At 46.4% G+C, this 144179-nt stretch overlaps 1 protein-coding gene across 1 annotated transcript; it reads left to right on the top strand.

The window, feature by feature from the left end:
- The first annotated feature begins 41661 nt into the window (after positions 1–41661).
- On the top strand, positions 41662–136942 carry LYPD6B (LY6/PLAUR domain containing 6B). The gene is made up of 5 exons (XM_040358019.1): positions 41662–41773; positions 122222–122381; positions 125092–125190; positions 130270–130400; positions 136181–136942. The coding sequence occupies exons 2-5, from the start codon at positions 122270–122272 to the stop codon at positions 136346–136348; spliced, it is 510 nt and encodes a 169-aa protein (XP_040213953.1). The 5' UTR covers positions 41662–41773; positions 122222–122269; the 3' UTR covers positions 136349–136942.
- Positions 136943–144179: the final 7237 nt, after the last annotated feature.

Here is a 144179-nt window from a genome sequence, read left to right as displayed (position 1 = left end):
GTCCTGGTTTCATGTCCACATTGTTTGTTTTTGCTCTGATGTTGCTGTAATTCCTCTCTGTTCTGGACACTTCCTGGTTGTCTGTTTCCTGATCACCACAGTACTGGGAGATTCCTCACTGTGGTGACTAATCAAGGAGGTGTAATTACTGTGTGTCTACAACCCCTCAGCACCAATCAGTTTCGTTTTGTAAAACCTTCACTGCCCTCTGGCTCTGTACATCAGAGAACCAGGAAACAACAGCAAAAATGAAACTAAAAAAGGCGATCTGTGCGGCCAATGAGAGATGATCTCATATGTTTACATATGAGATCATTTCTCATTGCCTGCTCTCACAGACAGCGGTGCTGTCAGGGAGAGAAGAGACCGATCTGTGTCTCTTGTACATAGAGACACAGATCGGTCACCTCCCCCAGTCACCCCCCTTCCCCCACACAGTTAGAACACTAATTAGGGAATACATTTAACCCCTTCCTCACCCCCTAGTGTTAACCCCTTCCCTGCCAGCCACATTTATACAGTAATTAGTGCATATTTATAGCACTGATTGCAGACCAGTATAAATGTGAATGGTGCCAAAAGTGTCCGATGTGTCCGCCATAATGTCGCAGTCGCAATAAAAATCGCAGAGCGCCGCCATTACTAGTAAAAAAAAAATAATAAAAAATAATTTTGTCCCTTATTTTGTAGGCGCTATAACTTTTGAGCAAACCAGTCGCTTATTGCGATTTTATTTTTTTTTTTTTTTTAATAAAAATATGTCCTAGACTGAGGATAAAAAAAAAAATTGAGCTATTTTATTATAGCAACAAGTAAAAAAGTTTTTTTTTTTTTTCAAAATTGTCGCTCTATTTTTGTTTATAGCGCAAAAAATAAAAACCGCAGAGGTGATCAAATACCACCAAAAGAAAGCTCAATTTGTGGGAAAAAAAGGACGTTAATTTTGTTTGGGAGCCAAATCGCACGACCGCGCAATTGTCAGTTAAAGCGACGCAGTGCCGAATCGCAAAAAGTCCTCTGGGCAGGAAGGGGGTTTAAGTGCCCAGTAAGGAAGTGGTTAATTATAGATCTCCTATTTGAAATATTTGAGAGAAATGTCATTCATCTTCATAGGAGGGACTCTGGACTGTTCTCCCTTTTTTTTTTTTTTTTTTTTTTTTTTGTCAGTTTTCTATTATTTTGGTGGTAGTTTCAACTTTCAGCTCTTCTTGTTGAGATGGGTCTCTCGGCCCAGATTAATACTGCTTTAGGTTACCATACTGTACTGTACAGCATTGATTGTTAATCATTTAATATGCACAGGTTGAGATATCATCCCGAATGTCTTATAACGTAAGTTTTTTGTTTTTTCATACCTAAGACTGCTCAACGCCTGTATTCTTGTTAGCTGTACAGTTATATTCCTGACAGTGTATGTTATAATGCTTTTTCAAATAAACGCCTTTCTGATTTTAAGAAAAAAAACTCCGCTCCTCTGCCAAGGTGACCACCTCCATTCAGAGATGAAATGCAGAAAAATGAGAAGCAAATGGCAAAAGAAATCTTGTTTTTCTATGTCCTCAAAACGACAGCTGCTACAGTCTCAGAAAATTGAGACCCCTACTTATTACAAAACATCTAAAGAAACAATCCAAAGAGACTCATGGGCTCTTGAATGTTGTATTTAAAAATGTAAGAAATGTGTCCACAGTGGTTAAAATGTTTGTAAACCCTTACATACACACAGTGACCTGACCTAGCCACAGATGATACAGAGATGAAACAAATCCTCTTACATAAGTTGTACCGATTTATCTGCAGCTCTCTCTTCTCTACAGCCGCCTAAAGAACATATTTTACACAGCATTTCTAAGCTCCCGAAGACAGGGTCAGGATCTGATGTTACACACTACACAGCATAGAGAGGAGAGCTGAGTGTAATCTGAGAGTGGAGGGAAAGGGCACACTTACTTTTACACAGCATAAAGGGAAACCTGCACATCTGAGGCTGGCAATCACCCGCTGTGTGCTGAGGGGGGGGGGCGTTTTCCCGGATTGTCTGTCGGCATAACCTGTGACAAGTGACCCGTGCAGATTGCAGAGGGAAAAGAGAGCAGATAGCAACCACACTAGGTGCTTTGGGTTGAGGCAAGTACACACAAGGGAAAGGCTTTGCTATTTTTTTCATTTCACAGCTTTAAAATAAACTATCAGTAGTTACCAGTACCTGCTGACAGTCACTTGGTAGGCTATGTAAGGGAGTGGAGACATACCTGTAGGCCCGGATTCACAAAGCACTTGCGCCGACGTATCTCAAGATACGCCGCGTAAGTGCAAATATGCGCTGTCGTATCTGCGCGCCGTGCCCACAAAACTAAGATACGCCTAAAAACAGGCTTCATTCCACCGACGTAACTTGCCTACGCCGGCGTAGAGTGGGCGCATATTTACGCTGGACGCATGTGGCGCTCCCATTGATTTTCTATTCAAATATGCAAATGAGGGAGATACGTCGATTCACGATCATACTTGCGCCCAACGTATTTTAACACAAGCCCGCGTATTTTACGTTGGACGTGAATATTACTAGGCATAGGTTACGTTCACGCCATAGGCAGTGATCAGACGTATCTGTAACGGACATATGCATGCTGCCGGGACAGTTATAATCTTCCTGCAGGAAGGACTACAAGGAACTGCATGGCTTGTCACAATTGAATGTACCACATTGTATTCTGAGCCCAAAGGGTTAATTGGACAAGTCTCTTTCATTGCTGAATGCTAATGTTCCCTTCGCATAGCTAATGAACTCTCTCTTGTGTAGGTAACAGCCCCCCTGTGAGGTGTATGCTGATGGGGATTATGTGTGAGTGATAATTGTTTTAAAGGTTAATTGAATTCTATTGAGAAAGGAATGTGCCTGGCCAGAAAATGTTAAGTGGTTTGCGGTGCCGAAGCGTCTAGAGACTGGTCAAGTGATTAATTCAAGGAGATGTCATTGTTTCAGGGGGTCTGTGTTGAAGCCCCCTACTGGGTGAAGGGGGGGCGGAAACTGTCATTGTTCTTGTAACAGTTGTAAGCAGATATAAGCAGGTGAAATATGCCAAATAAGGGGCGTGGCCAAGATGGCGACCTAGACGGACGTGTTGAGAGGAGCTCCGCTCTCTGAGACCTGATCCCCCGTTAATTTACAGGATCCACCGACTATCTTTACCCTGACTGGCAGCCGGGGCCCCCGGGTATGCGTAGGGGCAAGTCCGGTTCCGGACGGAGAGGCAGCTCCACAGCTAAGGCGAGTCCCCGGCCGCAGCAGACACACACGCCGGTAGGCCGCGCGCACATGGCATCGCAAACGGCGCCCTCCCCAGCAAGCGCATCGGAGGAGGATCGCTTCCAGGCTCTCATGCTGGCGATACAGGGATGCCAGACCACCCTCACGGGTAAGATTGACACCCTACAGCTGGACCTTGGGCTCCTGCGGAGAGACCTGGACGGTATACGGGAGCGCCTGGGGGAGGCGGAGAGGCGAGTGGGGGACTCGGAGGACTCCATCCGCGATCAGCGAGCCTCCCTGCACACCCTCCAGGTGAGAGTTAAGGCCCTGGAATCGAGAGCGGAAGACAGCGAGAACCGCAGCAGGAGAAACAACCTCCGGGTGGTGGGCCTCCCGGAGGGGGCTGAGGGCCGGGACCCGACGGCATTTACCAAAACCATGCTCCGCAACCTGCTGCCGCAGGCCCAATTTTCTCCACATTTTGTCGTCGAGAGGGCCCACAGGATGCCGCCGGGCCGTGCCGTGCCGGGGGCCCCCCCGCGCACCTTCATTTTCCGGCTGCTCAATTTTCGCGACAGGGATCTGGCGCTGAGGGAGGCTAGACGAGTGGAGGAGCTCCGGTTTGAAAACACACGCCTGATGATGTTCCCTGATTATTCCCTGGACACTCAACGGCTCCGCAGAACATTCGACCATGTCAAGGCCCAACTTCGCGCCAAAGGCCTGAAATATAGCATGCTGTTCCCGGCCCGGCTGCGGGTCATCGATGGAGAATCCACCCGTTATTTCACATCGCCGGAGGATGCCTCGCATTGGCTGGACACCCTACCCAGGCAGCGGTAACTGAGATGGTATAACTTCTTTGCCTTATCCCCCTATTGCCGCCTCCCTTTGCTATTTTTACTGCACCTGAACGTTGCTCAATTTTACATTTACCGCCTATGTGGCGGGGCAGGACTGTGCCTCTATGCCCCTGGTTCGTTTGGCCCCCTGCCCCCCCTGCCTGCCCCTTCCCCCACCGTGGCCCGGCTTGATATCTACAAGGATTTCCCTCCTGGAACTACTGGCCACGAACCTGCTGATTCTGGGGGACTGATGGGGCTGTGTTCGGGGGGGGGGGGGGGGAGGTTGGACTGGGATCGGGTGCTCTAGGGTATGAAGAGGTGGCTGGGGGAGATGGCGAGGCCTTTCCTAGGCCTCCAGGTTTAACGGCTCCTGGTTGTAACGTTTAAGTTTGTGCCCCTAGCGTCGCCTAGGTGAACTGTTATCAACAAATTCTTCAGTTATAATCTTGCGCTAGATTTATCTTTAAGCTAGGCTCTATGTGTTTTACAACACCCTGGGTGGATCCACATTATCCGGTCCATTAACACAGGTCTGGGGGTGGTGCCCTCCCTTGTTGGTACTGGTGAGCCGAGGGCTTGCTCTCCCGGTGCCTTCGGACGGGTCGCCTTGTCAGTTGTCCCCATAGGAGACTTTCCTACTGGTTGATGGGGTTGGTTTGGGGTCAATGCACTCCGGTCTTTTTTCCTGGACGTGCGGGGTGGGGGGGATGGGCTGGGTTGTTTTGTTTATTTGTTCTTTTCCCTTTTTTCTGTTCGTATGAGTTGCCAATGTGATTGCCAGACTATAGCATACAGTATGTTGCCTTGGACGCCTCTTTCGGCCGGTGCTGGTTGCATAGGCCGGGTGCCCAATGCTTTTGAGGTGGCTGTTTTAGTGTGGTCGGTGGGGTACCCTTCCCCACGGTGGCGCTACCATACCCGATCTGACCGCCCTGTATTAGTGCGACCCCCATGGCTCCCATTAGGTTAATCTCGTGGAATGTCCGCGGGCTGAATGACAAGATAAAGAGATCACTGGTTATGGCCTACCTTAAGAAATACTCTCCTCACATATGCCTCCTTCAGGAGACTCATCTAACAGGGAGGAAAGTATTGGGCCTGAGGAAACAGTGGGTGGGACACTCTTACCATGCCGCGTACTCCAACTATGCCAGGGGGGTTAGCATACTCATCCACAAGTCCCTTGCTTACACCCTCCTAGACGTTAGAATAGACCCTGAAGGTAAATTTGTACTTCTCCACGCCGTGGTAGACACGGTGGAGCTGGTGATTGTGGGCATCTATATACCGCCCCCTGCCACGGTGTCCTTCCTAAAGTCCCTGGTTCCTATCATGGCTGCCTACCCCACGGACAACATTATCATTGCAGGGGATTTCAATATGGTCCCCAATCCATCTGTGGATAGGCTGGCCTCGGATAATAATGTTGATTCTCCCCTGCAGCGATGGGCTTCCCTGTACGGTCTTACGGATGTCTGGCGCTGGAAATACCCAGAGGAAAGAGTGTATACATGCCACTCCGCCTCCTTCAGGGCCATGTCACGAATTGATTTAATATATGTCAGTGGGGGACTGCTCCCGAAGGTTTGTGAGGTACAGATCCTTCCCAGGGGTATCTCGGACCATGCGCCTGTGCTCCTCCGACTACAGACACGAACCCCCCCTTCGGAGAGACTGTGGCGGCTTTCTCGCTATTGGATCTCAGAGGAGAGGGTCACAGCGGAGATCTCTAGGCGCGTGTCCGAGTACTGGGGATCCAATGAGGACTCCATGTCCCTAAATACCAGGTGGGATGCCTTCAAGGCATACACTAGGGGGTGTTACCAGTCTGTCATATCCCGTGAGCGAGGTGCTGCCGTGATATGTCTTGAGGAAGCGGAGGCCAAGGCCCGGGATCTGGAGTCCCGGTACGTGGCCACGCAGAACCCGGTCACGTATTTGGATATGCAATCGGCTTACCGGGAGGTCATGCTTATCAGGGTGGCTAAGGCGGGGAAGAGACAACTAGCCCAGACACAGCGCATCTTTGAGCAGGGGGAGAAGACAGGGCGCCTCCTGGCCTGGTTGGCCAGGGAGCAGCAGCCTACGGCCACTATTGCCAGGATTAAAAACGACGGTGGGGTGGTGGAAGTTGACCCAATGACTATAAATGCTTGTTTTGCCTCCTACTACGAGACACTGTACTCATCCAGGGCTGACTGGTCCGGGGAGGAGCTGGACTCCTTTCTGGGACAGTTGACCTTCCCGAGCCTGACGGAGGAGGCGCGTACATACCTTGATGGTGGGATATCCCTGGAGGAGGTACAGCAGGCCCTGGGGGAATTACAGTCGGGGAAAACTCCGGGTGTGGATGGCCTTCCCCCGGAATTCTACAAAGAATACGGGGAACTTCTTGGCCCTAGACTCCATGCCATGATAGTGGCTTCTCTTAGGGACGGCAATCTCCCTCCCTCCATGGCGGAAGCCGTCATAGTGGTGATACACAAGCCGGGCAAGGACCCTGAGCTATGTGCCTCTTATAGGCCCATTTCACTCTTAAATGCGGATGCTAAAATCCTCACCAAAGTCTTGGCTAGGCGCCTCAACACTATTATTCATACGGTGGTGCATGAAGACCAAACTGGTTTCATGCCCGGGAAGGGCACAGACATTAACCTCCGTAGGTTATACACGGTGCTGGGGGCTCAGGGGGCGTTGACTGAGTCCGACGTGGTGGCCTCCCTGGACGCTGAAAAAGCATTCGACTCGGTCGAGTGGACGTACTTGTGGGAGGTCCTGCGTCGGTCCGGTTTTGGTCCCAGGTTTGTGTCTTGGGTTCAGGCCCTATATAGTGCGCCCACTGCCAGGGTGCGTACGGGGTCGGCGCTTTCCAAGCCCTTCCGCCTCTACAGGGGCACAAGACAGGGCTGTCCTCTTTCCCCGGGCCTTTTCGCCCTAGCTATTGAACCCATGGCAATCCTTCTCCGCTCCTCGTCGGAGGTGAGGGGTATCCCCATAGGCCCAGTCGAAGAAAGACTATCCCTCTACGCGGATGATACCTTGTTGTATCTGCGGAATTCGTCTGGTTCTCTGGGGGCGGCCCTGGCACTTATTGATACGTTTGGCAGATTCTCCGGCATCCGCATCAATTGGGGGAAATCGGTTGTTTTCGCGCTAAAACCTTCGGAGGCCTCGGTCCCGACGGATACTCCGCTGCGATGGGTGTCACAGTTCAGATACCTGGGAGTGGAGGTCCATAGGGACCTGAGCCAGTTTATCCCCCTGAATCTAACTCCGGTTTTGTCCCTCCTAACCCAGAGGTGTGCTGCTTGGAGGACACTTCCCCTTACTCCGGTTGGAAGGGTCAACCTGGTCAAAATGACTGTTTTGCCAAAATTTTTATATATTTTTAGACAAACTCCAGTCCCGATCCCTAATACGTTTTTTAGGAAACTAGAGGGTCTGATCACTTCTTTCATCTGGTGTGGGGGCACCCCTAGAATCGATAGATCCACCCTGCAGCTGCCGGTTACTCTCGGCGGGCTGGCTCTTCCCTGCTTTCAGAAGTATTATTGGGCTGCGGTTCTTGTCACACTCCGGTGGTGGCTCTCGGAGGAGCCGGCCAACCCGGTGGCTACTCTGGAGGCCGCACTCCTGGGATCCTACTCCGAACTACGCAATCTTATCCATCGGGGGCCAAGATCTACCCCGGCTGTTACGTCCTCGATGAAAACTACCCTGAGGGTGTGGGAGGTCGTTCGATCCAAGGTTCAGAGCCCCGGCTGCTGGTCCCCGCGTACTCCACTATGGGGAAACCCGCGTCTTTCCCACTTCCACTCCATACCTGACCCGGCCCTATGGGCCCGTTTCGAGGTTAAGACGCTTGCGGACATAGTCACGGCGGGCAGACTACTCACCTTCGATGAATTAAAACAAAGGAAAGGCCTGACGAATCGGATGTTTTTTAGGTTTCTCCAATTGCGTCATGCGTTCAGGGCACAATTCCCTGGGCTCATTACACTTGAAACTACGAAGGTAGAGCGAATGCTGAGTGCGGCGGATGAGACTAAGCCCTTGTCTGCTTTGTACTCGCTGTTGGTGGGTCTGGACACGTCTAAGGTCTCCCAGTTGTTCTCGGTGTGGCAGACGGATATTCCGGGGCTGGCTGACGATGACTGGGAGGAAGGCATACAACAATACCTCACCCTGGTGGTGTCGGCTAGAGACAGGTTTATTCAACTCAAATTTTTGCATAGGGCCTACTTCCCCCCCCCAGCGCTTGGCCAAAATTTACCCGGAGAGGAGCCCTATCTGCACCAGATGCGGCGTGGAGGAGGGCTCATTCTTCCATGTGGTCTGGTCCTGTCCCGTCTGGCAAACTTACTGGCAGGGGGTGGTTAATGTAATCAACATGGTGTGTAAAATCAGCGTACCCTGTGACCCTTTGCCGTTGCTTCTGGGAATAGTGGACAATCTGCCTGCGACTTCGGCTAAAAAACTTTTTATTTTCTTTGCAGCCTTTTACGCCAGGAAAGCAATTCTACTGAAGTGGAGGGAGGCTTCTCCTCCCACGATAAGACAGTGGAAGATGCTGATTAATGCTGCTCTTCCTCTGTACAAACTAACATACATGGGTCGCAATTGCCCTGGGAAGTTCGACAAGGTGTGGGCGGCTTGGGTGAAAGTGGAACATTTGGACCTTGACTAGGGAGGCAGTATATACTAAAAACCAGGTTACTATCTATGGGTGTGGTGGTGAATAGTACTTGGGGCCGAATGGGACCCTGCTGGGCTACCTGCACGGACCACGAATGAATGAGGGGCTTTGGTATAGTGTGGCCCATTCCCCCCCCCCGCCTCCCCCCTTTCCTTTCCACTCGTCTCCTAACACTCTGTGCGGTAGGATGGCAGGGGCTTGCCCCTGTGCCTTTAGGGGGGATCTTGCTTCAATAATAGATGTGACCCCCGAGGGGGAAGATTACTTCTGCGAAGGGGGGCTGGTGGGAGACGAGGGCTTTGCAGACTGCAGCTTCTAAAATTACATTTGGTATGTGCTTATCGGTTGACCCCACTGTGTGGGGGAAATTCTCTCAAAAACGCATGACCAGTCCCCTTGCGTGGTAATCTATTGTATCTTCATTCTTTAATGCTGTATAAACATGTTGAATTATGTATGGCGATTCTCTGGCAACTGTATGTTTGCTCTGTTTATTTTATTTCAATAAAAAACTCTTTTGTTAAAAAAAAGAAATATGCCAAATAAAGTCAGTCTGCTTGACCCTTCAAACGTAGCCCGTCTCGTTTCTTGGAAGGGTGTTCGATGGGATATACCGGCGGTACTTGCATATCGCAGCTTGCCAGGGAAAGGGACGTCTCCAGCGGCTGAGACCCTCACACCAGTGGGTAGCCGTTACAGTATCTTAGGCAGTTGTTCCTGTTACTGCGAGCATGCGCACTGAGATGCGCCCACGGGGCGGAGCATGCGCAGTTGGCGATACGTATCTGTCTGGCGCTCGGCCCATCATTTGCATGGGGTCACGCCTCATTAGCATGGCTCACGGCCACTTCCACTTACGATGACTTACGCCTGAGAAACCCAGCGCAGATTTGGGAGGAAGTGCTTTGTGAATTCAGTGCTTGCGTCGGCGTAGCGTAAAGGAGAAATACGCTACGGCGGCATAAATATGCGCCAGTGTCTGTGAATCCGGGCCATAGTTTTACCATAAATCATTTCCCAAAGGGCCCACCTATTGAGGAATTTGGAGATGTTGCTATCCTTGTATGCCATTATCTGTTCATAGCCGTATATTTCTTCAAGAAGTCTGACAACGTCTCCCTCATTAGGAGCCATTGGAGACTTTATGCAACAAAGTTAAATGTGCTGCAAACATCAATTGCATAAATATAGCATAATTTTTTCCACATTTACACTTAATACTCCCTGCATTATATTAATCCTTATGAAACCTGAACTTCTAGAGAACAATTGCGAGACCATATTCCAAAAGCTGCCCACGTGAGGGCAGAACTCTAGCAAGGTGCCCACCTGACCGCATCCCCTCCAATAGATAATATTGGATTCCCTCCTAGCAAATTTTGATATTGTGTAGGGTATGAGATACCAACGCAGGTGTATGTTTTGCTCCATTTCCCAGTGTGTAGAGCATTTTGAAAGATTATTTTGAATGTTTTTTTTTTTTTTTTTTTTGCCCCTGTTGGTTGGAAATGCTCATGTTTTAGTTCCGTTTCCCATTTAGAGAGGGGTTTTGGTTTATCAAAAATCAGTAGATTCCAATGAGTTGTAAAACAAAGATATATCCCTTTCCCTTTCGTTGGTATTAAGGGAATTCCAATCATTTCAGATGACACTAGGTAGTTTGAGATCAGGGTGTGGTTTATTACGTAGATAGTAAGCTATTTAGACCTGAGCCATAAAGTCTCGCTCTGATGGAGAAAGCAGAGGAAAACCTTTCAAAGGAGAGTCGTTTCCAATTTTTAATGATATCTGTTAACCACTTACCCCCCCGGACCATATTGCTGCCCAAAGACCAGAGTACTTTTTGCGATTCGGGACTGCGTCGCTTTAACAGACAATTGCGCGGTCGTGCGACGTGGCTCCCAAACAAAATTGGCGTCCTTTTTTTCCCACAAATAGAGCTTTCTTTTGGTGGTATTTGATCACCTCTGCGGTTTTTATTTTTTGCGCTATAACCAAAAATAGAGCGACAATTTTGAAAAAAATTTATATTTTTTACTTTTTGCCATAATAAATATCCCCCAAAAATATATAAAAAAACATATTTTTTCCTCAGTTTAGGCCGATACGTATTCTTCTACCTATTTTTCGTTAAAAAAATCGCGATAAGCGTTTATTGATTGGTTTGCGCAAAAGTTATAGCGTTTACAAAATAGGGGGTATTTTTATGTCATTTTTATTATATTTTTTTTTACTAGTAATGGCGGCGATCAGCGATTTTTTTTTTTTCTGGTATTGCGACATTATGGCGGACACTTCGGACACTTTTGACAAATTTTTGGGACCATTGGCATTTTTATAGCGATCAGTGCTATAAAAATGCATTGGATTACTATAAAAATGCCACTGGCAGTGAAGGGGTTAACACTAGGGGGCGGGGAAGGGGTTAAGTATGCCTGGGTGTGTTCTTACTGTGGGGGGGGGGTGGCCTCACTAGGGGAAACACTGATCCTCGGTTCATACATTGTATGAACCGAAGATCAGCATTTCCCCTGCACACACAGCTCCCGGTCCCCTCTCTGTAACGAGCGATCGCGTGTGCCCGGCGGCGATCGCGCCCGCCGGGCACACGCACGGGAGTCGGGGGCGAGCGCCCCTAGTGGCGGCTGAAAGAGCCGACGTAGAATGACGTGCTCTCGCCCAGGAGAGCCAGCTTGCCGACTGCGGTGCGCGGTCGGCAAGCAGATAACCAAAGGATGCCTTTCTCCTCGCATTGTATTTAGGAATAGAGCTGGGACTTTAGACGGTACAAGTGAATATAGTAAAAATACTATGGGTATATTTATTTATAAAAGTAGAAAAATTTTACAGAACAAGAAATTGTATACAAAACTTTGTGAACATGATACTATAATATCGGCATATTATTCACAGTACATACATAGGAGAGATTTCATAAAAGCTATACATGTATGTTAAAGGAACAGAAATCATACAGCACCAGAAATTTCCTAAAAACTTTTAGATCCTTAGGACTGTATTGAATATACGGAGTGATGAGGATTGCTTTTACTCAACATGTTTCGCGTTGAAAAAACGCTTCATCAGGAGCATAACGGTAAATACGATAAGTCTCCGCAGGAATGTGTGAAACAAGCCATCGAGAATGGTCAAATGGCATATATAGTGATGTTACCTGGCCTGCCTGGTAGGCTAATGACAGGTTGTTTAAAACATCAGGATATATGCGTGTAAAAAGCTTTGGGCTAGCGCACAAAAATATAAAGGTAAAAAACGTTTTAAGTCAGGCGACAACAAATACTCCGAAAGGGGTCCCAATAAAGAATCTGGAATGGGTAGCCAACGAATCTGGATAGCTTGTAGGCTTAATATCCAGCAGGGCATGGAAAACCGGTCCGAACGGGAGCCAACAGGAGTATATGGTGTCAGTGTCGCACCAGACATGTGCAACCTCGCATTGTTGAATCACTAGATGTGGGATACAAAATCTGAATGGCAAAGGTATCCATACATTCTTCGTACTGCATTCTTTGAAAAGATTGTAATACTGCCAAGCTAAAAGAGATGATGTACTCATTGAGTACTGAAATTTACCATTATAGGCTGGTTATAGATCTAGATGGCAGCATAGAGCCTAGACTACCCGTATGCATGTCAGATAATTGTGATGTTCTGAAAATAAACCCTCTGTGAAAACATGCCACAGGGTAAAATATAAAGCCAGAATCACAGTCTTGATGCTCCCACTAAAGTCAAAATTTTCAGGTCATGAGCTAGATAACCCCAGTGTATATGGTCAAACCCCAGATATCAAGAATAACGCGCCATAAATTTGTGGAAACGTTGAATTGTAAAGTCTTGTTAAAGCGGGGGTTCACCCAAAAAAAAATTCTAACATTACATTAAGCTCCATTCCGACATTGAATGTACGCTGATCTTTTTTTTTTTTTTTTTGCCGTACATACAGTTATATCTTTTATTTTCCCCCCCGGCTTCCGGGTATGAATCCCGCGGGAGTGGGCGTTCCTATGCATAGGCTAATTGATTGACGTATGACATAAGCTTCCCACGCAGCGCATACAGCCGCGTCACGAGTTGCCGAAAGTAGCCGGACTGCGAGCCGGCTCTATACCGCGCCTGCGCACCGACGTTCGGCTTCTTTCGGCAACTCGTGACGCGGCCGTATGCGCCGGGGGGAAGCTTATGTCATACGTCAATCAATTAGCCTGTGCATAGGAACGCCCACTCCCGCGGGATTCACTACCTGGAAGACGGGGGAGAAAATAAATTTAACGGTATGTACGGCAAAAAAAGATCAGCGTACAGTCAATGTCGGAATGGAGCTTAATGTAATGTTAGAATTTTTTTTTTTGGGTGAACCCCTGCTTTAACTTGCTGCATATTTTCACTGGCAAGTTGAGCACACGATAAACTTATTTGGTTCAGATGGTCTGAAGCGTGTCTGGCGGCAACCAGGTGAGGAGTACAAAGACAAGTGTGTCTTGCCTACAGTCAAGCATGGTGGTGGGAGTGTCATGGTCTGGGGCTGCATGAGTGCTGCCGGCACTGGGGAGCTACAGTTCATTGAGGGAACCATAAATGCCAACATGTACTGTGACATAAGCAGAGCATGATCCCCTCCCTTCAAAGACTGGACCGCAGGGCAGTATTCCAACATAAGAACCCCAAACACACCTCCAAGTTGACCACTGCCTTTCTAAAAAAGCTGAGGGTAAAGGTGATAGACTGGCCAAGCATGTCTCCAGACCTAAACCCTATTGAGCATCTGTGGGGCATCCTCAAACAGAAGGTGGCGGAGCGCAAAGTCTATAACATCCACCAGCTCTGTGATGTCATCATGGAGGAGTGGAAGAGGACTCCAGTGGCAACCTGTGAAGCTCTGGTAAACTCCATGCCCAGGAAGGTAGGGCTGGAAAATAATGGTGGCCACACAAAATATTGACACTTTGGGCCTAATTTGGACATTTTCACTTAGGGGTGTACTCACTTTTGTTGCCAGCAGTTTAGACATTAATGGTTGTGTGTTGAGTTATTTTGAAAAATGTGAGGAGTGTACTTACTTTTGTGAGATACTGTATCTTGTAGGTCTAATTTGTAGATGGCAACATGTTGATTATCAGGTTTATTACTGCTATCATTCTTAGCCTTATCTTTAATCTTTAGTTCTGTCCTGTCTAAACTCATTTCCTTAGCATTCTGCATTAGGAATTCTTCAGGGTCCCCTTCCTGTATAAATTGCTATGTCGGTTTGCATCCTGCATATAATGTTCACCCTGTAACAGTTTTTTACACTTTCTTCTGTGTTGACTTTTTAGAATGTTGCATAACCATCTTTTTACATGGCCGCTACCGGACAAAATGAAATTCTTCCTATCTACCTACTGGTTTATAAAATATTTTTCTATGGGTAAAAATATGTACAGTATGTGATAAGGGGGTGCCAACCCAAATAAAATGTAATGAGGTGATGCTGCCCCTTTAAGTGAGAGTAACACTAAAACAATGGAACAATATAAAGGTAGGCGCTACTCCTTTAAGATTGTGATGTTAAAGTGGTTCTAAAGCCTCAAGGTTTTTTTTTTGTTTTTTTTACCCTATTGTATTCTCTAGAACAGGGGTCTCCACACTTTTCAAACGAAGGGCCAGTTTATTGTCTTTCAGACTTTAGAAGAGCCAGATTGTGGCCGGCGGGGGCAGAAAATGTCCTGGGCTTGGCATCAGTGAGAATAAATATGGCCTCAGGGTTGGTGGTCAGTAGGAGGAGGAGTAGTGCCCCTATTAGTAGGAGGAATATTATCCCATCATTGGTATCGGTGGAAGACATAGTGCCTCCTTGTTGGTGTCAGTGGAAGGAATAGTACCTCGTATCAGTGAAAGGGATGATGCCCGAGGGCTGGATAAAGGCTAGCAAAGGGCCACATCTGGCCCTCGGGCCGCAGTTTGGAGACCCCTGCTCTAGAAGGTAAAAAACCTTCTCTGCTGCAGGATCCCCCTTGCCCCCCCTTATTCCTTAAACAGTAGGTCATCCCCATAGATTACCGTATTTATCTGGGTATGGTGCGCACCGGCGTATAGCGCGCACCCAGTTCTAGGAGGAAAATTTCCTGTGGAAAAAAAAAACGACTTACAGTTTAAATGTCCCTGTTCGGTATCTTGCCGGCATCCATCGGCGGCCTTGTCCGGTCCGGCGTCCGTCTTCGGCCTTCGTGGGGTCCTCCCCGCTTCTCCCGCACTGTCTCCGCGCGCCGCTGCCGACATATACTGAGCGCAGTACACTCGGCTAGGCTCGGCCACGCTCGGCTCCTCTCGTAGGGCATGACCGTGAGCGGAGCCAAGCCTAGCCGAGTGTACTGCACTCGGTATATGTCGGCGGCGGCGCTCAGAGACCGGGGGTCGGCGTATAACGTGCACCCACGATTTTCCCCTGTTTTTAAGGGGAAAAAAGTGTGCGTTACGCCGATAAATACGGTATATATATCCTTGTGTATTTTGGGTGTTTTATTTGTAATAGTTGCATTCATTTGTGAGTTAATCAGTATCTTACTCGGACATATAATGATCTGTAGAATAAGACCTTCAAATTCTTTTATTTTTCATCCTTTAACAGTCTTTTGCAACTTTTTTTTTTATTATAATTGTTCTTGTATAGCAGTATGATGCCTATAGAATGTTAAAGGCTCATCCTACAGAATATTGTCTGTCTGCTTTAAATATACAGTGCTTCCGGAATGTATTCACAGCACTTCACATTTTCCACATTTAGTTATGTTACAGCCTTATTCCTGGATTAAATTCATTATTTTCCTCAAAATTCTACAAGCAATATCCCATAATGGCAACGTGAAAGAAGTTTGTTTTGAAATCTTTGTGAATTTATAAAAAAAAAATCTCATGTACATAGGTGTTCACAGCCTTTGCCATGACACTCAAAATTGAGCTCAGGTGCATCCCGTTTCCACTGATCATCCTTGAGGCTGGGTTGACACTACTACACTACTTTCATCCTACTTTGCTCTGTGTTCAATGTTTCCCTATGAGAGCGTCTTGTAGCGTCCTACACAAGTCGGTCCGACTTTGAAAATGCTCCCTGTACTACTTTTGGTCCTACATTGATCCTACTTCAGGCCCATTGAATATCATTGAAGTCGGACCAAAGTAGTATCCTGTTCATGAAAGTAGGATGGATGTAGGACCAATGTAGGATAAATGTAGGACCAATGTAGCAGAGCAAAGTAGGATGAAAGTAGTGTAGTAGTGTGAACCCAGCCTTAGATGTTTCTACAACTTGATTGGAGCCCACCTGTGGTAAATGTAGTTGATTGGACATGATTTGGAAAGGCACACACCTGTCTATATAAGGTCCCACAGTTAACAGTGCATGTCAGAGCACAAACCAAGCCATGAAGTCCAAGGAATTGTCTGTAGACCTCCGAGACAGGATTGTATCGAAACACAGATCCAGGGAGGGGTACAGAGATATTTCTGAAGCATTTAAGGTCCCAATGAGCACAGTGGACTCCATCTGTAAATAGAAGAAGTTTGGAACCCCCAGGACACCCCCAGCACACAGGGACGTCCCGTCACGCTGCTCATGATAATGGCCAAGCGGCTGTTGAGCCGCATCGGTTATTATTAAAAGACGTGCAATTAGTTTAGTTCCAAATTCATTTTTTTTATGAAATTCAACAAATTTGTTCATTTGGAAATATTCAATTTAACAAAAACTAAAATTCAAAAGTTCGAAGATCCGAAAAATCTAAAATTTGAAAATCTGAAGTAATTACTAACTAATAATTATTACTGACTATTAAATTATGGGTTTTGTAATTTCCTTTCAAATTTGTCTGTTGGTGAATGTAATGAATACAAATTTATCCAAAGCTACGAATTATCCAAAATAACGAATGCAGGATCTAAAAGAATGGCACTTAACAAATGAGTAATGATAAATAATAATAAAAACGTTTTATTGTTGTTTTTGTTATTAATTTGTTACTTTCCATTTGTTTAGATGTGGCATTCATTACTTTGGATACATTTGTATTCATTACATTCACTAACAGACAAATTTAAAAGGAAATTCCAATACCCATAATTTAATAGTCAGTAATAATTATTAGTTAGTAATTACTTCAGATTTTAGAATTTTTTAGATTTTCGGAAAATTATCGCTTCAATACATCTTAGCAGTTATTTATTGATTTACAGGTAGAGGAGCAGGAGGAGGAGCTTCACCTAAGGCCCCTTTCACACTGGGGCGGGAGTGGCTAAAAATAACAGCGCTATATTGTCGGATTTGCCGCGGGATTCGACCGCTAGCGGTGCGGTATTAACCCCCGCTAGCGGACGATAAAGGGTTAATACCGCCCGCAATGCGCATTGGCAGAGGCGCATTGCGGGCGGTATTGCCGCGGTTTCCCATTGTTTTAAATGGGAGGGAGCGGTATACATATACCGCTCCAAAGATGCTGCTAGCAGGAGATTTTTTTTTTCCTCTCTTGCAAGCGCATCGCCTCAGTGTGAAAGCCCTCGGGCTTTCACATTGAGAAGGCTGGGCAGGAGTTTTTCAGGCGGTATAGCAGCGCTATTTTTAGCTCTGTACCGCCTGAAAAACTCCTCAGTGTGAAAGGGGTCTAAGAGCGAGACACCGTTCAGCCCAGGGACCCTAATCAACAACACAATGCCACCCAGCCTAGCAGAGATTACCCCCCTTCAGGGATTGCAACATCTGTCCAGGTCAGCTGCTGTCCAGTATCCTTGTCAGTTTTAGCTGCCAGTCATCTTGAACGGCTGTCAGGAGGGGATCCTGTGCCTTACCACATCACTAGGAGCCTGAACCAGCATCTGGAATTTCCGTTGTGTCATCGCACTGAGGATTAGGGAGCGGGTGCAAATCCAACATCCTTAACACAGTACTGACACTGCATGCAGACATCAATTTCCCTTTCTAGTGTCATGGGATGTTTGTTTGATGCTGCCATCATAGCAGTTTGTTCTCATAAATCTCTACAGTACCTAACTGAACATTCTATTAGCTGGATTCACGTAGGGCGGCGTATGTTTCAGCCACTGTAGCGTATCGTATTTACGCTACACCACCGTAAGTTAGAGAGGCAAGTGCTGTATTCACAAAGCACTTGCGTCCTAAGTTACGGCGGCGTAGCGTAAATGTGCCGGCCTAAGCGCGCCTAATTCAAATGAGGAACAGGGGGCGTGTTTTATGTCCATGAATCGTGACCCGACGTGATTGACGTTTTTTACGAACGGCGCATGCGCCGTCCGTGGACATATCCCAGTGTGCATTGCTCCAAAGTACGCCGCAAGGACTTATTGGTTTCGACGTGAATGTAAATTACGTCCAGCCCCATTCACGGACGACTTATGCAAACGACGTAACATTTTCAAAATTCGACGCGGGAACGTTGTCCATACTTAAAGGGGAGGTTCACCCTAAAAACGACTTTCTCTTATTACACTGGCCCCCCACATTACAATACGATTATGCCTATTAGTTTTTTTTTGATGCTGTACATACCTTGGTACAGCTAATTCACCCGTGGCTTCCGGGTTGCGAGTCCCGCGGGAGTGGGCTTTCCTAACATGCTGGTGATTGACGTTTTGACAAAAAACGAGCTCCCCCCCGTCAAAACGTCAATCACCAGCATGTTAGGAAAGCCCACTCCCGCGGGACTCGCAACCCGGAAGCCACGGGTGAATTAGCTGTACCAAGGTATGTACAGCATCAAAAAAAAACTAATAGGCATAATCGTATTGTAATGTGGGGGGCCAGTGTAATAAGAGAAAGTAGTTTTTAGGGTGAACCTCCCCTTTAACATTGGCTAGGCCAGCTTTTTGGTGGAATAACTTTACGCCTGAAAACGCCTTACGTAAACGGCATATCTTTACTGCGACGGGCAAGCGTACGTTCGTGAATAGGCGTATCTCGCTGATTTACGCATTCTAGGCGTAAATCAGCGTTCACGCCCCTAGCGGCCGGCGGAACTAGACAGCTAAGATACGACGGCGCAGGCAGTCGTATCTTAGCTACATTTAAGTGTATCTCAATTTGAGAATACACTTAAATGTACGACGGCGCAGATTCAGAGTTACGACGGCGTATCTACTGATACGCCGGCGTAAACCTCTCTGAATCTGGCTATATATGATTACTGCTTGTTTAAACCTACTCTTAAAACAAGGGCCCCACCATTTGCTAGCAGAAGACACTAGTACTCTTTAACCCAAGACCTGTAACAGCACGGAACTGTGTTTACTGCACCTGTTTAACCCATTTTTTATGTTTATTTCTCAATGGCGTTTGGGGCCCAGAAGGAGCTGGGAAGCTGACAAACCTTCTCCCTCTCAGTGCCTGTGTTATTGGCATATAGATTACTGTCTTTTCTATACTTACAGTTTCTAAATATTGACGATTGTCATTCCTATTGTATTGATTCTCTGCAGCAGGGTTTAACAGTGCTGTAAGTCTCCATATGTTTTAAACCATGATAATATATTCAACTTTATCACTACCAGGTGTGTGTCTGTTTTTGGTGATAATCCACAGCCAGGATAAAGGTATTTTCCACTTAAATGTGTCTTGCAGTAATTTTTTTTTTAACCAGGTGTGCCAGAGGGGCTGAGGTCATTCTTGGAGTTGAGGCGGAGATCAGAAAACCCAAATTCGCCAAGCGGCTCCTTAGGGGGTGACTCTACATTTACTTTTTTTCAAACCTAGCATTTAGGGCGAGCTCAAGAGTCTGGGCTAGATTCAGAAAGAATTTACGTCAGCGTATCTATTGATACGCCGCGTAAGTTCTAGGATGCGCCGGCGTATCTTTTTTCTGTATTCAGAAAGCAAGATACGCCGTAATTAGGCTAAGATACGACCGACGTAAGTCTCTTACGCCGACGTATCTTAGTTACATATTTACGCTGGCCGCTAGGTGGCGCTTCCGTAGATTTACGCATTGAATATGGTAATGAGCTAGATACGCCGATTCACGAATGTAGTTGCGCCCGGTGTATCTATATGCGTCGTTTGCGTAAGGCGTCGGACCAGTGTAAAGTTACCCCTGCTATATGAGGCGCCGGCAATGTTAAGTATGGACATCGGGACAGCGTCGAATTTTCCGTCGTTTATGTTGTTTGCGTAAGTCGTCCCTGAATGGGGCTGGGCGTAAGTTACGTTCACGTCGAAAGCATTGACTATTTGCGGTGTGATTTCGAGCATGCGCACTGGGATACTTTCACGGACGGCGCATGTGCCGTTCGTTAGAAGCGTCAAATACGTGGGGTCACTAGTAATTAGCATACAACACGTCCCCTACCAGCCTATTTTGAATTAGGCGGGCTTACGCTGGCCCATATACGCTACGCCGCCGTAACTTCGGCCGTAAAATCTTTCTGAATACGGGACTTGCCTATCAAATTTACGGCGGCGTAGCGTATATGCGATACGCTACGCCCACCTAAAGATAGGCAAATCTCTCTGAATCTAGCCCTCTCTTTTTTTGCTTTAAATTTGAAATACAAGACATGCTTGGTAAGTCATTAGGGGGAAAGATCAACAGCATGAAGCCTACACGTGCACAGTATTGGTCCTCTTTAATTTTACCGTGATGAGGCGCAATTACCTATTAATTTCTGTTATTCAATAAAAAAATAAAACATTTGTTTCCCTTTCAGAAGGATCCTTATAATTTGTGTTGAAAATCACTTTTACGCCCCCGTCTTTAGTGTAGTGAGACTACTTTCACCTCTACTGAGCACTTTCTTCGTCACCGCTGAATGTCATGTTGATTGATGGCTGTGAGTTTACCTAATTTCCTTTTCTCTGGATCACTGGGAACAAGTAAAATGTAACTGTTTCCATGTTAACTCTTCCTGTTGTAGAAACAGATTTTCTCCTTCCCTAAACTGCTCTGCTGGACTGTAAAAGTGAACCGGTGTTTAAAGTGTATTTCCACTTTTTTAGCCAAATATGTATAACACCTACTTTATATTTGTTACATGTCTCCATTCAAATAGCATAACATAAAAATATAATGAAAAATTATAGCTTACTTTTTTATTTAGACGCTCAATTCTGGACCCTCTAACAAGGAAAAATTTGAGGTAGTTCTCTTTGTTTATGATGGGGGTGGATGAGTTTGCCATAAATAACCCTATCTGTACTGTATAGGCAGCTCTTCATTATCAATCATAACTAGTTTTGAAGGCTGTCATCCTAACAAAGGGTTAAAGGTGTAGAGGCTGAGCTTCTTGCATTGTTTGTTAATGAGGACACACTGGGGAGGAAATGTCCCCAGTCAGTATACCCAAGCTGGCAGGGTGAGCGGGCCGGGCTGGTAAAGGATTACCGTCTTTCGTATAGAGCAGGGGTCTCCAAACTTTTCAAACAAAGGGCCAGTTTATTGTCTTTTAGACTTTAGAAGGGCCAGACTGTGGCCAGCGGGGGCAGAAAATGTCCTGGGCTTGGCATCAGTGAGAATAAATATGGCCTCAGGGTTGGTGGTCATTAGGAGGAGTAGTGCCCCTATTAGTAGGAGTAGTATCCCATCATTGGCAACGGTGGAAGAAATAGTGCCTCCTTGTTGGTGTCGGTGAAAGGAATAGTACCTCACACCAGTGAGAGGGATAGTCCCAGAGGGCTGCATAAAGGCTAGCAAAGGGCCTCATCTGGCCCTCGGGCCGCAGTTTGGAGACCCCTGGTATAGAGCGCTGCAGATGAATTGTAGTGGTGGAGGCGAAGCTGCTGGCCACTGCTGAACCCGCCAGGATGGTAGGGGCGAACTGGGCCGGGGGGAGGGGACAGGGAGGTCTCTGATGCCTTGTAAAAATTGCGTTCTTTTTTTTTTTTTATTGCTTGAATTATTTTTGCCATTATGGGTGTGATTGGGGCCTCACGTTTTTTTTGCCTAAGGCCTCACAAAGCCGAGAGCCGCCTCTATGAGGACAGACTTGGGATAGGCTCATTCTAAACACGTATTGTAGCAGGAACCGGCCGAATTTTGGTATTTTTTGTACCCCTCTCAGTTCAACAAAAGTTGGGCATTAGAGACAAGCAACATTTAGTCTCCACCAGGGACACATATGATGGGGTGACCACATATGGTGACAATTCTTTCCTTATTGTGCTCCTAACGGAAAGTGCCTAAACAATGGACCTTCATGGCAGGATCACCAGGTAATTAAAGCAGTTGTTCACTTTGGGAAAATAAATGAAAATTCAGCAGCTACAAATCCTGTAGCTGCTGACTTTGAATAAAAGGACACTTGCCTATCCGGGGATCAAGCCCATCCTTCCCTGGGCTAGTTCTTCAGTAGTCTTTGGGTTTTTGGTGCTGGCATCCTAACTGTGGGCAGCCGGCCGCCCACGGCACACGAGCGAACTGTACTGTGCTTTGTGAATGGTTCTGCAGTCTTCTGGGACATGTGATGTGTCCCAGAAGACTGCAGGGAAAGGAGAACTTTTGCTTGGATCACCTAGGTGAAGTGGGAGAGTGTACCTGTAAAAACTAGGTACCTGCCCCCCCCCCAAAAAAAAAATGACATGCCAAATATGGGAGAGGGGGGGGACTTCCCCCTTTTGGGTGAAGCTCCGCTTCAAAGTGACACTAAGGCTCCATGCACATTGAAGCTGATAAACTGCAGTTTATTGTCTTTTTTTTTTTTAAAGCCCATAAACTGAACTCTAAGTTAGCCTATGTGCCCATGCACACCTGGGCGTTTTTTAGTGTTAATGAGCTTTGGAGTTTATTGGCTTTTTTTCTGAACGCCCGAAATTTGCGTTCAAAGTGCCGTTTTTGGTGGAAAAAAACGCTTGAAAAACGCCGGAAAACGCTTAAAAACGCCTTAAAACGCCGGTGCCAGCGGTTTTTAATCCATTGAAAAAAAATGCTACACTGAAAAACGCTGATTAAAGCTATTGCAAAAACGCTAAACAACGTTGAAAGGCTCCCTGCAAAGCTACTGGCGTTTTTGTATAGCTTTTATCAGCTTCAGTGTGCATGGAGCCTTAATGATATCCTTATTTTTCAAAATGAATTTATACATATCCACTACTTAATGACCCTGTAATATATTTTTCATTAAATCCTTTCTTAGGGCATTTTCACAGTCGGCGGTAAAGTGCCGCTATTTTTAGCGGCGCTTTACTGTCGCTTTAGCAGCGCTTTTCACCTGCTAGTGGGGTGCTTTTAACCCCCGCCAGTGGCCAAAAAAGGGTTAAAAGCGCCACAAAGTGCAGCTACAGCAGCGCTGTCCATTAATTTCAATGGGCAGGGACGCTTTAGGAGCGGTCCTGAACCTCTCTACTTTTACTACTTCTGTTTGATTGAAACAAGCAGTGCACTTTGGTTGCAATCATGTGCACTGCACAATGTACACTACACATTCCATTGTCCATTGTCCATCTCTTCCTTACAGAGGGACCATGGAGAATGAACATAGCCACCCCTTAACAGGAAAAAAATTGGAAAAAGGAGGCTGAGAGCTATAGATGGTACTTTTGAGTAGTGTTGCTCACGAATATTCGCATTGCGAATATTCGACTCGAATATAGCATATTCGAGAAATCGCGCTATATTTCGAATTTCGCGGTGAATATTCGCAATTCCGAATATTCGCATTTTTTCAATTTGATTTTTAAAACAGATCACATCCTATTGACGTCTAAAAGCATTGCTGGTATGATTAGAGACCCTGGGCCGAGTAGCTAAGCTGAGGCGATCCTTTTATGTTGCCAAATTGAAAAAAAAAAACATTGCGATTTTTCGCTATTGCGAATGCGAAAATGATTGCGAATTTTCGATAACTGTGGTAGGAGAACTCTGATTGTCTCTGATGCAAAAGGGGGGGGGGGGGCTTTGTGTATGTTTCTGTTATGAATATTTGTATGTTTGATATTATTTTTTTTTGTAAGAAGGAAAAAAATTGCGCAAAGCTTAAAAAAAGGGGAGAATACAGCAGCAACTCAAAAATGTTATACAACATAATTTAATACAAGACAGAAAATGGAGTCGCTCTACAAGAATAAAAAATATGTCTAGTGACAAGACATGTGGGCAAATTATAAAATAAGCAAGCGCAAATAACTTGTGAAATACACAGTGAAACAAATATATAAAGAAATATAGTCCCAATAATAGAAAAATAATCTTTCATAAAAATGTCTTTGATATGTGAAGTGAAAAAAAGTCCAAAGCATGCAGCATGAACGTGTTCAATCTATAAGGTGTTTGATTGACAAACGGCTGTGACAGATGGATAGAGTAAAGAATCACCACCAATGCAAAACACTTTTTATTTTGTATTGTAAAATATCAAGAATATTCTGAGCCAATCAGAGTGCTCCTTCTGCATTTGCCGAATATTCGCAATTATTTTGTATTGTAAAATATCAAGAATATTCTGAGCCAATCAGAGTGCTCCTTCCGCATTTGCCGAATATTCGCAATTATTTTGTATTGTAAAATATCAAGAATATTCTGAGCCAATCAGAGTGCTCCTTCTGCATTTGCCGAATATTCGCAATTATTTTGTATTGTAAAATATCAAGAATATTCTGAGCCAATCAGAGTGCTCCTTCCGCATTTGCCGAATATTCGCAATTATTTTGTATTGTAAAATATCACGAATATTCTGAGCCAATCAGAGTGCTCCTACAGCATTTGTCGAAATTGCGCAGTAAATATCGCATTCGCATGTTGCGATATTTCGATAAAATATCACGAATATTCTGAGCCAATCAGAGCGCTCCTCCAGCATTTCTCGAAATTGCGCAATAAATATCGCATTCGCATGTTGCGATATTTCGATAAAATATCACGAATATTCTGAGCCAATCAGAGTGCTCCTACCGCAGTTATAAAAAAAATCGCAATTATTTTCGCATTCGCAATAGCGAAAAATCGCAATCATTTAATTTCGATAAAATATCACGAATATTCGAATTTAGCGAATATATCTCGAATATTCGAATATATATTCGAGATATATCGCGAAATCGAATATGGCATATTCTGCTCAACACTACTTTTGAGCTAAGAATACATACAGCGCCTTAAAAACAGTATTCATACCCCTGGAAAATTTTCCACATTTTGTCGTGCTACAACCAAAAACATAATTTTATTTTATTGGGATTTGGCCTGGCCATTGGGACTACAGGGAGTTTCCCGGTGGGGCGATGGCTCAGTGGGTCAGCTTCAGTGACAGCGGACCGCTGCCCCCCTCCGCTCCTCTGTCTCTCCCTTTCCGCAGTGCTCACCTCCTCTCCCTCCCCGCAGCGCTCACTTGGGGGGAACAGAGAAGCAGGGGAGGACCAGAGGAGCAGGGGTGAGGGGACAGACAGTAGACTCAACAGCTATGGCCTGGGAGTTACCCACTTCTGCCTAATCTTGTCCCATAAGGGGGGGGCACCAAACTGATTCCTTCCCCCGGGTGAAATAATGTCTAGCTTCACCACTGGTAATGCCTATAAGAGTACCAGTACCAGCCGTTCTACTCTAATAAAGTAGAACGGCTAGTGGCTAGTGAAGGGGGAGAGGGAGCTTGGGTGGCCGGGGGGTGGAGTTGTCCAGCCGCCATGGGAGAGACATGTCAAAGTAGGCCAGTCTGGATGAAGTCCAGGGCCAAATTTTTGTCCCAGTCCCGCCCTGGGAGGTGCTTAAACGCGTTGGGCGTAGCTACAGTGCCACGTGGAGACAGTGATTCCACGTGTACAAAGGAAGCTATGAGGAAATTGCAACACCGAGTCACCTGGCTAATTTTGAATTTTAACAAGGCGATATTGAATCTTTTATGATGTAAGTGTATTACTTTTAATAAACAGATTACATTAAAGCAGAGTTCCATCCAAAAGTGGAACTCCAGCTTTAAGGAGTCCTAACCTTCTGAGATACCACATTTGGCATGTCATTTTTTTTTTGGGGGGTACCTAGTTTTGACAGATGCACAACTCCCATGTCCGCTAGTGCCACCTAGGCAACTCCTCCTCTCCCCCTAGGCGCCACCGGAGCTGCACCAGAGATGTGTAAACTTGCTTCATAGAGAGCCGGTCACAATCTCCTGACGTGCAAATTAGATGCGGGGAGACCCGCTTCCATTTCAATAGTGTGAACCCAGCCTTAAAGGGTTTGTAAAGGTAAAAAATAAATTCCCTAAATGGCTTCCTTTACCTTAGTGCAGTCCTCCTTCACTTACCTCATCCTTCCATTTTGCTTTTAAATGTCCTTATTTCTTCTGAGAAATCCTCACTTCCTGTTCTTCTGTCTGTAACTCCACACAGTAATGCAAGGCTTTCTCCCTGGTGTGGAGAAAGCCTCTTGAGGGATGAGGGGGCGAGCAGGAGTGTCAGGACACTCTCTACTTTGTAGATAGAGAAAGGAGCTGTGTGTTAGTGGGCATCCTGACACTCCTGTTCGCATCCTCCCCCCTCAAGAGGCTTTCTCCACACCAGGGAGACAGCCTTGCATTACGGTGTGTAGTTAGACAGAAGAACAGGAAGTGAGGATTTCTCAGAAGAAATAATGACATTTAAAAGCAAAATGGAAGGATGAGGTAAGTGGAGGAGGACTGCACTAAGGTAAAAAATTCCTTTACAACCCCTTTAATGTTTGAAACTACATCTCTATGGTAAAGTGATTTTAGGGTTTTTGGGTTTAGTTCTATTTTAAGGGAACATTTTTGTTCTCTGTAGGAGGGTGCACGCCAGCTAGAGGAGTGCCTGAGCTTCCTGATGCTGTATGTGAGCAGAGCAGTGCAGCTTTGGGCGGCGTGTGTCTGCGACGTTCTCCATTCCCCGCTCACCCTCCTTCCTCCTAGCAGCAGCAATGAGTCTGAGAAAGGAGAGTGTAGCTACTCCTTCTTCCCTTCCTCTTTGACAAGATGGCCGCAATGGATCATGGGACATGTAGTTCTGCAAATGAACGGGGGCTTGACTACCCAGACTGCCTTGCAAACAGGGGAGGAGAGCAGTAGAGATTTCCTGGGCAATTAACCAGAGGTCTGGGAGACAGTGTAGGGGAAACCAGAGTGTGTGGACCTGTTGCTGTGCATTGTGTCCATAGAGGCATAGGACTGAGCCACCAAGAGTCTCCTGTGTTGATAAATGTGGGGTACAGACCTGCTGCTCCTACCTGTCTATGCTAGCATTCAGAGAGACTGAACCTGCGAGAGAATTAGGATTCTGCCACAGAAAGTTCTTTCACTGTTCTATGACCAGTGATGGAGAGACCTGTTAATATGTGAGTGCCTACACCAAAGAGAACAGAGCCATGTGGGGACCTGATCATAAGGACCTGATCGTGAGGACTGGGGTCACTGGAGACAACAGACTGCCAAGCGATTTGGATCAGATCCATTGTGTACCAGGAGGGGTGAGCGGAACCAACTGTGCCTTTTCTAGTACTGTGAGCAGTCACTGCCAGTGGGGACTGTCCTTACTTATCCACCCAACAGTCATCCATTGCATAAAGTTTAAAGAGGCAATAACATGTGCACCACCGTACAGATGGGCCCCAACTTTACCCAGCCTAAATTTGTTAATCAGGCACCAGGTACTTTACAGCGATCCCCGGGGGTACTGCTCTCAGGAAAGTCTACACCCACCTACTCTCAAAGGTGCATGCACACTCAGGGATACTTTTTTGAATAGTCATCGCCAAAAGTTACAGTAAGGCTTATTTTGTATTATTCATGCTTTTCATGTTTTATGTTCTTGTCAATGCTGTGTATGCCAGTTTATTGTGGTTTAGCCTTATTGCATTTAAAGTCAATAGCCATAGTTGAGGCTAGCATTCCAAGGGGACAGAGCAGTTTGCAGAGTTGTGGCAGAACAGAGAACTCATCATACCAAGCAGGAGTAAGTGCTACATCCCAAAAAAGGAATTAATAGAATATGGGTCAGCATTATATTATTGTGATGGTGCAACTGATGGAAAAAATGTAACTGCTTTAAAGCAGCCCTTTTCTGTCTGGCCAACAGTTGCTTGATTCCTGGTAAATTCTATATATCTATATATGAATTCACTCCAGTCCATAATTAGGCGATGACGGGGTCATATGGACTGGGAAAAAATGCAGCTTTCCGTCCATAGCTTTGTGGCAAGCCCGGATATTTTATATCAGAAGAAGTAGGCCCCACGTCACTGCTTTCCTCTACTCTTGTCTCTTGTTTCCTTTTGTCAGTGGCTCGAGTTACCTCCATGATGCGTCATCAGTGTGACTATCGGCCCCAGAAAGATCAAGTGCAGAGGGCGAGGGGGCATTTCTCAAATGTCATTATATCTCTACAAATAATCACAATTGTTAGGTATGTAACTGACGTCTCTTTCAGGATGGCATACATTCTATTAGTTCTAGTAGTTTTGTCAACAATAAGTTTGCTTTTTTTATATCTAAACCGAGAATAAAAATTAAATGTATTGCAGCTTTCCTTTGATGTGGTGTTCATTTTGGTAAAGTCTTTCCTATATACAACTGGACTGTTGTAGTCACTTGATCATTTGATTGAATAGACACCTTTATGGTTATCTCATTTTTTTCATTGTATCTCCTCCATAGGTGTGCGCAGTCTAATGCATTAGGGTGTGCACCCCAAAGATCAAACATATTTGCATGTGTATATACAGTATACTGATGGTGTCAGCAGAGCCATGGACGTGGTCAGTAGGGCAGTGGATGGTGTCAGCAGAGCGGTGGACAGAGTCAGTAGTATTTTTTATTTTATTTTAGGAGCCCCATTAGGGAGCTTTGGTGAAATATCAGGGGTCTATTTCTGTGCATTACTGCACGTTTAACGCAGTATGTTTCTGTGCATTACTGCATGTTTAACGCAGTATAATCCAGTGCGTTACTGCATGTTTAATGCAGCATATTTCTGTGCATTAGTGCACGCTTAACGCAGTATGTTTCTGTGCATTACTGCATGTTTAACGCAGTATATTTCTGTGTATTAGTGCATGTTTAACGTTGTATATTTCAGTGTGTTGCGTGCCATTTAATGCTGTATTTTTCTGTGCATTAGTGCACGTTTGACACAGTATATTTCGGTGCAATCTGCACCACACAGGGTGATTAGGGTGTGCCTATGATCTCCTCCTTAAGGCCCCTTTCACATTGAGGAGTTTTTCAGGCGGTACAGCGATAAAAATAGCGCCGCTATCCCGCCTGAAAAACTCCTTCACTGCAGACTCAATGTGAAAGCCCGAGGGCTTTCACACTGAGGCGATGCGCTGGTGGGAGACAAAAAAAATCTCCTGTCAGCAGCATCTTTGGAGCGGTGAGAGGAGCGGCATGTATACCGCTCCTTCACCGCTCCTTCCCATTGAAAACAATGGGAAACCGCGGCAATACCGCCCGCAATGCGCCTCTATAGAGGCGCATTGCGGGCGGTATTAACCCTTTATCGGCCGCTAGCGGGGGTTAATATCGCGCTAGCGGCTGATTCCCGCGCAGGGGGCGGACTGACAACTCATGGGGCCCCCGAGCAATAGAATATTATGGGGCCCCCGGGCTTACAGATGGCCACCACGCCAGGAGGCAGTGCAGAGGCGGGGCAGCTAAAATCTCAGGATTTTCACATCAGAAGCATGTCGGTTTTGGACATATCAGGGACAGATGTAAAAAAAACATAGATTTTGACATACTGTCCCTGGTTTTACTGAGCCTGGCAACCCTGATGGGGCCCCCTAGTGACATGGGGCCCTCTGGCAGTGCCCGAGTGACTCAATGGTCAGTCCGCCCCTGTTCCCGCGGAAATCCTGGCGGTATAGCGCCGTTATTTTTAGCGGCGTTATACCGCCACCGCGGCTCCCGCCCCAGTCTGAAAGGGGCCTTAGATGGCCCCTGCCTTTAGTTCATCGCCCATTTCACCCTCTTTGATTTTTGGTCCATGGTTTCTAGGGTGTTTGTCTTTGACCCATGCAGCACTAGATCGAATGTACCTTTTGCTATGCTCTCAATATGTGAGTATGTGTTTCATGTTATGATTTCCATGATTCATTTAGACATATTGAATTCCCTGTTTTTTTTTTTCACAAGAAAAATTGAATTCCCTGTTTTACATTAACATATGTATATGTATTCCTAGTTCTAAAAGGTCTCCTGAAGAAAATGACATACCGCAAAATGCATTGGGACCAATGACATCTCTTCTATAGATTCCTGCAGGCACAGAAACTTCTATTATTATCTGGATGTCACCAAATGTATAACTTTTCCTCCACCACGTGCCCCTTCCCCTGATCTCTCTGTCAAAATCGATGGCACAACTATAAACCCGCCCCACATGCCAAGGTCCTAGGTGTAGTCCTGGACTCTGAACTGTCCTTTAAGCCCCATGTTCAATCCCTGTCCAAATCTTGCTGCCTCAACATCTCCAAAATATGCCCCTTTCTAACCAATGACGCAACAAAGCTCTTGATTCACTCCCTGGTCATCTCTCGCATTAACTACTGCAACTTATTTCTTACTGGCTTACCTCTACATAGGCTACCCCCCCTTCAATCCATCATGAATGCTGCTGCCAGACTCATCCACCTTACCAAGCGCTCTGTGTCTGCTACTCCTCTCTGTCAATCCCTCCACTGGCTTCCACTCACCCAACAAATTAAATTCAAAATACGGTACTAACAATTTACAAAGCCATCCAAAACTCTGCCCCCAGCTACATCACTAGTCTAGTCTCAAAATACCAACCTAATCATTCTCTTCGTTCCTCTTAAGACCTCCTGCTCTCTAGCTCCCTCAACACCTCCTCCTTTGCTCACCTCCAGGACTTTACCAGAGCCTCTCCAATCCTATGTAACTCCTTACCCCAATCTGTCCAACTATCTCCCACTCTATTAGCTTTTAGACGATCCCTGAAATCCCTCCTCTTCAGAGAAGCCTATCCTACCCACACCCAACAACTGTATTTTAAATTTCTCCATCATCCCCCACCGTTATTACCTTTTTGTTTCACTTGACCCTGCCTTTTAGATTGTAAGCTCTAATGAGCAGGGCCCTCTGATCCCTCCTGTTTTGTATTGTAACTGTACTGTCTGCCATACTATCGTAAAGCGCTGCGCAAACTGTTGGCACTATAAATCCTGTATAATAATAATAATAATTTCTTAAGAATTGCTTTATTTCATCTTGGTATAGATATATAATGACTTTCACTAAAAATGCATAGGTTTAAATCAGGCCTAAGTGTAGTTTCTCTCTGGTGCTTCATTCCTCTGTTATCAGCATGAGTTACTTCTGAGAAGTTTTCCTGACACATGAGATACATTTGTGTCAAAAAGGGAGGGGGAGGGAAAGCTCAGAACGGAGCTGGTCTAGTATTTACAACACCGTTCTTCTGCTGTGTGGAGGGGGGGTGTGTGTGCCTTTCCTCCAATCAGCTCTGACACATTGTAACTACAGTCTCTCCGCCCCCTCCTATGTGCTGCTGACAGATGAAGAAAGATTTGTAACACAATCTGCACTATTCAAGGGGTGAAGGTAGGAGGAGACCGCAGATATACAGTGGGGATCGAAATTTTGGGCACCCCAGGTAAAAATTTGTATTAATGTGCATAACGAAGCCAAGGAAAGATGGAAAAATCTCCAAAAGGCATCAAATTACAGATTAGACATTCTTATAATATGTCAAAAAAAGTTAGATTTTATTTCTATCATTTACCCTTTCAAAATGGCAGAAAACAAAAAAAATGGCGTCTGCAAAAGTTTGGGCACCCTGCAGAGTTAATATCTTGTACTGCCCCCTTTGGCAAGTATCACAGCTTGTAAACGCTTTTTGTAGCCAGCCAAGAGTCTTTCAATTCTTGTTTGAGGTATCTTTGCCCATTCTTTCTTACAAAAGTCTTCCAGTTCTTTGAGATTTCTGGACTGTCTGTCACGCACTGCTCTTTTAAGGTCTATCCATAGATTTTCAATTATGTTGAGGTCAGGAGATTGTGAAGGCCATGGCAAGACCTTCAGTTTACGCCTCTTGATGTAATCCCCTGTGGATTTTGAGGTGTGTTTAGGATCATTATCCATTTGTAGAAACCATCCTCTCTTTAACTTCAGCTTTTTCACAGCTGAAATTTTATTGAATCCATTTTTCCTTCTACTCGTGAAATGTTTCCTGTGCCACTGGCTGCAATACAACCCCAAAGCATGATTGATCCACCCCCATGCTTCACAGTTGGACAGAGATTCTTTTCATTACATTCTGTGCCCTTTCTTCTCCAAACGTACCTTTGTTCATTCCGGCCAAAAAGTTCTATTTTAACCTCATCGGTCCACAGAACTTGTTTCCAAAATGCATCAGGCTTGTCTATATGTTCAGTTGCAAAGTTCAAACGCTGATTTTTGTGGTGAGGACGTAGAAGAGGTTTTCTTCTGATGACTCTTCCATGAAGATCATATTTGTACAAGTATCTCTTTATAGTGGAATAGTGTACCACAACTCCAGTGTCTGCCAGATCTTTCTGGAGGGATCGTGCCGTCAAACGTGGGTTTTGAATTGCTTTTCTCACAATCCTGCGAGCTGTTCTGTCTGATATTTTTCTTGGTCTTCCAGATCTTGCTTTAACTTCCACTGTTCCTGATGACTGCCATTCCTAATTACATTCCGAACAGAGGATATTGACATCTGAAAACGCTTTGCTATCTTCTTATAGCCTTCTCCAGCTTTGTGAGCGTCAACTATTTTCAGTTTCCGTTTTCTAGACAACTGCTTAGAAGAACCCATGGTGCTGATTGTTGGGGCAAGGTCAGATGAGTCTCGGCATTAAAAACCTTTGAGATTGACATCACCTGGTCTTCCCAGACGATGATTGAGAACAATCCATGACACTGGCAGGTCTCAGCTTTGCAAAGGGGGCAGTGCATGCTATAAATTCTGCAGGGTGCCCAAATTTTGCAGACGCCATTTTTTTGTTTTCTGTCATTTTAAAAGTGTAAATGATGGAAATAAAATCTAACTTTTTTTGACATATTAAAAGAATGTCTAATATGTAATTTGATGCCTTTTTGAGATTTTTTCATCTTTCCTTGGCTTCGTTATGCACATTAATACAATTTTTTACCTGCGGTGCCCAAACTTTCGATCCCCACTGTACATGTAAAACTTTTATGTAGGGAGATTTGTTTCATCTCTGTGTATCATCTGAGGCTGTTCACTACACTGGGTATATGTGAGGGTTTACAACCACTTTAAGCACCATAAAAAAAACATCTTTGTTCTTTTGTGTAGGGGTTGAAAGTGGTTGAAAGTTATGTTTGAAGAGGTCGAATGGGCATAGTCCTGTAATTGCGAACCGTTTCCATTTGCTGCAGATATACAAACAACGACCCTGATAAATGGCACAAGCCTCTACAGTCAGCCTAACCCACTTCATAGCCCCAGGCCGGCTAAGACAATGGAGGGAGCATTGCGCTCAGTGAGGAGGTAATTGTCCGTTTCCCTCATTAGTAACTGGAACTACTGATGGCAAAAAAAAGAAAATCACCAGGGTTCATTTACTAAAGGAGTAAAATAAAGGTAATCCCCTCTTAGAAAGGTGTAATTGGAACAAGTGTCCTGATTGGAAGATTTCCCCTCTTCCTGACCTCCATGACAACTCAAAGCTTTAGGCTGCATTCACACCTGAGCGTAGGTCGTTCGGTCGTTTTTCCAGCGTTTTGTCGTGCGTATTCATGCTTATTTGCGCGTTTGCATACAGCGTTGTCCGATGTTTTTGTATTTCAACGTTTTTTATTTTAGCCAATAGGAAAAATGATCATCTTTTGATCACTTGTTGCTTTGTTGGTAGATTTTTTTTATCTTCTGCCTGGGTGAAATGTTCTATTAATTAAAGCGACAAAACGCCCGTAGCAAACGCTCGTTGTCGCGCTAGTCGCTTGAATCGAGCGTCAGCGACCCATGACTAAGTCACGTGATGAGTGACGCAACGCGTGGGAGGGGAGCCTATGTGACGGGACAACGATCCAAATGAGGAGACTATCGCACTGAGCGGCAACATGAGCCTGTGTTAACCGGGGATTCGTGAGTACATACACCGTCGGTGTAGTCCCTGTCCCCTCTCCTTTTTTACAGTATTGCACTATGAGGTTTGTCCTCTCTTTTTTTCCTCTTTTTTCTTTTTCTTTTATATATTTTTTCTTTTTCTTTTATATATTTTTTCTTTTATATGTTTCTGGAGCAATCCCGGAGTATCTGGCTGGCTTGATTCATTGAAGGTCTGTTTTTTCTATCTGAAGCAGTGAGAGGGAGACGCTGGCTGATTGCTTGCAGGTCTTCTTGCGGGACTTTTTTCCATTAACCCATTGTGGATTCACTGACACTTTTTTTATGATAGATGTTTTAAGTGTGTCTTATTGAAATATCACTCTTTAATAGCACATGCTGTACTTGTACCTACATTAGTTGGTATTAGCGCGATCAATATTTTTTCATTTATATCTTGGTTTGGTTCACCTTTCAGATACGCAGCTTTTATCATTTGTTGATTTTTGTTTTGTTTTTTTTCCACTTGTATTTTTTCACATAGTAGCACTGTAGTACCATTCTTTATATAACACTTGAATCGAGCGTTTCCATTACTTTCTATGGGAAATATAAACGCTCAAACCACCCGATTTGCGCGACAAAAAAGGGTCCGGAACTTGTTTGAGATTCAGGAGTTCAGCGTCAGGCGTTTTGGAGTCGAGATGTGAACCATCTCCATAGGGAATAATGTATTTTTTCCCCTCTTGCGTTTTTGAGTGTCGCGCTTCAGGCGACAAAACGCTCAGGTGTGAATGCAGCCTTAGGCTGGGTTCACACTAGAACACGCAGTGGCTCAGAGCAGGAGTCCGGTGCGTCCCTGTTCACCGGTTCAGGTCCGATTTCAGCCCGAATTTTTGACATGCCTGAATTCGGGCCTGAAACAGACCAAAAGACGCACAGGGCGCATTTCCCCCCGGAGTCGCTTCGGAGATGTGTGAACCGGCTTCATAGAGCGCCATCACAATGTCATGCTATGCAAATTGGATGCGGGAAAACCAGCATCCAATTTTCATTGGTGTGAACCCAGCCTTAAAGTGGATGTAAACCCAATTTTTTTTTTTATGTCACAATGTAGAGAATAAGGGCCAGATTCTGAAAGGACTTACGACGGCGCAGCGCCATGTATGCCGTCGTAAGTCCGAATCCGAGCCGGCGTATCTATGCACCTGATTCTTAGAATCAGTTACGCATAGATATCCATTAGATCCGACAGGCGTAAGTCTCTTACGCCGTCGGATCTTAACTGCATTTTTTTTTTGACCGCTAGGTGGCGCTTCCGTCAAATTCCGCGTTGAGTATGCAAATTAGCTAGATACGCGAATTCCCAAACATACGCGCGACCGACGCAGTAAAGTTACGACGTTTACGTTAGGCTTTTCCCGGCGTATAGTTGCCCCTGCTATATGAGGCATAAGTGCGGCGTAACAATGTTAAGTATGGCCGTCGTTCCCGTGTCGAAATTTGAAAAAGTTACGTTGTTTGCGTAAGTCGTCCGTGAATGGGGCTGGACATAATTTACGTTCACGTCGAAACCAATGACGTCCTTGCGGCGTACTTTGGAGCAATGCACACTGGGAAATTCCACGGACGGCGCATGCGCCGTTCCGCAAAAACGTCAATCACGTCGGGTCACAGTAGTTTTACATAAAACACGCCCCCCTGATCCAAATTTGAATTAGGCGGGCTTACGCCGGCCGTTTTACGCTACGCCGCCGCAACTTACGGAGCAAGTGCTTTGAGAATACAGCACTTGCCCGTTTAAGTTGCGGAGGCGTAACATAAATCAGATACGTTACGCCCGCACAATTTTACGCGGCTGTACGTGAATCCGGGCCTTAGATTTCCTATCATCTGTGCCCAGTCTTGCCACACAGAGTTAATCCAGCTCTGAGCAATCCTCTTTTATTATTCAGTGAAAATTAACTTCCAGATAAAAACCTGTCTAAATAAAAAGTCCTTTTCGTCCCCCTTGCTTCGAGTGACATACATTACCTCTCACAATGAACTGTGGATCACCCCCCATATTATGATAAACATCCAGGAATGTGCATGTGTCCAAGCTAGTGCACGAGATACGTAAAAACCCTGTCACTCGAAGCAAGGGGACAGAAAGGACTATTTATTTAGACAGGTTTTTTATCTGGAAGTCTGTTAATTTTCACTGAACAATAAAAGAGGATTGCTCAGAGCTGGATTAACTCTGTGTGGCAAGACTGGGCACAGATGATAGGAAATCTTATTCTCTACATTGTGACATAAAAAAAAAAAATTGTGCGTTGACAGCCTGTTGGCGGAAAATCCGACCGTTTGTACGCTCCATCGGACAATTGTTGTCGGATTTTTGGCAGGTTTTAAAAAATTTTGTGGATAACGGTCTGTTGTCGGATTTTCCGATCGTGTCTACACAAGTTTGTTTGGACAAAAGTCCAAACACGCATGCTCGGAAGCATTGCTCACCAAACACAACATTAGCAGAAGGTGCCCAAAGGGTGGGGCTAAAGAGCTGAAAAACCACGTAGTACGTAACTACGTTCGTGTTTGTTGGACAACAATTGTGTGCTGTTTGTATGCAAGGCAAAATCCAGGCACACGCCCTTCGGACAAAAGTCAGAGGCTTTGTCTGTGGAAAATCCGATCGTGTGTATGAGGCTTAAGACTTCCCCCTTGCGTTCAGTTTAGGTGGCAATGGTAAGCAAGCTATTGTCAAATGAAAAGGCTTGGGAATCCAGACACTGCCATGGGTGACGTACCAATACTAAAAATTTAAATAAATATACATATATTACAGGTATTGATATTGCAATGACAGTTTTTTTTTTTTGCAGCTCTTTACATATTGTACATTCACATCAGTCCCGACCCTAAAGGTGCTTTTAATCTAAGGTCCCTAACTCACATACACATACAAAGGGCCAGATTATCCAGGAACTGATCAATCCACCAGCATGTCTTAGGAGCGGGGGAGCACACCCATAAAAGTACACAGGGAATATGCAAACTCCATGCTGTGGTTGGAATTTACACCAATGGCTTCAGTGCTGCAAGGTAGAAGTGCTAACCACTAAGCCACTGTGCTGCCCAAATATACTTGTCTACACATATACATCAGCTCTTCTGGCACGGCTCCATTGAAGTCTATTACACGTAAAATGCAAAGTCCCTGACCCTTTTGTGAACGTGTAGCATAGGAAGCCATGTTAAATGGACTATAGTGCATTTCTAAAAAGTGCAAACGCACTTAAAAATGCATAGGTGTGAATATAGGGTCAGGCACAGGGTACAACAGGGATGTATCTTGGCCTAGGCCGACACTTTGCGGGGGGCGGCACGGGCACTAAAGCCGCCCCCCGCACGAAAAAAAAGACCCCCAATCCGTCCCTTTATTTAATCGGCTCCCGCGGCCGCCTTCCGGCTCCCTCATAAATTTAGCCCCCAGCGCGGCGGCTTGTAGCGTGGCACTTGCAACATGCATGGGGCGTACTTGGCCTGGGGGAGGGAGCGACAGACGCCTGCATTAAACGCCTGGTGATTGGCCAGACTGGGTGCATGTCATACCAGAGGCGGAGCCTTAGCCTCCGGTATGACATGCACCCGGTCTGGCCAATCACCAGGCGTTTAATGCGGGCATCTGTCGCTCCCTCCCCCAGGCCAAGTACGCCCCATGTATGTTGCTAGCGCAAGTGCCATGCTACAAGCCGCCGCGCTGGGGGCTAAATTTATGAGGGAGCCGGAAAGCGGCCGCGGGAGCCGATTAAATAAAAGGACGGATCGGGGGTCTTTTTTTCTTGTGCGGGGGGCAGCTTTGGTGCCCGTGCCGCCCCCCGCAAAGTGCCCGGCCGGCCCTGAAGTGTCTGCAGGATACATGGCAGCAGCCGAGGCGGATGAGATGGAAGCCAAGCTGTATATAGGTTTGGGCTCGGAGCGATTTTCCTGCCCTCTTCCTCCTGGACCGTCGGGATCTTTTGTGAGGACAGGCAGCAGCGATGCTCTCCTCAGGCTGGTGATCATCCCACCACGGCGTTTGCACAGGTAGGGGAAAAACAGGCAGCACACTCAGTAACCAACCTGAATAAAAATAAAAAAACTTTTTCTGCTGTCAGGTTTATATTTTAATTTACAATATGTACAGAGAAGAATAGAGGTGTGGGGGAGGAAGTTGCAGAGGTGGGGGGGGGGGTACAGAGAGAACAGATATTGGGGGAGGGGTCCAGAGGGGGAACACAGATGTGTGTGTGTGTGGGGGGGGGGAATCAGAGGTGCGGGGGGAGGGGTACAGAGATAAACAGAGGTGTGTGTGTGGGGGGGGGGGGGGTACAGAGGTACGGGGAGGGTACAGCGGTGCGGGGAGGGTACAGAGGTGCGGGGAGGGTACAGAGGTGCGGGGAGGATACAGAGGTGCGGGGAGGGTACAGAGGTATGGGGAGGGTACAGAGGTATGGGGAGGGTACAGAGGTGCGGGGAGGGTACAGAGGTGCGGGGAGGGTACAGAGGTGCGGGAGGGTACAGAGGTACGGGGAGGGTACAGAGGTGCGGGAGGGTACAGAGGTGCGGGGAGGGTACAGAGGTACGGGGAGGGTACAGAGGTGCGGGAGGGTACAGAGGTGCGGGGAGGGTACAGAGGTGCGGGGAGTGTACAGAGGTACGGGGAGTGTACAGAGGTGCGGGGAGGGTACAGAGGTGCGGGGAGGGTACAGAGGTACGGGGAGGGTACAGAGGTACGAGGAGGGTACAGAGGTGCGGGGAGGGTACAGAGGTGCGGGGAGGGTACAGAGGTACGGGGAGGGTACAGAGGTGCTGGGAGGGTACAGAGGTACGGGGAGGGTACAGAGGTGCGGGAGGGTACAGAGGTACGGGGAGGGTACAGAGGTGCGGGAGGGTACAGAGGTGCGGGGAGGGTACAGAGGTACGGGGAGGGTACAGAGGTGCGGGGAGGGTACAGAGGTGCGGGGAGGGTACAGAGGTGCGGGGAGGGTACAGAGGTGCGGGGAGGGTACAGAGGTGCGGGGAGGGTACAGAGGTACGGGGAGGGTACAGAGGTGCGAGGAGGGTACAGAGGTGCGGGGAGGGTACAGAGGTGCGGGGAGGGTACAGAGGTGCGGGGAGGGTACAGAGGTGCTGGGAGGGTACAGAGGTACGAGGAGGGTACAGAGGTACGGGGAGGGTACAGAGGTGCTGGGAGGGTACAGAGGTACGAGGAGGGTACAGAGGTACGGGGAGGGTACAGAGGTGCGAGGAGGGTACAGAGGTGCGAGGAGGGTACAGAGGTGCGGGCAGGGTACAGAGGTCACTTCAAGGAGCTTACAATCTAAAGTCCCTAACTCGCATTCATACATACACATGGTAAGGGCAACCATTTAGACAGGAGCCAACTGCAAGTGGTGACAATTGATGGCACAGTGGCTGCATTTGATGGGCACAGTGAGGCTGCAATTTTTTCGTTTGCGCCCCCCCCCCCCCCCCCCAAAAAAAACTTTGAGCACCAGCCGCCACTGCGAAAAGATAGAATAAAATATTTACAAAAATGTGAGGGGTGTATTTACTTTTGTGAGGTACTGTATATAAACATTTCTATATCTTCCTGTATAATGCCCCCCCACACCCCCCGGTCGGTGTATAGAGGAAGAAGAAGAAGAAGAATTGGATACAATGTAACAATCTGATGTCCTGTGTTATGATCACAGTGTATATACCCATGTATGTTGCTAGCGCAAGTGCCATGCTACAAGCCGCCGCGCTGGGGGCTAAATTTATGAGGGAGCCGGAAAGCGGCCGCGGGAGCCGATTAAATAAAAGGACGGATCGGGGGTCTTTTTTTCTTGTGCGGGGGGCAGCTTTGGTGCCCGTGCCGCCCCCCGCAAAGTGCCCGGCCGGCCCTGAAGTGTCTGCAGGATACATGGCAGCAGCCGAGGCGGATGAGATGGAAGCCAAGCTGTATATAGGTTTGGTCTTGGAGCGATTTTCCTGCCCTCTTCCTCCTGGACCGTCGGGATCTTTTGTGAGGACAGGCAGCAGCGATGCTCTCCTCAGGCTGGTGATCATCCCACCACGGCGTTTGCACAGGTAGGGGAAAAACAGGCAGCACACTCAGTAACCAACCTGAATAAAAATAAAAAAACTTTTTCTGCTGTCAGGTTTATATTTTAATTTACAATATGTACAGAGAAGAATAGAGGTGTGGGGGAGGAAGTTGCAGAGGTGGGGGGGGGGGTACAGAGAGAACAGATATTGGGGGAGGGGTCCAGAGGGGGAACACAGATGTGTGTGTGTGTGGGGGGGGGGGAATCAGAGGTGCGGGGGGAGGGGTACAGAGATAAACAGAGGTGTGTGTGTGGGGGGGGGGGGGGTACAGAGGTACGGGGAGGGTACAGCGGTGCGGGGAGGGTACAGAGGTGCGGGGAGGGTACAGAGGTGCGGGGAGGATACAGAGGTGCGGGGAGGGTACAGAGGTATGGGGAGGGTACAGAGGTATGGGGAGGGTACAGAGGTGCGGGGAGGGTACAGAGGTGCGGGGAGGGTACAGAGGTGCGGGAGGGTACAGAGGTACGGGGAGGGTACAGAGGTGCGGGAGGGTACAGAGGTGCGGGGAGGGTACAGAGGTACGGGGAGGGTACAGAGGTGCGGGAGGGTACAGAGGTGCGGGGAGGGTACAGAGGTACGGGGAGGGTACAGAGGTACGAGGAGGGTACAGAGGTGCGGGGAGGGTACAGAGGTGCGGGGAGGGTACAGAGGTACGGGGAGGGTACAGAGGTGCTGGGAGGGTACAGAGGTACGGGGAGGGTACAGAGGTGCGGGAGGGTACAGAGGTACGGGGAGGGTACAGGGAGGGTACAGAGGTGCGGGGAGGGTACAGAGGTGCGGGGAGGGTACAGAGGTGCTGGGAGGGTACAGAGGTACGGGGAGGGTACAGAGGTGCGGGAGGGTACAGAGGTACGGGGAGGGTACAGAGGTGCGGGAGGGTACAGAGGTGCGGGGAGGGTACAGAGGTACGGGGAGGGTACAGAGGTGCGGGGAGGGTACAGAGGTGCGGGGAGGGTACAGAGGTGCGGGGAGGGTACAGAGGTGCGGGGAGGGTACAGAGGTGCGGGGAGGGTACAGAGGTACGGGGAGGGTACAGAGGTGCGAGGAGGGTACAGAGGTGCGGGGAGGGTACAGAGGTGCGGGGAGGGTACAGAGGTGCGGGGAGGGTACAGAGGTGCTGGGAGGGTACAGAGGTACGAGGAGGGTACAGAGGTACGGGGAGGGTACAGAGGTGCTGGGAGGGTACAGAGGTACGAGGAGGGTACAGAGGTACGGGGAGGGTACAGAGGTGCGAGGAGGGTACAGAGGTGCGAGGAGGGTACAGAGGTGCGGGCAGGGTACAGAGGTCACTTCAAGGAGCTTACAATCTAAAGTCCCTAACTCGCATTCATACATACACATGGTAAGGGCAACCATTTAGACAGGAGCCAACTGCAAGTGGTGACAATTGATGGCACAGTGGCTGCATTTGATGGGCACAGTGAGGCTGCAATTTTTTCGTTTGCGCCCCCCCCCCCCCCCCAAAAAAAACTTTGAGCACCAGCCGCCACTGCGAAAAGATAGAATAAAATATTTACAAAAATGTGAGGGGTGTATTTACTTTTGTGAGGTACTGTATATAAACATTTCTATATCTTCCTGTATAATGCCCCCCCACACCCCCCGGTCGGTGTATAGAGGAAGAAGAAGAAGAATTGGATACAATGTAACAATCTGATGTCCTGTGTTATGATCACAGTTCAGGGAGTGTGTGCTGGGACCACGCCCCTCCAGTGTTTGCCTCCAATCAGAGCGCTGCTGCGGTGTTCGGGCTGAGTGAGTTCTCCCCGGGATCGGACGGTGAGGTCAGTGCCGGGGATCGGGCGGAGGAAGGCGGTGTGTGTACCGGAGATCGCTGTCCGGGTGTATATAAGGTATGTGAGAGCGGAGGGGGTCGGTCCGGTCCCGGTGTGGGTAGATCGGGGGTCTCCGATGATCGGCTCCGGAGAGGTTTGTCATAAGTTCTGCCAAACGACTGTGATCGGTGAAGAATAGCGATGGTATTATCCGGAGGATCGGCAGAATAACTGAACATTCTACATACAAGTTGTAGATCTCTGGAGGGGGGGGGGGGGGGGGAATATATTGATGTGCGATCTGCTGATCGGTGACTTCTGTACAGATGACCGATAATGACCGATCTGCCGATCCTGTGTACACCGACATTCATACCACTGACAGCTCTGTGTATGGAGACATGTATAGAACTCGGAGTGTCCTATCCCTTTACACAGTGTGGGCAATCAGCATCTTCCTTGACAAAGATCCCGAGGGGGCACCCATGTGGGTATTATTGCTGGGGGTGTTGTCCCTGAGATGTGGGTATAAATGATGGGGAATGTTCTCTAATATAATAATAATATAAAATAATGGGTATTTTTGTTGGAGTGTGTCCCACCACCTAGCCATGTGGGTATGAGTGTTGGGGTATGTTGCTTGGGTTGCTCATGTCGATATAAATATTGGGGTGTGTTCTGTGATGTCGGTATAAATATTACATTATATTCTCTGAGTTTTCCATGCGGGAGAAATGCCAGGGTATATTTCTTGGGTTGCCCATGTGGGTATAAATGTTGTGGTATGTTCTCTAACGAGGGTATTACTGCTGGAGGGTGTTCCACAACTTGGCAATGTGGGTATACATCTTGTGGTATGCTCTGTGATGTGGGTATAAATGCTGGGATGTGTTCTGTGATGTGGGTATAAATGTTGTGGTATGTTCTGTGATGTGGGTATAAATGCTGGGATGTGTTCTGTGATGTGGGTATAAATGTTGTGGTATGTTCTGTGATGTGGGTATAAATGCTGGCATGTGTTCTGTGATGTGGGTATAAATGTTGTGGTATGCTCTGTGATGTGGGTATAAATGCTGGGATGTGTTCTGTGATGTGGGTATAAATGTTGGGGTATGTTCTGTGATGTGGGTATAAATGTTGGGGTATGCTCTGTGATGTGGGTATAAATGTTGGGGTATGCTCTGTGATGTGGGTATAAATATTGGGGTGTGTTGCCTGGGTTGCTCATGTGTATATACATATTGGGGTATGTTCTGTGATGTGGGTATAAATATTGGGATATGTTCTCTGATGTGGGTATAAATATTGGGGTATGTTCTGTGATATGGGTACAAATACTGGGGTATGTTGCTTGGGTTGCTCATGTGCAAATGCTGGGCTGTGTTTTGTGATGTGGGTATAAATATTGGGGTATGTTCTGTGATGTGGGTATAAATATTGGGGTATGTTCTGTGATGTGGGTATAATATTGGGGTATGTTCTGTGATGTGGGTATAAATATTGGGGTATGTTCTGTGATGTGGGTATAATATTGGGGTGTGTTCTGTGATGTGGGTATAATATTGGGGTATGTTCTGTGATATGGGTATAATATTGGGGTATGTTCTGTGATATGAGTATAATATTGGGGTATGTTCTGTGATATGGGTATAATATTGGGGTATGTTCTGTGATGTGGGTATAAATATTGGGGTCAGAGCCGTCTTAATAGCATCATGGGCCCCTGGGCAAAGTAATGCTTTGGGGTCCCCTACAATGGAGGTAAACAGAAATCCGGTAGGTAGAAGGTAGGGGATATCTAGGGTGTAGAGGGGTCAGAGTTCTGGGTGGGGATCTGGGATGTAGAGGGGCAGCCTGGGCTACCCCAATTTTGGGGCAGCCCGGGCTCAAGGACCAGCTGCTTTACAGGAAAGGGCAGGGCCCCCCATGCAGCTGGGGCCTATGGGCAGTGCCCAGGTGTGCCCTTTCATTAAGACAGCCCTGATTGTGTTCTGTGATGTGGGTATAAATGCCGTGGTATGTTGCTTGGGTTGCTCATGTGGGTATAAATCCTGAGGTTTCCATGTGGGTATTTACCCGGAGACATGATGCCACCATTCCTCGGTGGGGTGGATAAAGGTTGAAGCCTCTCCATGTGTGATGATCTGGTAGTAAGTGACACATATTGATGGGGGGGGGGGGGGGAGTGTCGGCTTTATCCTCCACACAGGTAACTTCTGTAATCCCATGAAAGAGTAATAAAGCGCTCAGTCCCTTTAAAGTTCAGCTTAGTCCCTTTAAACTTTAAAGCGCCCCCTGAGCTCCGGGCTGCCCAGTGAATGACATATGACAGTTCCCTGCTCATCTGTATTAGGCGTTGTCTGGGCTCAGGGGGTAAAATATCCTTCATAGTTAGAATTCTTCTCATCCAACAATAAATACATTCTTACTAACAGAAAAGTTTGATTATGAATGAAGAAGAGTATCACATGGTTATGACTGCTTGTGATTGGTTTACCTGCAGCTGAAAGCTTATTCCTGATTGGTTGCTACACAATTTGTGATTTTTTTTTATCATTAGCCCAAAAGAACAATTGCAGACATTAATAGATCTGTAGATTCTTGCAAACATACTGTATATCCAGGACGTGTTTATTTAATGGTCCCATGAAATGCAGGTGATGACTGTCACATATATATGTGCCATGATTGTAAATTGCCCATTGATGCATTGTCCTGAACAATGGAGAAAAGTTTGGCTTGCCACAAGTAAATATTTCTTGTTAGAATCCTGCGTTGTTTTCATTGCTTTGAACTTGTTCAGTGCGACATTTGTCTTTCCAGTGACAAGCTGTTAGCCAAGTTGATCTAGTGACCCTGACAATGCAGGGACTGTCACTTGGATGTATGTTGCATTCTTAAACCTGTAGGGGGCAGTGATTCATTGCTAAGGAATGCGGATTCCCAAATCTTGTGCTCGGGGACTGGAGGAGGTATAAGTCTTTAGGTCTTATATATATATATATATATATATATATATATATATATCTATATCTATATATATATAATCTATCTATCTATATATATTTTTTTTATATAGATATATATATATACAGTGCCTTGCGAAAGTATTCGGCCCCCTTGAACTTTGCGACCTTTTGCCGCATTTCAGGCTTCAAACATAAAGATATAAAACTGTCATTTTTTTTTGAAGGATCAACAACAAGTGGGACACAATCATGAAATGGAACGAAATTTATTGGATATTTCAAACTTTTTTAACAAATAAAAAACTGAAAAATTGGGCGTGCAAAATTATTCAGCCCCCTTAAGTTAATACTTTGTAGCGCCACCTTTTGCTGCGATTACAGCTGTAAGTCGCTTGGGGTATGTCTCTATCAGTTTTGCACATCGAGAGACTGAAATTTTTGCCCATTCCTCCTTGCAAAACCGCTCAAGCCCAGTGAGGTTGGATGGAGAGCGTTTGTGAGCAGCAGTTTTCAGTTCTTTCCACAGATTCTCGATTGGATTCAGGTCTGGACTTTGACTTGGCCATTCTAACACCTGGATATGTTTATTTGTGAACCATTCCATTGTAGATTTTGCTTTATGTTTTGGATCATTGTCTTGTTGGAAGACAAATCTCCGTCCCAGTCTCAGGTCTTTTGCAGACTCCATCAGGTTTTCTTCCAGAATGGTCCTGTATTTGGCTCCATCCATCTTCCCATCAATTTTAACCATCTTCCCTGTCCCTGCTGAAGAAAATCAGGCCCAAACCATGATGCTGCCACCACCATGTTTCACAGTGGGGATGGTGTGTTCAGGGTGATGAGCTGTGTTGCTTTTACGCCAAACATAACGTTTTGCATTGTTGCCAAAAAGTTTGATTTTGGTTTCATCTGACCCGAGCACCTTCTTCCACATGTTTGGTGTGTCTCCCAGGTGGCTTGTGGGAAACTTCAAACAACACTTTTTATGGATATCCTTAAGAAATGGCTTTCTTCTTGCCACTCTTCCATAAAGGCCAGATTTGTGCAGTATACAGGGACTGATTGTTGTCCTATGGACAGAGTCTCCCACCTCAGCTTTAGATCTCTGCAGTTCATCCAGAGTGATCATGGGCCTCTTGGTTGCATCTCTGATCAGTCTTCTCCTTGTATGAGCTGAAAGTTTAGAGGGACGGCCAGGTCTTCGTAGATTTGCAGTGGTCTGATACTCCCATTTCAATATTATCGCTTGCACAATGCTTCTTGGGATGTTTAAAGCTTGGGAAATCTTTTTGTATCCAAATCCGGCTTTAAACTTCTCCACAACAGTATCTCGGACCTGCCTGGTGTGTTCCTTGTTCTTCATGATGCTCTCTGCGCGTTAAACGGACCTCCGAGACTATCACAGTGCAGGTGCATTTATACGGAGACTTGATTACACACAGGTGGATTTTATTTATCATCATTAGTCATTTAGGTCAACATTGGATCATTCAGAGATCCTCACTGAACTTCTGGAGAGAGTTTGCTGCACTGAAAGTAAAGGGGCTAAATAATTTTGCACGCCCAATTTTTCAGTTTTTTATTTGTTAAAAAAGTTTGAAATATCCAATAAATTTTTTTCCACTTCATGATTGTGTCCCACTTGTTGTTGATTCTTCAAAAACTTTATGTCTAAAGCGTGAAATGTTTGAAATGAAATTTTTTGCGATTCGGCACTGCGTCGCTTTAACTGACAATTGCGCGATCGTGCGACGTGGCTCCCAAACAAAATTGGCGTCCTTTTTTTCCCACAAATAGAGCTTTGTTTTGGTGGTATTTGATCACCTCTGCGTTTTTTTTTTGCGCTATAAACAAAAATAGAGCGACAATTTTGAAAAAAATTCAAAATTCTTTACTTTTTGCTATAATAAATATCCCCTAAAAATATATAAAAAAAATTTTTTTTCCTCAGTTTAGGCCGATACGTATTCTTCTACCTATTTTTGGTAAAAAAAATCGCAATAAGCGTTTATCGGTTGGTTTGCGCAAAATGTATAGCGTTTACAAAATAGGGGATAGTTTTATTGCATTTTTATTAATTTTTTTTTTTACTACTAATGGCGACGATCAGCGATTTTTTTCGTGACTGCGACATTATGGCGGACACTTCGCACAATTTTGACACATTTTTGGGACCATTGTCATTTTCACAGCAAAAAATGCATTTAAAATGCATTGTTTATTGTGGAAATGACAATTGCAGTTTGGGAGTTAACCACAGGGGGCGCTGAAGGGGTTATGTTTCACCTAGTGTGTGTTTACAACTGTAGGGGGGTGTGGCTGTAGGAGTGACGTCATCGATTGTGTCTCCCTATAAAGGGGATGACACGATCGATGCAGCCGCCACAGTGAAGCACGGGGAAGCCGTGTTTACACGCGGCTCTCCCCGTTCTTCAGTTCCGGGGAGCGATCGCGGGACCCCAACGGCGATCGGGTCCGCGGGTCCCGGAGCTTCGGACTGGGTCGCGGGCGCGCGCCCACGACCGGGTAGATGTACATGACGTGCCGGTACGTGCATCTGCCCAGCCGTGCCATTCTGCTGACGTATATTTACAGGAGGCTGTCCTTAAGTGGTTAACTTCCTGGATGCGGAAGAATCACGTTCGGGATAAGAATGTTTTGACCGACGGCCGCAAAACGCACAACATTGCATTATTTTGCCGTGTTTTTTCACAGCCGGAGGTCAAAGTAGTTCAAGTGTGCTTGGAGCCCAATTATTATTATACAGGATTTATATAGCGCCAACAGTTTACGCAGCGCTTTACAATATAAAAGGGAGACAATAAAGTTATAATACAATAAAATACAAGAGGATTAAGAGGGCCCCGCTCAGAAGAGCTTACAATCTAATAGTCGGGTGAGACAACAATAAAAACGGACATGTGGTCTGATCCCTCTCCACTCTATCCAGAACTAAAAAAAATGTTGCCTTTAATTATATTTTCAAATCGTTTTTTTTTTTTTTTAGTGATCCAGGATCTAGTGATCCTGGGTGCTCAGTGTTGGGAGGTGCGGAGGAGAAATGAAGGACCATGCAAGGGTTAACAATCATTTCCCGAGTACACAGCACACCACAATACTTTGTCACATGATGTCATTTGTCTTTGTCCCCGGACTGACCCTCCCTTACACTAAACAAGTCCGGCTGGATTGTGAGCGGACATTGTGCCACCATGGAAGGGTTTTTTTTTTTGTTCTTGTCCTCAATCAATAATGTTTATTTGCCGGGTTTATTGTTGTTTTTTTCACATTCGGTACATATTTAACTATTTCACAGTCTCGCCGCAGTATTGCGTAAAAGAAGCCATGAGTGATTGCAGAAAATGGCGCTGTTATCCGTCGCTCTGCACTCTGTCCGGAGACTGCAAACAGAAACAGTGTTTCTATGACTCGTTTATTTACTTTGTAACATTTCCAAATATGTTTACAAAATAAAATGGGGAATTTCCTTTTTTTTTCTCTTTGCAATCTAGGACACTGGGCTCAGCTCACGCTAGAAAGCGGCGATGAAAACCTGTGATCCGTGCGGGTTTCCTGCACCGCGTTTAACCACTTGGCCACCCATCAGTGCCACCTCTCAGTGCCCACCAATGCCACCTGTCAGTGCCCACCAATGCCACCTGTCAGTGCCTACCAGTGCCACCTATCAGTGCCCACTAGTGCCACCTATCAGTGCCCACCAGTGCCGCCTTATCGGTGCCCATCAGTGCAGCCTATCGGTGCCCATCAGTGCAGCCTCATCAGTGTACATCAATGAAGGAGAAAAATTACCCGTTTGCAAAATTTTATAACAAAATATAAAACAGTTTTGTGTTTTTTTTATTGTCACCAGTGCCACCTCTCAGTGCCCACCAATGCCACCTCTCAGTGCCCACCAATGCCACCTGTCAGTGCCCACCAGTGCCACCTATCAGTGCCCACCTATCAGTGCCCACCAATGCCACCTCTCAGTGCCCACCAATGCCACCTCTCAGTGCCCACCAATGCCACCTCTCAGTGCCCACTAGTGCGCTTCCCTTTAGCCAATAACAAAGGACCGTGTGTGTCGGTGTGGCACAATGTAAAATAAAAGATGCTTCCATTTCTTTTGTATGGATTTTTTATTTATTTCTCTCACTGGGTTTCTCTAAATGGATTGCACCAGTTTATAATCACATATAGGCACTTCACCTCACCCAGCTGAGATAATATTTCTAGTCTCTGATAATTCTTCCTGTATAGGAATAAGAATCTACTAGTCTGTGGAGTTCAGTGTTGCCCTCCTTCCAGCCCAAAGTTCTTCAGCGCTTTTCTTCCACCATCTTGGACCGATATCCCATGCACGGTCTGTAGGATTTGTCAGACATCCGCGTCGATGCATTTCAGATCTATGGGACCTGGCAGGGACCTGTGGCATGGCCACATTCTGTCCCACTGATATCACGCATTCTGTCCCACATTCTGTCCCACTGATGTCCCCCCCCCCCCCCATTCTGTCCCCCCCCCCCCCCCCCAGCACAGACATCATTCACTGCCACATGGAACAGACATCATTCACTGCCACACGGAACAGACACCATTCACTGCCACACGGAACAGACACCATTCACTGCCACACGGAACAGACACCATTCACTGCCACACGGAACAGACATCATTCACCGGCACACGGAACAGACATCATTCACCGGAACATGGAACGGACATCATTCACCGGAACATGGAACGGACATCATTCACCGGTACACGGAACAGACATTTTTCACCGAAACATGGAACGGACATCATTCACCGGAACATGGAACGGACATCATTCACCGGTACACGGAACAGACATTTTTCACCGGAACAGACATCATTAACCGGCACAAGAGACATACAATAAATATCAGCTAGACTTAAAATCAGTTTACTGTATCAGATTAGGCAGTGATTGCGATTGGTTGCCAGAGGTTACAGCATATCATTACCACTTACTGACTGGTTGCTAGAGGTTACAGCACACATTACGGCTCACTGATTAGTTGCTAGAGGAAACAGCACATGATTTCTTCTTGTTGATTGGTTGCTAGAGATTACTGTACAGTAATACTGCTCACTGATTGGTTGCTATAGGTTACAGCACATCATCTCTTCACTGCAGAGGGGTATGATATACATGAATGCCGCCTTTATTTACATATGAATGCTCCCGTTATTTACATATGAATGACGGTTATTTCGATGTAAATACAAGGTCTGCAGGTGAGTCATCTGTATGCAACAATAGGGCAGAGCTGGGCAGCATTAGCATTAGCACTTCACGCGGAGATATCAGGACACAGCACAGGACTAAAACTTCAAGGGACAAGGGAATTTAAACTGGGATAGTTGGCAAGTATGAGGCAGCTGCTTTGGGCCCCACAACACTGACAGGGCCCAGGGCAGCTTCCCCTTTTACCCTGCCTTAAAGACGACCCTGCTGTGATCCTGTTGCTGTGCGGGAAAGTGAATAAATATTGATGAGCACACTGGCGGCAATTGATGGGAACACTGGCAGCAATTGAAGGGCACACTGGCAGCAATTGATGGACACACTGGCAGCAATTGATGGGCACAGAAGCGGCAATTGATGGACACACTGGCAGCAATTGATGGGCACATTGGCAGCAATTGATGGACACACTGGCAGCAATTGATGGACACAGTAGCGGCAATTGATGGACACACTGGCAGCAATTGATGGGCACATTGGCAGCAATTGATGGGCACACTGGCAGCAAATGATGGGCACAGTAGTGGCAATTGATGGGCACAGTAGTGGCAATTGATGGGTACAGTAGCTGCGTTTGATGGCACAGTGACTGTGAGATGCTGGCATTGCTTGAGATCAGGCGGCAGAATTCTTCCCTGGCATCTCTGTCTCCTCTGAGAGATCTTGGCACTCTCCATTATTGCCTTCACGGCTGTTATTGGGTGATAACCCAACAAGCACAGAATAATGGATGTGCATCAAAGGTAGAAGCAATTTCCTCTAAAAGTGTGCTTGTTTGGTATTGAAGAGGATCCACCATGAATGGTCAGATTTAGAAATATGGATTGTTTTTTTTACTGATGTTTTTTGGCATCATCCACCATTGCCATGACACTGGATGTCAGAAGGCAGGGGGTTGGTGCAGCCCGGGTGCATTCACTGCGACACTTGTGTCTACTCTCATTATGTGCACATTATGTACGCTCATTTCTAACCCCGATCCAGAGAGTGACTGGAATAAGAATGGCCCACTTATTGTACATTGTGCCGTGTACTTTTCAAAGCTGGTAATTGTCCGTTCTGGGGACAATTCACGCACAAGCTTCCCGTATCTTCGGTATACTCTAAAAGGAAAAGGAAACTCTTCTCCTATGTATCAGTTTTAGTCTTTACGTTGTAGAAGAACTTGTGTGCCTTCGTAAAATAATGACATCACCCAATACAATCTTTAGAATCCCTACCAACTGTATCTCAAAAATGACAAATTGGGATCCCGTCCACAACTGTGTGATAAAACGCGTGATAACGCAGGACAAGGGGATTGCCATTCCTTTCTATGGGGCCTGATAACACGTCTGTGCTGCTGTGCGTTGGGAAAATAGTGCCGGTGCCCTTTTTGGGGCATCAACTCCTGTTTTTAGCCCTATGGAATTCAATGGGAACTCCACCCCTACCAACCCTCCTCTACTGACTATACTTTATTGGAATATGGTATGATCGTCAACAATATCGGGATATGTTTGTTTTTGGTCTTACAGCGCCTTGAAATTTAAAAAAATTAAAAATTTAAAAAAATTTGTCATGTTGCACCAAAAACGTACCATATATACTCGAGTATCAGCCGAGTTTTTCAGCACATTTTTTTGTGCTGAAAAAGCCCCCCTCGGCTTATACTCGAATCTCTCTGATCTACATACCTGATCAGCCCCCGTGTCATGCAGTCAGTCGGCGGCTGTCCAGTGTAACAAAGCCTGCCTTCTCCTCGTCCCCCGTGCGTGATAGGCCGGACACTGACTCACTGCTGGGAAACTGAGGCCCGGATTCACGTAGGAGATACGCCGTCGTATCTCTGAGTCTGAGGCGTCGCATCTTGGCGCCTGATTCAAAGAATCAGATACGCCAGAATTAGTATAAGATATGACCAGCGTAAGTCTCTTACGCCGTCGTATCTTTACTGCATATTTACGCTGGCCGCTAGGGGCGTGTACGCTGATTTACGCCTAGAAATATGTAAATCAGCTCTTTACTGTCCAAAAAAAATATGTAAATCAGCTAGATACGCCAATTCACGAACGTACGCCCGGCCGTCGCATTACAGATACGCCGTTTACGTTAGGCTTTTTCCGGCGTAAAGTTACCCCTGCTATATGAGGCGTACCAATGTTAAGTATGGACGTCGGGCCAGCGTCGAATTTTCCGTTGATTACGTCGTTTGCGTAAGTCGTTCGCGAATAGGGCTGGGCGTCATTTACGTTCACGTCGAAAGCATTGGCTTCTTGCGGGTTAATTTGGAGCATGCGCACTGGGATACTTTCAGGGACGGCGCATGTGCCATTCGTAAAAAGCGTCATTTACGCGGGGTCGCAATACATTTACATAACACACGCCTACATCTTCCACATTTGAATTAGGCGGGCTTACGCCGGCCTATTTACGCTACGCCGTCGCAACTTTGGTTTGTGAATACTGCACTTGCCTGTTAAAGTTGCGGAGGCGTAACGTAAATAGGATACGTTAAGCCCGCACAAAGATGCGCTCTTTTACGTGAATCCGGGCCTGTGTGTTCCGTTTATCAGGGACGAGTAGGAGGCGGGACTTTGCTACACTGGACAGCCGCCGACTGACTGCATGACGCGGAGATCAGATATGCAGATCGGCACAGTGAGGCATGCAATGGGCACAGTGAGGCATGCAAATGGCCACAGTGAGGCATGCAAATGGGCACATTGAGGCTGCAGATGGGCACAGTGAGGCTGGAAATGGGTACATTAAGGCTGCAAATGGGCTAGGGCTGCAACTAACGATTATTTTCATAATCGATTAGTTGGCCGATTATTGTTTCGATTAATCGAATAATTACTTAATTAATTAATTAATTAATAACCTTAAAAAAAAAAATTACTGCGATTTGCATTTTTTTTTGCCCAATTTGTTGTTGGGCAGATTATAAAACACAAATTGCCACAAAAATGTTTTTCTGCAGCTTCTCTATTGAAGTATATTGAACCAAAAAAACAAAAACAAAATGGCACCGTTTTGCATTAAAAAAAAAGTCCTTGCCCTTTCCAAATACACAGCAGCTGAAAAAGGTGTGAACCCAGGCCTGAGATGTTTAGTAACACAATGGGGTTAAAAAAACGAAAATTAGTACAAAAAGAGAAAATAATCGTTACTGTAAGGGGCACTGATGGGCACTTATAGGCGACACTGATGGGCACTCATGGGCAGCACTTATGGGTGGCACTGATGGTTGGCACAGATGGGCACTGATAGGTGTGCACTGGGCATGGATGGGCAAGATCCCACTCCTCGGAGATGCAGGGTGTCAGGCTTGTGAAAGTCTTTTTTATTTTATTTATGTGCATAACCCAGAAAAAAGGTAAGTGGGGGGATGGGAAGGGAGGTGATTTATACATAACCATTGTAACTTTAAACATGTTCTTTGCCCAAAAGGTAGAATTATACTTTCACTTCCAAGAAATCGTGTTATTTATAGACCTCCACACTGCTCACCTAACACACATTTTAAAATCCATAAAATAATAAATCATTAGCTGCAAAGATAAAGGAAAGATAAACACCTGAGCCCCCTGTGGCTATAGGCTGAATGTAGAAAATGTCTCTTCCTGTGTATCGCATTGTGTGGTCTGGGCCTGATTGCCTTCTGAATAAGGCTGGCCATACACGTAGTGAATTTCTTTCCTGCAAACAGTGATCACTGACTCTGTCCATTCGGAAAAGGTAGGAGCCGGGTTTAGCGGCTCCTACCTCCGCTCTCCATCCTCACAAATTGAGGGGGGAGAGCGGCACGGACGGGGGGAGAGAAGAGCGGCATGGATGGGGGGAGAGAAGAGCGGCACGGATGGGGGGGGGGGGGAGAGAAGAGCGGCACGGACGGGGGAGAGAAGAGCGGCACGGAGCACGGGGGGGGGGGAGGAAAGACTGCACGGGGGGGGGGGAGACTGCATGGAGCACTGGGGGGAGGAAAGACTGCACGGAGCGGGGAGGGGAGGAAAGACTGCACGGAGCACTGGGGGGAGGAAAGACTGCATGGAGCAAGGAGGGGAGGAAAGACTGCACGGAGCACTGGGGGGAGGAAAGACTGCAGGGAGGGGAGGAAAGACTGCACGGAGCACTGGGGGAGGAAAGACTGCACGGAGCAGGGAGGGGAGGAAAGACTGCACGGAGCACTGGGGGAGGAAAGACTGCACGGAGCACGGGATTGGAGGAAAGACTCCCCTCCCGTGCACGGAGCACTGGGGGGAGGAAAGACTGCACGGAGCACTGGGGGGAGGAAAGACTGCACGGAGCACTGGGGGGAGGAAAGACTGCACGGAGCACTGGGGGGAGGAAAGACTGCACGGAGCACGGGGGGAAGGAAAGACTGCACGGAGCACTGGGGGGAGGAAAGACTGCACGGAGCACTGGGGGGGGGAAAGACTGCACAGAGCACGGGGGGAGGAAAGACTGCACGAAGCACGGGGGGGGGGGGAGGAAAGACTGCACGGAGCACTGGGGGGAGGAAAGACTGCACGGAGCACGGGGGGAGGAAAGACTGCACGGAGCACGGGAGGGGAGGAAAGACTGCACGGAGCACTGGGGAGAAGACTTGCAACTCCCCTGCCTGCCCAGGTATCGGGTGAGGCATCGGAGCATTTCCCCCGAGTACAAGTACTCGGGGAAATGCTCGGTATCGGTACCGATACTAGTATCGGTATCGGGACATCCCTACTTTTTACTATGCATTATATATGGTGTTTATTTCTATGTTTTACCTACCAGATATCATTGTGCTTTGGTTTCTCCCTGGTCGCATGCTTCACATAAAGTCCCAAACCTAGTCTCTATATATCACACTTGCAGAGCAGCCTTGTGTGTCAAGCCAGGGACCGAGCGCGGCAAGTGGGGTGAAGCTTGAGAAGTATCTTGAGTGCTAAGCTAGGGACCCAGCAGAGAAGTGGGGGTGAGGCTTGAGGAAAATACCACCGTGAAGACTGGAGGGGCTCAAGGGATTGAGTGGCAGTGAATTAGCGGGTCTAGAGACACAGGGAGCTGTGGCTCGGCTCAGGTGCCCCCATAGCAAACTGCTTGCTATGGGGGCCCTCAACAGCAGGGAGGGGCCAGGAGCACAGAAGAGGGACCCAAGAAGAGAAGGATCTGGGCTGCCCTGTGCAAAACCAACTGCACAGAGGAGGTAAGTATGATGTGTTTATTATTTTTATAGAAAAGAAAAATTCGACTTTACAATCACCTTAAATCTCTCCTATAATTCTCATTATGTCCTTTTAGCTCATCATACGTGTTGGATGGTAATCTTTGTATAAATCTTTTTTTTTTTCTTTTCTGTAGAATTTCAAGAGTGAAAATCAATAATTCTAGAAAGTGTTGAAATGTGCACAAAAGATGTGAGCGATTTCACGTAAATGGCTTCCAGGTGTTTTGTGTGCACGCCGCCAGTACAATGACACCGGGGTGGAGTGACAGTTTGTAAATCTGCCTCTTCTGTCACCTTCTACTGTCATATGCCGTGTTTGTTCTGCGTCCTGATCTTGTTTGCTTTTCTCCACGTTGTTGAAGACGATCGGACCAGATAAAACTGGAGAGGTACAAATGAGAAAAAATCCTGTGATTGGACAGTAAAAAAAAAAAAAAAAAAAAAAAAAAAAAAGTTTGTTAAAGAACTCCAAAATACCCCTCTAGCTCAATGTTATCCTCCCCCTCCTTAATCTTATGCCGCGTACACACGATCGGAAATTCCGACAACAAAACCGTGGATTTTCTTCCAACGGAATGTTGGCTCAAACTTGTGTTGCATACACACGGTTACACAAATGTTGTCGGAAATTACGACCATCAAGAACACGGTGACGTACAACACTACAACGAGCCGAGAAAAATGAAGTTCAATGATTCCGATGTAAGGGGGCTCTGATATGAGGGGCACAGGTGTGAATGGGGCCTTAAGGAATTATTATCCTGACGTAAGAGGGGCTCGGATATGACAGGCTCTGATGAGGACCCTGTTGTAAGGGGGCTCTGATATGAGAGGCTCTGACGTGGACCCAGATGTAAGAAGGGCTCTGGTACGAGGGGCTCTGATGGGGACCCCGATGTAAGCGGGCTCTGATGGGGAACCTGATGTAAGGAGGGCTCTGATATGAGGGGCTCTGATGGGGAACCTGATGTAAGGAGGGCTCTGATATGAAGGGCTCTGGTGGGAATCCTGGTGTAAGGAGGGCTCTGATATGAGGGGCTCTGATGGGGATCCTGATGTAAGGAGGGCTCTGATATTAGGGGCTCTGATGGGGATCCTGATGTAAGGAGGGCTCTGATATGAGGGGCTCTAAAGGGGATCCTGATGTAAGGAGGGCTCTGATATGAGGGGCTCTGATGGGGACCTGGATGTAAGGGAGCTCTGATATGAGGGGCACAGGTGTGAATGGGGCCTTAAGGAATTATTATCCTGACGTAAGAGGGGCTCGGATATGACAGGCTCTGATGAGGACCCTGTTGTAAGGGGGCTCTGATATGAGAGGCTCTGACGTGGACCCAGATGTAAGAAGGGCTCTGGTACGAGGGGCTCTGATGGGGACCCCGATGTAAGCGGGCTCTGATGGGGAACCTGATGTAAGGAGGGCTCTGATATGAGGGGCTCTGATGGGGAACCTGATGTAAGGAGGGCTCTGATATGAAGGGCTCTGGTGGGAATCCTGGTGTAAGGAGGGCTCTGATATGAGGGGCTCTGATGGGGATCCTGATGTAAGGAGGGCTCTGATATTAGGGGCTCTGATGGGGATCCTGATGTAAGGAGGGCTCTGATATGAGGGGCTCTAAAGGGGATCCTGATATAAGGAGGGCTCTGATATGAGGGGCTCTGATGGGGACCTGGATGTAAGGGAGCTCTGATATGAGGGGCACAGGTGTGAATGGGGCCTTAGGTAATTATTCACCCTGATGTAAGGGGGCAAAACAAAAGAACGGATTGTTTAATCATAGCTATGATTAAACACCAAGTATAGTGTGAAACGCGTCAGCTCTGCCGGTGTGCTGTGACATGTAGTGCTGTTTTTCTATTTGGATTTACAATAAAGGCAATTTTTATTCAGAGTGCGGCTGTCCAGAAGAATCCGTTCTTTTGTTTTGCAATCTCATATGCATCGCCTGCACCCGTGGTTTTGGGAGAAGCAATTATTTTGAAGATCTCCACACCTGAGCGGCATCTTTCTCTCTGATGTAAGAGGGGTCTTGGGGAATTATTACCATGGTGTAAGAGGGGCTCTGATATGAGAGGCTTTGATGGGGAACCTAATGTAAGGGGGACTCTGATACGAGGGGCTCTAATGGGGACCCTGATGCAATTGGGGCTCTAATATGAGGGGCTCTGATGGGGACCCAGATGTAAGGGGGGCTCTGATATGAGGGGCATAGGTGTGAATGTGGCCTTAAGGAATTATTACCCTGACGTAAGAGGGGCTCGGATATGACAGGCTCTGATGAGGACCCTGATGTAAGGGGGCTCTGATATGAGAGGCTCTGACGTGGACCCAGATGTAAGAAGGGCTCTGGTACGAGGGGCTCTGATGGGGACCCCAATGTAAGCGGGTTCTGATGGGGACCCTGATCTAAGGAGGGCTCTGATATATGGGGTCTTGGGGAATTATTCACCCTGATGTAAGGGGAGGTCTTGGGGAATTATTACCCTGACGTAAGAGGGGCTTGGATATGACAGGCTCTGATGAGGACCCTGATGTAAGCGGGGCCCTGATATGAGAGGCTCTGATGAGGGCCGAGATGTAAGGAGGGCTCTGGTACGAGGGGCTCTGATGGGGACCCCGATGTAAGCAGGCTCTGATGGGAACCCTGATGTAAGGAAGGCACTGATATAAGTGGCACAGGTGTGAATGTGGCCTTAGGGAATTATTCACCCTGATGTAAGGGGGGAATTATTACCATGGATATGACAGGCTCTGATGAGGACCCTGATGTAACGAGGGCTCTGATACAAGGGGCTCTGATGGGGACCCTGATGTAAGGGGGGCTCGATACGAGGGGCTCTGACGGGGACCCTGATGTAACGAGGGCTATGATACAAGGGGCTCTGATGGGGACCCTGATGTAAGGGGGGCCCTGATATGAGAGGCTCTGATGAGGACCCTGATGTAAGGGGGGGCTCTGATATGAGAGGCTCTGACGGGGACCCTGATGTAACGAGGGCTCTGATACAAGGGGCTCTGATGGGGACCCTGATGTAAGGGGGGCTCTGATATGAGGGGAACAGGTGTAAATGGGGCCTTAGGGTATTATTCACCCTGATGTAAGGGGGGATCTTGGGGAATTATTACCCTGATGTAAGGGGGAGGGGCTCTGATGGGGACCCTGATGTAAGGGGGGCTCGATACGAGGGGCTCTGACAGGGACCCTGATGTAACGAGGGCTATGATACAAGGGGCTCTGATGGGGACCCTGATGTAAGGGGGGCCCTGATATGAGAGGCTCTGATGAGGACCCTGATGTAAGGGGGGGCTCTGATATGAGAGGCTCTGACGGGGACCCTGATGTAACGAGGGCTCTGATACAAGGGGCTCTGATGGGGACCCTGATGTAAGGGGGGCTCTGATATGAGGGGAACAGGTGTAAATGGGGCCTTAGGGTATTATTCACCCTGATGTAAGGGGGGATCTTGGGGAATTATTACCCTGATGTAAGGGGGAGGGGCTCTGATGGGGACCCTGATGTAAGGGGGGCTCGATACGAGGGGCTCTGACAGGGACCCTGATGTAACGAGGGCTATGATACAAGGGGCTCTGATGGGGACCCTGATGTAAGGGGGGCCCTGATATGAGAGGCTCTGATGGGGACCCCGATGTAAGGTGGGCTCTGATACGGGGGGCTCTGTTGGGGACCCCGATGTAAGGAGGACTCTGATACGAGGGGCTCTGATGGGAACCCCCGATGTAAGGAGGGCTCTGATATAAGGAGCTCCGAGCTCCAAACTGCTGCCCTCACACATAAAACGGCCGAGGGTCTCTAAAAGTCCATCATTCCTCCTGCACGCTGCTCCAATCATTTCTCATGCTTCCTGAGCAGCAAGAGAACAATTTATTGGAGCAGTGTGCAGGGGACATGTCAGGATGCTTGAGACCCGCTCTACTTCAAACGGTTGTATAGGCTGTATAGGCGCATGCGCGTGGGAGACTTCTTTCTGGCATGGTCTGGTGGCTGTCTGGCCTTAAGCCGAAAATCCCCAGTGCGCATGCGCCGCTGCATTCAGCAGCTAGTTGTGAGGGAAATATCTCCTAAACCATAAAGGTTTAGGAGATATTTTTTTTACCTACAGGTAAGCCTTATTATATAGGCTTGCCTGTAGGTAAAAGTAAAAAAAAAACTATACAACCGCTTTCATCGTGTGTGAGAGCAGTGGTCCGGCTCTCCAGCACGCTGCTGGCTTCAAATGAACTTGTTTCCTATAGATTGATCACATTCACCAAGCAGCATCCCTGCAGACCACATATACATCTCAGTGTGTTTTTTTTTTGTAATTGATCGCTGTAAATGCGTTCCTTCAAATATAAGCTGAGTAATAAATTCCTCTAGGCTGTGTCACCAGGCTTGTTAGCAAATATAAGTAGTTCCCATGATCCCCTGCAGGGATTCCTTTTCCCGCCATCTTTTCCTGGCTCTCTTACATGTTTGCTGTGTCAGGCAGTTTCTGGGCTATTCACAGCATTGTGAAGATGCATTCATTGGCCTTTTCTCACTCACTCGCTAGTATTTACTCGGTCCTTTAGTCATAAATACATTCAGCTTCCTGAGTTTTGTATTCAGCTTTGTCAAAAGTAACTTTTGCAAGATCAGTTGAAACTCATTCTAGTTTCATCATGCAAAGGAAGTGTGCAGTGTTAACAAGTTTTTCTTTTACGATTTATTTTAGTTTTTTTATACTAAAAAAAAATATATATATATATATATATATATATATATATATACACAGTATGTGAAAAAAGTGAGTACACCCCCTCACATGTTTGTAAATATTTTATTATATCTTTTCATGTGACAACACTGAAGAAATTACACTTTTCTACAATGTAATGTAGTGAGTGTACAGCTTGTATAACAGTGTACATTTTCTGCCCCCTCAAAATATCTCAACACACTAAATGGGTTGTAAAGGATTTGTTTCCCCCCTAAATAGCTTCCTTTACCTTAGTGCAGTCCTCCTTCACTTACCTCATCCTTCCATTTTGCTTTTAAATGTCCTTATTTCTTCTGAGAAATCCTCACTTCCTCTTCTTCTGTCTGTAACTCACCACCGTAATGCGAGGCTTTATTCCTGGTGTGGAGAAGGCCTCTTGAGGGGGCGATCAGGCAAGTCAGGACACTCTCTACTTTGCAAATAGAGAAAGGAGCTGTGTGTTAGTGGGCGTCCTGACACTCCTGCTCGCCCCCTCCCCCCTCAAGAGGCTTTCTCCACACCAGGGAGAAAGCCTTGCATTACGGTGGTGAGTTAAGTAAAGGAAGTAAAGGAAGCTATTAAGGGGAACATTTTTTTTTCTTTACAACCCCTTTAATGTCTAAACCGCTGGCAACAAAAGTGAGTCCAATTGGGCCCAATTAGCCATTTTCCCTCCCCGGTGTCATGTGACTTGTTAGTGTTACAAGGTCTCAGGTGTAAATGGGAATCAGGTGTGTTAAATTTGGTGTTATCGCTCTCACTCTCTCATACTGGTCACTGGAAGTTCAACATGGCACCTCATAGCAAAGAACTCTCTGAGGACCTGAAAAAAAGAATTGTTGCTCTACATAAAGATGGCCTAGGCTATTAGAAGATTGTCACGACCCTGAAACTGAGCTGAGACATGGTGGCCAAGACCATACAGTGGTTTAACTGGACAGGTTCCACTCAAAACAGGCCTCGCCAAACCTTCTGGCAATGGTACCTATTGATGTGCCATCTTTGAGGAGTTTGACTGCCTGTGCAACCTCTATAGGGTCCAGGTATCGCCTTGTGCTACGAGTAGTGGCACTGACCCTTGCCAAATGCAAAACTAGTGAAAAAAACAGTCAGAATAGATGAGTAGAGAAAAAAAATATCAGTGGCCTTCACCTGTAAAACCATTCCTGTTTTGGAGGTCGTCTGATTGTTGAGCATCCAGTGCTTCAACTCTTCTGGGAAGTTTTAGGAGTGTGTCTATGGGAATGTTTGACCATATGTAGAAGAATATATATTTGCCTAAAGTGAGGAAAAATGTGTTTTTTAAAAAAACTTTGGGGGATATTTATTATAGAAAAAGTAAGAATATTGTTTTGTTTTTTTTTCAAAATTGTCACCCTTTTTTTGTTTATAGCGAAAAAAATAAGAAAAACCGCAGAGATGATCAAATATCATTAAAATAAATCTCTATTTTTTTTTGGGGGGGGGGGGGTTTAAAGGACGTAAATTTAGTTTGGGTGCAGCGTCGAACGACCGCGCAATTGTCAGTTAAAGCGTCGCAGTGCCGAATTGTAAAAAGTGTTCTGGTCAGGAAGGGGGTAAAATCTTTCAGGGCTGAAGCGGTTAAAGCAGGGGTTGCAAACTCAAATTCATCGGGGGCTGCATCAGCAGTATGGTTCAAAGGGCCGGGTGCCCTACGTATACAGTGCATGGGTCAGGATTGCGCTACGTATACAGTGCATGGGTCAGGATTGCGCTACGTATACAGTGCATGGGTCAGGATTGCGCTAAGTACACAGTGCATGGGTCAGAATTGCGCTACGTATACAGTGCATGGGTCAGGATTGCGCTACGTATACAGTGCATGGGTCAGGATTGCGCTAAGTACACAGTGCATGGGTCAGGATTGCGCTAAGTACACAGTGCATGGGTCAGAATTGCGCTTTCTCCTACCTTCCTACCTGGACCAGCTCTGGTACCTCCCTGTATAGGCGGCTCCCTCCCTTTGTATTGGGCTATAGTACCTTTTTTTTTTATTGGGCTATAGTGGTACCATCCCTCTGTGGGCGGATCTCCTGTGTTATCAGTACTTTGCTTTATTTTCACCATAACTGTAAAATAGCAGCACACAGTTTATTAAGAAGAGCCACAGGACACAGCCTGCTGGATGGGGGGGGGGGAATGCCCAAAAAACTGCCAGCAATCTCTGCCACTATGAACAGTCAGTGGCATGCAAAAAAAGCTGGCATCGCTGGCTGGAAGGACTGGGGAGGCAGGGTGGAGGTGGAGACGGGACGGTGGTGGAGGCGGAGACCAGAGCGGCATTGTAAGCCGACATGGCTGGAGAAAGAGCGGAGGCGGCGGAGGAGGAGGCGGACACCAGAGCGGCATTGTAAGCCGACATGGCTGCAGAAAGAGCGGCGGTGGAGGCGGAGACAGGGCGGGGGCGGAGACCAGAGTGGCAGCCTGAGATGCAGCGTTGGAGGCGGGGGTGAAGACAGAGCGGCACAGTAAGGGGAATATGTTAATGCCTGTGTTCAGACTGGCCGCGACCCTCGCTCGCTGGAATCCCAACCTGGCAAAATGAGGAGGCTGCTGTGCGGGACACATTACAAGGTCCGGCAGGCCGGATTTGGCCCGCGGGCCTTGTGTTTGCCACCCCTGGGTTAAAGTGATGTAAATAATTAAAGGATAATTTCAGAGAATCACCGTTAGGCCTCGTTTTGACTTACAGTTGAGAGGGCCTCAAAAATTGAGCTGCAATATAGTCAATGTTGATTCAGAGAGTGAAGTTCCACTTTTCTTGGATATAGATTTACTTTAAGATTTATTTAATGTTTCTTTAACTGTACATTTAGCCCATTTGCTGGATTTTTTTTTTTATTTAATTTTAAATGTTAAAGCTCTCTTTGTTTCTGGATCTTTGCATCCACCTGCGGTGTCAAGTTCAGATGTAGAACGCAGAAATTTCCTTATAGACCGGAACAAGCTGGATCATGTGTCTAATTTATTGCGCAATTGTCATATAATCAGCGCTGACAGTGCTTCAATTACAGCTTCCTTCCTTAAATTCCTGATTGGTGGATTCAGTAAATTATGTTATATTGCTGACATTTTAATGGTCTCTGTCATCCTAATGTAGAATTTTATTTCGTAATTAAAACATAAGCCAAAACCACATGTTGCCCTATATTTCAATCATTTATTTATCTATTATTATCATGTTCCATTGGAGGGTATAGAGCAAAGTCACGTACAATGTAATGCGGCGTACACACGATCGGGAATTCCGATGGAATAAAATCAGATGGAATTTTCCGTTGGAATTCCGATGAAGCTGACTTCCATCAGTCTTGCCTACACACTGTCAGACTAAATTCCGACCGTCCAAAACGCGGTGACGTAAAACATTACGACGAGCCGAGAAAAATGAAGTTCAATCCTTCCGAGCATGCGTCAACTTGATTCTGAGCATGCGTGGATTTTTCTCCGACGGAATTCCACACAGACGATCAGGATTTCCCATCAGAAGAATTTAACCACTTAAGACCCGGACCAAAATGCAGCTAAAGGACCAGGCCCCTTTTTGCGATTTGGCACTGTGTCGCTTTAACTGACAATTGCGCGGTCGTGCGACATGGCTCCCAAACAAAATTTATGTCCTTTTTTTCCCCACAAATAGAGCTTTCTTTTGGTGGTATTTGATCACCTCTGCGGTTTTTATTTTTTGCGCTATAAACAAAAATAGAGCGACAATTTTGAAAAAAAGGCAATATTTTTTACTTGTTGCTATAATAAATATCCCCCAAAAATATATAAAAAAATATTTTTTTCCTCAGTTTAGGCCGATACGTATTTTTCTACTTATCTTTGGTAAAAAAAAATCGCAATAAGCGTTTATCGATTGGTTTGCGCAAAATTTACAGCGTTTACAAAATAGGGGATAGTTTTATTGCATTTTTATTTTTTATTTTTTTTACTACTAATGGCGGCGATCAGCGATTTTTTCCATGACTGCGACATTATGGCAGACACATCGGACAATTTTGACACATTTTTGGGACCATTGTCATTTTCACAGCAAAAAATGCATTGTTTACTGTGAAAATGACAATTGCAGTTTGGGAGTTAACCACAAGGGGGCGCTGAAGGGGTTAAGTGTGACCTCATCTGTGTTTCTAACTGTAGGGGGGTGTGGCTGTAGGTGTGACCTCATCGATTGTGATTCCCTATATAAGGGAACACACGATCGATGACGGCGCCACAGTGAAGAACGGGGAAGCTGTGTTTACACACGGCTCTCCCCGTTCTTCAGCTTCGGGGACCGATCACGGGACTGCAGCAGCGATCGGGTCCGCGAGTCCCGCGGCGCTTCGGACCGGGTCGCGGGCGCGCGATCCACAGCTGGGCATTATACAATCACGTATAGGTACGTGCTTGTGCCCAGCCGTGCCATTCTGCCGACGTATATCGGCGTTAGGTGGTCCTTAAGTGGTTAAAACATGTTCTATTTTTTTACTCCGATGGAAAAAAGTCCGATGGGGCCCACACGCGATCGGAATTTCCAATGAAACAAGTCCATCGGAAAATCCGATCGTGTGTACGCGGCATTAGAGGATATTGAAATGTTATGCATATGGGCTTTAGATTGTATAAGAGAAGTGGATACAAACTGTATTTCAAAGCGTTGCGCAGCTTTCCTGAAGCTTTTAAAGCACTCATCTGTGTTTTGGGGAAATTGAAGACAAATCTTTATGGGTAAGGCTGCCTGTCACTTTAAATAAGCTCCTTGCAGGTTTTGGCAAGCAATCAGCCAGCATCAGCAGGATTTCAAATTTGTTGAAAGCCCGGTGAAGTCTGCTAAGATCCCTAAATCCAGATCTGAAGGGTGCTTAAAAAGAGACCCTATCACCCATATAATTTTCTTTTTAACAAGTTTCCACCCATGAGATTATAATTGCGCTAAACAGATTTTACCTGTAAATGCCTCCCTTGTGTACACATCCAAAAGCCCCAAGACTGCTGCTGGGTGCCACCATCTTGGATGTAAAGTCAGCAACCTCTGAGCTGTCATTCAAGTGAAAGGGCCAGATTCACGTAGATCTGCGGCGGCGTAACGTATCTCATTTACGTTACGCCGCCGCAAGTTTTACGGGCAGGTGCTTGATTCACAAAGCACTTGCCTGTAAAGTTGCGGCGGCGTAGCGTAAATCCCCTGGCGCAAGCCCGCCTAATTCAAATGATCCGGGTAGGGGGCGTGAATCATTTAAATTAGACGCGTTCCCGCGCCGAACGTACTGCGCATGCGCCGTCCATAACATTTCCAGACGTGCATTGTGGTAAATGACGTCGCAAGGACGTCATTGGTTTCGACGTGAACGTAAATGGCGTCGGACGAGTTACGCAAACAACGTAAAATTTTTAAATCGCGACGCGGGAACGACGGCCATACTTAACATTGGCTGCGCCTCATAGACCCAGGGGTAACTATCCGCCGGAAAAAGCCGAACGCAAACGACGTTAAAAAAAAAGCGCTGTGCGGTTGTTCGTTTCTGAATCGGCGTATCTCCTCATTTGCATATTTGTCGCGTAAATAAACCGAAGCGCCACCTAGCGGCCGGCCTGGAATTGCAGCCTAAGTTCCAACGGGGTAACACAGTTACACCTGTCGGATCTTAGGCATATCTATGCGTAACTGATTTTCTGAATCAGTCGCATAGATACGACCGACGAAACTCAGAGATGCATTGCACAAATCTATGTTATTATCGCCGCTGCCGCTGTTCTATTCAGATGGTCGGCGCTCATGTCCGGCCATCTGAATAACGGCAGCTGGTTGAGTACAGCCCTCGGGTCCCGGAAGCCTATACAAGGAGCGTACTAGGGATGGGCTCCTTGTATAAGACTGACAGGCGTCTCAGCCAATCAGGTTGGCCTATTCTGGCTAGTTTAACCTGATTGGCTGAGACACCTGTGGCCCCGTACACACGAGAGGATCGATCCGCTGGAATTGATCCGCGGACCAGTTTCAGCGGATAGATGCCCTGGTGTGTACGATCCAGCGGATCTGTTTCCGCGGATTTTTGTCCCCGGGGATGGATTTCCAGCGGATCAAAATTTCTTGACATGCTAAGAAATCGATCCGCTGGAATCCAGTCTAACGGATTGATCCGCTGGTCTGTACAGACTCACCGGATCAATCCGTCCGAATCCATCCCCCGCATGCGTCGTAATGATTCGACGCATGCGTGGAAGTCCTTATATCACAGCGTCGCGCACGTCGCCGCGTCATCATCGCGGCGACGGCGCGACACGTCACCGCGGACGGAATTCCGCGGGGATTTTGATCTCATGGTTAGTACAACCATGAGATCAAAATCCGCCAGAGGATTTATCCGCGGAAACGGTCCCCCTGACCGTTTCCACGGATAAATCCTCTCGTGTGTACTAGGCCTGTCAGTCATCGAGGGCGGTAGAAGACATCGAGGGACGTGGATGGCTGACTCCAGTAAAGGTAAGTGCCGGGCGGGGGGAGGAAAAGGGGCACTTTACAGGGCACAGCGGCGACAATAGGCACAGTGGGGACAATTAAAGGGCACAGTGGCGACAATTAAAGGGCCCAGCGGTGACAATTAAAGGGCACAGGTGACAATTAAAGGGCACAGTGGTGACAATTAAAGGGCACAGCGGTGACAATTAAAGGGCACAGTCATGACAATTGATGGCACAGTGGCTGTGTTTGATGGCATGGCACAGTGGCTGCGTTTGATGGCATGGCACAGTGGTGACAATTGATGGCACAGTGGCTGCGTTTGATGGGATGGCATAGTGGTGACAATTAATGGCACAGTGGCTGCGTTTGATGGCATGGCACAGTGGTGACAATTGATGGCACAGTGGCTGCATTTGATAGGCACAGTGAGGCTGCAATTTTTTTTCCGTTTGCGCCCCCCCAAAAATGTTGAGCACCAGCCGCTACTGAAGGGACCCCTTACATTGGTTTTCAGTGGGAGAAGGGACCTCTTCCATTAGGGGTCAGTGGAAGAGCACCCCCTATTATTGGTGGCCAGTGTAGGATAAAGATCAATCCTTCAGGCTGGCTACAGAGCTGCTTCTGTAGCTGACTTCAACTGCCTGAATACGCAAACATCTGAAAGGATTCAGTCACCTTTTGGCTGATGATTTTCTACTTGGCTCTGTCAATATTTTAGGATAGGTACTGTATGCCGAAAAGACCACCCTAGGCTAAAATTTCCATCGAATCGTCAAGAATCAGAAGAAATTCAAGCTGTGTATGATCGCCTTTAGGCCTCGCAAATGCGCGCTCGTATTTAGTGCCTGGGGAATTCAATTTACCTGTGCACGCCTCAGTGAAGACCTAACGTTGACCCTTAACTTGGTTTGATTTATATTTCCTGACTAATACATGCATGAAATCAGAGGTGGTATACCTAAATGGGCAGAACATGCCGGAGGCAATTTTACAGGGTGACAGCAATTAGCCCCGCACAAACGTTTTGTCTGCTCTTTGGTCCTCATTTTGCATATTGTCCTCAGGATACAATTAAAGACCAACACACATCCAGTCATTTCAATACAATTCTATTTACAATCATTTAGCATTGAACTGTTTTGCTGAGCAGATTTTTACAGTGCCAGTAAACGAAGCCCCGCTCTTTATAAAACATCTGTCCTCTGTGTTGGACAGTTCCACAAATACTTATACTTTATATTTAATAAAAAATAAAATAAAAATATATTAAAAAAAATATATATATATATTAGTGCTGTCAGTTAAACGCGTTATTAACGGCGTTAACACAAACCCATTTTAACGCCGTCAATTTTTTTATCGCGCGATTAACGAGGTTCACCCTTTAAAATTTATTTTTTTTGTCCGCACGTACCTCTTAACCCTTTCACGCCGACGGGACGTGTCCTCAGCCGCAGGCATCATCCCGGTACCGTTGTTTAGAGCGGGCGATCGGCTATCCAAACATAACAACCGATGCGGCTAAAAGCCGCTCGGTTGTTATGCCGGAGGAGCGGGAGGGGACATCCCCCCCCCCCTCCCGCCGCCTTTCGCCGCTCTGACCGGGCCTCCCGTCCCACCGGGAGACCCGATCCTCCATCCGCCGCGTTCTGTGTTCATGCGGAGACTGACACTAAGCCGTAAACGGCTTTGATTCAGTCTCCGCATTGAAACCACGGAAGCGGCGTCATGACGTCACTTCCGGGTTTCTCGGCTGCCAATGGCGCCGGATTTAAAAAAGTACACAGTATTCAGAATCGCCGTTTTCGGCGATCTGAATACTTTGAAGTGCAAAGGAGGGCTTGAAGGTCTTTTAGACCCCGATCCCTCCATAAAGAGTACCTGTCACCACCTATTGCTGTCACAAGGGATGTTTACATTCCTTGTGACAGCAATAAAAGTGATCAAAATGTAAAAAAATAAAAAAACACAATTTAATATTATAAAAAATAAATAAATAAATAAGAAAACAAAAAAAAAATGTTTTAAAGGGTGAACCTCCTTAATCGCGCGATTAATCGTGAGTTAACTATGACATTAATGCTATTAATCGTGATTAGAAATTTTAATCGCTTGACAGCACTAATATATATATATTTTTTAAATAAATAAAAAAAAAGGGGGGTTGCCATCTGGGGCCCTGTGGGCCTCCAGGCCCCTTACAGGTGTACTGCCTGTACCCCCTGATGGCGGCCCTGTATGTATGTGTGTGTGTATATATATATATATATATATATATATATATATATATATATATATATATATATATATATATACATATACATATACATATACACACACACAATGTATATGTAATATATATTATACCACTCAAACTATGTAGCCTAAAATGTATAACATGACAAAAAAATTAAAATAGAAAGCAAAAACAAAGCACCAGAGAACATCTTGAACTTTAAATACAATTCTTGAAATAAAAACACAGTAAAAACAGGACAAATATGCTTAAAAAAACACGTTTAAATATGTGTTTTTAACACGCATCCGTATGAAAGGGCTTGAAAAAAATGCAGCTATTTACAGACCCATAGAAAATAAGTCAATATTTGAATTGTTTAATTGCACTGCAAACGTAACATAAAAGTAGCGATGTGTACATACCGCTTAATGGCCGATATCACCCTCCCCTGTGTTTGAAGCTGAGACAGCTAGTTGTAAATAGTAGGACTGTACTACTCTCTGTCTCTCTCTCTGCACTTACTTTTAATTTGTAAAGCTTTTAGCATTTACAACGTAATTGCGTTAATGTAACACTTAGACAGCAAGTAAAGTAAATTCAGAAAGATTATTGCGTTTTCTCACGCCTGGAAACTGATGCTGTGAATTGGAAGCCCCATGTACTATAAGACTCCCAAATCCCCCATAAACACGCTTCTGTCATTTCCTTTGTGGGTGATTACACACAGGAAGAGGAGATCTTTCCCAGGATCCTCCATATTTTATTGGGTAATGGTATTTGAAAACCTAGTATTAGAGATTAGAGTTGACTTTTGGTGTCTGGTCCTGATTCAGGATAGTTAACCACTTAACCCCCGGACCATATTGCTGGTCAAAGACCAGAGCACTTTTTGCGATTCGGCCCTGCGTCGCTTTAACTGACAATTGCGCGGTCGTGCGATGTGGCTCCCAAACAAAATTGGCGTCCTTTTATCCCCACAAATAGAGCTTTCTTTTGGTGGTATTTGATTACCTCTGCGGTTTTTAGTTTTTGCGGTATAAACAAAAATAGAGCGACAATTTTGAAAAAAATTAATTTATTTTACTTTTTGCTATAATAAATATCCCCCAAAAAGATATAAAAAAACTTTTTTTTTCCTCAGTTTAGGCCGGTACTTATTCTTCTACATATTTTTCATTAAAAAAATCGCAATACGCGTTTATTGATTGGTTTGCGCAAAAGTTATAGCGTTTACAAAATAGGGGGCATTTTTATGGCATTTTTATTAATATTTTTTTTTACTAGTAATGGCGGCGATCAGTGATTTTTTTTTCGGTACTGCGACATTATGGCGGACACTTCGGACACTTTTGACACATTTTTGGGACCATTGGCATTTTTATAGCGATCAGTGCTATAAAATGCATTGGATTACTATAAAAATGCCACTGACAGTGAAGGGGTTAACACTAGGGGGCGGGGAAGGGGTTAAGTATGTTTTCTGGGTGTGTTCTAACTGTAGAGGGGGTGGCCTCACTAGGGGAAATTACCGATCTTCTGTTCATACATTGTATGAACAGAAAATCAGCATTTCCCTCCCTGACAGGACCGGGAGCTGTGTATTTACACACACAGCTCCCGGTCCCCGCTCTGTAACGAGCGATCGCGTGTGCCCAGCGGTGATCGTGCCCGCCGGGCACGCGCACGGGAGTCGGGGGCCAGCGTGAGAGCCGACGTAGAGCTACGGGCTCTCGCGCAGGGGAGCCAACCTGCCGCCGTAAAACGACAATGGCAGGATGGCAAGTAGTTAAGCTGGCCATATACTAATAGAATTTCATACGAAAATATATACAAGTATATATTTCTTTTTACCAGCATTTATTTAGCACTGACAATTTATACAAAACGTTTCATACTGTACATTCATATCAGTCCCTGTCCCTAAGGAGATTACAATCTTGGGTCCCTGCCCTTGAATCTCAGCCAGGAAAATATCTGCATAGAGGTTGACTATTTTCCCTGTGCTTGTGTGGGTTACTCCGGTGTCCTCCCACACTCCAATTACACTATACAGTGGAACCTTAGATTACGAGCGTAATCCGTTCCAGGAGAATGCTTGTAATCCAAAGCATTCACATATCAAAGCGAGTTTCCCTATAGAAGTCCATGGAAATAAAGATAATTTGTTCTGAATTTACTTATATTGCATGCAATACCGCATGTGGCCACAGTGGCTGGATAGACCCGGAGAGACTCGAAAATACTCAGAGACCATTCGGATGCAGTGGGAAACCCTCAGAAACACTTGGGAATGGAGTATTTCCGAACAGCTCCGAGTGTCCCCCACACCTCTGGGCAAATGCGGTACTTGATAAAGCAATGCAGCACCTGAAATCCTGTATCATTTATTTAAAACTGGGTTCATTTGTGCTTTAATCCACTCTTTTTGGGCCCAGACTGGTATGGTCACCACGTCGGCCTGAACTCACACAGAGAAAACCTGACATTATGATGTCTCTGCCGCTTTCCCCAGTATTAAAGTAGATAGAGTGGAGTGGTATTAGAATACTTGCCAGTTTTTATTGCTGTCTGTGGCCCCCATTAAAGCGGGGGTTCACCCTTAGAGGGCACTTTTCCCCCTTAGATTCCTGCTCGTTTTCTCTAGGGGAATCGGCTATTTATTTTAAAATATGATCCGTACTTACCCGTTTACGAGATGCATCCTCTCCGTCGCTTCCGGGTATGGGCTTCGGGAATGGGCGTTCCTTCTTGATTGACAGGCTTCCGAGAGGCTTCCGACGGTCGCATCCATCGCGTCACGATTTTCCGAAAGAAGCCGAACGTCGGTGCGCAGGCGCAGTATAGAGCCGCACCGACGTTCGGCTTCTTTCGGCTACGAGTGACGCAATGGATGCGACCGTCGGAAGCCTCTCGGAAGGCTGTCAATCAAGAAGGAACGCCCGCTCCCGAAGACCCATACCCGGAAGCGACGGAAGAAGATGCAGCTCGAAAACGGGTAAGTACTGCTCATATTTTAATACAAATAGCCGATTCCCCTAGACAAAACGAGCAGGAATCTAAGGGGAGAAATTTTTTTTTTTTACAAATGGGTGAACTCCCGCTTTAAGGAGAATAACCCTCTCTATTTGTCCTGTTTACCACCCAAATTTTGGGTTGTCCCCAGAAAAGTAATAAAGGGGAAATCTTTCAATAAGGGAAACTAGTTCTGGTGACCTGGGGGACCCCAAGGAGTTCCCTTAATTTGCATAGATTTCCTCTCACTTACTATTGGCTATGGGACAGGAAGGTAAAGTGGTTGGAACCCTCTCTGGCTACTTTTACCTACAGGTAAGCCTAGATTAAGGCTTACCTGTAGGTGTTTGCAATATCTCCTAAACCTACACGGTTTAGGAGATATTTGCCAAAAAGAATGCAACGCTGTCTATGTAGACAACGACGCAGGTGCACTGAGCGTGCCAGGTCTTGACTGTGATCTACGCGACTGGCGTCATTGCCGCTTCGGCCAGTCACGGCGCCGGAGCGGCGATACCCGGAAGGCACTCAGAGGAGACATGGCGGCGGCCGAGGAGGGGAACGAGGAGTGCTTCAGGGGCTTCTATCTCAGGTAAGTCATTGATAATGAGCTAGTATGCTATGCATACTAGCTCATTATGCCTTTCTCTTGCAGTTTTTTTTCCAGGAACATCTCTAGAGGGTTTACTTCCTCTTTAAGGGAATTCTCTGCAATGGGACACTTAATATGCCCAGGACTTGTCCTCCTTTCCTTTCCACCTCACCACCCCAAGGCCACCCCCAAGTTTTTATCATGAGCCTCTTACCATCAATAATATTGTGATGGATTGCCAAGGAATAGGTGAAGCCTTGAAGTATAACTTAAAGGGGTTGTAAAGGATTTTTTTTCCCTAAATGGCTTCCTTTACCTTAGTGCAGTCCTCCTTCACTTACCTCATCCTTCCATTTTGCTTTTAAATGTCCTTATTTCTTCTGAGAAATCCTCACTTCCTGTTCTTCTGTCTGTAACTCCACACAGTAATGCAAGGCTTTCTCCCTGGTGTGGAGTGTCGTGCTCGCCCCCTCCCTTGGACTACAGGAGAGTCAGGACACTCTCTACGTTGCAGATAGAGAAAGGAGCTGTGTGTTAGTGGGCGTCCTGACTCTCCTGTAGTCCAAGGGAGGGGGCGAGCACGACACTCCACACCAGGGAGAAAGCCTTGCATTACTGTGTGGAGTTACAGACAGAAGGACAGGAAGTGAGGATTTCTCAGAAGAAATAAGGACATTTAAAAGCAAAATCAAAGGATGAGGTACGTGAAGGTGGACTGCACTAAGGTAGAGGAAGCTATATAGGAAAAAAAAAATTGTACCTTTACAACCCTTGGTATAGTGGAGAGGAATTTAGAACCCCTGTCAGTTTTTACTGCTGTCTGTGCCCCCCTTTAAGTAGATTCACCGGGGCAGACCCACAGAGAAATAGATCGGCGCAGCGTATCAGAGATACGTTACGCCGCCGTACCTTACCTGGCGTAATTTCAAATCCTTAAAGATTTTGCGCCGTAAGTTACGGCGGCGTAGTGTATCTCTGGCGGCGGAATTCAAATTGGTGATTAGGGGGCGTGATTCATTTAAATGAAGCGCGTCCCCGCGCCGAATGAACGGCGCATGCTCGGTTTCTGAATTTCCGGCCGTGCATTGCGCGAAATGATGTCGCAAGGACGTCATTTTTTAAACTTAGACGTGACTTACATCCATCCCGATTCACGGACGACTTACGCAAAAAAAAGATTTAAAATTTCGACGCGGGAACGACGGCCATACTTAACATGGCAAGTCTAACTATACGCAACGAAATAGCAGCTTTAACTATACGCCGGAAAAAGCCGACTACAGACGATGTAAAAAAATGCGCCGGCCGCTCGTACGTTCGTGGATCATCGGAAATAGCTAATTTGCATACCCGACGCGGAAAACAACGTGAACGCCACCCAGCAGACGCCAAAGAATTGCATCTTAGATCCGAAGGCGTATGAGGACGTACACCTGTCGGATCTAACCCAGAAGCCGTCGTATCTTGGTTTGAGGATTCAAAACAACGATACGACGCAGGAAATTTGAAAGTACGCCGGCATATCAGTAGATACGCTGGCGTACTTCCTTTGTGGATCTACCCCACTGTCTCTTTTTGTCATATTTACCATAATCATTGAAAGTGGAAGCAAAAAAAATTCAAAAATTATAAAAACCTGAATTTTTGAAATTCTGAATTTAAGAAATTCGAAAATTAAAAAAAATTAAAAATTTCGAAATTGTAACCTTCAAAAATCTAAAGTTTGAAAATTTTAAATTCGAAAATGGGAAATTTCCGAATTTTTAGAATTTCCGAAAATTCGTTTTCTTTCATTTTCGTTTTAATCGGAATTTTGGAAATTCTGGAAAATAAAAAAATTATTTGTTTCCGTTTTATTAGTTTTTTGCTTTTTCGGAATTCCGAATTTTAGAATTTCCGAATTCCGAATTTTGGAATTTCCCAAATTTACGAAAAAAGCAAAAAAACGAATTAAACGGAAACAAATAATTTTTAGATTTTCCCGAATTTCCAAAAAAATAAAAAATAAAATAAAAAAAAACGAATGAAACAAAAACAAAAAAAAAATAAAAAACCGAAAATAACAAACGAAAAAAATGAATTTTTTGGCAGTGCACATGTCTACTTTTTAAGAAAAAAAATTCCAGACTAATTCACAGGGAGCGGTCTGTATCTAAACTGGCTTTCTCTTCTGTATGTCTCTGTTCACCCTTCACCTTCTTTTGATTGACGCATGTCTCGTGTAGCAAAGCTTGTAAATCTCTTGAAGCTTTATGAAATTTGATTTTTTTCGTAAAAAAAAAAAAAAGACCTATTTGACAATGGCCCTGGTGCCCAACCTGAGGCCCTGGGGCTGCAGCTTTTAGGGCCCCTGCAGACAGTAGTCTGTGTTTTCCTATTGCTTTGTCATAGTAGTAATTTCCATCAGTCTCATGTAATGTGTTCACATGTTTCTTGAAAAGGGATGAGCCCAATGTTCGAGTTGAACCCTATTGTCATAAAAAGTGTTTCGAGGGCCTGGCTCCTGCCCCAGGGGACATGTATCAGTGCAAAAAAAGTTTTAAAACTGCAGTTTATTCGGGGACAGTGATTTTAATAATGCTTAACGTGAAATATTTCACTCCTATGGACTTTAATTGGTTCATCACATCTATATGGATTTTTTTATTCTCCATTTAACCACCTGAGGCCCGCGCTATAGCCGAATGACGGCTACAGCGCGGACCTGAAAATCCAACTGGACGTCAATTGACGTCCGCCCCTTTTGGCGTTCCCCCCGAGCGCGCAGCGCCTGGTAGTCAGACTGGGTCTACAATGGCAGAGTGGTCCTGTGCAGTCACCCAATGAAGAACCTGTCTTGGAGAGCACCGGGCACGAGGCTGGTATCTCAGGAGAGGCCTTGAACTTCATCGAAGGACGCACCATTACTGAAAGGCTGAGTGATGGTCGCCTGTCAGTTCTGAGTTCACAAGTTTATTCAAGAGAGATCCGGGGGCTTAATCCTGTGTTGAGAAGGATTCTGGACCGAATACCTCTCCACGTTCTTCAGCTCCGGGGACCGATCGCAGGACTCCAGCGGCGATCGGGTCTGCGGGTCCCGCAGTCACGGAGCTTCAGACCAGGTGCGGACCCGCAACCCGCGGCTGGGCACTTAAAGAGGAGGTACCTGTACGTGTTTGTGCCCAGCCGTGCCATTCTGCCGACGTATATGTGCAGGAGGTGGTCCTTAAGTGGTTAATTGGCACTGGTTAGGCTGCATTTAATTGGGGGGGTCAGCGCCAACGTGAAGCAACACCTCCCTGAAATGAGTTTTTGCAGGTTGGGATGTCTGAGTATACTTCTAAACGAATCCACTGTAGTGCACACAGGTCAGTAGCATGACGGCCATAAATCAAACCTACTGATCTCCAGGGCTTGATCCTCTCACCCCCATCCCATCTCAGAGGAAACATTCTGATGTGCACAGACTTGCTGGAGAGAATGTGGTCAGCTTCCCGACCTTTTCAGCTTTCCCTGCTTTGAGAGAAACCAAAATAGCTCTTTAGAATGGGAAAGTGCACTGCAGTTATGCGTTGGCCTCAATGCCTTTTTTGTTGGTATCCTTTTGTGGTGTGATTTCTGGTAATAAAATCCCCTTTTCTTTGTGCTGCCGGAGATGATAGACACGCCTCGCTATTCTATGACCTCTCTATAGAGGATGGGAATCTGTTGCTGGGCTTCTGAAATGTCTATACTGCAAAATCCTGAAAAATAATAATAATGCATATTAAACCTTTTGCCTAATGCTAAGTTAGGAAAACTGAAATTTTCTAGGCATGGGATTATATGCAGGATGCCTGGACACACCAATAACTTGAGACCACACGAATTTTAAAATATTTTTAAATAAAATAATTTATTAATTATATAAATACACACAACCAACTTTATTAAAATAAAATTACCAACACATTTTTTATTTTTTTTTGGATAAATTAAGGCCGCGGCATAACTATTGTTTTTTTCAAATAATCATTAAATATTACCATTACATATTACACCTTAGATAATCAACTGTACCAAATAAAAAATTACAGCTCAGCCATTAAGACTCAAGCTGCATGAATTGCCTTAAATCATTCAACCACTATCCCCTTTTGCCAACATGCAAAATGGATTTACCAGATAGCTATACCGCGACGGGGGAAGGGGGGGGGTGGGGAGATCCACTGTTGGTTCTCCCCTGGAAACGGCTGGCCCTGATCCAACGGAACCAGCTCCTCAAATAGGGATTTTTCAAGAGCTGGAAAGTCAGATGACCCTAACTGACCTATCCTGAGCCCCTAAACTTACCAATTTACCCCAGCAACCGAAACGCCTCAGCCAACCCTGACCTTTCCCGCTCAAAACACCTTTTGACCTATCACAGCCTCAACTTTTACCCCTAGCAACACACTGCTCTAACCAATCCCCAGGATTCCCGCCTAAAAACCCAAGAGAACATTAAAACTGCCCCCTGCCATGAATACCATGAGGAGAAGGGGGGCCTTTAAACAGCCTAATCCCCCTTTTCCCCTTATTCCCCTTTTGTGTAAAACAATTCTTGTAGCGCATATAAAATGATAGAAATGAAAAGATTAGCCACACATAGGAGTTTATTCTCTATCGGGGTCTCACAATTCCCTTCCTCTTCATAAATAGATACACAGACCTTCTCTGCAGACCTAGGTGTTTGCCCTGCTCAGGGTCGGGTATTTATGACCTCCGGTGGCCTCGCATCTTTTGAAATTTGAATGCATGTGGTGGACATTGCCATAGAAACTTATTGCTGCCTCCATCTTCATTGTTCCCTGAGGCTGTTCTTGGTTCATGGAAGGTCTTCAGGTTACACTGGCTGACCTTGAACAGACTAGGCGATGACAACCTGCTATTATGTGTATCAGAAGTATCGGGGCATACAGCTAAATACACACATGAGATATGTTTGTGAGCTGGTTTACCTTCATCTCTGTTCATCCAGGGCTGAGATTTACACAGCTTTACCAGGCAGTGGTGCAAATCTGGAGAACTCATTTGTATCCACTGTAGTTAAAGTGATTGTAAAAGGATGTTTTTTTAAAAAGCGGCCCCAAACCACAGAGCGGCCCCAAACCTCCTTTTCTCAGGTCCCCCCGCCGGTGCTGCTGGCTCCTCCTCTCTGTCCCATGGGGAGAATTGTGCATGCTCACTCCAGAGCCCCGCAGCTGTGTTCGTTGACCCAGCCCTGTCCCCGGCTCCCTCGCCCCTGGCTTTGATTGACAGTACTGGGAGCCAAGCCAGTGAGACCTGGAAGTAGTGGCGGCTGGTGCGCAAAATGTTTGGGGGGCGCAAACTGAAAAATTCAGAGAAAAAAAAATCATCAATTGCAGCCCCACTGTGCCCATAAAATGCAGCCACTGTGCCCATCAAATGCAGCGCCTGTGCCTATCATATGCAGGGCCTGTGGCCATCATATGAAGCCTCTGTGCCCATCATATGCAGCCTCTGTGCCCATCATATGTAGCCTCTGTGCCCATCATATGCAGCCTCTGTACCCTTCATATACAGCCTCTGTGCCCATCATATGTAGCCTCTGTGGACATCATATGCAGCCTCTGTGCCCATCATATGCAGCTTCTGTGCCCATCATATGTAGACTCTGTGCCCATCATATGCAGCCTCTATGACCATTATATGCAGCCTCTATGCCCATCATATTTAGCCTCTGTGCCCATCATATGCAGCCTCTATGACCATCATATGCAGCCTCTATGTCCATCATATGCAGCCTCTGTGCCCATCATATGCAGCCTCGATGCCCATCATATGCCCATCATATGCAGCCTCTGTGTCCATCATATGCAGCCTCTGTGCCCATCATATGTAGACTCTGTGCCCATCATATGCAGCCTCTATGACCATCATATGCAGCCTCTATGCCCATCACATCTAGCCTCTGTGCCCATCATATGCAGCCTCTATGCCCATCATATGTAGCCTCTGTGCCCATCATATGCAGCCTCTGCACCCATCATATGTAGCTTCTGCGCCCATCATATTTAGCCTCTGTCCCCATCATATGCAGCCTCTGTAAACCCCCACTCCCCCCACTCACGATCTGAAAGGCACACACTTACCCCATCCTGGTGGCGGGTCAGGCAGCGGGTGACGGCCGCGAGTTGGGGGAGATGCAGCGGGTCAGGCGATGGCTCCTGTGTCCTCCATTGTTTTCTGTCCTCTGGTGTGTCTCTTCTTCCGTTCGGCGTCCAATCAGGGCACCTGTGCCTTCAGCCAAACAGGTGACGGCTATTAGATCTGCACCTCCTGATTGGCTGAGAGGCGGTTCAGTGTTAGCAAAGCAAATATTAATTTGCTTTGCTAACACACCTGGGTAGACTGCAAGCGCAATGCTTCGAGCTCCAAGTCCACCTTTTTTGAAGCCTATTAGAGCCTATGGCTTCCTGAACAACATTTTATACAAATTTCACACTATATTTTAACCTACTTGCATTGATAGTCAAGTATTCTTAAAAAACATGAACTTCACCTTTAAGAAACATGAGATCACAGTGCTCACCTAAACAATGCCTTCATCTGCTTTTCTTTCCAGAAGGACAAAGCCATCTTTGTTCAGGAATCATCCTGGGTTAGCGTCTACTTCCTCCACTGAGACGCCAGCTCAGAGATGACAGTCATCTACATGTAAACTGCATGTGCATTGGCTTTTATCACAAATCACCCCTGTGCTGCCTTGTGACTTGCTATGCCGTGTTACAATGCTGCAATATGATCACTGGAGCGGAGAGGAAATGCTTCCTCCTGCCCCCAGCAGACTGATGACATCACCTGAGCCTAGGCAAAGTCATTGGACTGCAGCAAAGGGACTGCTTTTCAGTGTGACTAGACTCAAGAATAATGTTGCAGCTTACTGGAACCTACATGCCATGGCTGCATTTGTTTTCTTTGTTTAACCACTTCAGCCCCGGAAGATTTTCCCCCTTAATGACCAGGCCATGTTTTGCAATACGGCACTGTGTCGCTTTAACTGACAATTGCACAGTCATTCGACGCTGTACCCAAACCAAATTGGCGCCCTTTTTTTTTTCCACAAATAGAGCTTTCATTTGGTGGTATTTGATCACCTCTGCCATGTTTATTTTTTGCGCTATAAACAAAAAAATATATTTAATTTTTTTTTAAATATCCCCCCCAAAAAATATTTATAGTTTAGGCCAATATGTATTATTCTATATATTTTTGGTAAAAAAAAAAAAATCGCAATAGGCTTGTAGCGATTGGTTTGCGCAAAAGTTATAGCATCTACAACATAAGGGATAGATTTATGGCATTTTTATTATTCCCTTTTTTTTTTTTAGTAATGGGTTTTACTTCCTCTTTTTTCCCCCTGCAAAGTAAAAACATAGGGCCAGATTCATAAAGAATTACGTTGCGCAGCGGCGGCGTAACGTATCCTATTTACGTTACACCGCCGCAGGTTTCCAGCGTAAGTGCCTGATTCACAAAGCACTTACCTGTAAACTTGCGGCGGTGTAACGTAAATCCGCTCGGCGCAAGCCCGCCTAATTCAAATGGGGCGGGCACCATTTAAATTACGTGCGTTCCCGCGCCGAGCGTACTGCGCATGCTCCGTCCATCAAATTACCCGACGTGCATTGCGCTAAATGACATCGCAAGGACGTCATTGGTTTGACGTTAACGTAAATGGCATCCAGCGCCATTCACGGACGACTTACGCAAACGACGTGAAATTTAAAATTTCGACGCGGGAACGACGGCCATACTTAACATTGCTTAGACCACCTAGGAGGCAGCCTTAACTTTACGACGCGTATCGCTACGGAAACAACATAAATTTAGATCGACGGGCATCGCGGACATTCGTGAATCGCCGTAACATGCATTTGCATATTCTCCAGATACGCCGTCGTATCTCTGAGTCTGGGCGGTCGTATCTATGCGCCTGATTCTTAGAATCAGTTACGCATAGATTTCTATTAGATCTGACCGGCGTAAGTCTGTTACGCCGTCGGATCTTAACTGTGTATTTACGCTGGCCGCTAGGGGCGTGTATATGCTATACATATAGGCTATATGAGGCGTACATGCAGCGTACCAATGTTAAGTATGGACATCGTTCCCGCGTAGAATTTTGAATATTTTACGTTGTTTGCGTAAGCCGTCCGTGAATGGGGCTGGACGTCATTTACGTTCACGTCGAAACCAATACGTCCTTGCGGTGTACTTTGGAGCAATGCACACTGGGATATTCCACGGACGGCGCATGCGCCGTTTGTGAAAAACGTCAATCACGTCAGGTCACAAGTTATTTACATAAAACACGCCCCCCTGTTCCAAATTTGAATTAGGCGGGCTTACGCCGGCCTATTTACGCTACGCCGCCGCAACTTACGGAGCAAGTGCTTTGAGAATACAGCACTTGCCCGTCTAAGTTGCGGAGGCGTAACGTAAATAGGATACGTTACGCCCGCACAAAAATACGCCAAACTACGAGAATCTGGCCCTATATGTAAACTGTTATGGAATTTATTTACATAAATTGATCAAGGATATTAGATCTCTGTTTCTTTTGAACCATTTTGCGGCCAGGAAATCACCGTCACAGCGATCACATAAAATTGCCTGAAGCTGGTGAAGTATTGGCGTCAATACTCCGTTTCCAGCATAATTGGCTGGAGGTTTGCACAGCTCCTGGAGGTCACCTGGTCACCATCCTTTGAGAACCTGACCCTAATTGAGCCTCAGATCAGCCGCTTTGCGAATAACCCCTTGGGACTTCATGCAGTCAAGCCCACCTTGAGCCACAATGCAGTATATAAAAGTATAGAATAATGGGCGATTTTAATTCCCATAACCGCAACATGTTATTAAGGTATAAGATATCAGTGGAAAAAATAGGTATTATTAGGTGCTTTGTTGTCTATTTAATGAAGGGGGATAAAACACGGATAGAACACAATCTGTTCCCTGTCAATAGCAGCCACTAGAACAAAACCTGCCTGCTGCAATTATGTTCTAATTCTCCGCATTGTTGGGAGAGGCTTGTCAAAAATAATGCTCTTTCCAGATTTGATTTAATTTATTATGATTATTATTATTATTATACACGATTTATATAGCGCCAACAGTTACAATGTATAGGGGGGAATTTAGGAGAAAAAAAAACACTAATTTCATATTATTTCTGTGTACCGGATTCACAAAGCACTTGCGCCGACACATCTCGAGATACGCCGCGTAAGTGCACATATGCGCCGTCGTATCTATGCGCCGGACTCAGAAACTAAGATACGCCTGAAAATAGGCTTCATCCAACCGACGCAACTTGCCTACGCCGGCGTAGAGTGGGCGCATATTTACGCTGGACGTATTTGGCGCTCCCATTAATTTTCTATTTGCATATGCAAATGAGGGAGATACGCCGATTCACGAATGTACGTCCGTCCGACGCAGTGCGCATAAAGGCATACGTCCGGCGTAAAGTTATGCCCCATAAAGGAGGTGTAACTCAGCAGCATCCATGCAAAGGGCTGCACCAGGGAACACAAGCCGACGTATTTTACGTAGTTTACGTAGGACGTGAATATGACTAGGCGTAGGTTACGTTCACGCCGTAGGCAGTGATCCGACGTATCTTAGGCAGTTGTTCCAACGTGATTGTGAGCATGCACACTGAGATGCGCCCACGGGACGGCGCATGCGCAGTTGGCAATACGTATCTGTCTGGCGCTCGGCCCATCATTTGCATGGGGTCTCGCCTCATTAGCATGGCTCACGCCCACTCCCACTTACGCCGACTTACGCTTGAGAAACCCAGTGCAGATTTGGGAGGAAGTGCTTTGTGAATTCAGTGCTTGCCTCTCTGCGCTGCATCGGCGTAGCGTAAAGGAGATACGCTACGGCAGCATAAATATGCGCCAGTGTCTGTGAATCCGGGCCAATATGTTTAAAGTGGAGGTCCGGTCAAGGAAAAAAAAAAAATTAAAGTCAGCAGCTCCTAACACTGCAGCTGCTGACTTTTAATAAGGACACTTACCTGTCCGGGGTGCCCGCGATTATGGCAGCCGAAGCCGAGCAATCGCTTGGGTCTCGGCTGCCACGCCGCCATCCTCGGTGAGGGAATCATTCGCGAGCCACGTGGCGCTACGTGAATGGGCGATGTCTCCTGGGACACACACAAGGTCCCAGAAGACACCGCTCCCCCATTACCCAGGAGGCAGCACGAGGAGGAGAAGAAAGAAGACGGACCGCGGATCAGGAAGTGGCAGATTAGGACGATCTGCCTAGCAACGGGCACTTCTGGTATGTATTTTTTTTTTTTGCAGCATTTTGGATTTTTTTTTTTTCAGGGTGGAGCTCCACTTTAATGCTGAACTCCAAGCAAACCGCTAGATTAAAGACATGTATGGGAGCTGTTTTTCCTGACACAGAATTAGTATCCATAGATAGCTCTGCCATTCAGCACAGTCTTGTCTGGCAGGACCTGATCTTTCTCCACTGCAGTTTCACTTTCACTTGTTTGCAGTCCCCATCCTACCCTGTGACTAGACAGTGAAATGAGAAGCAGCACACTGATCAGAGATCATCTCTCTGGTAATCTGCTTTCTCATTTCTAAAAGAATGTTCCTTTCACTGAAGTGCACCTGATTGGCTCTTTATGTGGCTTCTCCCCTCCTGACAATTGATGCAACTTGATGTACTTGCACTGCTTGCATTAAAAAAAAAAAAAAAAAAGCCAACAGAAGACTTGGCCCAGCAAACTGCAAGTATACCTTAAAGTGATTGTAAAGGCTTGTTTTTTTTTTTTTTTAAATAACAAACATGTTATACTTACCTCCACTGTGCAGCTCGTTTTGCACACAGTGGCCCTGATCCTTGACATTTGGGGTGCCCCGCCTGCTCTCGTGGCTCCTCCCTGCATCAGATAACCCCCTAGGAGAAGCGCTCTCCTGTTTGGTTACCTTCCACATGCATTCCCGAGTCCAGCATTTTCGTCCATAGACACGGATGCCAAACTCGGCACCGCCCCCTGGCGCCTGCGTCATTGTATTTGATTGACAGCAGCGGGAGCCAATGGCTTTATAAAACCCTTTATTCGTTTTGTTGTCCTTCTCTGGACTCTCTCCATATCCAGCACATCCTTCCTGAGGACTGGTGCCCAGAACTGGACAGCATACTCCAGGTGCGGCCGGACCAGAGTCTTGTAGAGCGGGAGAATTATCGTTTTATCTCTGGAGTTAATCTCCTTTTTAATGCATGCCAATATTCTGTTTGCTTGCAGCAGCTTGACATTGCATGCCATTGCTGAGCCTGTCATCTACTAGGACCCCTTTTCCATCCTAGATTCCTCCAGAGGTTCTCCCCCTAGTGAGTAGATTGCATTCATATTTTTGCCCCCCAAATGCATTATTTTACATTTTTCTACATTAATTTGTTCAGATCCTTTTGCAAGGTTTCCACATCCTGCGGAAAAGTTATTGCCCTGCTTAGCTTAGGATGGTCCGCAAATACAGAGATCAAGCTGTTTATCCCACCCTCCAGGTCGTTTATGATTAAATTAAATAGGATTGGTCCCAGCACAGAACGCTGGGGGACCCCCACTTTCCACCCCGGACCATTCTGAGTACTCCCCATTTATCACTACCCTGCCATGAAACACTGATGACAATAAAAAATTGACAGGGGTGGGGGGTCTCACCCATCCTCCTCGATCTTAAATAAAAAATACATTTTAAATACACTTTAAGACCCCTTTCACACTGGGGCGTTTTTCAGGCGCTTTAGAGTTAAAAAAAAGCGTCTGTAAAGCGCCTGAAAGAAGCTGCATCTGCAATCCCAATGTGAAAGCCCGAGTGCTTTCACACTAAAGTGCCTGAAAAATGCCCCAGTGTGAAAGAGGTCTTAGGCCCCTTTCACACTGGGACAAGAGGGGCGGTGGAGGTATAGCGCCGCTATTTTTAGTGGCACTATACCGTCGGAATTGTGGTGGTATTTGGACGCTAGTGGTGCGGCTTTAACCCTTGCTAGCGGCTGAAAAAGGGTTAATACCGCCTGCAATGCGCCTCTGCAGAGGTGCATTGCCCGCATTTTTGCCGCGGTTTCCCATTGATTTCAATGTGGAGGAGCGGTAAACACCGCTCCTCTCACCGCTCCAAAGATGCTGCTAGCAGGACTTTTGGAACGGTCCTGCTAGCGCACCACCGAGGGCTTTCACACTGGAGAAACAGCAGCCGCTGTTTAGGGTCGGTTTGCAGGTGCTATTTTTAGCGCAATAATTCTTGCAAACTGCCCCAGTGTGAAAGGGGCCTTAGCGTTAAATAAAGCGCCTGAAAGAAGCTGCATCTGCAATCCCAATGTGAAAGCCAGAGTGCTTTCACACTGAGGTGCTGCGCTGGCAGGGCGTCAAAAAAAGTCCTGCAAGCAGCTTCTTTGCAGCGCTTTAGGAGCATTGAATACACCGCTCCAAAAGCGCCCCTTCCCATTGATGTGCTTTTTTTAACGCCAAAGCGCCTGAAAAACACCCCAGTGTGAAAGAGGTCTTAGCGGAGCTTTACCAGTGTTTTTCAGGTGCTGGCAGTGTGAAAGGGCGCTAAAAGCACTCAGGCTTTCACATTGGGATTGCAGATAAGGCTTTTCAGGTACTTTTTTTTAACGCCAAAGCACCTAAAAAATGCCCCAGTGTGAAAGGGGTCTAAATGAGGATAAGCAGTGTTACCACGTACGTTTGAAGACTAAAGCCTCATCCCTCTTCAGGAGAACCCGTTACGATGTTCATGTTTGGCTTATAGCGAAGTGTTACGTGTTCTCGCTCAGAACGCTCTCATTCTGGATTAGTTTTCTCACAAAAGCTGGATTTTCTATGTAGGTATTAATCAGCTGGAAACATAATACAGAAGGGCTTGGCTAAGTGTGACTGTTTCATTCAGCTTGAAGTTCTGGCACGGATCCCTTTACCACAAACGAGACAAGGGTCAAAAATTCACTCGGGTTGTATCTGTAAATATAGGTGATTTGTGCCGAGCGGCAAGTGTGTTTTCTAAACCGTAATCCGGCTCTTGTTGTGAGAAAGATCCGTCACCTCACAGGGAACATTCCTCACATAATGAATAATTCAACGTGTATTTAAATGCAGCATTTAATCTCCCTCAGGTGTGTGCAGTGAATGGGCTGCCTGTTCCTGCACTGAGGCCTCATACTGTTCGCTAGGCCGAAGGTTTGGGTCTAATTCTCCTTATACCAGCAGAGCTTTATCTTGGTGTGATGCCGGTAAATATTTTCTACAGGAATAAATCATAGTTTTTTTTTTCTTTATTTCTTTTTATTACCGGTTCCATTTTACAACTAGCTACCATTGTTTAACCACTTCCATACCAGGCACTTACGCACCTTCCCGCCCAAGCCAATTTTCAGCTTTCAGCACTGTCGCACTTTGAATGGCAAATGCGCGGTCATGCTACACTGTACCCAAACAAAAGACACAAATCCCCACAAATAGAGCTTTCTTTTGGTGGTATTTGATCACCTCTGCGATTTTTTTTTTTTTGCGCAACAACTAAAAAAAGACTGAAAATTGAGATGAGATGGCACTGATGGACATCGATGAGGTAGTACTAACGGGCACAGATGAGGTGGCACTGATTGGCGGCGCTGGTATGCGGCACTGATGGGCACTCATAGGCGGCACTGATGGGCACACATAGGCGGCACTGGGCACTCATAGGCGGCACAGATGGGCACTCATGGGCAGGACTTATAGGTGGCACTGATGGATACTTATGGGTGGCACAGATGGGCACTGTGGGGTGGCACTGATGGACACTGTGGGGTGGCACTGATGGACACTGGGGTGGCACTGATGGACACTGTGGGGCAGCACTGATTTTCCCAGGTTGCCAGTCAGTGCCCATTTGTTGGCACTGATTGGCATCTTTTTTAATTTTTTTGAATGCTTTTTTTAATTTTTTTCCAGACTTTTATTTTTTATTTTTTTGCAGGCTTTTTTATTTTTTTGCCCACCCTGGTGGTCCAGGGTGGGCATCCCTGGAGGTCCAGTGTGGCGATCCGAGGGGGGGCTGCGCTGATAAACAATCAGCGCGAACCCCCCCCGTCAGGAGAGCCGCCGATCGGCTCTCCTCTACTCGCGTCTGTCAGATGCGAGTGATGAAGAGCCATCAACGGCTCTTCCTGTTTACATCGTGATCAGCCGTCATTGGATACGGCTGATCACGTGGTAAAGAGTCTCCACCGGAGGCTCTTTACCGAGATCGGAGATGCAGGGTGTCAGACTGACACCCCGCATCACCCATCGCCGCGCTGCGCGCCCCCACGGGCGCGCGGCATGAAATCCTGCAGAACGTTCTGGAACGTCCTGTCAGGATTTCAGGACCACTTCCCGGACGTAAATCGGCTATAGGCCGGGCGGAAAGTGGTTAAACGCTTGCCGACTGCCTCGTGCAGATATACGTTGGCAGAATGGCATGGGCAGGCAAAGCAACGTATATATACACGTTGCTTTGAATCCTGCCCCCTATCGGGCGTGCGCCTGCCGCGGTCTCCGTGACTGGACCCGCGGATTTAATGTCTGCCGGTGTCCCGCGATCGGGTCACAGAATGGGGGGATGCCTTTGTAAACAAGGCATCTCCCTGTTGCAGCATCACTGATCATCTGCTTCCTCTCATCAGAAGCAGCGATCAGTGATGTGTCACATGTAGCCACGCCCCCTAACAGTTAGAATCACTCCCTAGGACACACTTAACCCCTTCCCGCCCCCTAGTGGTTAACCCCCTTCACTGCCAGTCACATTTATACATAAATCAGTGCATTTTTATAGCAATGATCGCTGTATAAATGTGAATGGTCCCAAAATAGTGTCAAAGGTGTCCGCCATAATGTCGCAGTCACGAAAAAAAAAAAATCGCAGATCGCCTCCATAACAAGTAAAAAATAATAATAATCAAAATGCCATAAAACTACCCCCTATTTTGTAGACGTTATAACTTTTGTGTAAACCAATCAATATACGCTTATTGCAATTTTTTTTTGTTTACCAAGAATATGTAGAAGAATACGTATCGGCCTAAACTGAGAAAAAAATAGCTTTTTTTAATAAAAATTGGGGATATTTATTAAAGCAAAAAGTACAAAATATTGCTTTTTTTTTAAAAATGTTGCTCTATTTTTGTTTATAGGGAAAAAATGAAGCCCCAGATTCACAAAGAGTTACGCCGGCGTATCAGTAGATACGCCAACGTAACTCCGAATCTAAGCCCGTCGTATGTTTAAATGTATTCTCAAACTGAGATACACTTAAACATGCCTAAGATACGATGGCCTGCGCCGTCGTATCTTAGGGTGCAATATTTACGCTGGCTGCTAGGTGGCGCTTCCATTGCGATCGGCGTAGAATATGCAAATGAGTCGTTACGCCGATTCACGAACGTACGCTTACCCGTCGCAGTAAATTTACGCCGTTTCCGTAAGAGATACGCGGCGTAAAGATAAACATGCCCCCTAGGTGGCGTATCCAATGTTAAGTATGGCCGTCGTTCCCGCGTTGCAATTTGAAAATTTTACGTCGTTTGCGTAAGTCGTCCATGAATGGGGCTGGACGCCATTTACGTTCACGTCGAAACCAATGATGTCCTTGCGACGTCATTTAGCGCAATGCACGTTGGGAAATTTTAGGGACGGCGCATGCGCAGTACGTTCGGCGTGGGAACGCGCCTAATTTAAATGATCCACGCCCCCTACCCGGATCATTTGAATTAGGCGGGCTTGCGCCGGGGGATTTACGATACGCCGCCGCAACTTTACAGGCAAGTGCTTTGTGAATCAAGCACTTGCCCGTAAAACTTGCAGCGGCGTAACGTAAATGTCATGCGTTACCCCGCCGCAGTTTTGTGCGAGTCTACGTGAATCTGGCCCAAAAACTGCAGAGGTGATCATATACCACCAAAAGAAAGCTCTATTTGCCTCACCTGACTACCAACCCTACCCTTACATCCCTTACTTCAGTATGGTAGCTAGATTTGGGGAATAGTCTACAAAAGAATCACGTATATTGTTATTAAAGGTCTTTGCCCAGGTTCACACTGGGCTGCGGGAGTGAAGCCGTGCGAGTTCAGCTGAATCTGTTGGGCTTCCTTTGGAAATTAAAAAATTACTGTAATGTAATCATCAAAAACTTAGCGTGTGAGAGAACATGGATTGTAACAATCTGTACTGTAACCACCAATGAGTCAAACTACATGAAGAAGGCGATTGCCTGATCCGATACCCGGGAGAGAGAGAGGCAGCGTATAATGCTCAGACGGCGGCCATCCAGTGTACAAAAGCCGCGCCTCCTCCTCGTCCTCGTCCTCGTCCGTGATAGGGGAACTCAGTTTCCCAGCAGTGAGTTAGTGTTCCGCCTATCACGGACATCCTCTCATCCTCGTCCATGGGATGAGGATGAGAGGATGTCCTTGATAGGCAGAACACTGACTCACTTGCTGGGAGTGTTCGCCTATCACAGATGAGGAGGCGCGGTTTTTGTACACTGGATGGCCGCCGTCTGAGCATTATACACGGACACAGGCATTACACGCTGCCTCTCTCTCTCCCAGGTATCGGATCAGGCATCGGGAGTATTTTTCACGATCGTGTCTAGGCAAGGCCGTTTTAATGATCAGGTTTAAAAATCTGTTTTTTTCTAGACCCTTAACCACTTCCATACCGGGCTTTTATACCCACCTCCATACCAGGCCTATTCTGGCACTTCTCTCCTACATGTACAAATCATAACTTTTTTGCTAGAAAATTACGCAGAACCCCCAAACATTGTATATGTTTTTTTAGCAGACACCCTAGGGAATAAAACGACGGCCATTGAAACGTTTTATCTTGCACGGTATTTGTGCAATAATTTTTCAAACGCCTTTTTTTTGGAAAAAAATTGTTTCATGAATTAAAAAAATAACAAAACAGTAAAGTTAGCCCAATTGTTTTGTAAAATATGAAAGACGATGTTACACCGAGTAAATAGATACCTAACATGTCACGCTTTAAAATTGCGCACACTCATGGAATGGCGCCAAACTTCGGTACTTAAAAATCTCCATAGGCAACGCTTTGAAATTTTTTACAGGTTACCAGTTTAGATTTACAGAGGAGATCTAGGGCTAGAATTGTTGCTGGCACTCTAACGCACGCGGCGATACCTCACATATGTGGTTTAAACGGCGTTTACATATGTCGGCGGGACTTGCGTGTGCGTTCGCTTCTACGCGCGAGCTACTGGGGACAGGGGCGTTAAAAAAAAAATTCTTTCTTTTTTTTTTTTTTTACATATTTATTTATTTTTTTACACTTTTTTTTTAATTTTATTTTTTTTATTATCACTTTTATTCCTATTACAAGGAATGTAAACATCCCTTGTAATAGGAATGTGTGTGACAGGTACTCTTTATGGAGAGATGCGGGGTCAATAAGACCCCACATCTCTCCTCCAGGCTGGAAAGCATGAAATCGGTGAAAAAAAATTCACCGATCTCATGATCAGTGTTGCTTAGCAGCCGCAATTGCGGCTTTGTTTACTTACGGGGACCCGGACGTGACGTCATCACATCGCGCCCGGGTCCTCCGACGGTCATAGAGATGACTTTTGACCATCTGGTCACCAGTCATCTCTATGCTTCCTGCCAGCGCCGGACGATTCGTTTGCCATTGCCTGATCCGATACCCGGGAGAGAGAGAGGCATCGTGTAATGCCTGTGTCCGTGTATAATGCTCAGACGGCGGCCATCCAGTGTACAAAAACCACACCTCCTCCTCGTCCGTGATAGGGGAACTCAGTTTCCCAGCAGTGAGTTAGTGTTCCGCCTATCACGGACATCCTCTCATCCTCGTCCATGGGATGAGGATGAGAGGATGTCCGTGATAGGCAGAACACTGACTCGCTTGCTGGGAGTATTCCCCTATCACAGATGAGGAGGCGCGGCTTTTGTACACTGGATGGCCGCCGTCTGAGCATTATACATGGACACAGGCATTATACGCTGCCTCTCTCTCTCCCAGGTATCGGATCAGGCATCGGGAGTATTTTTCACGATCGTGTGTAGGCAAGGCCGTTTTAACGATCGGGTTGAAAAAAACGTTGTTTTTTCTAGACCCTTAAAACGTAATTTTTGAGAATCCGAAAAACGGTCGTGTGTACGCGGCATAAGAATCCTTTTCATAGTGTGGTGGCTTTGTGAATCACGCGTTTTGTCAAAGGACATCGTGAGGGTTACTGACAAGAGGGTTGGACGATCGATTTTTCCTTTTGCATTTTATTGTTCCATAGATGAGTATGCGTTTTTATGACATTCTGAGACGACAGATGCCGCATGACGGGAATAAAAGTCACACTCACAAGCTGTTGATTGTGCTTAGTTAGCATAGATGTCAATAGAGACAAGCTCTGGTGCGTTGGACGGGTGCCACCGCTGTCAGCTATCCCCTCTCTCGTCCAGGAATGCTGCAGGGCCCGCAATTCGAGAAGTCTTCTCCCAGCCATATTAGCAAGAGGCTGAAAGCGTCTCACTTACTGTCAGGTGCGCACAATGACGGCTCTGTTGGAAGGGGACAAGGAAATGGTCACTTTATGGTTGGTGGCTTAACTAATTTTGCAGCAGAGGGCGGGAGATGTAATCGGACTTCTCATTAAGGTGACCCCGTTTCTGTTCCCTCTTGTAATGATGTTATAGGAGCCCCTGAGAGATGTTCGGCCTCTATCGGAGGAGGCCGAGGTTAAGTGGGGACGCCTTTCTCACAGGACTCCGGTGTACTCAGAAGACTTGTTGGGGAACATCAACAGTATGGGGTGGTGTTTCGTACAAAGTCATTATGAAATATACAGTTACACTGGTCCTAGATAAAGTCACCAGGGTTCAGCATGTCAGACTGGAAAGCGAAAGAGGTGATCGTCATAGTGGAAATCGAAAAATGGTCCTCCAATGACGTATAAGGTATATACACTCACACTCTATTATTATTTCTGTCCTTTTTCTTTCTTTTTGGGGAGCAAAAAATTAATAATTAAGCATTTACTGGTAAGAAGATTAAAGAGGAAGTAAACCCTGATGGGCGCCGTGACGTCACCCCGCGCATGCGCATGGGAGCCCCAATTCACGGCATGGGCTGGGGAAGAAACTGCACTTTAGTTTCTTCCCCGCGCATGTGCAGTGAAGATTTTCGGCGGGCGAGAAGTGAAATATCTCCTAAACCAGAGGTCTCCAAACTTTTCAAACAAAGGGCCACTTTATTGTCCTTCAGGCCTCGTACACACGACAGAGTTTCTCGGCAGAATTCAGCGAGAAACTCGGTCAGAGCCGGATTCTGCCGAGAAACTCTGTCGTGTGTACACTTTCAGCCCGATGGAGCCGCTTCAGGGCTGAACTCGCCGAGGAACTCGATGTGTTTGGCACGTCGAGTTCCTCGGCCGTGTGTACGAGGCCTCAGACTTTATTAGGGCCGGATTGTTGCCAGCAGGGGCAGGAAATGTCACGGGCATCCAGCATCAGTGAGAATAAATATGGCCCAGGGTTTGACAAATTTGCTTGGAATCTAGGAGCCAGCTAAAAAAGTTAGGAGCCAGAAAACGCACCCCGTCCCGACGAGCTTGCGCGCAGAAGCGAACACATACGTGAGCAGCGCCCGCATATGTAAACGGTGTTAAAACCACACATGTGAGGTATCGCCGCAATTGGTAGAGCGAGAACAATAATTCTAGCCCTAGTCCTCCTCTGTAACTCAAAACATGCAACCTGTAGATTTTTTTAAACGTCGCCTATGAAGATTTTAAAGGGTAAAAGTTTGTCGGCATTCCACGAGCGGACGCAATTTTGAAGCGTGACATGTTGGGTATGAATTTACTCGGCGTAACATTATCTTTCATAATATAAAAAAAAATGGTGATAACTTTACTGTTGTCTTATTTTTTAATTTAAAAAAGTCTAATTTTTTCCCAAAAAAGTGCGCTTGTAAGACCGCTGCGCAAATACGGCGTGACAGAAAGTATTGCAACGATCGCCATTTTATTCTCTAGGGTGTTAGGATAAAAAATATATATAATGTTTGGGGGTTCTAATTAGAGGCAAGGAGATGGCAGTGAAAAATAGTGAAAAATGACATTAGAATTGCTGTTGAACTTGTAATGCTTAACTTGTAATACCAACGGCCACCACCAGATGGCGCCAGCTCACACATCTGGTGGTAATAACTTGTAATACCAACGGCTCACCACCAGATGGCGCCACCTTCCAAGCCAAGTCGCCAGGACACCATTTCTAGTCGCCATGGCGACCTGGTGCCCGGGATTTGTCGAGCCCTGTAATGGTCAATAGGAGGAGAAGTATTCCCCCTATTAGTAAGAGGAATAGTATCCCATCATTGGTATCAGTGGAATATATAGTGCTCCAGAGGGAGGAATAGTGCCTCCTATCAGTGGGAGGAATTAGGCCCCAAGGGCCGGATAAAGGCTAGCAAAGGGCCACATCTCGGGCCGCAGTTTGGAGACCCCTGTCCTAAACGATGCACGTTTAGGAGAGATTTCCACTACCTATAGGTAAGCCTTATTCTAGGCTTACCTATAGGTAGAAGTCCAACTTCTACCTGGTTGTAAACCCTTACATGGGCCCAGTTATGTGATTACCCTCAGGTGATACACAGAGATGAAACAAAGCCTCCTACATAAGTTGTACCTGTTTATCTGCATCCACCTCTCCTCTACATTTAGTCAGAGTCCAGAAGGGGTGGAGATCTGATGTAACATACTGCACAACAGGGTGGATTTGATTTAAATCAAGTCAATTTAAATCACGATTTAAATCACTAGTAAAAAGGCTTGATTTAAATCATTATTTTTAAAGAGCAACTGTTATCTCTGTCCCGCAGTTGCTCCTCCTCTGATCCGCTGTTGACTCACCGACAGTCCCATTCACTTAATGGGACGGCTGGTGATGCGGCAGTGACACAACAAGGGGAGGGACGTGGCGGCAGCATGTGAGTGAATGGTCGCTAACAAGCGCTGCCATGATGGATCTGAAAATGAAGGTTTTCTAATTAGAATAATAAAGAAACCCCTGTGTGGTCTCATGGGAGTGGTTTCATAATTATCAATCAGCTGCTACACCTGCAGGGCACTAATGAGGAAAGTTTCAGGGTCTGCATCCCTTTAGACGTGATCTCCGACTGGGAGTATCTCACCAAAAATGACATTTTTGTTGCAGGGGATGCCTGAAATCTCACTTGTAGCCATATTGCATTGCATTTTTAGAGAAAATTACAGAGCTGCAGATATAAAAGGAAGGGTCATTTTTAATAACATTCAATTACAATATGATTTGTGTTGCAAATTGTATATGCCGTATTATTATTTTTTCCCAAGAAAGTGGAGTTACCCTTTAAGGTAAAAAAAAAACACCCAACATTTAGAAGTACCATATATACTTGAGTATAAGCCGAGTTTTTCAGCACATTTTTGTGTGCTAAAAATGCCCCCCTCGGCTTATACTCGAGTCAACTTTTTGCGCCTGATCTCCCGGACTTTGAGGACCCGGTACCGGCACACATGTAAACTTGGCACCCATGTAGCCCCACTCTTCTTCTACAAGTGTGCAAAGTTTGTTGTCTGTGGGGAGCTATGGCCGGGGAGCACCGATTTTTCAAAGCCGGGCACCCCTTCCATAGACTCCCATGTTAAACGGTAATTTCTCTGGTGATTTGGGGTACCCGGTACCGGCCGGTCGTAGGTCCCCTGGACTCCCATGTTAAATGTCAGTCTAGTCATGGAAACAGTGAGGCATGGGCAAAGTGAGGAATGGGCACAGTGAGGCATGGGCACAGTGAGGCATGGGCACAGTGAGGAATGGGCATAATGAGGCATGGACCCAGTGAGGCATGGGCACAGTGAGGAATGAGCACAGTAAGGCATGGGCACAGGGAGGCATGGGCACAGTGAGGCATGGACATGGGCACAGTGAGGAATGGGCACAGTGAGGCATGGGCACAGTGAGGCATGGGCACAGTGAGGCATGGGGACAGTGAGGCATGGGGACAGTGAGGAATGGGCATAGTGAGGCATGGACCCAGTGAGGCATGGGCACAGTGAGGCATAGGCACAGTGAGGCATGGACACAGTGAGGCATGGGCACAGTGAGGAATAAGCACAGTGAGGCATGGACACAGTGAGGCACAGGGAGGCATGGGCACAGTGAGGAATAAGTACAGTGAGGTATGGACACAGTGAGGCATGGGCACAGTGAGGCATGGACATGGACACAGTGAGGCATGCTCATGGGCACCCTAGGCTTATACTCGAGTCAATACGTTTTCCCAGTTTTTTTGTGGTAAAATTAGGTGCCTCGACTTATATTCGGGTCGGCTTATACTCGGGTATATACAGCACTTTACCACAAGGATAAAGCGTCATAATGTCATAGGAGTGTTAAAAAACCCAACATTTTTTGTTTATTCCCCCATTCTTATGCCCTGTACACACGATCGGAATTTCAGATGGAATTTTCTGTCGGAATTCCGTTCAAGCTGTCTTGCATACACACTGTCAGACCAAATTCCGACCGTCCAAAACACGGTGACGTAAAACACTACGACGAGCCAAGAAAAATTAAGTTCAATGCTTCCGAGCATGCGTCGACTTGATTCTGAGCATGCGTGGTTCCACACAGATGTTATATTTCTAAACTCCGACGGAAAAAAGTCAGATGGGGCCCACACACGTTCGGAATATCCGATGAAAAAATTCCGATCGTGATAACAAGGCATTACATTCTTCCACCATACTTATTCCACCATTCTGACACATAAAAGGCATTGATATTCATTAGTAAAACGCTTTCAATTGACTAATAAAAGAAGAAAAATGGTTTCTCTAGGCCTTAGCCTGGAGGGGCACAAGACGAGTGTCCGGATTTCGGAAGAAATGTCCTGTTCCCTCATCCTGGCCACAAGCATACTAACACTTGGAGGTCATAAATCTGGATGTTCTGGTGACCATGACAAATGGTTCCTTGTGCTACCTCACACTCCACCAGAGCAATGGTCAGGAGATCAAGGCTGGCGCTTTCTACCTTCCAAATAAAGGCCTGTAGGGCATTGCATGGCACGGCTATATACACAAGTATGTTAGCCAGGGGCTGTGTTAGAGTCAGGTTAAATTGATGCTCAGGTCAAAAGTTCGTGGTTGAAATTCCACCTGGTTAGCACATTTTATGAAGAATAAGACAGGACAAGTTAAAGAATAACTAAAGACATTTACTTTTAGGTTTTGGATGGAGTGGAGAGGAATTAGAACCCCTGTCAAATATTTTTTTATTTGCAATCTGTGCCCCCGTTGGGAAGATTGGTTCGGCTTGGAACTGCGCATGGAGATTGGAGGCAGGGGGGGATTGGGGGCATGGGGTTATGGTGGCTGTGGTGGCACTGCAGAGGGGGATGGAGGCAGGGGGCAATGGAGGCAGGGGGTGTTAGTGGCAGGGGGTGTTAGTGGCAGGGGGAGATTGGAGGCAGGGGGTGTTAGTGGCAGGGGGTGATTGGCGGCAGGGGGAGATTGGAGGCAGGGGGTGTTAGTGGCAGGGGGTGATTGGCGGCAGGGGGAGATTGGAGGCAGGGGGTGTTAGTGGCAGGGGGTGATTGGTGGCAGGGGGTGATTGGAGGCAGGGGGTGTTAGTGGCAGGGGGAGATTGGAGGCAGGGGGTGATTGGAGGCAGGGGGTGTTGGTGGCACCGCAGAGGGTGGGGGATGGAGACAGGGGTTGTTGGTGGCACCGCAGAGGGGGATGGAGGCAAAGGACGATGAAGGCAGAGGGTGATTGGAGGCAGGGGGCCTGGGGGAGATTGGAGGCAGAGGGAGATTGGAGGCAGGGGGAGATTGTGGCACCACAGAGGGGGGTGAAGGCAGGGAGTGTTGGTGGCAGAAGGGATGGAGGCAGGGGGTAATGTGACTTAATAATTTGCCCTTATTATATTGAAAATAACAAAAATATGTTTTTTTACCTTAATATCTACCTTAAATCACATTGCTATTTGCCTAGTGTACTTGTTTGTAGCCTAAATACTGAAATGTGCACCTAAAAATTTGATTTAGTATTTTTTGTGAAATGCCAGTAAAAACGTGGCTGCGCCATTAAATTTTGTGTGTCGTGCCAGTAAATTTCAATCTGGTAGGTTGGCAACACTGGATGCCTAATGCCGCGTACACACGATCGGTTAAACCGATGAGAATGGTCTGATGGACCGTTTTCATCGGTCAAAACGGATCATGTGTGGGCGCCATCGGTTATTTAACCATCGGTTAAAAAAAAGCCAACTTGTTTTAAATTTAACTGATGGATTCCTAACCGATGGGAAAAAAACGATCGTTAGTAGGCACAACCATTGGTTAAAAATCCACGCAGAATCAAGTCGACGCATGCTTGGAAGCATTGAACTTCGTTTTTTTCAGCACGTCGTTGTGTTTTACGCCACCGCGTTCTGACACGATCGTTTTTTTAACGGATGGTGTGTAGGCGCGACGGACCATCGGTCAGCTTCATCGGTTAACCAATGAAAACAGTCCACCGGTCCGTTCTTATCGGATGGACCGATCGTGTGTACGTGGCATTATAGGTACAGTGGAACCTCGGATTGCGAGTAACGCGGTTAACAATCCGAAATGCACGGAAAGGCCTGAGGACAGCACGGCTGACCTTGGCAAATTGGGGTTTTTTTTCCAATTTTTTTTTAAATTATAAAAAAAAAAACATTAGTGAACAAATACCCCCAAAAGAAAGCTCTATTTGTGTGAAAAAATTATATAAATTTCATTTGCGGACAGTATTGCATAATCCCTCAATTGACCTTTAAAGTAGCACAGTGCTGAATAGCAAAACATTCCCTGGCCATGAAGGGGGTAAAGCCTTCCGGAGGTCAAGTGGTTAAATTGCAATTCCCGAGCCTTTCCAAAATTTTCAGATGGATGAAAAATTCTGTTTGATCCTAACAACTAGATTTCTTCATCATTACGTTCAGAGTAGTAGAGGACAGTGAAGGGTAAAAACTAGTTATTATGGGCAACACAAACTCTTTGGGGCAGATTCACAGAGCGAGTACGCCGGTGTGTCTACTGATACGCCGGCGTACTTTCAAATTTCCTGCGTCGTATCTTTAGTTTGAATCCTCAAACCAAGATACGACGGCATCTGGGTAAGATCCGACAGGCGTATGGCTTCGTACGCCTTCGGATCGCAGATGCAATACTTCGGCGTTCGCTGGGTGGATTTCGCGTCGTTTTCCGCGTTGGGTATGCAAATGAGCTTTTTTCGACGATCCACGAACGTACCCGCGGTCGTCGCATTCTCTTACGTCGTCTGTAGTCGGGTTTTTCCGGCGTATAGTTAAAGCTGCTATTTTGTGGCGTATAGATAGACTTGCCATGTTAAAGTATGGCCGTCGTTCCCGCGTTGAAATTAGAATTTTTTTTTTTTGCGTAAGTCGTCCGTGAATAGGGATGGACGTAAGTCACGTCTAAGTTAAAAAAATGACGTTGTTGCGACGTCATTTAGCGCAATGCACGGCAGGAAATTTAGGAACGACGCATGTGCAGTACGTTCGGCGGGAACGCACCTAATTTAAATGATCCACACCCCCTACCCGGATCATTTGAATTAGGCGGGCTTGCGCCAGGGAATTTACGCTACGCCGCCGCAACTTTACAGGCAAGTGCTTTGTGAATCAAGCACTTGCCCGTAAAACTTGCGGCGGCGTAACATAAATGCGATACGTTACGCCGCCGCAGATCTACATGAATCTGCCCCGTTATTCTTTAGGTGATCTTTCATTAGATCTATAGATCATACATTTGATTGTTGACTTGTATTGGACATTTTTCAACAGCTTGACCCAACTCTCATGCTGCGTACACACGATAATTTTTCGGCATGAAAAAAAACGATGTTTTTCGGCATGTAGAAAAAACTGCGTTTTTCCAACTTCATCATTAAAACCACGTTGCCCACACACCATCGTTTTTGAAAAATGTTCTAGCAAAGCGCGGTGACGTACAACACGTACGACGGCACTATAATGGGGAAGTTCCATGCGGATGGCGCCACCCTTGGGGCTGCTTTAGCTGATTCCGTGTTAGTAAAAGACGATTCGCGCTTTTCTGTCTGTTACAGCGTGACGAATGTGCTTACTCCATTATGAACGGTAGTTTTACCTGAACGAGCGCTCCTATCTCATAACTTGCTTCTGAGCATGCGCGTGTTTTTAACGTCGTTTTAGCCCACACACGACCATTTTTTACAACCCGAAAACGACAACGTTTAAAACGTCGTTAAAAAATGCAGCATGTTCGATTTATTTTTTTTTGGTCGTTTTTCAGAAGCCGAAAAACTATGTGAAGCCCACACATGATCATTTTAAATGACGTTTTTAAAAACGTCATTTTTTTTCATGCCGAAAAACGACCGTGTGTACGCGGCATCAGCTTCACGAACATAGAGGAAATACTCAAGCTTTTCATTCTGAGACCATTGTTACATTGCACCGCTGTGTTCCTGTTATAAAGTTTTATTGCTTCCTCCGGAATTTAATTTGGTGTCCTGTAGATAAATAGATAGAAGGTTATTAAACTCTTGGCAGCTGCTGGGATGGACAGTCCAGATAACCCTGAATCCTAGGACACAGTCAGAAGATCCATCTCTATTGTCCCTGGCTGGCTTTGTATTATGAATATAGAGAGCCCATCGGTGATCTGAAAGATGAAGCAGCATTGAACAATGCCATATATTCATAGAATCTCACCATATTCTAAAATCTGATCCACTCATTTATAATTATGTAATCATTAGCGAAAATTGTAGTGTCTGTAGGAAGCCTAAAGCTGGCCAGACATGGCTAGATCTTCATTTAAACATGCCGCAAGCTCCGTGCCCGTGGGACCTGCGGACTCGATGTCTGCCGGTGTCCCACGATCGTGATCACGGAGTGGCAGAACGGGGGGATGCCTGTGTAAACAAGGCATCTCCCTGTTCTGCCTAGTGACAGGACACTGATCGTCTGCTTCCTCTCATTGTGTCACATTAAGCCCCGCCCCCACACAGTTAGAATCACTCCCTAGGACACACTTAACCCCTTCCTAGCCCCCTAGTGTTAACTCCTTCCATGCCAGTCACATTTATACAGTAATCAGTGCATCGTCTGTGGGGAAATCCATCAGTCAAAAATCCACCCATGCTCAGAATCAAGTTGACGCATGCTCGGAAGCATTGAACTTAATTTTTCTCTGCACGTCGTTGTGTTTTACGTCACAGCGTTGGACACGATTGGATTGTTAACCGATGGTGTGTAGGAAAGAATGATGTTGTTTTTAAAAGTTCTTATTTGTGACGGAAAACGAATAGATAGACGTACAAGCGGCTAGCAGGTGAGTGGTAGATTGCAATCTATATTAGTAAGCATTGCACATATTAAGAAAAATTCCACAACCCGCGGAACCTCCGCTTTCAACTGACTTAATTAGCAGACTGAAGTTCATCTGTAAATGAACAGAAAGATACAATATTTATTTTCTTTTCTTTTTATCTCTTCTTCAACGCTGAGCTACGTTGTTGATAAACATTGCCGGCTTCTTTTTTCCTCGTCCAACATCAGTGCCTGACCTCACAAATACGCTTCTGGAAGAATGGTCAAACATTCTCATAGACACTCCTAAACCTTGTGGACGGCCTTCCCAGAAGAGTTGAAGCTGTTATAGCTGCAAAGAGTGGGCCAACTCAATATTGAATTCTATGGGCTGAGACTGGGATGCCATTAAGGTTTTAGGTAGGATATGATGATAATGATTATGGGTTCTGTGTATAATTCTCCCACAGTATTCCCAGCAGCTCTTTTTTTTCCCATAGTGTGTGTGCTGATTTCTTTCTCGTACATCACGGGACACAGAGCGGCATATTCATTACTATGTGGGTTATATGGAGTACCTTCAGGTGATGGACACTGGCAATCTCAAACAGGAAGTGCCCCTCCCTATATAACCCCCTCCCATAGGAGTACCTCAGTTTTTTCGCCAGTGTCTTAGGTGTTGGTCACGGAATAGCTTGCCTCCATATCCTTAGGATTTTGGCAGGCTAACCGGATCTGTCCAGAGTGCCTCAGTGCCGAAGTGGACAGTACCCGGGACCCAAAATCCATGGGGTTTTGCCTATAATGCCCTCTCTGGAGGGCTGGACCCCGGGCCCAGGACTTGGAGCTTTTTTCCAAAGCCAAAAGTATCCTGCTTGCCGGGGTGCTATATAGGTCCAGGACAGCGGTTCCTTCTAGGACCCCAGTGCCTGATGGTCTACTACACTACCCACGGAGATGGGAGAAGATTGGACTATGTTTGCTTGCAAACGTCCTGCGGCATGGAGCAGGTAAGTGGGGAGCCTGCGGAACTTGGTTCGACAGCGGGCTCCCCAGGGGTGATCAAAAGGGGGGGTAGCCTAAGTATGCTCTGCATAGGCACCTTGGTCACTATGTCTGTGTGTAGACAGGATGGTCTGATTTCCCCCCCCCCCATCTCTGGTTCCCCTGTCCAAGTCTTTGCTGGCTACCTGCTGCCCTGCTGGTCAGATAGGGTCATCTTTGAATTCTTTCTGGGCAAAAAACTGAGTCCTTAAGAGTCTCTGTTAGGTGCCTACCTGTCCGGGGGTTCAAATTTGCCGCCCTGCAGCCGTCGGCTCGATCCTCTCTCCCTGCTGTAGCGCCTGGCGCGCGTCTCCATGTGTCTCTCTCCTTCCTGACAGGCGCTCGCGGGTGCGCGGGCACGCCAAAATAGACGGTTTCGCGCCGTTCGGGAGGAGGGGGCGGAGAGAGCGCAGGAAGAGGCGTGCCTTCGCGTCTGTTAATAACAGACAGGCTGCATTCATGGCTCAGTCTGAGCTGATGCTGGAGGAGAGGGGACGCAGAGCGGCACTCCGGTGACCCCCGGTGGCTGGAAAGGGGTAGTACATCCTAGGCTTGGCCTATTTTCTTTCTACAGCCAAAAATTCCCCTTTGCAGCAGGTTGGAGGCCGCAAAGGATATCTGGTGGGGCCGTATGTTTAAAAAAAAAAAAAAAAAAAAGAATATATACATTCTATTTAAAGGAACATAATATCATAGTAAAAAAAAAAAAAGAGATTTTTTTCCTTTGTTTTTTGAATAAACATACTCGGCCTCACCAGGGGTTTTTGGACACTAGTAATCCTGCTGTTCCCTAAACCTCTTAACTATTCCTAGCTGCAAACAGTCAGTTGTTGCATGCAGGGGTACCTCGGTATTGTACTATGGCTCCCAAAGGCTCAGGATCAAAAGGGGCAAAAAATGCCAAAAAACAAAAGGGCTCCCCCTCGGATTCTGAGGACATGAGTCAGGCTATGCCGGTACTCTCCCCACCTAGTAGCCAAGTTGTGGCCGCCTTGGTTGAGCCAATAGGGGGGTCTGGTGCGGCGGCTGGCCCAGATCCACCCAACCCTGTGTTTGTCACAGAGGAAATGCTAGCTGCCTCTTTGGGTGGGCTAGAGGAAAGATTGGCGGCTATGTTCGCTAAGTCTTTACCAGGCAAGAAACGGACTAGATCCCCTTCGCCTAAATTTGTATCCTCAGATGCTGAAATTCTCTCGCCGGAGGAATTAGAGTTTCAGGAGGACCTACTGGACGAGAATCCAGAGGGTTCAGAAATTGAGGAATCTACTGTTGAAGAACCATTCTCAGCCTCCCAAGCGGAGAGTCTGTGGGTCCAGTCTTTGACAGACATGGTTCACTCAGCATTTAAGTTGCCTTTACCGGAGCGCCGGGGTCCGGTAGTTTCCTCTTTGGGCTCCTTAAGAGCGCCCTTGAACAACGCAGTTTTTCCGGTCCATCCTCTTTTGGAGGAATTAATTTTCCAGGATTGGGTACGACCAGACAGAATTTTTCTGCCGCCTAAAAAATTTTCTGTTATCTACCCGTTGGAAGAGAAGTTTGCCAAAAGATGGGCGCTCCCAGCTGTGGATGCTGCCATCTCGTGTGTGAATAAATCACTAACTTGCCCGGTAGAAAACATTCAAATGTTTAAAGACCCGGTTGATAAACGTTTGGAGACTCTTTTAAAAGCTTCCTTTGCTACGGCAGGGGCAGTGGTACAGCCAGCAGTTGCTGCTATCGGAATCTGTCAAGCTTTAAAGGACCAGACTAAACAGGTGCTTAAGGACATCCCTGCCCAGCAGGCAGAGGAGCTATCTGATATACCCAGAGCTCTATGCTTTGCGGTGGATGCTATAAAGGACTCTATTCAGCAGGCGTCTCGTTTATCACTATTTTTAGTGCATATGAGAAGACTCTTATGGTTAAAAAACTGGGCGGCCGAGCCCCCGTGCAAAAAGCTTCTGGCAGGTTTTCCCTTCCATGGAGGGCGACTCTTCGGAGAAGATCTGGATAAATACATTCAGACTATTTCGAGTGGTAAGAGTACGCTTTTACCAGTCAAAAAGAAGTTTCGGGGGCCTACACGTAAAAGGCAGCTTTCTCCGGCTTCGGGGCCCTCAAATTCCAGGCAGTACCGACGGCCTCCTGTACGATCAAACGTTAACAGCAAAGCGCAGGGACAGGCCTCTGGCGGCAAGAAACCTTGGTATCGCAAACCAGCTAAGCCAGCCCCTAAATCTGCCTTATGAAGAGGCGCCCCCACCCATGAGGGTGGGGGGAAGGCTTCACCTCTTTGCAGAGGTTTGGGAAGCCAACATCCCCGACGAATGGGTCCGGTCTACTGTGGCCACAGGTTACAGATTAGAGTTTCTAAAAATCCCTCCTCCTCATTACCAGGAGTCAAGAGTACCAGGCGACCCTGTGAAAAAAGCCGCATTGATAGCGGCATTGAATCATCTGCTATGCCAAAAGGTGATAGTAGAAGTACCAGTCCGGGAACAGGGATTGGGGTTCTACTCCAACCTGTTTATCATCCCAAAGCCCAACGGCGATGTCAGGCCAATTTTGGACTTAAAGGGAGTAAATGCGTACCTAAAGGTCCGCCCATTCCGGATGGAAACTATTCGGTCAGCTGTCGCCGTGCTCCAGAAGGACGACTTTATGGCGTCCATAGACATAAAGGATGCTTACCTTCATGTGCCAATTTTTCAGCCGCATCAAGTATTTCTACGCTTCTCGGTGGCTCAGCGTCATTTCCAATTTGTGGCGCTCCCCTTCGGGTTGGCTACGGCCCCCCGGGTATTCACAAAGGTCCTAGCCCCAATCCTAGCCAATCTAAGGATCCAGGGGGTCACGGTCCTGGCTTACCTGGACGACCTCTTGGTCGTAGACCATTCGTCTCCTGGCCTGGAAAGAGCAGTGGCCCTCACGGTTCAGTACCTCGAGAGGTTCGGCTGGGTCCTAAATCGAGACAAGTCAGCATTCCTGCCCACAAGGCAGCTGGATTATCTCGGCATGAGATTGGATACAGAACAACAGAGGGTGTTTCTACCCCTATTAAAGGCCATCAAAGAGCTAATACAAATGGTTCTAAACAAGAGAAGGCCAACCGTTCGCCTATGTATGCGGTTACTAGGCAAGATGGTGGCCACATTCGAGGCGGTTCCGTACGCTCAGAGCCACACTCGCATCCTGCAGGCAGCCATCCTGTCAGCCTGGAGCAAGAGGCCTCAGGCCTTAGAAATTCCTTGGCCACTCTCACCAAGAGTGCGGCAAAGTCTAGCTTGGTGGTTAAACCCTCAGAATCTCCTGAAGGGAAAGACTTTCAGTCCTGTGACCTGGAAGATAGTAACCACAGACGCCAGCCTGATGGGCTGGGGAGCAATTTTGGATGGTTGCACTCGCCAGGGCTCTTGGGCAGCGGCAGAGAAGCAGTTGCCCATCAATATCTTGGAGCTCAGAGCTGCTCGACTAGCCCTCAGGGCTTGGACGTCCAAACTGCAGGGGTTCCCGGTGAGAATACAATCGGACAATGCCACGGCGGTGGCATACATAAATCACCAAGGGGGAACCAAGAGTCAAGCCGCTCAGAGAGAAGTGAGCTTGATTTTCTTGTGGGCAGAAGCCCATGTGCCCTGCATATCGGCTATATTCATTCCCGGAGTGGACAACCTACAGGCGGACTTCTTAAGTCGCCAGACTCTGTTGCCGGGGGAGTGGTCTCTGCATCCACAGGTCTTTCAGACACTCTGCCAGAAATGGGGAGTGCCGGACGTGGATATCATGGCATCGAGACTGAACAAGAAGCTAGACAGGTTCATGTCCCGCACAAGGGATCCCAGGGCCTGCGGAACCGATGCGTTGGTTTGCCCTTGGCATCAGTTCAAACTTCTTTATGCATTTCCCCCGCTCCAGTTACTACCCCGCCTGCTGCGCAGGATCAGGGTGGAGCACATACCAGTTATCCTGGTAGCTCCAGCATGGCCCAGAAGGGCATGGTATTCACTAATCCTAAAGATGGTAGTGGGAGACCCTTGGACTCTTCCTCTACGGCCAGACCTGCTATCGCAAGGTCCGATCCTCCACCCTGCCTTACGGCATCTAAATTTGACGGCCTGGAAGCTGAATTCCTGATTCTCAGGGGTAGAGGTCTGTCTCAGAGAGTAATCTCTACCCTAATCAGAGCCAGGAAACCGGTCTCTAGGGTGATTTATTACAGGGTCTGGAAGGCCTATGTAGGCTGGTGTGAGTCCAAGCGATGGCTTTCTCGGAAGTTTACCATCGATAGAGTATTAAGTTTTCTCCAGCTAGGAGTGGATAGAGGACTGGCATTAAGCACAATCAAAGGACAGATTTCAGCTTTGTCAGTATGGTTTCAGCGGCCGCTGGCCCACCCACTCGCTGGTTAAGACCTTCATGCAGGGGGTCTTACGTATTAATCCTCCAGTTAAATCCCCGCTTTGTCCGTGGGATTTAAATCTTGTTCTGTCAAGTTTACAGAAACAACCTTTTGAGCCGTTGGCTGAAATTCCTTTAGTTTTACTGACAAGGAAGTTAGTATTTCTGGTCGCCATGGTTTCCGCCAGAAGAGTATCGGAACTGGCAGCCTTATCCTGTAAGGAACCATATCTTATTTTACATAAGGACAAGGTCGTTCTCCGCCCTCATCCTTCCTTCCTACCAAAGGTTATATCCAGTTTTCACCTAAACCAGGATTTGGTATTACCATCCTTCTTCCCTAAACCTACTTCCAGAAAGGAGGGGTTGCTGCATACCTTGGATATTGTCAGGGCCATGAAGGCCTATCTTAAAGCTACAGAGAAGATCCGGAAAACAGATGTGGTGTTCATTTTACCGGATGGGCCCAAGAAGGGGCAGGCAGCTGCAAAATCCACCATCTCGAGATGGATTAAACAGTTAATCACTCAGGCCTATGGCTTGAAAGGGTTGCCTCCCCTGTTATCATTAAAGGCTCATTCTACTAGGGCCATGGGCGCCTCCTGGGCAGCACACCACCAGATCTCTATGGCTCAAGTTTGCAAGGCGGCAACCTGGTCTTCTGTCCACACGTTTACAAAATTCTATCAGTTGGACGTAAGAAGGAATACTGATACAGCCTTTGGGCAGGCAGTGCTGCAGGCTGCAGTTTGAGACCCTCGGATTCCGGGGGGCTCCCTTTTGAGTTGAATTTTAAAAAATATTTTTTCTCAACTAAGTTGGATTTATTATGATTTGAGTATATCTCTAAATTAAATCCTTTTGTCTTGGGAAGATGTTCTCCCTCCCCTCATTGTAAGCATTGCTTTAGGACATCCCACATAGTAATGAATATGCCGCTCTGTGTCCCGTGATGTACGAGAAAGAAAAAGGGATTTTTAATACAGCTTACCTGTAAAATCCTTTTCTTGGAGTACATCACGGGACACAGAGCTCCCACCCCTCTTTTGGGGACCATTTTTGGGAGGCATACTGCTTGCTACAAAACTGAGGTACTCCTCCTATGGGAGGGGGTTATATAGGGAGGGGCACTTCCTGTTTGAGATTGCCAGTGTCCATCACCTGAAGGTACTCCATATAACCCACATAGTAATGAATATGCCGCTCTGTGTCCCGTGATGTACTCCAAGAAAAGGATTTTACAGGTAAGCTGTATTAAAAATCCCTTTTTATGTGGTTAATGTGCTGCATTTAATTAACATGTAATCAGCTAACAATGAACTATTAAGTAATAGAACGCAGTGGCATAAATCAATTTAGTTTATTCATTAACTTTACAACAGCATGCTCATTCATAATGTAGAATGACACGTGATGCCTCCCATCTGTCATTTTGTTCAATTGAACACACTCTGAACACAGGCTGAACTCCATGCAGGATAAGCAAATGTTGTCTAAATACATTTATTATGTGTATTCTTCCTTGAGTCTTGGTGTATTTCTTCCAGATCTGTGCTGTAATCCAGTATGAAACTTTCCCTCTGTGTAGGAGCTTCCTGTGATAAAGACCACTCACTGCTGTTCTCTCTCCTTGTGCAGGGTGACTGGTCTTGTCTCCGCCCCCTCCTGTAGAAATCCTGTAGTGGGTGGGGCTACTAGGCCGCCAGCTCTACTCTCTGCACAGGCTAGAAACAGCACAGTGATGATATCACTGCTACTTTTACAAGGTTATATCCAGTGGCGGCCCCTAATCTCTATGCAGGACGCCGGAAGCATTCTAGGGCTGTTACTGATTAAAATTTTCGTGCTCGATTAATAAAATTTTTTTTCCGACTAATTCCGATTAATTATAACGCACATACAGATCCAACAACTTTTAGCTGATCTCCTTGCAGGCTGATTGCCTACATAAACTGTAAAAATGGTGCGAGTAATACCAAACAGTAGCAAAAGCAGTCATAAAAACATGTAGCTAAGTATGATACTGGTATAAAAATGTGTACAACGATACCACTGCTGAATCCAGATGAGGAGGGGTTAACATCAGTCCGTCGGCGTGTAGATGTCCCGTAAAGGGAACTATCAGAACTCCCAGTGGATGGTTGTAGAATCCCAGGTTGATAGAGGGAAGTGATAGAGGGAAGTGTACCAGCCCTTGCGTGTGGCAGACAGGCCTCGTACACACGACAGAGTTTCTCGGCAGAATTCACCGAGAAACTCGGTCAAACCCGGATTCTGCCGAGAAACTCTGTCGTCTGTACACTTTTGGCCCGATGGAGCCGCCGAGGAACTCGTCGAGAAAATAGAGAACATGTTCTCTATTTTCTCGTTGTTCTATGGGAGAAGGCGTCCCGCCGAGCTCCTCGGCGGCTTCATCCCTGAACTCACCGAGGAACTCGATGTGTTTGGCACGTCGAGTTCCTCGGCCGTGTGTACGGGGCCTAAGGTCCCGCCGGCATGCAGATATGAAGGCACAGCAAAGAAGCCCTTCAGATGGTCCGTGACGTCACTGGATCTCCGACGGAACTCCCTGAAGACCCGGGAAGCTGGTGGAGAGGTGAGTACCGATCAAAAGACTTTTGATCGATCAAAAAAATTAACGATTAATCAAGGAATTAATCGGTAATTTCCGCAGCCCTAATTGATTCCAATGTTTTTTTTGTATTTATTTTTTAGAAGAAAGTGATTGGAGCCTGAGGTTCTAAATGGTTTAAGAAAATGGTGGGCTCAGGGCGCAGAACGCTGCGCCCTGAGCCCACCCACTTGTGTGACATTAGTGAATTAATATTCGCTAATGTCTTCCTGCTTCTCCTCCCGGCCAATCAGGAAGCGGGTCCTGAGACACGATTGGCCAGGGAGTCTTAAGAAGCAAGCACGCTTTACAACATATACAGACTGACTTTACTGTTGTGGGTTTAGTAACACTTTAACTGCAACTAACACAGCATTTACATGGTGCGTGTGGATTTTTTTGTGCATAGGATGCCGGCTTTTCTAAGCACTTCCAGCGTTTAGCTTCTCGTATAAACCACCAATTACATTTTATGTACTAGCAAGCCGTGGCGGAGTTCTTTTAAAGGGTTTGTAAAGGAATTTTTTTTATTTAAAAAAAAATAACAAACATGTTATACTTACCTCCACTGTGCAGCTCGTTTTGCACAGAGTGGCCCCGAACCTGGTCTTCTGGGGTCCCTCGGCGGCTGTCTCTGGTCCTCCCCGCAAGGACTTAACACTTTCATGGGAGCTCCCTCGCATTGTGTGGAGTCCTTGTGGTCGCACTCCCGTGATACAGCGAGCAGCCCTAGCCGCTCACTGTATCACTCAGGTCCGCCCCTTGGCGCGCCGGATCATCGGAGCCAATGGCTTCGCTGCTTTTAATCCACCCGCTCTAGGCAATCAACGGCCAGGCTGAGCAGCGAAGAGGATGTCGGGGCCGAGCGCAGGACTTTCGAGGTCAGGTAAGTATAACGGGGGGGGGGGGGGGGTGGTTGGTGGTGTAGTCGGAAGTTTTTTCACCTTAAAGCGGGGGTTCACCCCCAAAAAAATGTTTTAACATTTCATTCAGGCGAGTTGTTAGAATGACAATCGGCTGTTTTTTTAATCCTACATACCGTTTTATATATATATATATATATATGTTCACCGAGGCTTCCGGGTATAATCTGCAGGACTGGGCGTTCCTAATTGATTGACATGCTTCCAAACCGGCGCATACAGCGCCTCACGAGTTGCCGAAATAAGCCGAACGTCGGTGCACAGGCGCCGTATAGAGCCGACTCGCAGTCCGGCTTCTTTCGGCAACTCGTGACGCGCTGTATCCGCCGGTCGGAAGCATGTCAATCAATTAGGAATGCCCAGTCCCGCAGATTATACCCGGAAGCCGCGGTGAACATATATATATAAAACGGTATGTACGGCAAGGATTTAAAAAAAAAACAGCCGATTGTCATTTTAACAACTCGCCTGAATGTAATGTTAAAAATTTTTTTTTTGGGTGAACCCTCCCGCTTTAACAACTTGCCGACCAGTCACCGTCATTTTACGGTGGCAGGTTGGCTCCCCTGCATGAGAGCCCGTAGCTATATGTCGGCTCTCACGCAGGCCCTAGGGGCGCCCCTCGGTCTCCCGTGCGCGTGCCCGGCGGGCGTGATCGCCGCCGGGCACACGCGATCGCTCGTTACAGAGCGGGGACTGGGATCTGTGTGTGTAAACACACAGCTCCCGGCCCTGTCAGGGGGGGAAATGCTGATCTTCTGTTCATACAATGTATGAACAGAAGATCAGTCATTTCCCCTAGTGAGGCCACCCCCCCTACAGTAAGAACACACCCAGGGACATACTTAACCCCTTTCCCGCCCCCTAGTGTTAACCCCTTCACTGCCAGTGGCATTTTTATAGTGATCCAATGCATTTTTATAGCACTGATCGCTATAAAAATGCCAATGGTCCCAAAAATGTGTCAAAAGTGTCCGCCATAATGTCGCAGTACCGAAAAAAAATTGCTGATCGCCGCCATTACTAGTAAAAAAAATATATTAATAAAAATGCCATAAAAATACCCCCTATTTTGTAAACGCTATAACTTTTGCGCAAACCAATCAATAAATGCTTATTGCGATTTTTTTTTACAAAAAATATGTAGAAGAATACGTATCGGCCTAAACTGAGGAAAAATTTTTTTTTTATATATTTTTGGGGGATATTTATTATAGCAAAAAGTAAAAAATATTCATTTTTTTTTTAAATTGTCGCTCTATTTTTGTTTACAGCGCAAAAACTAAAAACCGCAGGGGTGATCAAATACCACCAAAAGAAAGCTCTATTTGTGGGGAAAAAAGGACGCCAATTTTGTTTGGGAACCACGTCGCACGATCGCGAAATTGTCAGTTAAAGCGACGCAGTGCCGAATCGCAAAAAGTGCTCTGGTCTTTGACCAGCAATATGGTCCGGGGTTTAAGTGGTTATTGCATAGAATGCATTAAGGTGAAAAACTTTTTCCTTTACAACCCCTTTAATTCAGGATATTTTACGAACTTTTCAGATCAGCGATGACTAGATGATGTTCTTCCCTCACAAATGGTGTAGATATTTATAATGTAGGGCAGTACACCGGTACACCCAGATAACCTGACATGTCATGCGTAGCCTTAGTAATCACATTTTTTCTTATTCTACATCTTATCTGAACAAATTATTTCAAGGTGATTAAACAAAGGAACACAACACCCGCGACATTAATGTGAAAGTGATATCACCCTGCATACACAGATAACTCCTAAGAAAATCAGCTTTGTTTGTTATGTGCAGTAAATATTGGAAATGATTTTACTTATCAATGTCGATGTTTAGTTTGGTGCAGCGCCATAGATTTCAGATACAGTCGCGGCCTTCCTGCTTCTGATTTATAATTAACGCACTCAGGGCCAGATTCACAGAAGAGATACGACGGCGTATCTCCTGACCGCTTCTTCGGGAGCTATTGGTATTTCATCCAGGATACTGGATAGGGTTTTATACAAAAACCTGTGAGGAATAATGTAGCAAAAATATCAGTTAGGGTAGGTAAAATGCAGGAGTGAGAAATAATAGCGCTCAGAAACTTGCTGATCCCCTGGCTTTGCTTCCGTCCCACCAAGCCTAAAGGGTGCTGGCTCTGCACAGGTGCATTGGATGAAAAGAGGTCCTGGACTGCCGCACTCCTTAAAACGATATCTTTATTCAGCAAGTGAAATCCAAAAAACAAAAAACAACCAACAATGTTGCAGTCAAAAAGAAGTGAACAAAAGGAAAAGAATGGCTGACATGTTTCACATCGTGTGATGCTTACTCGTAGCTAGTGAACAATGACAAAAACTGTGTTTAAAAGAAGGAGGGAGAAAGGTGAATGGGGCGTTCCACCAATTAGCCCACAGGTGATCATTAGTCAATAGAACACTTCGATGAACCCTGATGTGCCACACATGGGATACTATCGTATATGAGCTGGATAAAAAATCAAAAATAAGAAATCTCTCATACTAATGATGAGAGAGAGTGAAAAAAAACGAACGAGAAGAAATCCCATGTGTGAAACAAATATGTATCATAACCGATATAGTGAAAAAAGAGTTATATTAGTGTACTGTGATATAAAGTGTTGTGCGATAAATATATATGGCTTAAAAAGTTGATACAATAAGCTCATATCGTGACAGAAATTACACTGTGCAAAATCTGGTGCAGCTTTGCATGGAAACCAATCAACCAATTTAAGCGGGAGTTCACTCATAAAAAAATGTTTACCCTTAGATTGATGCTCATTTTGTCTAGGGGAATCGGCTAGTTGTTTTAAAATTGAAGCTGTACTTACCGTTGTAGAGAGCGATCTTCTCCGCCGTGTCCGGGTATGGGTCTTCGGGACTGGGCATTCCTATTTTGATTGACAGTCTTCCGACAGGCTTCCGACGGTCGCATCCATCGCGTCACGAGTAGCTCTATACGGCGCCTGCGCACCGACGTTCGGCTACTTTCGGAAAAACGTGACGCGATAGATGCGACCGTCGGAAGCCTGTCAATCAAGAAGGAACGCCCAGTGCCGAAGACCATACCCGGAAGCAGCGGAGAAGATGTATCTCTAAAACGGTAAGTACTGCTTCGTTTTTAAAAAAAACTACCCGATTCCCCTTGACAAAATGAGCATCAATCTAATCTTAAATTTTTTTTTGAGGGGGAACTACCGCTTTAAGCTTTTGGCTCCAGCGTGTCTCCTCTTCCACAGCACTAGGCATCCAATAGGATCGCCTGGCGCTTTGGCCAATCGGGAAACAGGTCTTATTGACCTGCCTCCTGATTGGCGGGGAGTAACTGTAGTTACCCCAAGCTCACCCTATTTTGAAGCCTATTAGAGCCCCACCTATCCCTGCCATAGGAATTCATGTGCCCTGCGTCCTGAAAGGGGCCGGGCACATGGATAGGGAGGGCCGGACGGCAGAGGTGTCGAGGGGGGGGGGGCGTCGCCCGTGCGCCCACAATGCATGGACCACCCCTGTTTTGAAAGAAAACTATTGTATTTTCCAACATGTTCCACTATATCAGCCTTTCTCAACCTTTCCAACACAGAGGAACCCTTGAAATAACTTTTTGGCCTCAGGGGACCTCTGCTAAAAATGACTATATCTACAAGTCATGATTCATAAGTGTGACAATCAGTGAGAAGAATGCTCATTGGAAAGAATTATCCCCTTACAGATAGCTAAAAGGATCAATGGTGGGAACTTATCTTGGAGGCAGAAATTGCCCATTGCTCAGGGAACCCCTAGCCAGGACCGTCTTAATAGCATCATGGGCCCCTGGGCAAAGTAATGCTCTGGGGCCCCTACAATGGAGACAGCGCAGGTAAACAGACCAGATATCCCCCCAGCACTCTGATCCCTCTACACCCCAGATATCCTCCCTGCACTCTGATCCCTCTACACCCCAGATATCCGCCCAGCACTCTGATCCCTTTACACCCCAGATATCCCCCCAGCACTCTGACCTGTCTACACCCCAGATATCCCCCCAGCACTCTGATCCCTCTACACCCCAGATATCCCCCCCTCCAGCACCCTGGTCCCTCTACACCCCAGATATCCCCCCAGCACCCTGATCCCTCTACACCCCAGATATCCCTCCAGCACTCTGATCCCTCTACACCCCAGATATCCCCCCCCCAGCACCCTGATCTCTCTACACCCCAGATATCCCCCCCCCTCCAGCACCCTGGTCCCTCTACACCCCAGATATCCCCCCAGCACCCTGATCCCTCTACACCCCAAATATCCCCCCAGCACTCTGACCCCTCTACACCCCAGATATCCCCCCAGCACTCTGACCCCTCTACACCCCAGATATCCCCCCAGCACTTTGACCCCTCTACACCCCAGATATCTCCCCAGTACTTTGACCCCTCTACACCCCAGATATGCCCCCAGCACTCTGACCCCTCTACACCCCAGATATCCCCCAGCACCCTGATCCCTCTACACCCCAGATATCCCCCTGCACTCTGACCCCTCTACACCCTGCTTTGGCGAAAGTGCAGGGGCCCCCATGCAGCTGGGGCCCCTGGGCAGGGCCAAGGTGTGCCCTCTCATTAAGACAGCCCTGCCCCTAGCAACCCCTGGAGGAACCCTGGGGTTGCATGGAACTCTGGTTGGGAAACCCTGCACTAGGGTCTCCTTAAATTGATTGCTCAGCATTTGATAGAATATAATAGATTATTTATTCGATTCTATGTACATTTTTGGAAAACTGAATGGACGGAATAAGTGGGATCTAAGGATAGGCTACCTAGGGACACCACAGCAACGTGATGTACGGCAGGTCATGTTTAAGAGGCTGTTTGCATTTTCAGCTTGACTTATGAGATAATGATAACGCTATTGTAAGCACGTGAAGTGTTTCTACTATGACAACCATTGGAAAGGCTCTTAAGTGGAATTAGCACATGTATTATGAAGCCTGGAAGACCTGTGAAATAACCCTAGAATGAAGGGAAGGCAGTATTTGTGGAGTGATAATGTGTTTCCTGTCCAGAGTCCTATTTGCACAGCTGAGATTTCTGGCTGATGGGCTGCAGTGTGGAGAACAGGGTGCGGTGAGTACGGATGGATGTGTATTATTGTCACTGATAGAAATACAGGTGGATGGGAGACACCTGCAGGATGGGGACTTAATAAAATAAATTCAATACAGCTCACTAACCATCCACATTTTATGGTATTTTAAAATGTTATTTTACTTTTACATTGTGTAAGTTTAAATTTGAACTTCATTTTTACAGACGTGATTATAGGCGTGCACACAAGGTGTGCCTGGGCATACCCTAATCACCCTGTGCTGCCCAGATTCCTGGGCTGCTTGGCTGCAAAGGGACTGGGGGATCTATGGGCCAGATTCACGTAGGTGAGCGGCGGCGTAACGTATCGTAGATACATTACACCGCCGCAAGTTTTCATCGCAAGTGCCTGATTCACAAAGCACTTGCGATGAAAACTACGCTGGCAGCCTCCGGCGCAAGGGGGGCCAATTCAAATGGGCGTGTGCCATTTAAATTAGGCGCGCTCCCGCGCCGGACCTACTGCGCATGCTCACTTTCGCAATTCCTGTCGTGCTTTGCGCGCCGTGACGTCATTTTTTCGAACGGCGACGCACGTAGCATACTTCCGTATTCCCGGACGTGTTACGCAAACGACGTTCATTTTTAAATTTTGACGCGGGAACAACGGCCATACTTTAGACAGCAATACGTTTGCAGACTAAAGTTAGGGCACCCAAAACGACGACTAACTTTGCGACGGGAAACTAGACTAGCGGCGACGTAGCGAATGCGAAAATCCGTCGTGGATAGCCGTAACTCCTAATTTGCATACCGGACGCTGGTTTACGACGCAAACTCCCCCCAGCGGCGGCCGCGGTACTGCATCCTAAGATCCGACAGTGTAAAACAATTACACCTGTCGGATCTTATGGATATCTATGCGTAACTGATTCTATGAATCAGTCGCATAGATAGAAACAGAGATACGACGGCGTATCCCTTTTGTGAATCTGGCCCCATGTCCTCAGTCCCTTTCTCTGTCTCAAAAGTGAGACATCAGGGGTATTTTTAGACCCCTGATATTTCACCCACGCACTAAAAAAAAAATGTAAAAAAAATAAAGATTTATTGTAGAAAAAAAAAGGTAAGAAATAAAACATAAAATTGTAAAAAAAAGTTATAATATAAAGATATTAAAAATAAATTACTGATAATAATCTCTGCCCTACTGACACCAACCTCTGCCCTTCTGACATTGTCAACGGCTTTACTCACACTGTCCATTGCCCTACTGAAAAAAAAAAATTCATAGCAACCATTGAAAGTGAAAGTACATTCCTTCTGCGCAAATGAGACAAAAAAGAATCCTATAAAACCATCTCCTGTGCTAGGCAAATGTTTTTCATTGCTTTAAAAGAGAAAATGCCACATTTGGCCAACAGATGGAGCACAGTATGATGAGAAATTTCTATAATAGTTATCGGCATTTAGCGGCAAAATATGGTATTTTTCATATTAATTAGATTAAAATTGTCTGGGATGCAGGAGTAGATTCAGGAACATGAGTAATAGCTGCAGATCAGACAGCAACCAACTAATGTAGCTGCTGAACTTGTATAGGCCACTTGGTGCCAGTATCAGTGGTGAATGCGCATGCCTGCACACTGCAAGATAGGCGCCCACAGGGACGCACCTGCACATTCGTGTGCACCTCAGAGCTTCAGCTGTATTATGGCCAGCGCGTCCTTGACAGTAACAAAATTAGCTTGGACGTTTGACTACAGCTTCACCCTCTGCCAGTAATCAAACTGCCTGTGTTGCGCTCAAACTTACCATAGTGTAAATTAGCTGCATCAACAAAATGAAGTATACTGTAATCATATAAATAAATGGTTTAAATATATACAAAGACGAGTTATGCAATTATAATAGATAGTAAAACAAATAGGCCCAGATTCTCAAAGGACTTTCGACGGCGTAGCGCCATGTACGCCGTCGTAAGTCCGAATGAGAGCCGTCGTATCTATGCGGCTGATTCTTAGAATCAGTTACGCATAAATTCGGCTAAGATACGAGCGGCGTAAGTCTCTTACACCGTCGTATCTTAGGGTGCATATTTACGCTGGCCGCTAGGTGGCGCTTCGGTAGATTTCCGCATCGAATATGCTAATGAGCTAGATACGCCGATTCACGAACGTACGTGCGCCCGGCGTAGCAAGATACATCGTTTACGTAAGACATACGCCGGCGTAAAGTTACCCTTCATAAAGCAGGGGTAAGTCATGTTAGGTATGGACGTCGGAACAGCGTCGTGTTTTACGTCGTTTGCGTAATTCGTCCGTGAATGGGGCTGGACATAAGCTACGTTCACGTCGACTAGGCATTGAGCGAGCGTAATTTAATTTGAAAATGCGACGTGATACTGAGCATGAGCGCGAATGCGCCGTTCGAAAAAAGTGTAATTTACGTGGGGTCATGATTAGTTTACATAAAACACGCCCCCCTGTTCCTCATTTGATTTAGGCGTGCTTACGCCGGCAAAATTACGCTACGCCGCCGTAACTTTAGACGCAAGTGCTTTGTGAATACAGCACTTGCCTCTCTAAGTTGCGGTGGCGTAGTGTAACTACGATACGCTACGCCCGCCTACATTTACGCCGCTGACTGTGAATTTGGCCCATCGAGAGTCCAAAAAATTATGACCAAAACAAAAACACAAAAAAACCTTGAATGCGCAGAATAACATTTTTCCTTCTTCAGAAGAAATGGTGCCAATAGTATCAACAGTGTCCACCTCACCCAAAGTGATGTCAAGATGTGGGGTTAGCAGACCAGCATCATGACCCCCTTTTTCAGAGCGGTCACTATATGCTCAATAGGTATATACAGGCATAAATGGCATCTATCCATGTATGTCCTAGGACCTCCCATAAGAACCACTCACCGATCGGCCTTATTACATCTCTCAGCAGCATGAATTTAGGCAGAAACAAAGAAACAAACATATTTAACTTAAAAATACACTCACATAAAGGAAAAAACAATGCTCATTAAAAAGAGTCACCAAGCTGGCATATGGTATACAATTCTGGTTCACTTCCAATACGCGATGACGTCAGTCAGTCTACTGAAGCCCCAACTCTGCCCTTGGCTCCATTCATAAAGTTTGCTTTACATCTCAGAGTAGCTCCAGTAACCTCAGTGGACATGTGGTTCCCCACGTCTGTAGTGCGCTGCCTGCGATGTACGTGAATTGCATACACAGGGTGATGCCAGGAGCTTACAAGGTGTGACCATCGAAAAGAAAAACTCAATTGCCATCATTGCAGATGAACAATGAAACCTTCACCCGTTCAGTGTTTGACTTCAAGTGAACCGTAAAGCAGAATCTTGTTCTGACTTTTCACAATGCTTACGGGAACATATGATATAGTAGATGATTCTCAATAACTCTTGTCTCTCTATGTTGACAGTCATTAAAAAGAGACACGCAGTAGATCACTCATTCCGGGTCCAGGAAAAATGTTCCTGCATGTCTGTCAGTGTTATGATTAAAGTGACAATGCAACACTCACTATGGGTGCAGCCATGTTGTATCATCATCTGCTGTGACCAGACTCCCAAAAGGCTACATTCAGTTCTGAGCATTGTGGGGACGTGCGTAAAATTGCACGTCTACCTGCAATGCACAGAAACGCACTGCTCTTTTGCAGACGTGCAGAGGTGTCATTAATTCTGGAACCCTGGAAGAAGTACGTTTTTTACGAAACGGACGTAGGGCGAGCGGCGCGGTGTCGTCACCCAAGAAGCTCCGTTTACATCTGCCCCTTCATAGAGGTAAATGGAGAGTCCGATTGGGTCGGACCAATTGTGTGAAAGGGGCCTAAGGCTACTTTCACACTGATGCGCTGTGGTTTGCAGTGCACCTGTGGCTTTCCTGCGGGTTAGCTGCACTTTGCTGAAAGCACAACAAACCTGCAGGTAATAATAGAAGTCTATGGCTCAGTGCAGGTTACCCTCAGGAGCATTGCACTGCAACTGCGAAACAGTTTGAAAGCAGCTCGGTAACCACTGCAGAAGAGATATGCCCATATATACATTGTTGCCCAGATTCTCAAAGGAGATACGACGGCGTATCTCCAGATACGCCGTCGTATCTCTGAGTCTGAGCGGTCGTATCTATGCGCCTGATTCTTAGAATCAGTTACGCATAGATTTCTATTAGATCCGACCGGCGTAAGTCTCTTACACCGTCGGATCTTAACTGCATATTTACGCTGGCCGCTAGGGGCGTGTACGCTGATTTACGCCTAGAAATATGTAAATCAGCTAGATACGCAAATTCATGAACGTACGCCCGGCCGACGCAGTACAAATACGCCGTTTACGTTAGGCTTTTCCCGGCGTAAAGTTACCCCTGCTATATGAGGCGTACATGCGGCGTACCAATGTCAAGTATGGATGTCGTTCCCGCGTCGAATTTTGAATATTTTACGTCGTTTACGCTGGACGTCATTTACGTTCACGTCGAAACCAATACGTCCTTGAGGCGTACTTTGGAGCAATGCACACTGGGATATTCCACGGATGGCACATGCGCTGTTTGTGAAAAAGTCAATCACGTCGGGTCACAAGTTATTTACATAAAACACGCCCCCCTGTTCCAAATTTGAATTAGGCGGGCTTACGCCGCCGCAAATTATGGAGCAAGTGCTTTGAGAATACAGCACTTGCCCATCTAAGTTGCGGAGGCGTAACGTAAATCGGATACGTTACGCCCGCGCAAAGATACGCCGATCTACGAGAATCTGGCCCTGTGATTTTAGTAATAAACTTACTTTTAACCACTTCATATACCATATACATATGACGTCCGCAGGAAGGATCTCCCATCCTGGGCGGGCGTTATATGATGTCCTGGGCTTCCCAGACTTCTAGGGGGGAGTGCGCAATTACCCATTAACAAAGCAGGGCCGTGTAGGAACTTGACTGACCTGCACAGTCCAACATGCACCCACAATGCACGGGCCGACACTGGTCCAGACCTCAACTCAATAGAACACCTTTGGGATGAATTTGAGCGGAGACTGCGAGCCAGGCCTTCTCGTCCAACGTCAGCGCCTGACCTCACAAATGCGCTTCTGGAAGAATGGTCAAACATTCCCATAGACACACTCCTAAACCTTGTGGACGGCCTTCTCAGAAGAGTTGAAGCTGTTATAGCTGCAAATGGTGGGCCAACTCAATATTGAACCCTACGGACTGCGTGGCAGGCGTCCCAATACTTTTGGTGATATAGTGTATATTAATTACCAGCTCTGCAAAACAAACATGGTTTTGAAAACTATAACATTGTCAGCACGATTTGCTTTAGTTGACCATATAGCGTGTTTATGTAAGGCATGTACAAAGACAATACATCCCCTTTAAGTCACACTGGTATTGGCAGGCTGTGTGTACAGTGTTGGATACAGTTGGGTACACAGCGATATTGTCTCCATGGCCTGTGAATTCCTGCTGAGTAAACGGGTTCTGTGCCAAGGTATGGTGGACTTCCTGAAATGCCCCCACTGACCAAACAATGAAACGCCCAGAATATTTGCTCGAGATCTCCTGTCTGGGTTCAGCGAGCAGAAAATCGAACAATGTCAGTCCAAACAAAAGCCACGCTATGCCTGACCAGCCGAGGGGAGGAATGTGGGATTGGGTGACCGGCTACTGGATACTGGAAGTGTGATACAGATTTGTACCATCCCAAAGAGATACCACGAGAAGCCGAGCGATTGTGGATTTATCGGAGCGTCGTCCTGAATTATTATTAAAAAATAATTTACCGTTTTTTTTCTTTCTGCATCAGGCGTTCACATTTACATGCTGTGTAGAGTTTTATAGCATTCCCATTCTTTATAAAGAAAAGATCAACGGCTCCACGTCATCACAAAAATATTAAAGGGGAGTTCCAGCCTTTTTTTAAGTTTATTAAAAGTCAGCAGCTACAAAAAGTGTAGCTGCTGGCTTTTAATAAACAGACACTTACCTGCTCCACGGCTCCATCGACGCGCCGGCAGGGGCTCCGCTCCTCGCCCCCCCTCATTCCTAGTGTGGGCACCCGGCAGTGACAGCTTTCGGCTTCACGGCCGGGCACCCACTGCGCATGCGCGAGCGGCACTGCGCATGCGCGAGCGGCGCGGCGCCGTCCGATTGGACAGGCACTCGCCTACAGGGAGGGGCTGCAATAAGGCGATTAAGCTAATCGCCTTACCAGCCCCTCGGCGGAAGGAGGAAGTGGGACAGGAAGTCCCCTTCTCCTGAAGCCCCCACTCCCCCCCCCCCAGGCGAGGAGTGGGTTAAGCGGAAGTTCCATTTTTAGGTGGAACTCCGCTTTAACTAGAAACGCCTGTTGCTAGGCAGTCTTCCTAATCTGCCACTTCCTTCTCCACGGAGCTCCTCGTTCTCGTCCTTGCATTGCCTCCTGGGAAATGGGGCGCGCTGTCTTCTGGGACCTGGGCCATTCACAAAACGCCAAGCGACTCGCGTATGCGCAGTAGGAAACGGGCAGTGAAGCCGCAAAGCTCCACTGCCTGTTTTCCTTATTTAGGATGGCGGCGCCAGCACCCGATCCGATGGACGGATCGGCCTCGGGGGGACGACATTGTGGGCTCCCTGGACAGGTAAGTGTCCTTATTAAAAGTCGTGTCCTTATTAAAAGTCAGCAGCTACATTGTTTGCAGCTGGAAACACCGCTTTAAGGGCTCGTTCACACCACGAGGTGGGTCCAAGGGTACCTGCTTTTTTGCGCATTCCCGCACTGCGCATTAAGGGCAGATCGTTTCAATGGGCTGTCCTATAAGCATAAAATACACGAAAAAAAGAGCAGGCATGACTTTTTAAAATCATGCTGCACCAAAGAAAATGAACTATAAGACATTGAACAGCTTTTGTTTTAAATCACCTGGATGGTATATAGCTTATTTAATCGGTTCCCGACCGGCTCATGCACACATACTGCAGCAGAATGGCTCTCCTGGGTGAAATCCCGTACATATACGGCTTTAACCAGGAGAGCCACCAGAGGGTGCGTTAGTGCTGCCGGAGGTACGCGCTGCGTGTGGCCGGCAGGTGCGAATGCTGATGGCCACGCGCGATCGCGTGCACGAGCTCCAGCACTGGAATTTGTGTGCGTAATAACACACAAATCCCTGTGCTGTCAGAGGAGAGGAGATAAAGTAGAAATTATTAAGAGAATATCAATAGATCACCAGCCACCGGATGGACTGAGGGTGTCTATAGTAGCGCAGTGCCACGCCCTAAATATATTGGGACAACAAGTGTTAGGCCCCTTTCACACGGGGCGGATCAGTAATGATCCGCCTCCGTATGCTCTGCTTGCTCAGCGGGGATCGCTCCGTTGATCCCACAGTTGACAGGGCGGTCCCTGCACACTGTGCAGCGACCGCCCTGTCTTTTCTTCGCTCTCCCCTATGGGGGGATCGGATGAACACGGGCCGTATGGCCGTGTTCATCCGATCCGCTCTGCAGACGGAAGAAAAAATAGGGTTTTGTTCCGTCTGCAAAATCGGATCTTTGTGGAGGCGGACGATTACGGGTGTCAGCGGATGTTCACATGCTGACACCCGCAATCTCATTGGGACCAATGTATGTCCCTTTTTCATCCGCAAACGGATGGATGAAAAAGCGGACTCATAGTCCGCACATGTGAAAGGGGCCTTAGGCCTTGTACACACGGTCGTTCCAAACCGATGAGAATGGTCCGACGGACCGTTTTCTTTGGTTCACCGCTGAAGTGGCCTGATGGTCTGATGTGCGTACACACCATCAGTTCAAAATCCGATCGGATCAGAACGCGGCAACGTAAAACACACGACGTGCTGAAAAAAAATGAAGTTCAATGCTTCCAAGCATGCATCGACTTGATTCTGAGCATGCACGGGTTTTGAACCGATGCTTTTCTGTACTAACCATCGGTTTGGACCGATCGGGCAGCGGTCCATCGGTTCGGTATACATATTGGCCTAAACTGATGAAGAAGTTTGTTTTTTAAAAACATTTTTGGGGATATTTATTATAGCAAAAAGTAAAAAAAAATGTCGCTCTTCTTTTGGTTATAGCGCAAAAAATAAAAAACGCAGAGATGATCAAATACCACTAAAAGAAAGCTCTATTTGTGGGGAAAAAAGGACGCACATTTTGTTTGGGTACAGAACTGCGCAATTGTCAGTTAAAGCAACGCAGTGCCAAATTGTAAAAAGTGCTCTGGTCAGGAAGGGGGTAAAATCTTCCGGGACTGAAGTGGTTAAACTGAAAGTTCGATTGGGATTTAGGTGTAGTAAAAGGAGCCATGTATATCTTTCCTTGTGTGCCCCAATAGTGCATCCATACAGCACAAATACAGCCTTTTACCAGGAGTGGTGGCCACTAGGCTGTTCTTGGTGACATCAGAGAAAATAATTTGCAGTATGAGACTTTGCCATAGATGGGCAGATCTACAGACAAAGAAATCTTTGGGTTTGTCAATTTGTAGTGATAAACGATTGATGTCCACTTGTGTTTTATACAGGTGTGAGAAATCGGCAATTCACAGGAGCTGAAGATTCCGCAAGTCAGGATGCCTATACTGAATTTCCTAATCCTCTGCCTCATTCACTTCTTCTTCACGCCGAAACCCAGCGCTTTCGCCAGAAATGTCAATTTCCATAATGTGAGACCGCCTGCAGATCGTAAGTAGCCTTTCTATTGGCTATTGCTAGTTTTTAGTGTGTAGTCTAAGGATAATAACATATATATTTTGGGCCAGATCCACGTAGATCAGCGTAAATTTATGCGGGCGTAGCGTATCGTAGTTACGCTACGCCGCCGCAACTTTGAGAGGCAAGTGCTGTATTCACAAAGCACTTGCGTCTAAATTTACGGCGGCGTATCGTAAATCTGCCAACGTAAGCGCGCCTAAATCAAATGAGGAACAGGGGGGCGTGTTTTATGTAAACTAAGCATGACCCCATGTAAATGACGCTTTTAGCGAACGGCGCATGCTCAGTATCACGTCTTATTTTAAATTAAATTGCGCCTGCTCAATGCCTAGTCGACGTGAACGTAACTTACGTCCAGCCCCATTCACGGACGACTTATGCAAACGACGTAAAACGTGAAAAATTCAACGCTGTTCCGACGTCCATACCTAACATTAGTACGCCTCATCTACGCCTCATAGAGCAGGGGTAACTATACGCCATAAAAAGCCTTACGCAAACGACGTAAAAAATGCGCCGGCCACACGTACGTTTTGAGAATCGGCGTATCTAACTCATTACCATATTCGACGCGTAAATCGACGGAAGCGCCACATAACGGCCAGCGTAAATATGCAACTTAGATACGACGGCGTAAAAAAATTACGCCGGTCGGATCTAAGACAAATCTATGCGTAACTGATTCTAAGAATCAGGCGCATAGATACGACGCCTCAAACTCAGAGTTACGACGGCGTATCTGGAGATACGCCGGCGTAACTCGTACGAGAATCTGGGCCTTTATGGCCAACCAGCTGTTTTTGGCCATTCCAATTAGTTGCTCAGCAACCAGGGCTTTTTTTTCCAGTGGGAATGTGTTGGAACGCAGTTCTGGCACCTCCAGCACTAAGCCCAGGTTCACACTGGGCTGCGGGAGTGAAGCCGGTCCATGCGAGTTCAGCTGATTTTACTCCCGTTGGCAGTCCTGATTTCGGCCGCGATTTTAGAGGCATCCGCACATATGTCAATGAAACTACTTTTTGAAATCTGTGCAACACCGCAGATGCGGCGTCGCACCGATTAGGACGGTGCCATTGCCGGAAATTTGCGGCAAATACCGCCGTTTTGACATGCGATTTGACATGCCAAATCGCATGTCAAAACGCACCAGTGTGAACCAGGGCTAAATGTATGAATTGGCAATGGGTGCTGGGTGTGCTAGAGGTTCTAGCGCTTTGTGTACCGTGGTGTATGACTAATGCCGCGTACACACAGTCGTTTGTTTGTATTAAAAAAAACGTCATTTTTTAGCATGAAAAAAAAACGAAGTTTTTCAAACTTCATTTTAAAAAACGACGTAGCACACACACCATCGTTTTTTCAAAAAGCTCTCCCAAAGCGCGGTTACGTTCAGCACGTACGGCGGCACTCTGTTCTATTCAAACTCGAGTCCTAACTTGCTTCTGAGCATGCGCGGGTTTAAAAACGTCGTTTTAAACGTCGTTTTAGCTACACACGGTCATTTTTTTATGACACAAAAAACGACATTTTGAAAAACGTCGTAAAAAATTGAAGCATGCTCGAATTTTTTTTTGGTCGTTTTTCAGAAGACATAAAACAACGTTTTCCCCACACACGGTGATTTTAAATGACGTTTTTAAAAATATCGTTTTTTTTTCATCCCAAAAAACGACCGTGTGTACGCGGCATAAGAAATGTATGCTTCCATTGGTACAAGTTGGACTAATGTAACTTTGCAATAAAAACCATACCTGGCGTTCAGCTTTAAATAAATAAAAAAATCCAGCAGAGAGAGTGGGGGACCTTCATAAGGGCCACCACTGGTGTGCAGATCTGGAAACTCACCAATAGCGCCCCCAAGGGACATAAATAGAAGTTGTAGTCCTCAAGGGGCAGATCCACATACATACACTGCGCCCGGCGCAGATGTAAGATACGCTACGCCGCTGTAACTTACCTGGCTTTGGTTTGAATCCTCAACGAATTCACGCCGTAAGTTACTGCGGCGTAGTGTATCTCTCGCGGCGGAATTCAAATTGGGCGGGTAGGGGCGTGTTTCATTTAAATGAAGCGCGTCCCCGCGCCGAACGAACAGCGCATGCGCCTTCCGTAAAAACTCCCAGGGTGCATTGCTCCAAATGACGTCGCAAGGACGTCATTGTCCAGCCCCATTCACGGACGACTTACGCAAACGACGTAAAATTTTTAAAATTAGACGCGGGAACGACGGCCATACTTAACATTGAGTACACCACCATATAGCAGCTTTAATTATACGCTGGAAAAAGCCGAACGGAAACGACGTAAAAAAATGCGACGGCCGGTCGGAAAAAGGCGAATTTGCATACTCGACGCGGATTATGATGTGAACGCCGCCCAGCGGACGCCGAAAAATTGCATCTAAGATCCGACGGCGTACGAAGACGTACGCCTGTCGGATCTAACACAGATGCCGTTGTATCTTGTTTTGTGGATACCAAAACAAAGATACGACGCGCAAAATTCGAAATTACGCGGCGTATCAAGAGATACGCCGCGTAATTTCTTTGAGGATCTGCCCCCAAGCGTCTATCAAAAACCCCAAATTCAGTGTTGTATGTCCTTTTAACAATTGATAGTTTTTCTCCTTTTGAGGTTTATTATTTTGATTTATTAATCTACATGTATATTTTTGTTATAGCTTCCCCATTTCCAGACAGTTTCAAGTGTTTTACGTGTGAGAAATCCAGTGACAATTACAACTGCAACAGATGGGCGGAGGACAAGTGGTGCCCACCAAGTGAGTGCCATTTTCACACCTGTGCCTATTGATGTTATTCGTTTTAGAGGGCAATAGATAAAATTTACGAAGATGATATTTCCTCAGAAGACAGAGAGCTGCTATTCGCTTTATTCACAACATCCTCAAGATCTGTTGCTAGGATGAGGTTGGAGAAAGGAAGAGAAATCCTAAATGGACTCTCATGCCGCGTACACACGACCATTTTTCGGGTTCTAAAAAACGACGTTTTTAAGGGTCTAGAAAAAAACGAATCAACCCGATCATTAAAACGGCCTTGCCTACACACGATCGTGAAAAAAAAATGCTCTGGCAAAGCGCGGTGACGTACAACACGTACGACGGTACTATAAAGGGGAAGTTCCATGCGGATGATGCCACCCTTTGGGCTGCTTTAGCTGATTTTGTGTTGGTAAAAGACGATTTGCGCTTTTCTGTCTGTTACAGCGTGATGATTGTGCCATCTCCATTACGAACGGTAGTTTTACCAGAACGAGCGCTCCCATCTCATAACTTGCTTCTGAGCATGCGCGGATTTTTCACGTCGTTAAAACCCACACACGACCATTTTTTACAACCCGAAAAACGACAACGTTAAAAACGTTGTGAAAAAATAGAACATGTTCGAATTTTTTTTGCCCATTTTTTAGAACCCGAAAAATGCTCTGAAGCCCACACACGATCGTTTTTAATGACATAAAAAAAAAACCTCATGTTTTAGAACCCGAAAAACGGTCGTGTGTACGCGGCATTAGACAAGAGATGGCAGAGGGCAGATGGATAATCAACATGTGCAGCATATTGGTTCAGTGGTTAGCACCGCGGCCTTGCATCACTGGGGTCCTCAATTCCTGACCAAGACTTAGATAGTAAGCTCCTTGACCACAGGGACTGATGGAAATAAAAAGTATGTAAAGCTCTGCATAGATTGAAGGCGCTATTAAAATATGTGCAATAAATAAATATACTAGTGCCTGCCAGCCCAATGCTCTTACTTAAAACAGACACAAGTACAAGTAAGTTACGGCGGCGTAGTGTATCTTTGGCGGTGTAAGGGGCGCGGAATTCAAATGGATGTAATGGGGCGTGTTTTATGTAAATACGTTGTGACCCGACGTAAACAACGTTTTTTTTTAACTGCGCATGCGCCGTCCATGGGGGTATCCCAGTCGCATGCTCGAAATTAACCCGGAACAAGCCAATGCTTCCGACGGTGACGTCATTCTACGCAAATCCCTATTCGCGAATGACTTACGCAAACAACGTAAAAATTTCAAATTTCTACGCGGGAAGGACGGCCATACTTAACATTGTAAAAAGGTACTACAGCGCTATTACTAAAACCATATAAAATACTAAAGATAAGCTGCAGACACGTGAGGTGCACAAAACCAAAGTGAATAAATAAGAAAATATTGTGTTGCGCTGATAATCAAGTAAAAAATTGCATACATATATATATATACCATATACATAAATAAGAACCCCCTACACCTCAAATCAGGGAGGTATATGTGCAAAAGATAAACAAAAACCACTCAAAAACTATAATGTGAAAAAATTCAAATAGAACCAGCAAAAATAGTTCATGGAAAAAACACAGTTCAGTACATAGGCTAATAGGAGACAGGTGTGAGATCCACAGTCCTTTGGTGTGCAGCTGTCATTATAGCAAAAAAAATAAATAAAAAAAAAATAAAAAAAAAATAAAACCTTTTCCTTCTGGACTCCCCGATTAACACAGGATATCAGCCGCTCATAAGGAGAAAAGAAAGATATATGGTGCAAATAACGTAATAAAATGGGAAATGAACCCTGCAATACAATGATTGCACTCACGGAACCTCGATGGTAAAAAGGCTCAACTGCAATCAGTCATTGAACGCCGCTCTGTGCTACGATCTCCTCAGAAGGACGGATTCGACCGTCGATCGCGTCACTCAGCTTCTCCCCCACGCGTATCGTCAATAGCCACTTGACTTCATGAATAAGTCAAGTGGCTATTGACGATACGCGTGGGGGAGAAGCTGAGTGACGCGATCGACGGTCGAATCCGTCCTTCTGAGGAGATCGTAGCACTGAGCGGCGTTCAATGACTGATTGCAGTTGAGCCTTTTTACCATCGAGGTTCCGTGAGTGCAATCATTGTATTGCAGGGTTCATTTCCCATTTTATTACGTTATTTGCACCATATATCTTTCTTTTCTCCTTATGAGCGGCTGATATCCTGTGTTAATCGGGGAGTCCAGAATGGGAAAGTTTTTTTTTTTTTTTGCTATAATGACAGCTGCACACCAGAGGACTGTGGATCTCACACCTGTCTCCTATTAGCCTATGTACTGAACTGTGTTTTTTCCATGAACTATTTTTGCTGGTTCTATTTGAATTTTTTCACATTATAGTTTTTAAGTGGTTTTTGTTTATCTTTTGCACATATACCTCCCTGATTTGAGGTGTAGGGGGTTCTTATTTATGTATATGGTATATATATATATATATGTATGCAATTTTTTACTTGATTATCAGCGCAACACAATATTTTCTTATTCATACTTAACATTGAGTACGCCTCATAACAGCAGCTTTAACTATACGCCGGAAAAAGCCGAACGCAAACGACGTAAAAAAATGCGCCGGACGTACGTTCGTGGATCGCCGTAACTAGCTAATTTGCATACTCAACGCGGAATTCGACGGAAACGCCACCTAGCGGCCGCCGAAAAATTGCAGCTTAGATCCGACGGCGTACTAAGACGTACGCCTGTCGGATCTAGCCGAGATGCCGTCGTATCTTGTTTTGAGGATACAAAACAAAGATACGACGCGCAAAATTTGAAATTACGCGGCGTATCAAGAGATACGCCGGCGTAATACTTTTGTGGATCTGCCCCTATGGCTAAAACTAAATTGAAACATGACGTCAAAATGAACACTGCACTACCACATAAGAATATGTAATGCCGCGTACACACGACCGTTTTTCCTGTCATGCAAAAAAAACGTTTTTCTCTACGTGATTTGTCGTGATTACTCTCAAGCCTGCCTTACCTACACACGTTCATGAAAAAAAAACATTCGAGCAAAGCGCGGTGACGTACAACGCGTACGACGGCACTATAATTGGGAAGTTCCATTCGGATGGCGTCACCCTTTGGGCTGCTTTTGCTGAGCCTCGTGTTAGTAAAAGTTGAGAGAGACGATTCGCGCTTTTCAGTCTTCGTGCTTTTCAGTCCGTTTCAGCGTGACGAATGTGCTATCTCCATTACAAACGCTAGTTTTACCAGAAAGAGCGCATACACACAATCGGTTTTTGCGTACACACGATCGGACATTCCGACAACAAAACCGTGGATTTTTTTTTCAACGGATGTTGGCTCAAACTTGTCTTGCATACACACGGTCGCACAAAAATTGTCAGAAATTGCGAACGTCAAGAACGCGGTCATGTACAGCACGTACAATGGCACAATGAAACGCAAGTTCCATACCAATTGCGCCACCCTTTGGGCTTCTTCTGCTAATATAGTGTTAGTAAAAGTTTGGTGACAGACGAATCGCGCTTTTAAGCTTCGTGATTTTCAGTCCGTTACAGCGCGACGAATGTGCTCTCTCCATTACGAACGCTAGTTTTACCAGACCGAGCGATTGCGTCTCGTACTTGATTCAGAGCATGCGTGGAATTTTGTGCGTCGGAATTGTCTACACACACGCTCGGAATTTACAAGAATGGATTTTGTTGTCGGAAAATTTGAGAACCAGCTTTCACATTATTTTTGTTGGAAATTCCGACAGCAAATGTCTGATGGAGCCTAGACACACGGGGGTAGATTCAGATAGATCAGCGGATCTTTAGATCCGCGTAATCTATCTGATTTACGATCCGCCGGCTAGTTCTGTATTCAGAAAGCACTTACCTCAAAACTTGCAGCGGCGTATCGTAAATCCCCCGGCGGAATTCAAATTCCGGGGCTAGGGGGAGTGTAGTATTTAAATCAGGCGCGTCCCCGTCGCTAGGACGTCATTGGTTTCGTCGTGAACGTAAATTACGTCCATCCGTATTCGCGACCGACTTACGCAAACGACGTTAAAATTCAAAACTCGGGAACGACGGCCATACAACATAGGATACGACGCATATAGCAAGGGTAACTATCCGCCGGAAAAAGCCAAACGCAAACGACGTAAAAAAAAAGCGACGGGCGGGCGTTTGTTTCTGAATCGGCGGATATCCTCATTTGCATATTCGTCGCGTATACAAACGGAAGCGCCACCTAGCGGCCAGCGGGAGATTGCAGCCTAAGATCCGACGGTGTAAGTCACTTACACCTGTCGGATCTAAGGGAGATCTATGCGGAACCTGATTCTATGAATCAGCCGCATAGATCCGACCGTCGGATCTCAGAGATACGACGGCGTATCAGGAGATACGCCGTCGTATCTATATCTGAATCTGCCCCACGGTCGGAATTTCCGACAAAAAGCTCCCATCGAACATTTGTTGTCGGAAATTCCGAGCGTGTGTACGCAGCATTAAACTGCAGTTGAATAATCCAAGTTATACTTGGTGGTTGTAAACCCTTACATATGGCCGCTTGGCCTCAGGCGATATACAGAGATAAGTTGTACCTTTTTTATCTGCAGTCATTTCTCCTCTACATTCATTCAAAGTCCAGAATTGACATAGCATTTCTGAACTTCAGAATGCAGGGAGCGGGGATCTTATCTCACGCAAAGCCAGCATAGAGGAAAAAGCTGAGTGTAAACTGAGACCTGAGTGGAGGGAATGGACACCCCCCCCTCTCTACACAATCTGATAGAGAAACATGCACAGCTGAGGCTGTCAATCACCTGCTGTTTGCTGAAGGTGAGGCGACTCCATCTCCCAGGGTTGTCTGGTGTCCGCATAGACTGCCAAAAATTATCCCTGCAGATAGTAGAGAAATGAGAGAGGAAACAGATATCACACTTGTTGCTTTGGTTTGAGCCAAGTACACACTTTAAAAGACAGGCTTTGTTCATTTTTTATTACAGAGGATTACAACCACATTAATGCAATCAATTCTTTGTTTTGTGTTACAGATACACATTACTGTAAAACAGTGCACCACTTCACAAGCCATGGCAAAAGTAAATCAGTCTTCAAGAAATGTGCCAGTCGGGAAGAGTGTCACAATGTGGGGTGTCACCATCATCGGGACTCAGGACATACGGTGAGGATGTAATAAACTGAAGCTTTTGTTATTTTTAGATCCTTTAAATAAAAGAACACATTGGGCCAGATTCTTAGAGGAGATACGACGGCGTATCTCCAGATATGCCGTCGTATCTCTGCGTCCGGCCGGTCGTATCTATGCGCCTGATTCTTAGAATCAGTTACGCATAGGTATCTATTAGATCCGACAGGCGTAAGTCTCTTACACCGTCGGATCGTAACTGCAATTTTACGCTGGCCGCTAGGGGCGTGTACGCTGATTTACGCGCCGAAATATGTAAATCAGCTAGATACGCGAATTCACAAACGTACGCCCGGCCGACGCAGTAAAAGTTACGCCGTTTACGTTAGGCTTTTCCCGGCGTATAGTTACCCCTGCTATATGGTAGCGTAAGTGCGGGGTACCAATGTTAAGTATGGCCGTCGTTCCCGCGTCGAAATTTGAAAAAGTTACGTTGTTTGCGTAAGTCGTCCGTGAATGGGGCTGGACGTCATTTACGTTCACGTCGAAACCAATGACGTCCTTGCGGCGTACTTTGGAGCAATGCACACTGGGAAATTCCACGGACGGCGCATGTGCCGTTCGGGAAAAACGTAATTTACGTGGGGTCACATAACATTTACATAAAACACGCCCCCCAGATCCAAATGGCGGGCTTAAGCCGGACGATTTACCCTACACCGTCGCAACTTACGGAGCAAGTGCTTTGAGAATACAGCACTTGCCTGTCTAAGTTGCGGAGGCGTAACGTAAATCGGATACGTTACGCCCGGGCAAAGTTACGCGGATCTACCTGAATCTGGCCCATTCTATTTAATTTTTGTAGATATGCTTTATGACCAAAAGTAAACCCTCTCGGTAAAACAAAATAAAAAATAGACCCTGCAAGAAAAAGGCATAATGAGCTAGTATGCATAGCATACTAGCTCATTATGTATTTCTTACCTGAGATCAAAGCCCCCGCAGCAGCCCTCGTTCGACTCCTCAGACGCCGCCATCTCTCCCGAAGTGGCTTCCGGGTATCGCGGCTCCGGCGCTATGAATGACCAGAGCCGCAATGACGTCACTCCCGCACATGGCACGCGGGTGGCACTAGCGGCATGATCACCGCTAGAAACGGCACGCTCTATGCGCCTGCGCCCAATGTCTACGGCCGCTAATTCCTTCACCTACAGATAAGTCTTAATCTAGGCTTACCTGGAGGTTAAAGTGGTTGTAATGGGTTTACAATCACTTTAAGGCCTAGATTCACGTACGGCCGTTCTACGTTGCGCGGGCATAGCGTATCGTATTTACGCTACGCCGCCGCAACTTAGAGAGGCAAGTGCTGTATTCACAAAGCACTTGCATCCTAAGTTACAGCGGCGTAGCGTAAATGGGCCAGCGTAAGCGCACCTAATTCAAAGTAGGCTGGTAGGGGGCGTGTTGTATTTAAATGAGGCTTAAACCCATGTAGATGCGCGCATGCTCAGTATCACGTCGTATTTACGCCCGAAGATACGTCGGCTCAATGCCTGTGACGTGAACGTAACTTACGCATAGCCCTATTTGCGTACAACTTACGCAAACTACGTAAAAAGATACGCTTGTTCCGACGTCCATACTTTGCATGGGCTGCGCCACCTAGAGACCAGCTTTATCTTTACGCCAGCGTATGTCTTACGTAAACAGCGTAACTAATTGCGACGGGCGTACGTACGTACGTACGTACGTACGTACGGGCGTACGTACGTACGTACGTACGTACGTACGTACGTACGTACGTACGTACGTACGGACGGACGTTCGTGAATCGGTGTATCTTGCTAATTTACATATTCAACGCGGAAATCAAGGAAGCGCCACCTAGCGGCCAGCGTAATTATTGCAACCCAAGATACGACGGCGTAGGAGAATTACGCCGCTCGTATCTTAGCCAAATCTATGCGTAACTGATTCTATGAATCAGGCGCATAGATACGACGGCGGCCATTCGGACTTACAACGGCGTATCTGGAGATACGCCGTCGTAAGTCTTTGTGAATCTGGGCCTAAGTGTCTTCATTGAAGGGTGCTGCTAATGCAACCTTGTGGCCTGTGTTACGTCAAGGCTCTTTTCTGTTTAATTAAGACTCTGCCCTGTGCATAAAGTCAGGTCTATACATACATGGTTTGGTATAGAGCAGTGGTTCTCAACCTTTTAGTGCCGTGACCCCTTGATAAAATTTTCCAAGTTGTGGGGACCCCTAACAGTAAAATTATTTTCGCAGCGTGGGTTGTACGCAGCCAAGGCAAGACAAGTAATTTGCGCCCCTAACCCACGGAAATTTAGCGCTCCCTGAGTCCCCTCCACTCGTACAGTATTAAAACCTCATATGGCACATTTTAGGACGTACCACTCTTTCTCTTTGTTCTCCTCTGTTTCCCCTTTTATCTCTCACTATCCTCATTTCTTGTCCCCCCCCCCCCATCTCTCTCTAGCCGTCTTTCTTGTTTTTTCTCTTATTTTTTTCTTTCTTTTTCTTTCTTCCTCTCCCTTCCATGTATTCTCTATTTTTATTCCTTCTCTTACTCCTTGGTGGAGGGGAAATGGGATGAGTGGCAATGCTGGGGGGAGTTCAGATCAGCCAACTTAGGTGCTCTTGATCAAGTTCATCTGCTGATCTGAGAACTGTAGTGGGGACTTTTAATGGCAACTATAATCACAGGTAGTGTTACCCAGTGTGTCTCCGACTTTGTGGTGTCTCGTAGCAGTGACACCAATGCTGAAATCAGGAGATAGGGTCTCCTCCAGCCCCTCCCACCTCACAATCCTCACCAGTCAGCGGTTCTCTAGTCTCTGCCCCCCAACCCATGCCGTGAACTGAATGGGCGGCTGCGAAGAGGCTCAGCGGGCGGCCGTGTGCTCCAGGAACAGCCCAGCTGGGTGGCCACCGACTCCAGAGACAGCCCTGCTGAGCAGCCGCAAAAAGGCTGGGATAGTGGTGCGGGCTTCAGGAACAGCCCAGGATTTGGTGACCCCTGGCAAATTATAATTTGACCCCCGAGGGGGTCCCGACCCCCAGGTTGAGAACCACTGGTATAGAGGAACACAGTGCACAGATTCCTGACCTCAAGGCTATTGAAAGCCCTTGAAATACAGATTGGGACCAAGGTCTTCTTGTCCAAAATTAGTACCTGACCTCACAAGTGTTCATTTGGGACCTAATTCCACCAACACACTCTAATTATACACAGGTGTTCCCCCATGCAGGCAGTCCCATTGATGTCAACTGGGACACAGCGGCTGCTCTAACAAGGCCGCTGCTCCCAAAATGGCAGAACAGGGGCCTGTATGTGCAGCCACTGCATCCCAAATTACATCAACGGGACTACTGTATGGGGATCCACGGAACACCTGTGGGTACACACGGACCTCACACAGGATACTCATTGATAGGCCTTGTGCTCAAATATTGCTTGTTAGATATTTTAAGTGTGTGCGTTAACAATGTACCGGTAAGTCCAAGAGTTATAAAAACACTCTTGTACAGTGATGTTACAAAAAATGTAAAGAAAAACTAAGTAAAAAAATGATTGCAGTTTGTAAAATGTTGATACTGTGTGCTGCTAAGGCACTAGGCAATTTTTCACCTATTTCTGAAGGTTAGAGAAGGAAAGAAACAATGCGATGTCCTTGGGCACCTTCCAACTGCATCGGACATACCTGGCTGATTATTAAGGGCAAGGTCTATTAAGCAAATGGAATTTTCCCAGATGCTTACCATTGTTACCAGGAATAATGCTGGAGGTGTCAGCCCAGAACATAGACATGCATGGTTGTGCGGAGTCAACAGAGCTTCAACTCTTCTGGAAGGCTGTCCACAAGGTTTAGGAGTGTGTCTATAGGTAAACCATACTGCTGATGCGGCCCCCGATGAATTTGAGTTTGACCATTCTTCCAGAAGTGCATTTGTGAGGCCAGGTGCTGAAATTGGACGAGAAGGCCTGGCTCACAGTCTCCACTCTAATTTGTCCCAAACGTGTTCTATCGAGTTGAGGTCTGTACCAGTGTTGGCCTGTGCATTGTGGGTGCACGGGAGCCACCCCCCCTAACACCACCGCCGCCCTCCCTATCCATGTGCCCTGTCCCTTTTAGGACCCGGGGCACATGAATGCCTATGGCGGGGGAGTGTTTTTTTTGAAGCACCTGATTAGAGCCAGAAGCTCTAATAGGCTTCAAAGTAGGGCGGGCTTAGGGCACAGAGAGTGCGCCTCGATCCCACCCAATTGTGTGACCATAGCGAATTTATTTTCGCTATTTTCACACTGCAGTTACTCCCCGCCAATCAGGAGGCTGGTCAGTGGGACCTGTTTCCTGATTGACCAAAGCACCAGGCGATCCTGTTGGATGCCTAGCACTGTAAAAGAGGAGACATGCTGGAGCTGGACCCACTGCTGCCCGGAGGACACAAGAGGAAAGGAGGACACAGCAGGAGAGGAGTAGAGGATACAGCCCACAACAAAATAAGCGCCGGACCTCCCGGGAGGGGGGGGGGGCGGGGTTTCTGGCTGACAGTGCAGCGAGCCCTGCGGCTGTCCTGGTGCCAGGGGGTGAGGTGCATCATTGCCATGCCGCTAGGAGGGAGCGTGGTAGTGCTGGTCGTTTGCTGCCTTCCCAGAAGAAAAGCCCACCAGCCGCCACTGATCCGTACTCTCTGCAGGCCAGTCAAGTTCTTCCACCCCAAACAAAATCCATAAAGACATGGATGAGCGAGTTTGGGGTGGAGGAACTTGACTGACCTGCACAGTCCAACATCAGTGCCTGACTTCACAAATGTGCTTCTGGAAGAATGGTCAAACATTCCCATAGACACACTCCTAAACCTTGTGCACGGCCTCCACAGAAGAGTTGAAGCTGTTATAGCTGCAAAGGGTGGGCCAAGTCGAAATTGAACCCTACGGACTAAGACTGGGATGCCATTAAAGTTCATGGGGCAGATCCACAAAAGTATTACGCCGGCGTATCTCTTGATACGCCGCGTAATTTCAAATTTTGCGCGTCGTATCTTTGTTTTGTATTTTCAAAACAAGATACGACGGCATCTCGGCTGGATCCAACAGGTGTACGTCTTAGTACGCCGTCGGATCTAAGCTGCAATTCTTCGGTGGCCGCTAGGTGGCGTTTCTGTAGAATTCCGCGTCGAGTATGCAAATTAGCTAGTTACGGCCATCCACGAACGTACGTCCGGCCAGCGCATTTTTTTTACGTCGTTTGCGTTTGGCTTTTTCCGGCGTATAGTGAAAGCTACTGTTATGAGGCGTACTCAAAGTATGGCCGTCCTTCCCACGTAGAAATTTGAAATTTTTACGTCGTTTGCGAATAGGGATTTGCGTAGAATGACGTCACCGTCGGAAACATTGGCTTGTTCCGGGTTAATTTCGAGCATGCGCACTGGGATACCCCCACGGACGTGCGAATGCGCAGTTAAAAAAAAAACGTTGTTTGCGTCAAATCACGACGTATTTACATAAAACACGCCCCCATCACAGAGATTTGAATTCCGCGCCATTACGTCGCCAAAGATACACTACGCTGCCGTAACTTACGGCGCGGATTCTTTGTGGATTAAAAAATAAAAGTAAGTTACGGCGGCGTAGTGTATCTTAGAATCTGCCCCCATGTGCGTGTAAAGGCAGGCGTCCCAATACTTTTGACAATAAAGTGTAAATATCTACCTAAAAAAACGTAACTGTTTTGATTTTACTAGCATCTCTATAATCTAATCTAAATCTAATGTCTTTTTTTCTGTTTGTAGGAATGCACAGCCTGTTGTGAAGGTATGATCTGTAATGTGGATGTTCCAACAAACCATACAAACGCCATCTTCAATGCCCTACACTCACATCGGAAATCAGATGCCCACAGGGTCACAGCACTCATACCTACATTGCTATTATTCATGTGGGTCCTCCTCTTCCTTTAGCACCGTGTTTATTGATGTAACGTGACTTTTATTTATCATCATTGGGAGTTCTTCTACAGACATTTCTGGAATCTCAAAGGAACGTTCTGTTGTAACTTATTGAAAGAACAGTAAAGGACTTTGCTTGCTGGCAGAAATATGTTGAAAACTTTTATAGACAACAGAGTACTGGAAATATGTGAGCTCTTAGCGGTCTTTCCTTATAGTATAATTGGATGTCAATGATTTCCATGCTGTATGGGAACGTATTGGATGTGTAACGCCTGGTGTTTTAAACCAGGGATAAAGACAATCAACCGTACTACTCATCTACGAGAAGAGGACAATTTGTTCTTTGCCATATTTGGGCAGTAGTGGGTGACTCCGCAGCTAGGAAAAAAGCTGTGATAGTTTTACATACTATTCTTCTATTGTAGGGGTGTCAAACTCAAATTCATCGGGGGCCGCATCAGCAGTGTGGTTTCCCTCAAAGGGCCGGTTGTATCTGTAGGACTATGTATCTACTCTTTATTATCATTGTGCTACGTACAGAGTGGAGGGGTCAGGATTACGCTACGTACAGAGTGGAGGGGTCAGGATTGCGCTACGTACAGAGTGGAGGGGTCAGGATTGCGCTACGTACAGAGTGGAGGGGTCAGGGTTGCGCTACGTACAGATTGGAGGGGTCAGGATTGCGCTACGTACAGAGTGGAGGGGTCAGGATTGCGCTACGTACAGAGTGGAGGGGTCAGGATTGCGCTACGTACAGAGTGGAGGGGTCAGGATTGCGCTACATACAGAGTGGAGGGGTCAGGATTGCGCTACGTACAGAGTGGAGGGGTCAGGATTGCGCTACATACAGAGTTGAGGGGTCAGGATTGTGCTACGTACAGAGTGGAGGGGTCAGGATTGCGCTACATACAGAGTGGAGGGGTCAGGATTGCGCTACGTACAGAGTGGAGGGGTCAGGATTGCGCTATGTACAGAGTGGAGGGGTCAGGATTGCGCTACATACAGAGTTAAGGGGTCAGGATTGCGCTACATACAGAGTGGAGGGGTCAGGATTGCGCTACGTACAGAGTGGAGGGGTCAGGATTGCGCTACGTACAGAGTGGAGGGGGTCAGGATTGCGCTACATACAGAGTTGAGGGGTCAGGATTGCGCTACATACAGAGTGGAGGGGTCAGGATTGCGCTACGTACAGAGTGGAGGGGTCAGGAGTGTACTATGCAGTGTGCAACATCTCATTTCCACCCCTTCTCCTGGGTTCTGACCTGGGTTCACGCTCCTCCCATCCTCCCACCTCTGCACACATCTGCCTCCACAGCGCCCCCCCAAGTTTCCTCACATCTGTACTCTCTCTCACCTTCCTACCTGGAGCTGTCAGAAATCTCTGCCACTATGCTGGGCTGACCGCGCATGCGCTCAGCCCGCAAAGAAAAACAGCATCGCTGGAGGGACTCAGGAGGCGAGAGAGCGGAGGCAGTGGGGGCAAGCAGAGACAGAGTGGCAGCGGAGGCGAAGCTCAGGCAGGGGTGGAGACAGAGCGGATGCGGGGTTGGAGGCAGAAACAGAGCGGAGAGGGAGATTTTTACTCTTGTTCTCATGAGTATGTGCTAATACAAAGCCGCGCCGCTCGTGGGACTGAGGAGGAGGATGTTTTCCCTTGTTGCCTGGGATACCTGGCAGAGAAAAACGAATCGGTGAGAAAAAGAGGTAGCGGACGGAGGACCACATGATAAGGCCTGATGGGCCAGATTCGCCCCGCGGGCCTTGTGTTTGCCACCTGTGTTCTATTGGCTTATAAACTGATCTCTCTTTATCTAGGAATTCTAGGACTCTTATGTACAACCTTCTACAAGGGACTCGGTCTTAAATGTACTAAAAAAACAAAAAGGTACAATTTGTACCCAAGAACCAAGTTTAATATGCTTTATGGTCAGTAATATACAAAATGAAAAGCTTTCCAGGAAAATCTACATTCCCTGTGCGAAAGAGCCACTTGGGTCATCACTTCCTTGGTGCAAACAGCAGTCCTTGGCGATTTTCGGTCAGAGGGAGCGCTATTAAATATTCATGCTGCAATACCCTATTTCAGCAGAAGGTGGCACTACAGATAAAATGTCTTGTGAAAGCTTCTGGTCTACATATAACTGAGAACGGCTGGGAGGGGGAATCATTTGGGATATGACCTAAAGGGGCCAGAAAGGGTGAATCCCCCCCCCCCCCAACAGGGACACAGACAGCAATAAAAACTTGACACTCTCAACGTTGTATTATATGTGTAAATTTTATTTGTGCAAAAATTATTTTAGACATTTTGTGTTTTTTAATATTCAAGAAGAAAACAAGTTTAAATTTGTACATGGTGACATTTATGCCTTAATAGTGTTTTTGTAAACTATTTTGTCTATTTTTTTTTACATTTTGTACACTATTTATAATAAAACATTTAAACATTATAAAGCTGCTTAGCATGTTGTGTGACATTAAGACGTACATGAAGCAAATGTGTCAGTTGTTACAAACTGGCTTCACACCTATGCATTGCGTAATCCATGGTAAACTGCATGTTTTCCTGCGCATTACTGTAACACGTGTTTACGCCTAGCACTTTACAGTGCCTTGAAAAAGTATTCACACCCCTTGAAAAGTTCCACATTTTGCCATGTTACAACCAAAAACGTAAATGTATTTTATTGGGATTTTATGTGATAGACTAACACAAAGTGGCACATAATTGTGAAGTGGAAGGAAAATGATAAATGGTTCTCAAATTCTTTATACAAATAAATATGTAAAAAGTGTGGGGTAAATTTGTATTCAGCCCCCCTGAGTCAATACTTTGTAGAATCACCTTTCACTGCAATTACAGCTGCAAGTCTTTTTGGGGATGTCTCTACCAGCTTTGTACATCTAGAGAGGGACATTTTTGCCCTTTCTACTTTGCAAAATAGCCCAAGCTCTGTCAGATTGGATGGAGAGTGTGAACAGCAATTTTCAAGCCTTGCCACAGATTCTCAATTGGATTTAGGTCTGGACTTTGACTGGGCCATTCTAACACACAAATATGCTTTGATCTAAACCATTCCATTGTAGCTCTGGCTGTATGTTTAGGGTCATTGTCCTGCTGGAAGGTGAACCTCCACCCAAGTCTTTTGCAGACTCTTAACAGGTTTTCTTCTAAGATTGGCCTGTATTTGGCTCCATCCATCTTCCCATCAACTCTGACCAGCTTCCCTGTCCCTGCTGAAGAAAAGCATCCCCACCACATGATGCTGACACCACCATGTTTCATGATGGGGATGGTTCAGGGTGATGTGCCGTATTAGTTTCCCACCGCACATGCCTATGTGGATTATTTGTGTGTTAGAATGGTCCAGTAAAAGTCCAGACCCAAATCCAATTGAGAATTTATTTTTGGTCTCATCTGGTCAGAGAACCTTCTTCCACATGTTTGTTGTGTCCCCCACATGGCTTCTTGCAAACTGAAAACAGGACTTCTTGGGAGAGATTCACAGACAGCGGTGTATGTTTGAGCGGGTGTAGCGCATCTCATATGCGCTACGCCGACGTAACATAGAGAGGCAAGACCAGTATTCACAAAGCACTTGCTCCCTAAGTTACGGCGGCGTAGCGTAAATGGGCCGGAGTAAGCCCGCCTAATTCAAATTTGGAAGGTAGTTGGCGTGTTGTATTAAAATTAACCGTGACCCCATGTAAATGAATGGCCGAACGAACGGCGCATGCACGCGCATGCGCAGAATCAAGTCGCGTATACTCCCTAAGATACGACGGCTCAATGCGTACGACGTGAACGTAATGATGTATAAACATTTTATCTACCTCTAAATCATAGTATTTGTTACTTTAAACAGTATAAAGGAAAAGAAGTGGCACTTGTGGGGTTTACCCAACCATTTGTTGTGTATTAATATTTATTGGTTTGCCTAATCGGTGGTGTTGCAGAAGTGTGTCCTATCTTAAAAGCTTGGCGTAAAAAAGTGTCCCTCTATCTCATTTTAAAGAGTTGGCTGGGATGCAACGTTGTGCTGGCCCAATGCATCTGATTTGAATCAGTTTCCACGTTACACAAGTAAACAGACATTTATGCAGATTTCCTGTAGTTAATTTAACATATGTACAGGTTTATACAGTGATGAGTCTGGGGTGGGAGAGGGTGAAGGTAACGTTGGGTAGTTTCACAGACACTTTTATGAAACAATAAGCTAAGGCCTAAATTCAGAACAGTCGCCTAAAGCTGAACATGTTGGATCCTGTAGTTTTCCCTTTCTTTCAATTTACCCAAGAAGAATCACCTAGGTAAAGCCAAATAAACACATGTAAAATTACAATTTCTTATTGTATGTCACCAGAGGGCATCTCACACAGTCCTTTATTACTTCTAGTATCTGCTATGTACAAGAATTTCTACTATGAAGCTTTAGAAAATTGAGCAGCATATATCAAACTCACCAATACACATAATGAGGTCTACAGTGTGCCCTGTCCTATTTTATATATATATAATATTAAAAGAAATCCAGCATAATGTTCCTGCCACACATATAGGTTTAATCCAAGTATCCTACTGCAAAGACGCACTTTGATTCCCCCCCAATATCTATCTCCAAGGACCCACTTTGGTCTTACCCCATTATCCATTGCCAAAGACACACCACACATCGGTCTCACCACAGTATCATGCTCCAAGGACGAACTTTGGTCTCACCCCAGTATCTAGCTAGCTTCAAGGATACATGTCTCATTCGAGTAACCAGCTCCAAGGACCCAATTTGGTCTTACCCCATTATCTATTGCCGAAGACACACCACACATAGGTCTCACCACAGTATCATGCTCCAAGGACGAACTTTGGTCTCACCCCAGTATCTAGCTTCAAGGATACACGTCTCATTCGAGTAACCAGCTCCAAGGGCCCACTTTGGTCTTACCCCATTATCCATTGCCGAAGACAAACCACACATCGGTCTCACCACAGTATCACGCTCCAAGGATGAAGTTTGGTCTCACCCCAGTATCCAGCTTCAAAGACACACGTCTCATTAGAGTAACCAGCTCCAAGGACACACTTTGGTATCATGCCAGTTTCCAGCTCCAAGGACACACTTTGGTGTCACCCCATGTCCAGCTCCAGGGACACACTTGGGTCTCACCCCAGTATCCAGCTTCAACAATACACATAGGTCTCACCTTGAGTATCCATCTTCAAGGACACACTTTGCTATAACCCCTCTGACACACTTTGGTCTCACCTGAGTATCCATCTCCAAGGACACACTTTAGTCACACTCGATTAACCTGCTCCAAGGACACACTTTGCTCTAACCCCAGTTTCCAACATCAAGGACACAGTTTGGTCTCACTCAAGTATCCATCTTCAAGGACACACTTTGCTTTCACCTCAGTATCCAGCTCCAAGGACATACATAGGTCTGACCCCAATATTCAGCTGCAATGATACACTTTTTTCTCGCCCCAGTTTCCAGCTCCAAGGACAAACTTTGGTCTTACCCCAGTATCTAACTGAAAGGACACGCTTAAGTCTCATTTGAGTATCAAGCTCCAAGGACACACTTTGGTCTCACACGAGTATCCGTCTCCAAGGACACACTTTGGTCTCACATGAGTATCCAGCTCCAAGGACATACTTTAGTCTCACCCCAGTATCCAGCTCCAACGATACACATAGGTCTTACTTAAGTGTCCATCTTCAAGGACACACTTTGCTTTCACCCCAGTATCCAGCTCCAAGGACATACATAGGTCTGACCCCAATATTCAGCTGCAATGACACACTTTTTTCTCGCCCCAGTTTCCAGCTCCAAGGACAAACTTTGGTCTTACCCCAGTATCCAACTGAAAGGACATGCTTAAGTCTCATTTGAGTATCAAGCTCCAAGGACACACTTTAGTCTCACGCCAGTATCCAACATCAAGGACACACATTTGTTGAACCTTAGTATCCAGCTCCAAGATCACACATAGGTCTCACTCAACTATCCAGCTCCAAGGACACACTTTGAAAAGGGAAAAGGCGAGCACCACTGAATCGGCTAAAAATGCATGTAGCTTTATTAAATACGTGTACAAAATAGCCAAGAAGCCCCAACGCATTTTAGCCATTAGTCTTTAATTATAGCTCCAAATACACACTTTGGTCTCACTCGAGTATCCAGCTACAAGAGACGCACATTGGTCTCTACCAGTATCCACCTCCAAAGACACACTTTGCGCTCACTCCAGTATCTAACTTCAGGTACACCCATTGGTCTCACCCCAGTATCCAGCTCCAAGGACACACATAGGTCTCACCCCAGTATCCAACTCCAAGGACACACATAGTTCTCACCCCAGTATCCAGCTGCTAGCACACACTTTGCTCATTCCCTATTAACATATTAACTATAGAATGCACAGCTATCGGTAAGCTCTGCAGTCAAACACAAAAAGCACCATTTTCAGTATCTATATGATATCACAAGTGAGATCTGCACCCAGAACACGCAGCTCAATTTCCAGTATCTATGTCACTAAAGAGATCTGCACCCCAGCAAATACAGCTCACTTCTCAGTATCCATGTCACGTGCAAGCTCTGCACCCCAGTACACACAAGTCATTTTACATTATCCATATCACCAGTGAGACTTGCACCCCAGCACAGAAGACGTATGAACCAGTATTCACGATACCCATGAGATCTGCACCCAGTACACACAGTATTCATGTTACCACTGAGATTTGCACCCCAGCACAACAGATGACTTTCCTGTTTACATGTCACCCCAGTCCAAACAGATCACCCCCCAATATCCATCTGTGAAATCTGCACCCAGTACACACAGCTTACCTCCCAGTATTTATGTCACCTGAAAGATCTTCACCCCAGTTTGGACAGCTCACTTTCCAGTATCCATGTCATCTGTGAAATCTGCACCTCAGTACACATAGAAAATTAACATAAAATAGTAAGACTAATGTGGAGTAGATTTTTTTGGCACAAGAACAGGTCTAAGGAAGTTGAAAGGAGCTATTTAAACTATTTAAGTGGTGATCCGCCTGGGGAAGAAAAAAGTCAGCAGCTACAAATACTGTATGACTTTTAATATATTGGCACTTACCTGTCCAGGGAGCCCACGACGTCGGCACCCCAGACAATTTTCAGATCGGCTGTTGGGTGCTGCCGCTGTCATTCGTCTTAAGAGAAGCCGGCAGTAAAACCATTCGCTTCCCGGCTGTGCATGCGCAAAGCGTGCTGCACATTGTAACTGGCCTGGTGTTTCATCAGATTAGGCGACCCGTCAGAATTGGCGTTCCGTCGCTGCCATCTTGCTACACTCCTCCACGGTAATGATACACCGGGAAGGGGGCAAATGGACATCTTGTTACACCCACCTGAGTTTTGCATTTCACCGTTATTTTTAACAGGAAACTGAGCTTATATGGTGAAGTATAGAATTTGGAAATCCTTCGTACTGTTTACATGTTGAATTTTAAAAGCAGTGGTGTTCTGTCACATTAGCAAACCTGTGAAATCAGCAGGTTTGCCACTGCTTTTAAAATTCAACTTTGAAACAGTCCGATGGATTTCCAAATCCTGTACTTCACTATATATGCTCCGTTTCCTGTTAAAATAACGACGAAATGCAAGACTCCGGTTGGTGTAACAAGATGTCCGCTTGCCCCCTTCCCGGTGTATCATTACGGGATGTAGAAAGATGGCGGCGACTGAACGTCACCAATTCTGACGGGTCGTCTAATCTCACGGAACATCGGCGGTGGAGGAAGGAGGAGGGGGGCCGAACTTCCAATGGGACGGCACCGTGGTGC

The sequence above is a fragment of the Rana temporaria genome, chromosome 6 (assembly GCF_905171775.1).
Source record: "Rana temporaria chromosome 6, aRanTem1.1, whole genome shotgun sequence".
NCBI classification, from domain to species: Eukaryota; Metazoa; Chordata; class Amphibia; order Anura; family Ranidae; genus Rana; species Rana temporaria.
This window is presented reverse-complemented; position numbering and strand designations above follow the sequence as displayed.

Bases quoted from the DNA above. Each gene is read 5' to 3' on its own strand.
- LYPD6B (XM_040358019.1), top strand. From the start codon at position 122,270: ATGCCTATACTGAATTTCCTAATCCTCTGCCTCATTCACTTCTTCTTC. The intron at 125,191-130,269 runs GTGAGTGCCATT...TTTGTGTTACAG, and splicing joins GGACAAGTGGTGCCCACCAA to ATACACATTACTGTAAAACA. The intron at 130,401-136,180 runs GTGAGGATGTAA...TTCTGTTTGTAG, and splicing joins ATCGGGACTCAGGACATACG to GAATGCACAGCCTGTTGTGA.